Source organism: Antechinus flavipes, chromosome 6 (genome assembly GCF_016432865.1).
Source record: "Antechinus flavipes isolate AdamAnt ecotype Samford, QLD, Australia chromosome 6, AdamAnt_v2, whole genome shotgun sequence".
NCBI lineage: Eukaryota > Metazoa > Chordata > Mammalia > Dasyuromorphia > Dasyuridae > Antechinus > Antechinus flavipes.
Genome location: NC_067403.1, coordinates 249,730,114 through 249,874,292, shown reverse-complemented (window position 1 = coordinate 249,874,292; position 144,179 = coordinate 249,730,114). Strand labels below are relative to the sequence as shown.

General features: G+C 36.3%; 4 protein-coding genes and 2 pseudogenes across 9 annotated transcripts; 2 read left to right on the top strand and 4 right to left on the bottom strand.

Moving 5' to 3' along the window:
* Positions 1 to 4,781: 4,781 nt before the first annotated feature.
* On the bottom strand, positions 4,782 to 5,729 carry LOC127540859 (olfactory receptor 4D9-like). The gene has a single exon (XM_051965767.1). The coding sequence runs from the start codon at positions 5,727 to 5,729 to the stop codon at positions 4,782 to 4,784; it is 948 nt and encodes a 315-aa protein (XP_051821727.1).
* Positions 5,730 to 23,237: 17,508 nt separating this feature from the next.
* LOC127540842 (olfactory receptor 4D9-like) lies at positions 23,238 to 24,170 on the bottom strand. Its single transcript, XM_051965735.1, has one exon. It carries the CDS (start codon positions 24,168 to 24,170, stop codon positions 23,238 to 23,240), a length of 933 nt encoding a protein of 310 aa, XP_051821695.1.
* Positions 24,171 to 45,078: 20,908 nt separating this feature from the next.
* Positions 45,079 to 65,462, top strand: LOC127540285 (butyrophilin subfamily 1 member A1-like). Of its 3 annotated transcripts, none has more exons than XM_051964913.1 (5): positions 45,089 to 45,342; positions 56,708 to 57,055; positions 61,174 to 61,455; positions 62,252 to 62,329; positions 64,014 to 65,462. In XM_051964913.1, exons 1-5 carry the CDS (start codon positions 45,276 to 45,278, stop codon positions 64,202 to 64,204), a joined length of 966 nt encoding a protein of 321 aa, XP_051820873.1. In that variant the 5' UTR covers positions 45,089 to 45,275; the 3' UTR covers positions 64,205 to 65,462. The 3 variants fall into 3 exon arrangements, with proteins under 3 accessions (XP_051820874.1, XP_051820873.1, XP_051820872.1); XM_051964912.1 differs by having other exon boundaries at positions 45,096 to 45,342; positions 64,593 to 65,462; XM_051964914.1 differs by lacking the exons at positions 62,252 to 62,329; positions 64,014 to 65,462 and adding an exon at positions 62,008 to 62,217 and having other exon boundaries at positions 45,079 to 45,342.
* LOC127540286 (60S ribosomal protein L27a-like) lies at positions 55,518 to 56,712 on the bottom strand (annotated as a pseudogene).
* An 11,534-nt stretch (positions 65,463 to 76,996) lies between the features above and the next one.
* LOC127540545 (uncharacterized) lies at positions 76,997 to 140,241 on the top strand. 4 transcript variants are annotated; one of them, XM_051965266.1, is made up of 29 exons: positions 77,022 to 77,273; positions 83,447 to 83,794; positions 90,013 to 90,291; positions 94,603 to 94,731; positions 97,540 to 97,560; positions 97,837 to 97,857; positions 98,571 to 98,591; positions 99,002 to 99,043; positions 101,425 to 101,445; positions 102,176 to 102,196; positions 102,901 to 102,921; positions 105,210 to 105,236; positions 107,605 to 107,796; positions 109,331 to 109,357; positions 111,728 to 111,919; positions 113,450 to 113,476; positions 115,860 to 116,051; positions 117,518 to 117,544; positions 119,924 to 120,115; positions 121,601 to 121,627; positions 124,005 to 124,196; positions 125,603 to 125,629; positions 127,994 to 128,185; positions 129,692 to 129,718; positions 132,103 to 132,294; positions 133,775 to 133,801; positions 136,178 to 136,369; positions 137,890 to 137,916; positions 140,147 to 140,241. In XM_051965266.1, the coding sequence occupies exons 1-28, from the start codon at positions 77,210 to 77,212 to the stop codon at positions 137,913 to 137,915; spliced, it is 2,766 nt and encodes a 921-aa protein (XP_051821226.1). In that variant the 5' UTR covers positions 77,022 to 77,209; the 3' UTR covers position 137,916; positions 140,147 to 140,241. The 4 variants fall into 4 exon arrangements, with proteins under 4 accessions (XP_051821229.1, XP_051821228.1, XP_051821226.1 ...); XM_051965267.1 differs by lacking the exon at positions 102,901 to 102,921; XM_051965268.1 differs by lacking the exons at positions 102,901 to 102,921; positions 107,605 to 107,796; positions 109,331 to 109,357 and having other exon boundaries at positions 77,010 to 77,273.
* On the bottom strand, positions 82,923 to 83,361 carry LOC127540551 (60S ribosomal protein L27a-like; annotated as a pseudogene).
* Positions 140,242 to 144,179: the final 3,938 nt, after the last annotated feature.

Here is a 144,179-nt window from a genome sequence, read left to right as displayed (position 1 = left end):
AACTATATGTAGAAAAACATTTATACAATCTCTTTTTGTGGTGGCAAAAAATTGGAAACTGAGGAATCCCCATCTATTGGGAAATGTCTGAAGAAGTTTTGATATATAAGTGTGATGGGATGCTATTGTGCCATAAAAATTGATGAGTAGGAAGGATGCTTTCAGAAAACTCTTGAAAGACTTATATTAAGTGCTACAAATGAAATGAGCAGGAGAACACCATAAACACCGACAACAATATTGTTATGATGATTAACATGAAAGATTTAGCTATTTTCAGCAAAGACATTTCTGAAACAAAGAACCAAGACATTTCTGAAGGAAATATTATGAAAAGTGCTATCTGTGTCCAAGAGAAACAACTGATGGAATATGAATATAGATCAAAGCTTACTGTTTTTTAAAAATATATTTTTATTGGCCTGTGTAATCTTTCACAACAGGACTAATATGGAAATATGTTTTACTTGATTGTGCATGTATAACCTTTATCAAATTGCTTAGCTTTTCCATGAGTGGTAAGTGTAGAGATAGTTGAAGAGAATTTGGAAGTCAAAAATGTAAAAAAAAAAAAAAAATGAAGCTTAAAAATTGAAAAAAAATTAGAACTAATAAGAAAAAAAGATCTTTTGCATTTTTTCTTGTGTCTCATGTTTTTTTCTCCCATTGGTGGTTTTTCTCAGTTAAGATACTGGCCATCCTTTGCCATTTTTTTCTCCAGATCATTTTTCAGATGAGGAAACTGAAGCCCACAGAGCTAAATGAGTTGTCCCAGGTCACACAGTAAGTGTCTGAGGGCAGATAGGAACTTGGGAAGATGAGTCTTCATTACTGTAGAGCTAGTGCTCTATCTACTGCACCATCTAGCTGTCCCATCTGATTCTTGTTCTTTTTATTTCATCAAATGTGTTTTTTAGGTGAGTCTTGGCTCCTGTGTTTACATTTCAAAAGTTTTTTATTTAGCTTTGGTTTTCATCAGGAATATCATAAACAGAGTCCATTTGAATTTTAAATTGTAACCCTGTCTTTAGTTTTTCTTGGTTTTAAGTGTTTATCTTTAGCCTTTTGGAAAAGAAAATTCTAAGATCTCCTGAGTCCATCATAGTGGTAGCAGCCAATCTTTCTAAGATCCAAATTACAGTTCCTTGGTACTGGAACTATTTCTTTGTGGCAACTTGTATTTTTTTTCCTTTGATTTGGAAGTTGTGGATTCGGCCATCATGCGCCTGGGAATTTTTATTTTGGGACTTCTTTCAGAAAGTGATTAGAAGATTCTCCAATTTTCACTTTCTTTCTGGTACACAGTTTTCACTTATGATTTTTTAAGTCATACCTGCAAAATTTCAAGAAATCCTAATTTTTGGGAAGATTATCTCTCCTTAAACTGTTTTTTTAGAAAAGTAACTTGTATTTTTCTTGTGTCCTTATATATTTCTTTCTATTTATTTTATTACCTTTTGATTTTGTTTCAACCTTTCATCTTGCTATGGAATCATTAATTTCTGCTTATTCTACTTAATTTTGGGGGGATTCATCTATTTAAGTTTAATACCCTCAATTTCAAGTGAAGTGATTTATTCTCTTTTGAGTTTTTTCCCTCCAGAGTTCTTATTTCATTTTTCTATTTTTTTTTTGTTTTATTTTCTCAGATATTCTTTTAGATCTCGTGACTAAGATTTTTTTTTTTCCCTCAAATGTTCTCTTTATAGATACCGTAAAATTAGTGTCTTTTGGGTTTGACTCGGGCATCTCTGGGTCCATGATATTAAAAAAAATTGTATAAATAAAAACAATGTGGCCAAAATTAGAAGGAAAGTATGTTGACTATTAATCTGGGGATCAGTCTGATCAAGGAACCTTCTATCTCCCCATTTATTCCAGAACCATCAGACCCAGCAAAAGACTCCATTTGAAGAACCTTAGCAGAAACAGCATACTTTTCCTACTCATAAATCCAGGAGCATGGAGCTATGCTGTAACTTAATTAACAATGTGTCTTTCTTTAGCATTTTGAGGTTTACAAAATTCCTTTTTTCTGTGAAGTAGATTGTGCAAAGATGATCCTTCTCATTTTATAGATGAGGAAATTGAGGTCAAAAGAAGATAGGGAAATTGTAACAAAGTCACCTAGATAGTAATATTTGAGGTAACACTTGTACTCTAGTCTTGTTCTGACAACACTAGACAATTTTAGTGAAATGTTATTGACTTTTTTATGGGTCTAGACAGGTCTGAGGTGCAGCCTGCCAGTTTTCAAAGCTAGATCTGGGAATCAGGGCCTTTTCACCCCCAATTACTTCTGAAATTATAGTCTTAAGGGGAGGCTGTGTTACCGTGAGACCAACAAAAGCCTGAGGTTGTCTGGCGCTGAAGGACAGAGCCCACTTAGAAAAATCCATGGGAGCCAGTCCATATCAACAAAGTTCGTGAGGACCCAGAAAAGGCAATGGATGACTTGTCCAATCATGATTGTCCTTTTAGTTGGTGACCAATCTTTTCCTTTCCTGGATGCTGGGTGTCTTTGTGGAAGAGTGTTCCCTGATATTGGGGGAAATGCTTGTGACTACTGTTCTTACTGTGCATTTGAGGAATTTGACTTTGCTAAAGAACTGAAGGATGCTCTTGTCATGTTTTAGAGCATTGTATTTTCCAGAAAGGTTCCCATGGAAGTCTGACACATGGTCCTGCTCAGGGCTCAGTATCTCTTTTTATTTTGACAGTTCTCTGTGGGGACAAGAGAAAACTATGGGTGATACATGATGACTTGAGTCATAGTTGGGGAAGAAATTAAAAGGACCATTGGGAAGAGAAGAGGAAGGAAGAAAGAAAGCTAACCAAGCTTATTCTGGCAGAATTTATGCTATCAAAATGCTACGTAGAAGCTCATTGGAATTCAGGGAGTTCAATCCCAGCTCCCTTCATTACTATAGCTAGGAGGTATTCCACAGTTGATTCCATCTTTTTAGATTTTAATCCCCCCATGTGTGAAATGAAGGGCACTGGACTAAATGCCAAGGTACTTTCCAAATCTTAGCCACTTATTAATTATATGAACATAGAGAGAGTGAAAAAAAATATTGAGGAGTGGAGAGGACTTTGCTGTGGTCTCCCAAAGCATATCATTTAGGATGCCACACCAGCCTACTTACTCTTTGCAATCTGGGCCATCTTCTCTTTTGAAGATGTTCTTATACTTCACTCACTAGTCCATTAGCTTTCTCCTCCTTTCCCCATTGGTCACTGTCCTTGAATTCTGTATTATTTAATGCCTCCTTCCTTTCTGGATTCTTTTTCTGTCTCTTGTGTTTAAACACAGTGGGCTTGTTTCCCATTATTACATAGGTTGAGCAAGATTTTACTATCATGTAGCCAAATGGAGAATTATATCCAGTCAAAATGTGAATACTAGATAACGGAAAGGGATCAAAATACCAGAATCATAGAATGTTGGAGATGGAAGAGATCCTGGAAAACAGAATAGAGATTAGAGTTTAAAAGGGAATCTTTGAAGGTGAACTATTAGTCTAGAATGTCCCTTAGAATAAATACAGAATGGTAGAACTGGAAGAGTGAAGCTAGTGCTCATGCATCTAGAAATTTAAAGTTGAAATCAGGCAGAGATCTTGGGTTTGAATCCTGATTTTTGCAAGTCAACTTTAATTTTTTGAGCTTCAGGATCCTCCTTTATAAAGTGAGTTGATAACTTCTAAAGTTCCCTTCCATCTCTAAATTTATGACCCTATGGTTCTGGGTGAATGTAGACAGTTCTTCAAATGTGGAGAGTTAGACTTGGAAGAGGACATGGATTACAGAGTTCTAGAACTTGGGGGAACTTTAGAGTATAGAATTTTAGAGCCAGAAAAGATCTTAACCAAATAAATTATAGAATGTAACAATTGGAAGGAATCTTGGAATGCAACATATAGGATCATATGAGTCTTAACTTGGACATGGATGAGTCCTGGAAGGGCATCTTGTTTAAATCTTTTGCTTGAAATGAATAGTTGGGGCCAGTGGAGGTTGAGTGACTTGCTTAATGTAAGACAGCTATCAAATGCTGAGGATTATCTTAAAATATTAAGAGCAGTATGAAATGCTAGTAAGAAATTTACCTTCTGGTTCTCTGAAGGAAAAAAAAAAAAGGAGCCAGGAGACATTAAAATTTAATCTGAAGTATTTTTTTTTTTAACATAAAGTATAGTACAGATGGTCTAATAATGACTTAAAAATAGAAGAGCTAGAGGAGATTCTAGAGACTTTTCTGTTTTTATTCACCCCACCCTGACTTCAAGGTGATTGTCAGCCTCATCAAATAAATCAGAGGCTCTTCTGCTTAACTCCCCATTACATAAATGAAAGCAATTATTATTAATGTAGAATGTTATGGGCTTAAGGAACTGAGACCAAAGAATATTGAAGTTGGAAGATACCTTAGAACATTGCCTCCAATTTCTACAGTCATAACATGCAGAGAGGTTACATCATTTGGTGGTACGTTCAGATCTCCCAGTTCCCAGACTATTATCTTTTCCATTTTTAATGTGGAATCTTTAATACAGATATTCTTCAATGGAGGAGGGTCTAGTGTATCTATGCATCTTATTATGGACCTTGCTTTTTTTTGTGCTTGGAATAACCCCACCTCTTTGTCTTTACTAGTTATTTAGGGTAACCCCCATCACTATACACAGGCCACAGATATTTGCAAGAACTGTGTCTCCTGGAGTATCTGCCCCATGGAAAAATGAGTATAAAATTCCTCAGCCTTTCCCATTTCCCTGTTAGCCCAGGGCTAATTCCTTTGCAGAAGGTACAAGTCTTCTCTGTAATCTTCTCATGGCTGACTTCATCTCCTGGTTTCTCAGTGTATAAATCAGGGGATTCAAGAGAGGGGAAATGACAGTGAAGGTGACAGAAATAACCTGGTCAGAAGGAAGGGCAGTGAAGGGCCTAGCATATACATAGATACAGGGCACAAAATGCAGGGTGACCACAGTGATGTGGGACGAGCAGGTAGAGATGGCTTTCTTCCTGCCCTCACCTGTATGAGACCTTAACATCAACATGATGACTGTGTAGGACACAATGAGAAGAAAGAACCCAACTGTGGTGACTAAACCATTGTTGGAGATCATTAGGAGCTCTAGAGCAAAGGTATCAATGCAGGCAAGTTTGAGAACTTGGGGGACATCACAATAGAAACTGTCAATGATGTTGGGTCCAGAGAAAGGGAGTGGGAGCAACAGACAGATCTGTACAATGGAGTGTATGAAACCCCCCACCCAGGAGGCCACTATGAGCCCAAGACACCTTCCTTTACTCATGAGGGTCACATAGTGAAGGGGCTTTGAGATGGCCAAATAACGATCCAAAGCCATTATAGACAGAGTAAAAATATCCACCCCACCAATGAAGTGGAAGAAAAACATCTGTGTCATGCAACCATTGAAAGAGATGGTTTTTCTTTCAGTTAAAAGATCTAACAAAACTTTTGGAGCAGTGACAGATGAGAAGCAGATATCCAAAATGGATAGATTTCGGAGCAGGAAGTACATAGGTGTGTGGAGGCGAGACTCACAAGTCACAGTGAGCATGATAAGGACGTTTCCCAGTAGAGTTGCTACATACACCAGGAATAATAAAAGAAATAAGATGATGCTCAGCTTTGGAGACTGGGTAAGCCCCATAAAAATAAATTCCTTCACCCTGGTGTGATTCCCCAGTTCCATCAGTTCATGTTTCCTCTTCCTTGACCACCTTGGGAAAAAAAGAATGAAATAATGAATAATATACACATTTATTCAGATATCTTCCTCCTATGGTTACATCCTTCCTCTGCTGCTTTCATTCCTATTCATATGCTGCTGAATGAAGCTAGAGAAAATCACAAAACAATACTTACTTGGCCCATCATCAATTTATGACATAATCTGAACTAGACTCTCATGAATGCAAAGCATTCATTTAAAAAGAATTCCCATAATTTATTGATTTACTGTCCTACCAATCCCATCAGTTTTTCAAACTTTTTCATAATTGATCTCCTATATATATTCCTCTTCCCACCCTTCCAATTGAAAACCTTGATTCATATTTCATTTTTAAAAATGCCATTCACCAAGAGATCTCTCTACTTCCCTGTTTCTTATCTCACTCAGATGCCTCTTCCTTCCTCTTGATAAACCAAGCTGTTCTTCATGCACAAATAATCCCATTTCACCATGTCTTATTCAGCAAATAAATTATCCATTCTATCATCCCCACTCTCACTTATTTTTTCTCTCTCACCCTACTGGCTACTCCCCTACTGCCTACAAAGATGATGAGAAGATTTCTCTGTACAGTTATTTCAGACATATGTTCCTCATTCTCAGAAAATCTTCACTTGCTCCAGCCATCCCTGCTCTGTGTTATTCTATGTCTTTCATTTTTTTTTTTTTTTGGCTAAACTTGTTGAGAAGACAATCTATAAGAAGGTTCTTTGCTTGTTTCCCTCATGTTAGCGACTCTACAGTCTGGCTTTTAAATTCATCACTCAAATCTTTCTAAAGTTACCAGTGATCTCTTTATTGCCAAATCTAGTGCCTTTTATGCTTTTCATTCTTCTTAATTTCTCTGCATCCTTAGATACTGTCAATCACTTGTCTTTTTGTTAGTGTCTTTTCTAAGGTTTTTGTATTGCTGATCTCTCCTGATTCCCCTCCTCCCTGACTGATGCTTCTCATCCTCCTTAGTTGGATTTTCATTTGGGTATTGCCCACTAATTATGGGGGTTATTGACATTTTGTATTGGGCCCAATTTTCTTGTTTCTGTAGGTGAGGGTTTTTTACACTGTGGTTCATATCCCCATGTGAGTCTGGTAACTCAATGTGGGGGTTACAAAATTATAATTTGTTATTACTAAATATATGATTTATATACCTATTTTATGTATCTATATATCTAAGATTACTTAAAATTTTCTCAGGTGAAAAGGGATCATGAGTAGAAAAAAATTAAATAGTCCTGCTCTAGACTATATTTCTTGGATTATTCATCAGCTTGCAAGGATTCAATTGTCATCTTTTTGAAGATTATTCTCAGATTTATTTATCCAATCCTAACATCTACCCTAACCTTTAATCTTGCATCTCGAGTTGCCTATTGAACATCTCAAATTGAATGACTTATACTCATCTTAAATTCTAAATATCTAAAATAGAACTTATATTTCCTCCTAAACCTTCCCCTTTTCTTAACTCTCTTATTACCATTGAGGCTTCTACTATTGTCCCCCTCACCGAGCCTCTTAAGGGAGAGAGTCATCCTCGATACCTCAGTTTGTCACCCCCCAAAATGATTATTTTGCTAAATGCTTTGCAACATTTGTTTTATATGGGGCCCCTTTCTTCCTATTATACTACCAGTACCTTGTGTAGGCTTTCATTAATTTCACCTCAGTTACATACTATTATAGCTTTCGACTGAGTCTACTTGCTTCAAATCTCTCTCTACTCCAATTCATCCTTTCTTCATCTGTCAAAGTAACTTTAAAGGAGGAAGATTCCACAATTGGAGAGATAGAAGTAGTTTATTCTAAGGATAGGGAACAATTTGGAATTTGGAAAAGATTAGGATGAAGGCTTTGATTGCAAGAGGGATTGGGGAAAAAAAGAACAAAGGATTGATATGGGTGTTCTGAAAATCTTTCTCCTCTTCTTTCCTAGGCTTCTCCAGGCTGTTCTTTGCTTGTACCCTCAAGTAGATGGATTCAATACAATTCAATATCTATTTACTAATAGGTCACAAATTGCATTTTAGACTCTAGGCTATCTTTCTTAGTTATGTCTAACACCTGGAGAGATTTGAAGGCTTTTTCTCAAGCTGTTAATAATGGTATCATGGAAATTCTGTCAAAAGTTTCCCACCTGCATCTGTGCATTAATCAAGATTAAAATATCCTCCTTCTTTTGTCTTCATTTCTGTGTAGCAGCTGGAGGCTTTGCAGACTACCAGAGGTTTACAGAATGCTAAGGACCCCATTTCCTTGCTATATAGGGAATATTAGCTCCCTTTCCTTGCCAGACACTTAGGAAATTATTCCATTACTTTATATGACCTTTCCTTTGTATCAAACTTGGCAGTATCTTTGTACGATTTCTAGTATACTCTTAGGTACGCAATAAATTGTACTTTTTATCTAGGCTAAGGGTCACACAGTTCTATTAATGTGTTTGATGTTGGACAAATCACTTGGCCTTTTTATTCCCAGGATAATCTACTCCCCTATTGCAGTTGATTATTTTTGTTCTCATTTCCTCTACCTCCCTCTTCTCTTTCTTTCCTTTCCTTTCTTTTTTCTCCTTCCTCTTCCACATTTTGCTCATCTTCCTATTTTCTTACTTCTTGTTTTTTCTTCCATTCCCCTTCTCTTCTTTCTCTTTCCTTCCTATTACCTCTTCATCTCCATATTGGTAGTCTTGCCATGATCTTCTTTTCTTTCTTTTCTTTTCCTTCTTTTATTCTCCTCCTCTTCAACCTTTCATTTTTTTGACTTTCATTAGTTTTGATATTGACTTCACATTTCTTATTTTATTCTACTTTCATAACAACTCCATAAAGGATATTACAATAAGTATTTTTTTTAAAAATACAAATGAGGCAAATGAGGTAAGAGATATTAAAGAACATTTTTCTCAGCCAGCATCAAGACAAGACAAACTTTTACTCAAAGGTTAAATAGCTTCTTAATGAGTAAACCAAGACTGGCTAGAAATCTTGCTTTCTTGTTCCACTGTTCCTTTCTCTGTGTCTCATTTCCAGACTATATGTTGAGGATTGAGATACATAAAAACAAAAGCAATGAAGCCTTCTCTGGAAGAAAGTGGAGGAGACTATTCTTTTCTGACCAGCTGCACATGTTTGTTTTATGCCATAAGACACATTAGCATAAACCCAAGCTTTCAGTTGGCTAGATCAATAGATGTAAAGATCAGGGCTCTTCTTCATCTGGGTTGAACATTCTCTAACTGTTCCTGGATTTATTCATATTATGTTCCTCAAATTCAAGCTCTTATCCTTTATTGTTAGACTGTATCTTTGCCCTTACTGGTCTGCCCCCCTTCCCGACCAGTCTAGCTAAGTTTGTGGAAATTTATCTCCTTCCTGGCTATTTGTAATTCATTTTATGGCCTTATCAATTTCCAGAGGCCATTTGCTAAATCATAGAGTGATTGTCATTTCCATGGAGAGAACCCACACCACTGAAATTAAGGATACTTGAAATACTGAAGCATTTGTGTGTGTGTGTGTGTGTGTGTGTGTGTGTGTGTGTGTGTGTGTGTATGCTTATATGTATTCATGTTTACATATGAGGCAGCTAGATGTTTCACTTGTTAGAGCTCTGAGCCTGGAGTTGGGAAGTTCTGCTTTAGGTACTTCCAACTGTAATCAATTCTTCATGACCCCACTTGGAGTTTTCTTAGCCAAGATACTGTTATTGTTTTCCATTTTATTCAGCTCATTTTACAGATGAGGAACTGAATCAAACAAGGTTAAATGATGAATGTGAATCTTCTTGACTCCAGATCTGGCACTCTATCTATTGTACTACCTAAGGAGTCTAATATGAATTCTAATGTGGCTTCAGACATTTATTGCTGTTTGACTCTGGACAAATCACCTCACCCTGTTCTCTTCAGTTTCTTCATCTATAAAATGAGCCAAAGAAGGAAATGGCAAATTGCTCCAGTATATTTGCCAATAAAACCCTACACACAATGATGAAGAGTTGTGAGTGATTGAATAAGAACAACAATGTGTCTATATACACATATACATGTATATAAATATATAGGTGTATGAAAATTATATAAATGTATATATACACATCCTTATAACTATGCATATATTTTAGAACTTTTCAACAAATCTTTCAGTCATTCAGATAATAATTTCCAGGGATTTCAGCCTGGACACTACTCACAGTTGGTTGCCACACTGGCTGTGTTCTCAGATTGGTAAGAAGCCGCTAACCCTTCTGAGGTTCAGTCCTCTGAGCCAGGGCAGGAGGACTTCCATAGATCAGGGTCCCATGATATGAACAAGGTCACTAGTTAATTAGAAGATGTAGATACTATTCCCACAGGGCCATTGAGCAGACTTGGGACTGCGCATAGTTCTGATAGGCAGGCTGTTAGAACTTAACACACAGGAGACCAGACAAAGGACACTTTTTAATGACTTTTTTCGAAAACAGACAAATGAGTGCCAAGAAATTCTGCTTTATACCCCATGGGGGCATTTATTTTGTCAAGTTGCTTGAGTTTCAGTGAAGGATTGATTTTTTCCTGGTTGACTAGGAATACATAAGAGTACAATATTGAAGTGCTAGTTTGTAAAACCATTTGTAATTTGTCAAAATCATAAGTTCTAGAGTTGGATGGACATCTGACATTTCATCTTTTTTTTTTTTCCCTGAGGCAATTGGGGTTAAGTGACTTGCCCAAGGTCACATTGCTAGGAAATATTAAATATCTGAGGCCAGATTTGAACTCAGGTCCTTCTGACTTCAGGGCTGGTGCGACATCATTTCATCTAAACTATAACTGAGTTGGCTATAAAATTTGGCTCCAAATTCTCATCCAGTTTCAGCTTAATGACTTGGTGATGGGGAACTCACTTCCTATTGAGACAGGCTATTACCTTTCTACATGGCTGTAAAGATTAAGATATTTTTTCTTATATGGAGCCCTGAAAATTTCCTCTTTAACATCAGTCTATCATTCCTGGTTTGTTATATGGAACCAAGGATAACAAATCTAATTCCTTTTCCATATGGAAAAGAACACTTCTGCTTCCCCTAATTTTTTCTTCTAAAGGCTGAACACTCTCATAAATTATAGTTTAAATTAGTTATTAAATCAAACAATTTATTGTTATTAATTCTAATTGAAATATTCTCACTATTCTAATTTTGGGAAGATGCTTTTTATTTGTTCTCATTTTTAATTTGAAAAACAACCATTTCAGCATAAGAAGAGGATTTTATGTATAATTCTAGAGTTTGCTGAAAAGAAAGCATCTAATAAGTCCAACACAGTTTCAAGACTGCCCTGCTTTGTGTCCTTCTGAACTTTCCTCTGTTTTGATATGTTCATTAAGAAATTTTTTTTTTCTTTTTTCCTTATTCATGGTGTCACAATTGCCAGTATTCCTTTCCTCCCTGGACCAAAATTCAAAAAAGGAAAAAACCTTGAAGGAGGCAAACTTTCCCTGTTAACTTGTATTTATTTCCATATCAAATGTTTGCCTCTATCTGTGTATTTAGTCACTCTTCCTTTGACCATTGTTATTATGAGTGAGGGTCATTTCTTAGTTAATCCTCTTATCTCTTCTTCCATTCTCCTTTTCTCATTAGAAAGAGTAAACACACCCATCTCTTTTTCTTTCTTCTTCTTTTTTTTTTTTTTTTTTGGTTGGGGAATTCTTTTTCTCTTCTTTTTCTCTTTAAAGTAACTGAGACAGAAAATATAAATCTCCAGGTCTTTTTTGTTTGCTTGTTTGTTTTGTTTTGTTTTGTTTTTTTCTTCCTTATTTCCTCTAAGGTTTAAGGTATTATGTTTTTAAAGATCATGTTTCTTTTTCCTCTCTTTGAATAAAGATACTTCTTTCCTTAGTTAATCTCTCATCTCTACAGAAAGGAAGAATTCATTACCAAGCAAGAGATGGAGAGCATTATGGGATATAAAATGCATACTTTTGAATGCATTATATTAAAGTTTTTATACGATCAAACCCAATATATCCAAGACTAATAGGTAAGCAGAAAACTGGGGAAATATTTTTATAGCAAATTTTTCTGATTAGTGCCTCAAATAAAAGAGAACTGAGTTACAATTATAAGACATCATTCCCCAAATGATAAATGATCAAAGGAGATGAGCAGGTAGTTTTCAGATAAAAAAAATCAAGGCTATCTGTAGATGAATTACTGATTAGAGAAATAGAAATGAGAACAAATCTGAGATTTCATCTTGATGGGGGGAGCCTTGAAGCTGACCTGTGACTTTGGGGGAATGCTTGAGAAATTCTCCTTGAACTCTTGAAAAGCTTTCCCCTGCAAAAGACCTGCCCCAGGTAATCAAGATAAGTAGTTTCATTGTTACACTCTCTATTGAGTTGAAGATTAGTCCAGGGACACTTATTCAATTGGAAATCTTCCATTCAATTGGAAGATTTTGGTCTGATTTCAACTCAAACCTCCCCCAACCTCCAGCCAAAATAAAATAGATTTCTGCTCCCTCATTTCTTTGCAGAGGCCCAAAACAGGAACATGCCAGGTCAAGGGACCTCTCTTTGGCATAGCTGCCTGTGAGGACCCCCTGCCTGCTTAGAAAACACCATTTTCTCAATGTTAACCCCTCTTTATCTCTCTGTCAGGATTTCTTTGCTAGACCTTTATTTTTATGTTGGGATCTTGTTGCTGAGGAAGTCAGTCTCCTAGGAAAAGCTGACTTCTCAGTTCCAATAAACCTCTTTTTGCCAGTCTAGCTTTTTGGGTTCATAAATTTTTTTATGAAGGACCTGCACCGACCAGAAGGGGTTCCCACAACTTTCTGCTCTGTGCCAAACCTCATCAATCTCATGCCCATAAGATTGGCTAGCATGATAGAAAAGAAAAGTGATGAATGTTGGACAGGATGTAGGAAAATTATTGGTGGAGTTGTAAATATGGAACTATGCCCAAAGAGTTATAAAACTGTGTATATAATTTGATTCAGCAGTGTCACTACTAGATCTGCATTTTAAGGAAACTTTTTTTTAAAGAAAGGGAATTGTATGTGTAAGGGTCCCTCTACTCACCAAGAGGGTCTCAACTGGACTCTTAACATTCCCAATCTTTGGATGTCTCCTGCACCACTCTTCTTGAGCTGTGATCTATTCCCCACAGAGCACCCAGGACACACCAGTTTGATTTATACATCAAAATGTTTATTTAAGCACTACTTATCTCTTCTAGCTCTCTCTGGTCACTCCTGAACTCCCCCTAACTCCTCTCAGTAACTCCTCCCCTCTGGAGCAGTTACAATGCTTTTATAGATCCAGTTCACATGCTGTCCAGCCCGGATATTCTTCTCCTTTGTCCTGCCATGTTGCAGGCTACTCTGAGCTAGTTATCAATCTTTTAAGTAAACATTCTGTTTTACCGGCCATTTTTCTGCCACATACACACTTTACTGACAGATATCCAACAACTCCCTTTTCTTGTTTAGTGGGGACTGCATGGCCTGGGAGAGGAAAACCCCATTCATGGTACAAAGATAAAGGGAAGGCTCAGACTTGTATGGAATGCGGTATACACCAGAACTCCCAAGCATCCTCAACCTAAATCAATGTCCGTTGTTTGTGATTTCCAACTCCCTGTTTGGCATGGTACCTCATATACCATGGAAAAGAGATTCTGTTCACAGTGTAGACATAGAGAGAAGGCTCAATCCATTAATGGAGTAGAAAACTCCCAGATATCCTTGACCCTACCATGCTACCTGCTGTCCATACTTCTTAATCCATGACAATAGTATTTAGCTCTCTGGGAGGTGCTCTCGGTCAGGGGTGCTAGTCAGCAAAGGCAGATACAATAGCACAGTGTGTGAAGGACAATATACATGATATCAAACACGGAGTGCATAACAGAGTAATATTAACACTACTACAAACAAAATAACAGAGAGTAATCAATGCGTGATAGGAAACATTTGAGAATGTATCCAGTCAATTAAATTTTGTGCTGCATCAGCTGGTAAAGCAAATTTTTCCTGTAAAGCATTTAAATCTTTTACTAATTTTGCTAATTCTTCTATCTGATTAGAAACATTGGCAGCTAACATGGTCCCAACAGAAATTGCAGTTCTCCTTTCCATCTCCACCTCTGGTCCTGGGAGCTTCTTTTCTGCAGCTCTTTCTGCCTTTTCCTCTTGTTCCGCTAGATTTTGTTTATCTTCTCTGAAGACCCGGATCCTTCTGGTTGGTACCCACTGTTCATGTCCATTTTCATTTGCAACAATAAGAGCATACCCCAGACCCCATACCTTGACTGTCCTTGGACCTACCCAATTTCCTTCCTCCTTTTTCCATAACACTATTAATTTTTTCTTTTTGTAGTTGTGGGTGTTGTACTTTTGTGATAGACTATGTCCTTTCAAATGTATGCCAAAAACAAATGGCTGGTGTTAGTTCATTGGCAGAAAATTGTAAATAATTATATGTAAATACTGCTTTGTCTAACATACTTTGGGTTAAACGACCTTTTGGCCTACCCCATGATACTCCCTTTTCTTGTTTGACAAGGAGTGTCTTAAGCATTCTATTAGCTCGTTCAACAATGGCCTGACCTGTGGAGTTATAAGGAATACCTGTCACATGAGTGATGCCAAATTCAGAACAGAAGGACTGAAAACCTTTTGAGGTGTAAGAAGGTCCATTATCCATCTTTATCTGTTGAGGCACACCAATGGAGGCAAAACAATGGTATAAGTGAGAAATAACGTGTTTAAGTGCCTCTCCAGGTTGAAGAGTAGCTACTATAAAATTAGAATGAGTATCCACAGTTATATGAACACCCTGTGACCTCCAATGTGTAACATCCATTTGCCAGATAGCATTAGGCTTATCTCCTTTTGGATTATGAGTAGAATCACATTTATGAGGGGCAAAGGAATACGTTTTAAACACTTCTTTATTATCTCTAAAGCTTGTTGTTTTGTTATACCATACAGCCTTCTTAATGATATAGCTGATAAATGTAAATTATCATGAGCTCATTGGGCTGATTGTACAGCATTGATCACTTCACAATTATATAAAGCAAAATCAACTATCTTGTTACCTTCAAATAGCGGTCCTTTACCATCTGTATGTAATCTAACATGTAGAATATATATGGGGGATTCTAAAGCAAACAAAGATTGTTGCATTTGATATAACAACTGAGGAATAGTGGAATGGCAGAGATCAATAATAGCATTATGTAAATTCTTAACACTAAATAAGCATACTGACTATCTGTAACAATATTAAAAGATGGGGAAATATGTTGTAATACATATAGAATAGCATATAATTCATTTTTCTGGATAGAGTCATAAGGAGTAGATAAAATGCATAAAACATTCATGGGAGGTATATAAAAACTAGCCCTATGATCTTTTGTAGCACCAGTAAAATATTAGGGCCATCAACAGGAGTTACACTAATCACAAGAGGAGGAATAGTTATATCAAACTGTTGATATAGTTGGGCAACTTTTGGTAACTTAATGTTAGAAAGAGAACAAAAAGGCAATAAAGGATCCCACCCTTCAGATTCAATTAAGTAAATAAAATAAGAGTAGGAAAGTGATAAATGAATAATGGGGGTGGGCTACTTGTCAATAAAATACCTCTCTGTACTACTTCTGATAAAAATTGGTATAAGGCCTGATTTCTATTAGTTAAAATTTTTATTGGTTTTTGAGGCTATATCCATTTAATAACTCCTGAATCCTGAAAGAAATGTAGAGTCTCATAAAAGAACAAATCTAAGAGGTAATTTTGGATCCCATCTAATAGTAGATATACTTAAGTGTTTCATAATCTGTTGTATAGCTGTCTTTGCCTCTTCAGTCCATTGTCTGGGTGATTTTAAATCTGAAGAGCCTTTCAAAATATTATATAAAGGATGCATAAGTGATGGGGGAATAGGAACAGTACTTCTTAGTCATTGAATATTCCCCACTAATTTCTGAAAATCATTCAAGTTATTATAATTATCCAATTTAAGTTAGGAGGCACCCTAGTTATATAAGGTTCATGTAAGATATGCCCTAAATAATGAAAAGGAGGTTCAGTTTGGATCTTTTCAGGGGCTACAATCAAACCATAAGTAGCCAAATGTTCCATGTAATATCATGTAATATCATGTAATATTGCTTGTGTTTGCTCCCCAGAGAGAGTGGTTATTAAGATGTCATCCATATAATGAAGGATAATATATGAAGCATAGAGGCCTCTTAATGGTGATATTATCTGATCAACATACCATTGGCGTATAGTTAGACTATTTGCCATACCTTGTGGGAGAACCTTCCATTGATATCTTTAAGATGGCTGTTGCAAATTTATAGATGGAACTGAGAAAGCAAATTTTTCCCTATCTTCTGGATGCAAAGGAATAGAATAAAAATAATCTTTAATATCCATGATGGCTATGACATATCCTTGAGGTATCATATTTAGAGAGGCTAAGCCCAGTTAAAGAGCACCCATAGGTTATATAATACTGTTTACAGCTCTAAGATCAGTTAACATTCTCCAAGCTCCACTTTTCTTTTTAATGACAAATACAGGGGAATTATAAGGGCTGTAAGAGGGCTCAATATGGTTTTTATCCAATTGTTCCTGTATAATTTCATGTAAAGCAGCTAGCTTTTGAGAATTTAGGGGCCATTGATCTATCCAAATAGGTTTTTTATTTGTCCATTTTAATTTAGGTACAGCTAGCTGTACAATGGCCCCCATTAATTTGTTTGTAAAGTCATTCCTATATTTTGCATAATATCTCTTCCCCACAGGGATGTGGATAAGTCTGTAATAACTAACGGACAAAATCTTCCTGTCTTCTCATCTGTTTTCCAAATCAATAATCTATGGGAGCAAAAAGCCTGTTGATGTCCACCCATTCCCTTAATCCCAATTTGGCCTTTATATATAGGCCATAAGGGGGGCCACTCTTCTGCTCTTATTATTGATACATCTGCTCCTGTGTCTAACATTCCTGTAAAACTTCTATCCTCAATTTGTATTGTAAGGAGTGGCCGTGTATCTTTGATAGGTTGCATTACTCTGAACTGCTTAGAGGAATGGCTTGAGCTATTGGTTGCTGAATATCTATCTTATCTGGCAATGCATGTGGGTTGGTTACAGAAATTAATTTTTCTCCAGAGTAAAGCACCATTGTATGTACTATTGCCATGAAGGGAGCTGGCATACTCACAACTAAACATTTATCATCTCTCTGTGGGACTTCTACTCAATATCAATTGTTGAAAACAGAGGTAGAATCATTTCTGGAACTGTTATTCCTACCAGGTATCCTTGGTCTGCAGCTGTTGGAAGGCTGCCTGGTATTCTCCCAGGGGAGTAAGATTGACCTTGGGGTTGGCTACTCCTTCCTGTGTGGAAACTGGGTACGTATTCGGGGGCTCCTGCAGGGTCCCTGCACCTATTTCCCACCGGAAGTTTTTTTTTGATTTCTGCAATACTTCGCTATATGCCCCATCTTTCCACAGGCAAAGCATGTAGGCTTATTATCTATTGCCAGCGGCTTCCTACACTGAACTTGAATGTGTCCCAGTTTACTGCACTTAAAGCATTTCAGATTTTGCTGTCTTCCTCTCATCCCAGCTATTACTCCCTGACCTATTACTCTTGCCATAGTCTCTTATCGGAGGGTTTCATAAATCAGTTCACTACATCTCTCAATTAATTTTGTTATCAAGTGCTTTACCTCCTGCAGAAACTTTCTGGCTTCCTTCTCTTCTAGGGGTGTGTCCTACTTTGCCTTTGTTTGCTACTCACTGGGAGGGAGCGGTAATTCGTCTAAATCTATCTCTGTAATCCCCTCCACTGCTACCCCTTCTGTTTTAAAACGACCCAGCGAGGGGTGTAAAGGGCAATAGATAGGCGTTCCTTGCCCATGGACTCGGGACTCCGTGCAGGGAGGCAGCTGTGGGGGTAGGGGCTGTGGTTTCCCTATACTTTCACTTTTTTGACTATTATTCTTATCGGAGTGTGGCTCTTCATCACCAAGCAAAGAATTACCAGTTTGCACTTCCTTATTCACTAAAATAGGTAGAAACATAGAGCCTCCTTGGAGGGTGTTTTTATTAGATTGTAAAGAAGGACATCAATGTCTTTAAAAATGTCAGAGTTCTTTTTCTCATAAGAAGCCACTTTCCAAGCTTTTAGATCTAATCTTGTATGTTCTAACCAAGAGGAAGATGTCCAGAGTTTTACTACAAATTGTTTACAAAGTTTTATGTTGACCTGTATCACCTGCCCCTTAACTAGGCTATAAATCTGGCATTCATAAACTTCACTATCTCTGGGTTTTATTATGGGGACCAAAATAGTCTCCCATTTTGCTAAACTCTACCTCCAACTTCCTGCAAATTTTTTCAATTTGCAAGGCAGTGGGGACTTCCTCTGAAGGACCCCCTGTCCAGCAGAATGTCTCTGTTTGGGCCGCCCGTTGTAAGGGTCCCTCTACTCACCAAGAGGGTCTCAACTAGATTCTTACCATTCCTGGTCTTTGGATGTCTCCGGCACTGTTCTTCTCGAGCTGTGATCTATTCCTCACAGAGCACCCGGGACACACCAATTTGATTTATCCAGCAAAATGTTTATTTAAGCACTACATATCTCTTCTAGTTCTCTCTGGTCACTCCTCATCTTCCCCTAACTCGGTCACTCCTAACTCCTCTCAGTAACTCCTCCCCTCTGGAGAAGTTACAATGCTTTTATAGACCCAGTTCACATCCTGTCCAGACCGGATATTCTTCTCATTTGTCCTGCCACATTGCAGGTTACTTTGAACTAGTTATCAGTCTTTTAAATAAACATCCTGTCCTACTGGCCATTTTTCTACTACGTACATACTTTACTGACTTGTACCCAACATGTGTGACCCTGGGCAAGTCATTTAACCCCAATTGCCTCAGCCAAAAAAAAAGGAAAGGGAAATCATATGTAAAAAAATATTTATACAATCTCTTTTTGTGGTGGCAAAAAATTGGAAACTGAGGAATGTCCATCAATTAGGAAATGTCTGAAGAAGTTTTGATATATAAATGTGTTAGAATACTATTGTGCCATAAAAATTGATGAGTAGGATGCTTTCAGAAAACTCTTTAAAGACTTCTATAAACTACTACAAATGAAATGAACAGGACCAGGAGAACACCATAAACACTGGCAACAATATTGTATGATGATTAACTGTGAAAGACAGCTATTTTCAGCAATACAAAAAACCAAGGCATTTCTAAACATATTTCCATATTAGTCTTGTTATGAAAGTATAGGCCAATAAAAATAATTTTTAAAAAAATTCTAAGCTTCAATCTGTATTCAAACTCAGTGAATCTCTTCGATAAAGAGATCTAACTCAGTTTCAATTGATCAAGGATGGACAGAAGCAGCTATACCCAAAGAAAGAACACTGGGAAATGCTTGCATTTTTGTTTTTCTTCCCAGGTTATTTATACCTTCTGAATCCAATTCTCCCTGTGCAACAAGAGAACTGTTCAGTTCTGCACACATATATCTAGGATATACTGTAACCTATTTAACATGTATAGGACTGCTAGCCATCTGGGATGGGGGTGGAAGGAGGGAGAGGAAAAATCGGGACAGAAGTGAGTGCAAGGGATAATGTTGTAAAAAATTACCCTGGCATGGTATCTGTCAATAAAAAGTTATTAAATTAAAAAAAAACTGTATTCAAACTCCATGAATGAACTTATTATGACTTAAAAAATCATAATTTTTGGGAAGTCTAATGAATCTCAAATTATCTCTCCTTAAACTGTTTTCTAGAAAAGTAATTTGTATTTTTCTTGTATTCTTATTTCTTTCTTTCTATTTATTTTATTACCTTTTGATTTTATTTCAGTCTTTCATCTTGCTTATGGAGCCATTAATTTCTGCTTATTCCACTTTATTTTGGGGGTTCATCTACCTAGGTTTAACACCCTTAATTTTAAGTGAAGTGATTTATTCTGAATTTTTTCCCTCCAGAGTTCTTATTTCATTTTTAAATTTTTTTGTTTTATTTTCTCAGGTATTCTTTTAGATCTTGTGATTAAGATTTTTTTCCTCAAAAGTTCTGTTTATAGATATTTGTAGAATTAGTGTTTTTTGGGTTTGACTCTTGGACATCTCAATATTAAAAAGGTTTTGTATAAATAAAAACAATGTAGCCAAAATTAGAAGGAAAGTGGTAGGTTGACGATTAATCTGGGAATCAGTCTGATCAAGGAACCTTCTATCTCCCCATTTATTCCAGAACCATGAGACCCAGCAAAAGACTCCATTTGAAGAACCTTAGCAGAAACAGCATATTTCTCTTACCCATAAGTCCAGGAGCATGGAGCTATACTGTAACTTAATTAACAATGTGTCTTTCTTTGGTATTTTGAGGTTTACAAAACTCTTCTTCTGTAAGGTAGATTGTGCAAAGATGATCCTTCTCATTTTATAGATGAGGAAATTGAGGTCAAAAGAAGATAGGGAAATTGTAACAGAGTCACCTAGATAGTAATATTTGAGGTAACACTTGCACTCTAGTCTTGTTCTGACAACACTAGACAATTTTAGTGAAATATTATTGCCTTTTTTATGGGTCTAGACAGGTCTGAGCTTCAGCCTGTCAGTTATCAAAGCCAGATCTGGGAATCAAGCCTTTTCACCCCCTACCACTTAGTTCTGAAATTATAGTCTTAAGTGTTGGCTGTGTTACAGTGAGATCAACAAAAGCCTGAGGTTGTCTGGGGCTGAAGGACAGAGCCCACTTAGAAAAGTCTATTGGAGCCAGTCCATATCAGCCAAGTTGATGAGGACCCAGAAAAGGCAATGAATGATTTGCCCAATCATGGTTGTCCTTTTAGTTGGTGACCAATCTTTTTCTTTTCTGGATGCTGCGTGTCTTTGTGGAAGAGTGTTCCCTGATATTAGGGGAAATGCTTGTGACTACTGTTCTTATTGTGCATTTGAGGTACTTGACTTTGCTAAAGAACTAAAGGATGCTCATGTCATGTTCGAGAGCACTGTATTATCCAGAAGGATTCCCATAGAAAACTATAGGCTTGGAAGTCTGACACATGTTCCTGCTCAGGGCTCAGTATCCCTTTTTATTTTGACAGTTCTCTGTGGGGACAAGAGACAACTATGGGTGACACATGAAGACCTGAGTCATAGTTGGGGGAGAAAATAAAAGGACAATTGGGAAGAGAAGAGGAAGGAAGAAAGGAAAGCTAATCTAGCTTCTTCTGGCAGAATTTATGACATTCAAAATGCTCTGGGAGAAGCTTTGGGCTTAATTTTGGAATATAGTGAGTTCAATCTCAGCTCCCTCCCTTACTGCTGGATGGCATTCCACAATTGACTCCATCTTTTTAGGCTTTAATCCCACCATGTGTAAAATTAAAGATACTGGACCTTTCTAACTCTTAACATTTTATTCACAATATGAAAACAGAGAATGAAGAAAATATTTGAGAAGTGCAGGGGACTTTGCTATAACCTCCCGAAGCATATTATTCAGGGAGCCACAGCAGCTTACTTACTCCTTGCAATCTGGGTCACCTACTCTACTGAAGATATTCTTATCTTCAGTATCACTATTCCAAGAGATTTCCAATTATTACCTAGCATCATAATATTAATACTTTGATCTTTATAACAACCTTGGGAGGTAAGTGCTATTATTATCCTCATTTTATTGATGAGGAAACAGGCAAATAGGGGTTGAGTGATTTGTTCAGTGTTGCACAGCTATTAAGAGTTTGAGTTTGGATTTGAATTTGGTTCTTCCTGACATTAGGCCCAAATACTGACTTTACATGCATTCAAGTCAGATTTTCTTATTTCCCTGTTAGCCTAGGGCTAATTCCTTTGCAGAAAGTACAAGTCTTCTCTGTAATCTTCTCATGGCTGACTTCATCTCTTGGTTTCTCAATGTGTAAATCAAGCTTTTTCAATATTGAGTATTTCTATTTTTACCATAATGCTAATTTAATATGTATGAAATAATGATTCAGAGTTCTATTTCACATTTCCTTTGTTAATATTTTGGCGCATTTCCCCCATATAGTTGTTAGTTTGTATTTCTTCTCTTGAAAACTGTTTTTTATTCATATCCTTGGATCACTTCATTGGAAGCCTGCAAAAAATTGAAACCTGAAGAATATGACTTAATTTAAAAGATCACAAGCTACATCAATAAAATTTCCTTACTCCTAGATTACTGTTCTTTCCAATTAGTATATTGATTACTATGTAGCCTGGTTAATCAATCATAAATGTGTATGTGTGTGTGTGTGTGTGTGTACAAAAAACTTTATTGTTTTTCAATCTTTTTATCAGTAAATATTTTTAAAGAAACTACTGTGGGCAGAGAGCAGGCTGGATCTGATGGATGCAGGCTTGAGATAAGACAAAATACCATTATGAAAATTATAATTGATATCTGTGCTTCTTTCCCTTGTAGATTTCAGTTTTCCTTGTTCCCTTACCTCTATTCCACTTTCATTTCTAGCCAGCAGAGCTTTCGTGCCTTCAGCCTCTGCTGCCTTAAATAAATTGCTTTGGAAACAAATTTTATTAATGTTTTTTTCCTTTTTATATTGCAATCATTTCTGAAAACTCTCTTCTTTTTACCCACCTAAAAATTAAAACCTGTATTTTAACAAAGAAAACTAAGGCAATTTGTCACTTGGTGATGGTGGGGCTGTAGAATAGATGCATCGCATATTTCTACACTTGGGATAATGGCCTTGTGCCTCTTCTGTGACTATTTGAGCCATTACTCTTCATTACATCCAGTGTTCTCTCTACCAAAGAGAGATCCCTCTTTGCCCTTTAGGGACAAACTCTGTCTTTCTATAGTAGTTAGCCCAGAAACAATGGGCATAAGATAACCATTGGTGATTCTCCTATAGATTTTAAACATCACAAATTGGGATATAATAATAATTCATTTTTACATGGAATTTTTAGGAGATATAAAGTGTTTTATCACAACCTTGTGAGATAAGGTCAACAAGGATTATTATCTGTCCTCTATTCTGATTGTTTTTATTTGGTTGTGGATGCATCATTCTCCTTGCCAATCATTCTCATTTCCAGTGCTATTCTCACTCTAGAGATTCCATCTATTTGCAAATCTTTTCATTGCTACCATTACAAAATCTCTCATATCCATCTTCTTCTCTCCACTCATCTAGCTACTGTGCTAATTTAGGAAATAACAGAGAAGGACTAATACTGGTATAATCTCAAGGCTTTTTTTAGTAGGTTCTAATTGTTATTACAACTTTGTTATTAATTGTTATTACAACTTAGATCTCATAATTATTTTTTTATATTGGGCCCCTCAGAAGGATTTGAATGCAAGGGAATTTGGTTCTGTTTTTCCTAGTTCCCCATTAGCACCGAGTCAATTACTTTTCTGAAGATACAAGTCGTTTCTGTAATCTTTTCATGGCTGACTTCATCTCCTGGTTTCTCAAAGTGTAAATCACAGGGTTCAAGAGAGGGGAGATGACTGTGAAGGTGACAGAGATGGCTTTGTCAGGGGGAAGGTCAGTGAAGGGTCTAGCATATACATAGATGGAGGGTACAAAATGCAGGGTGATTACAGTGATGTGGGAGGAACAGGTGGAGATGGCTTTCCTCCTCCCCTCTCCAGTATGAGACCTCAACATCACCATGATGACTGTGTAGGACACAATGAGTAGAAAGAACCAAAGTGTGCTGAGGAGACCATTATTGGAGATCATTAGGAGCTCCAGAGCAAAAGTATCAGTATTGGCAAGTTTGAGGACTTGGGGGACATCACAGTAGAAACTGTCAATGATGTTGGGCCCAGAGAAGGGGAGTGGGAGCAACAGACAGATCTGTACAATGGAGTGTATGAAGCCCCCCACCCAGGAGGCCGCTATGAGCCCAAGACACCTTCCTTTATTCATGAGGGTCACATAGTGAAGGGGCTTTGAAATTGCCAAATAACGATCCAAAGCCATTACAGATAGAGTAAAAATATCAACTCCACCAAGAAAGTGGAAGAAAAATATCTGTGTCAAGCAGCCATTGAAAGAAATAGTCTTTCTCTTAGCTAGAAGGTCCACCAAAACCTTTGGAGCAGTGTTGGAGGAGAAACAGATATCCACAATGGATAGATTTCGGAGCAGGAAGTACATAGGTGTGTGGAGGCGAGACTCGCAGGTCACAGTGAGCATGATAAGGAGATTTCCCAGTAGAGTTGCTACATATATCAGGTATAATAAAATGAATAAGATGATGCTCAGCTCTGGAGACTGGGCAAGCCCTATAAAAACAAATTCCTTCACCCTGGTGTGATTTTCCAGCTCCATCAGCTCATGATTTGTCTTCCTTGGCCACCTTGGAGAAAGAAGACGTAATAAGTAGGGAGAGTAGGGCACACCCAAACTGGTGACAAAATTTTGCAGGGCAGTGAGAACTCTTGTGTAGTCCTTTTTCCTTACTCGATTCTGTGATTTATCTCATGTCATTATTTATACAAGCAATTTGAAGCTACTGTCCTCTGTAACTGTCCCCACCAGCTATTTTTATTTATAGAATCTTGATTGATCACAATATTTGTCTTTGGTCAGTCTTCCTTAATCCTGAAGTGAGAATGGAAATAGGACTGATTCCTTAGCTATGTAAAAAGCCATGGCAATTATAGAAGGATGACTTCTTCTCCTTTGGAGTAGCCATGGGACCCAGGAATGCCAATATATTGAAGAAAAGAACTATATTGTTCAGCAGGTCCTAGTGTGCTGATTTGAGTTACTCCCTTGTTGGGAAGTGAATAAGCATTAAGATAGTACCTAATACATGCCAGGCATTGTGTTAAGAGCTTTACAAATATTTTATTTAATCTTCATAGCAACCCTGTGAGATAGATGCTGTTTTAAAAATATTTTTATTGATTTTGTTAAATATTTTCTAATTACATTTTAAAACATTCATTTAAAACATAGATTCCAATTCTCTCTTTCCCTCTGGACCCTCCCCCAACCTTTGAAAAGGCAAGCAATATAATACCAAATAAACATGTGAAGTCCCGCAAAGCATATTTCCAAATTGACCATGTCACAAAACAAAGTATATATACAAAAACAACAAAAAAATGTGGAAAAGTATAGGTGCTGTTATTATTCCCACTTAATTGGGGGAGGGAACTTAATTGAGGCAGACAGAAAACAAATGACTTGCCCAAGTTCATATAGCTACTAAATGTCTGGGGCTGGATTTGAATTCAGGTCTTCTTCATTTCATGTCTAGTGCTCTACCCATTAAATCACCTCGTTGCCTAATAAATGATTGCTTAAACCCACTCCTCTTTCTGCTGTAGCCTGAATTCTAACACACCAGAGACTTTGGGAACTAGTCACTTACAGTTACTTTTGCTTTTTCTCTTCTTGGCTGTTCTCTTCCATTTTTAAACTCTTCATACTTTAAGTCTCAAACTTCTGCTTTCATGGCCTACTGCTTTGACCATCATAGGTAATTTTGATTCTTTGGCAAAACTCCTTCTCAGTTTATAATTCCTTCTATAACTTCCATAAAAGACTGGGGCAGAGATTAAGTTAAATAACAAGAGATGTACACTATTACACAGATTGTAGAAATTCTGTTCTCTCCTTTGCTTCAGATCCTACTACGTTCCATTCAGTTAAGACCAGTAGAACTATGAAGTTCAATGAATGAAAATTATTCTAAGCCTTTCATTTTAGGCTCTGATAAATAATAAGAAAAAAATATTTAGTTGTTGCCTCTGCAGACCATTGTGAGCCTTATCTTATTCTGTTCCTTCTCAAAATATTGTGGAAAATTTGCTTGATGTGACCAGGGAAGCAGTTTGGTATAGTAGACAGTGTATGTAGCAAGCAATTCAAAGATCTGGTTCTAATCCTAATTTTTCCTCTTATGGTATTCATGATCCTGGGTAAGTTCACTTCACCTACCTAAGGTTCAGTTTCTTCATCTTTAAAAAGAAGTCTTTCCCTAAGGTATTCAGTTCTAGCTGTCTATGGATCTATTTTACCAAGAAAACAAGAATGAGTTAATATAGTACATCTTGGTTTTAGTTCAGGTTCAGGGCAATTTCCTATTCCTACTTGTTCATCTGTCATCTTGTACAGTAATAATGGTTCTAATGCTGCCTCAAAAATATTGCATAGTCTTTAATCTCCACAAAATATATAGTTCTGTTCTTTTGGTACTATTTAAAGGAAAGCACTGGGCTGGTAGATTTGAGGAAGCTTTTCCTTAATAAACTCCTATTAACTCACTGTCTTGTGCCATCTTTTTAATGTAACTTATCTGGACCATCTCCATTTTTCAATTCCAGACTCTTGACCTTCTGTACTTTTAGTGGGAAGTCAAAGAGCTCTTTTTATTCATTTCCCTGTTTGGTAGGGAAGCTCAAGCAGACATGAGATACCACGATCTTATATTTTGTAACTGCCCAAGCTACCTGTATGGCCTTTGCAGATCACAAGGGGTGCAATGAAATGCAGAGGATCTCTGTCCTTGGTGCTTAAAACATTCTTTTCTTTATCCTTCCCGTTGTGTTGAACCTTTCCAGGGATAAGATCTACTAGTACTTTTGAATGATCCTAGATGTATTTTTGGCATTCAAAAGACAACACATTACATACATTACTAGAGATGAGGCAGGGATAGTGGTGGAGGAGAAGCAGGGGCTGCATTAATAACTTTGTCTTTGATACTGGACAAGACACTCTGTATTTCTACTTCCTTTATTTCCTACTGAATATAATAGATAATCCTCTTATCTATTACTAATGTTCCTTCCTTCCTTCCTCTCTTTCCCTCCCTCCCTGATTTTCTTCTTTCCTTCCTTCCTTCCATCCTTTTCTCTTTCCAATTGATTTCAAGCACAGTTCTCTTATTCTAAAACCACTGGGCTGCACTGCTATCCAGTCTTTTCCAAGAGCCCAGGAGGTAGCTTATGATAACTTTTATTATATTTATTTAAAAATTAGAAAATTGCCATGGATAATTAATCCATAAACATGTATTGAGCATATACTATGTCCCAGACACAGTGCTAAGCATTGGGGATATAAAAGGAAGAAACTCTCTACCATCACAAAAAGAAAAGGAATTTATTCAAATATCAGTTACTTGATGGCTAAGTCAAGACTTGAACCTTGGATTCTGGCTTCTAATCTAGTGTGATTTTCCCTGTTCTTTCAATCAGACTGGTATCAACGACTGAAGCTTTTCATGGATTATGATGGGTGAGGGTTGCATGTCTCTACTTTATAATTTTGCTACCCTAAAATAGGCACATTGGTATATCTCTCCCATCCTCTCTGGGTCCCCATTTCATTACTTACTTAATGGCCAGTGGCAGTATAGAGAGGGGGCCTTTTTTGCACATGGGCCACTATTCTCTGGCTCTTGTCCCTGGATCTCCATGTGTCTGATATTCTGCAGTAGATTTTAGGGAAGTGATGACAGCTGGTACCACCCACTTCTCCAGCCTATGTTTGGATGATTCTCCCTGTGGACTGGCCAGCCTCTATTTCCAGGGGCTTTTGTGGCAAGTCCCTGAATTTTGAGAATAATTCTGAATACTTTGATTTGTTTTTGGGAGCCCCCATTTTATTCACTAGCTCTTTAAGAACTTCTGATCAAGTGATCAATCCAAAGGTTCAGGATATTTTCAGGGATGATTTCGCTGGTATGAAATTCTCATTGCTGATACAAATCTTGTCCCCTTCTAACCCTAAGATATTCTCTTCTTGAGTTATTGTGGCTAAAATTGTCTCTTAGCTAGTTTTTTTCATAATGAAAATCAAAATGAAACAATTGATCTAATATGTTTTTCAGACCTTAAAGTGTTACATAAATATTATGTAATTATTAGTTTTTTAGCTTGGACAACAGACATACAATACAGTCTGTCACTGAATTCTTTGTAGCTTAATTGCATTTGTTAGAAATTTAGCACTTTGAAACAACTTTGTAGAGATCAGTGTCATGTCAAAAAGGCAGAGAACCTTTGTCAAAAATAGGGAGGAAACAGACTGGAAGATTAAAACTCAGAGGATCAGGCTTCAAATAGGGTTTCTGCGACTTACTCAGAATTTGTCCAAGTCAATTACCTCTTAGCCTCAGTTTCCTTATTTATAAATTGAGGGTTTTGGACTCAAGAATTTTAAAAGGCTCTTTTAGATCATTAAAAATATGCACCCTTAGAAAAAACCCTGGAAATGAGCCCATATTCAATGAGTAGCCCTTTAAATGACCACAAGGTGGTCCAGTAGATGGAATGCTGAGTCTGGAGTCAGGAAGCGCTGAATTTAAATCTAGATTTAGACACTAGTTGTATTACCTTGGATTTAAATCACTTAACTTCTGTTTGCCTCAATTTTTCTTATCTGTAAAATGGGAATAAAATTAACCCTTATCTCTGAAGGTTGATGTGCAAATCCAATGAGATTACATTTGTAAAATTCTTAGCACAGATCAAGCCAAGCACAGATTAAACATGATATAAATGTTATTTAGAATTATTATTTTTTTAAATGTACATTTTAAAAGAATGTATTTTAATCAATGCACATTCTTTCACTAAAGTAGAAAACTTTAACCTTCTGTGACTAGAGAGAGAGCCTGGATTTTTGAAGATCACACCCAGTAGGTTGGGAGTGTAATGAAAAGGAACTGAATTTCAAATAAGGAATCTGGATAAGGAAGCTTGGTGCTGGAGTGGATAAAACTCCAGGTCTGCCATCAGAAGGATGTGTATTCAAATATAGCTTCAGCCACTTAACTAGCTATGTGACTCTGCGAAAGTCCTGTAATATATGCCTGCCTCAGTTTCCTCAAAAGTAAGATGGAGATAATCATGGTACCTATCTCACAGGATTGTGGTAAAAATCAAAAGAAATATTTGTAAAGCACTTTGTGTTTTAGTAGTAGAAGCTACATACATACTTATTCTCTCCCCTGCCCACTTGAGTTTAAATCCTGCCTCTGCCGATTGCTACCTTGATGACATTGGACATTTAACTTCCAGGCGCTCAATTTCTTTATCTCAAAGAAAGGACGGTACTAAATGTCTTTTAAGGTCTTTTCTGGCTCTAAACCTATGATTGGATAATTGAAATGTCTAAAACCACTTGAGTCCTGCCAACCAGCAAAGGTTTCTAATAGATTCAGGATGCAAAAAATGTGTTTTTTTATTCTAGGATAAGCCTGGCACCTTTTTTAGAAGTTCCACAGCTATCTGAGCACAGAAGAATACATTTTACACCCCTAGCAATCCCCTTTAAGCAAAGGGGTATCATTTATACTAATAAAACCATTAAAAGCCTGAGACAGTCAAATAAATATGCTTGGATTCAGGAAGATATGAGTTGGATTCCTGCCTTGGATACTTAGCAGTACTGTGATCCTGGGAAACAAAAAAACTTAACTCTCTCAGTAATAGTTTTCTCATCTGCAAAATGGAAATAATATAAGTATCTACTCCTATGGTTATGAGGATCAAATGAGATATTTGTAAGGGGCTTTGCAAATGTTAAAACACTATAAATGCTTTTGTTATCATTATTATTACTATTATTATTATTATATTTCTCTATCAAGAAAACAAATTTAGATAAGTCAAATATACGACCTAGTCCATCAGGTAGATGTGTCTGGGTATCCCAGCCCTGGAAGCTACTCACAGTTGGCCATCATGGTGGCAGTTCTCAGGCTAGTGGAGTTGTTCTTGTCTATCGTACAGCTCTTTTGAGCCAGGGTAGGTAGGAGCTGTAGTCCATAGAGTACAGCTGAGGCAATTATAGTCGTCATGCAGGCTCCCTGGTGGGATGAGCTGGGACAAGGGGTAAACTGGGCAGAAGGGCATTTGGGGTTTAACCCACAGGGGACCCTAAAAAGGACACCTCTTAATGACGTTTGTAAGTACACTTAGTAATGCCAGGAAATTCAGCTCAACACTCTAATGGGATTTAGTTTGTGATAACTCAAATTGCTGAATTACAGCAAACTTGTTGATGAATAGGAACACATAAAAGATACGCTTTTCAACCACTGATATTTCCTTGATACATTAAAAATGTAAGTACAGTAAAATCTTATGTTTCAAGAACTGGTAGTGACCTTAGAGGCCATTTAATTAAACTTTCTCATTTCACATGAAAAAATTGAGCCTTAGGAATTTAGTTAAGTTGCCCAAAGTCATACAGATGATAGGGATCAGAAGAGGAATTTGAAATAAAATCTTCTTGACTGAAAGTATATCACTTCACCACAATGCAATAACTATATCCCTTAATTATGGGTAGAAAATGGTTCTTAACCAGCCACAATAAAGGGGGAATTATACCTGGAAAGACAAGACATCTGTGAAAATAAAACTTTTATATAAATGAAAGCAATCTATTCAGAATTTTTAAAGAAAAGATATTGAATAGGAAAAAGTTTTTTATTAAGTCTCTGATAAAATTTTGATATTGGGCAAATAGATAAATTTCAGATTAACATACAAGGAACAATAAATTTTCTGTTTTAATATTTTTCCCCATGTATTTCCCCAGTTATACGTAAAAACAATTTGAAACATCTTTTAAAATTTTAGTAAGTTCCAAATTCTCTCCTTCCCTTTCTTTCCTTTGAGAAGGCAAGAAATTTTGAGATAGGTTATACATAGTCATGCAAAACATATTTCCATGTTATATTGTGAAAGAAAACACAGCCCAAAAAATCCCAAGAAAAATAAAGTAAAAAAAAAGTCTGCTTCACTCCGCATTCAGATTACATCATTCTTTCTCTGGGAATGAATAGCATTTTTTATCATAAATCTTTCAGAATTGTCTTGGATCATTGAATTGTTGAGAATAGCTAAGTCATTCACAGTTGATCATCATATTATGATATATACAGTGTTCTTCTGGGAACAGATAATTAAAAAAAAAGCAAATTGTCAATTCCCACTCAAAAAAGTCAGAAGAATGATTATAAAACAAATCTTACTACTTATGTACTACCTATGTCTATACAACTGACATGAAAGATAAGAGGTAACAAGTTGATTGTTGGTGATGTGAGAAAGAAGACTAAGAAACTGGCTGGTGGTGAAGCTGTGAACTGGTTTTTACCACTTTCAAGAACATAATAAATTATATTTCTTATATATAAAAATTAGATTTCTTATATACAATAATGTTTAAGGTTTATACTTTTTGGGTCAGTAATTCTTTTTTGAATTTTTTATTCAAAGACAATTATTCAGATGTAGAAAATATTTTTCTACCACATAAAATTGTGGTAGAAACAGTTATAATAATACAAGCCTTGAATTCTAGAAACAATGCAAACATCCAATAATTGCACTAAATTAGTTATGGTCTATGAGTTCTATGGAATATCATTATGCTGCAAAGAACTCCAAATATTAAAGATTGTCAAGAAAAAAAAGATAAGCATGGAGAGATATAAGATGTGGTTCAGTGAAAAATAAAAAGCAGAAATCTGAGGACAAAATACTGACTAATGTTATGCAAAGAAAGCCAACATCCACAAGGAAAACAAAGCCCCAAATCAGACAAAGCATATGGAAAATGTCATGAATAACTGTAGATCTGCTCTGTAAAAATCAAATCAATTGGTTTTTATTTCTATTGATAATTGAGAAGTAATTAAAGGTCTGGGTTACATATCTGTTAGTTTACAGCCACATTTAAGGTTTTTTGTTTTACTCTTTGAGAGGTGGAATTTTTTTTTTTTTTTTTTTTGGTATGATTGGTTTTTTGATCGGGAAGTTTTGTTGTTATCTTTGATTTTATTATACTATCTTCTTTTGCTGCTTGGTTTATTTATATGATTTTTAAAAATTGATGTTCAGTTGTTTTTCAATTGTACCTGACTTTTCATGATCCCATGTGGGATTTTCTTGGCAAAAATATTGGAGTGGTTTGTTATTTTCCTTTTCAGCTCATTTTACATCTGAGGAAGCTGAGGCAAACAGGTTTCAGTGACTTGCCAGGGTCACATAGTGTCAGAGTTTGGATTTGAACTCATAAACATAAATCTATTTGATTCCAAATTCACTACTGTAAATACCCTATCACTTAACTGCTTCATTTATCTGACTACCATATGTAATAATGGACATTTTAAAAATTAACAATAGTAAAAGAAAGAAAATGATCCACAGAAGCAGAAATGGAAGCAAACTTGTCATTGGAGTACACTTTTTTTTTTTTTTTTTTTAAAGCAAGACAATTGGGGTTTAGTGACTTGCCCATGTCATAGTTAGTAAATGTCATGTACAAGTACATGACATTTACCTGAGGTGGAATTTGAACTCGGGTTTTCCTGACTCTAGAATCTATGCTTTCTCCATCCAGCTATCCCACATTATAAGATACTAAAAAGTGCTTATGGCCTTGAATTTACTAAAGCATTGTCTAAGTTATTATTATTTAAAAAAAATTCTCTGCAAACCTAACTTTTTCTAAATTACCTGCAAATAGACATAATTTATTCTCTATTTGCCTGTCCCTACTTTGTTAATGCAGTTTCCTTTTTTTTGCTATTGTACCTAATTGGTCTAGCAGCATATAAAATATTAGATATACTTAGCATTCTTACTTTATCTTTGACTTTGTTGCTAAAGTTTCTATTTTTTTTTGCATTACAAATGATAGTTTGTGATACTTTTATTCACATTAAAAGTTTCTTCTATTCCTGTACTTTAAATATGAGTATTATATTTTATGAAAGACTTGCCTGCATTTATTAATATGAAATAGGATTTTAATGATTTTACTTCAATTCATATGTAAAGTCTTTTAAGACAATAATAATAACTCACATGCTTTGGCTTCCTGACTGGAAAGCATCATATTTCATCCAATTCTCTTCTTTTATATCCAAGTAAAAAAGACACTAGAGAGATCATCCAAGGTCATGCAACTTGGAAATGGCAGAACTCAAATATGATTCCAGATTCCAATAATGCTTTGATTACAAACTGAACATTATCATGTAATATGGCATTCTCATGTGTGTATAATTTTTCATCTTTCTTAAAATATAGAGATGTTGAAATAGTGGAATATATATATAGAATATCTGTTATATCTATAAATAGATATAAAATAGTGGAAAATAGATATAAAATATAGATATCAAAATAGTAGAAATATTATCTTCATTTATCAAATAAGGAAAGTCATAATCATATTAGTTAACTGCCTTAACCTTACATTTAGTAATGAAAAGTATTGGATAAATTATTTAATCCAAATCTCTTATTTAGTAATGAAATCAATATGTAGAGAGTTTGTGTGACCGATTGCAGTGTGAATAACAGGTAGATTTTGCATCCAGATTCTTTGCTTCAACTTCTGATTTCTTTCCACTACTCACTACTGACTTTGTCACTTAGATAATATCTCTTTTATTGACTACTTCAGGTCAACTACTTTATGCTCTGAAACCCTAGGGGATGTTAGCTGGCACTTCAAGGAAAATCAGGAGGCAGAGATGAGGAGGGAAAGTGGCATAGATTGAAATTTCAGTCAGAGGAGGGAAAGAGGGAGGGAAGGAGAGAAAGGAAGGAAGAAGGGGCAGGAGAAATAGTAAAGTAAAAGTATGAAGGAGAGAGAACTATTCTTAAGAAAAAGAAAGTTATAGACTGTTTGGAAATAATCTCAGTTGCTGGTATGTCTGAGGCCAGATTTGAACTCAGGAAGATGAGCTTTCCTGACTTTAGGCCCAGCAGTGTGTTCTCTATACCTGCTACCCTGATGTCCAAATGATGTACTGTCAGTTCAGTGAGAAAAAAGATATATCTAGGTTTAAAAGGCCCTGTCTACCCTCACTCTGAGTCTTTGATTAGTGACAGGTCACGCTGAAACAACATACTGGTTACTGCTGGGCTGACCAATAAATTAATCACTCCAAGGCTTTTGACACAAATGGAGGCAGCCAGAAACTCTTTCATTAATAAGTTCATGGTCATATTAATAAATAAATCTTGTTTGACAAAAAACCTCATCTGCTAAAAGAACTTCCTTTATCTTTAAACTTAAGTAACTAGAGATTTCTACTGAAAAAATTCTCATTTAAGGGATGGGGATTTAATCAAAAAATCTTTTATTAAATACTAAAGATTGTCTGGTGATCACTGAATAACAATAAAAGATTTCACAAGAATGAACTGGAGGTTTAGAGATACCTTCCATATTGACAAAAATTACTTTATTTCTGTGGAAAAGAGGCAAGAGAATCAATCAATTTGTCACCACTATTATACTTTAACCCCATATTTCAAACTGTATAAATAATTCTCCTATTTTTCCCTATAGTCCTGGTCAAGTCTACAAACATTTATTAAGCATCTACTGTGTGCCAAAAACTGTTATGTGCTGGATGTACAAAAAAGGGGTAACAATAACACAACCATCTCTGTTCTTAAAAGGGAAACCACATACAAACAACCATGTACAAATAAACTGTAGTTAGATTAATTGAAGACAATCAACAGAGGGAAAGCACCAGCATTAAAGAGACCCTAGGGGATGTTAGCTGGCACTTCAAGGAAAATCAGGAGGCAGAGAGGAGGAGGGAAAGTGGCATAGGTTGAAATTTCAGTCAGAGGAGGGAAGGAGAGAGGGAGGGAGAGAAAGGAAGGAAAAAGGGGCAGGGGAAAGGTGGGGGAGAAATAGGAAAGTAAAAAAAATGTTTTCTAAGGAATGGGTGGCAGGTCTCCAAAAAGACCTAGGAAAGTTCCTCCCCCCATCTCAACCTGTTTCTTTCCCTACTCTTCTTTTCTTGCCTTCTTCCTTTCTACACTTCTCATTCCTTCTCCCCCCCCCCCCGCATCCCTCTTACCTTTTCATTTCTTTTATTTTTCTTTGTATTGATCCCCAAGATATCCTGATGAACTGACTAGTAGAAAAGTCTGGGGAACTTTTATCATCATCAATTTGCTTATGTATTTAATGAGAAATGGCCACAAGGGGGAGCAGGTTGACTTGATCTTGAACCTGGGGAGGAGAAAGCTAGCAGAGATGCTCATTACCTCAGCCTGAAGCAACAAGCATTGTGAAGCTGTATGTCAGGGTTTATGTACTTTGCCCTTAAAGAACTTATACCTTTTAGGTAAAGGGAGACCTACAAGAACATATAACATGTATACAAAATAAATATAAGCTAATTTGTGGAGTAAAGTACTAATAATGATTGGGGGTACAAATCAATAGGGGAGCATGCAGAAGGTAGCACTTGAGCTGTGCTGCAAAGAAAATTCAGGAGTCACTTGTTTCATCCTGAGGTCCCTCAACTGATTGAAACTGTATACAATTATTTAGCATCACATAAATGAATTCATCTACACTAAGGGATTTGTTTAATAATATACATGTAGAAAAACAAAGAAAATGGATGAAGAGAAAGATATTTTCATAGAATAGATAACTTATTATCTGAAAGTGAGTTTTTATTTCACAAATGATACTGTATTTTAGCAATGGGGATAAATAGTGATGATGTGGAAAGTACCTACTGGGAAGAGAAAAAGAACTGCAGAAATTAACATCCTACTATGTGTCTAAAGTTTCATATGCAAATAAAATCTTTATTTTTTTGTCTTCTTTTTCCTCCTAGTGGCTCTTCAAAATGAAAGTGGTAAGTTTTTTATATTGATCAAATTGGTTATTTTGAGATTGTGTCATCAGCATCTCATGTCCATATTTATTTAATTGCAGACTCCAAAAAAGTCATCACTGATGAAGATAAATTATGTGTGTGAGACATTGGGCAAATCACTTTCCTTTCTTGAGTCTGGGTTTCCTACTCTATAATATGAGGAAAGTGAACTCCATGCTATCAAAGAACTCTCCCAGATCTGATGCTCTTTTTGTATAATTCTGTGATCTGACATATACCTTGGAGAGCTCCCTAGCTGCTACCCCAAATTTGCAATTTCTGGCATAGCAGACTAATACCCTTTGCCATCACTCAAAAGCCCTGTATCTAGTCTTGGTTCTGGGTCCTAATTGTTGAATGACTTTAGCAAATTGTCTCCTTTGGATCTCAGTCAGCAACAGTAACAACAACAATACACACATCTTTACAATTAATTACTGTTTCCTGCCCCTGCCACATTTCTCAATGATACTGTGTAAATAAATGAAATCAAGATACTTTGATACTTTTAGAAAAGAATGTTCAACAAAGTTCAAGTTTTATGCTAGCGGAGGAACTTAATATTTATTCTAGACCCAAACATAGGGACCAACACACTGGGAGCTGGTTAAATATAAAAGTTAAATAGGAAACCTCTATTCATAAAATCAAAGTTTTGACTATACCCCAAGAGGAAAGACAGAGCAATGCAATTAAAATATATAACTTGAAGTTTGAACACATGATTTCTAGTCCCAATTCTTCCATCAGATTTCTATGTGACCTGGGATTAATCACTGTATCCCAGCTTCAGTTGCCTCCTCTGAAAGAGGCAGGATTTGAATCATGTGGTTTCTAAGGACTCTTTTAACCTTAATATCTTCTGAGTATTTTCTGTTGTTTAAGTAAGTAACTTTAGTAGAAGAGAAGCTCCTAGGATTATAGATTCTGATCTGGAAGGGACCTTAGAGGTCAATGAGTCCTACTCTTTCATTTTATAGAGGAACAAAAGAGGACACAGAAATTATGTGACTTATTCATATCACACAGTTAGTAAATGTTTGAGGCAGGATTGGAATTCATTCAGTCTTCCTAAGAATAACAGATAGCATTTACACAGTGACTTTACCAAGTTCTTTACAATTATTTTCTGATTTAAATTTCATAATAACTGTGGAGAGGAAACTGAGGCAGGGAGAAGTTTATTGACTTTTCTAGAATCACAGAGATAGCAAGTATCTGAGGCATGACTTGAATACAGGTTCTCTTGTCTCCAAGTATAGCACCCTGTCCACTGTATTACCTGGTTGACTGATGCTAGGTCTAGCACTCTATCCTTTTGGTCACCTGGATGTCCTGTGCCTGGCAGCCTACTAACATTTATTAAGCACTTAATGTCTGTCAGGTACTGTGCTACACTCTGGGAGATTAAAAAAAGGCAAAAGAATTTCTGCCTTCAAGAAGTTTATAACATACAAAAATCTATATACAAATGACTTATATACAGAGTTAATTGAGGATCGACAGAGACAAGACACTGAGATTAAGGAATACATAATAGGTGCTTAATTAAGATTGCTTGAATTGAATTGATGGTGTACATTAACCATTTGGAGCATAGATTAAATGGAATGTTGGATTTCCTACCTCCTACTGGTCATCTACTGTTATGATAGCTCTGAAATCAAAGGTAACCAATGTTTAATTTCATAGTCATTTTTTCTACCAGAATGATATCCACCTTTCCATTCCAGTTTTTCAGAATGTAACACTGTGCTCTCAGAACTTTTGGTGGAGAAAAAGAAATAATCAGTTTCCCGAATCTCTTGTAGAGTGAAGAATGGAAGGTGGAGATAATTTTTCCTTGTCTTGCTGCCACCCTCGCCCCTGATGTAACTGGTGTGTGTTTGTGTTTGTTTTTCTTTCAACCTGTTCTTGGGAGCCATTGAAAACTGGGCTCCAAGATATATGGTATGGCATGTCATCCCTATCATCTCAGAAAACAAAACTGAATTGAATTTCTATTTTCAGGATGGAGTAGGGCTCGGAAACATGCATGTGAGCCTTCCAGGAGAGGGGAAGAATATTTCCTTTTGAACATAATCAAGGTGACAATCATGGTTTTTCCTGTGACAAAATAACACATTTTGAAAGGGAACCTGGTCAATTAATTGTTCTAGTCTGGAAGATTCTAGATGAGTCACTTGTTTGTATTTTTGTCCCTTGGACTTGGGACTACAGATATATAATATTTTTATCTGACTCTGTCAGGTAGCTTTGAAAATATCAAATAGAGTGCAGTCAAATAAATGGAGCAAACATGGTTATTTCTTTCCTTCCTTCCTCCTTCCTTCCTGCCTGAAATTGGGGGTAAGTGACTTTCCCAGAGTCACACAGATAGAAAGTGTTAAATGTCTGAGAACATATTTGAACTCGGGTCCTTCCGACTTCAGGGCTGATACTCTATCCACTGCACCACCTAGTTGCCTCATAGTTATTTTCAAAATAGTCTAGCCAATTGTTTGAATTGGTTTTATTTGAAACTGACTTTTCAGTGAAGACTAGGGCAGAATTATTTTCAATGATGTTTTCTCTCAGTAGACTATAAGCTCTTTAAGGGAAGGGATTGTTTCATTCTCTCTCTCTACTACCTACCATCTAGTGCCTAACATATAGCAAATCCTTAATATCTGTTTGTTGAATTGAAATTTGTGATGCTGAAGTGTCTAAAAGATGATTCTATTAAGAATTCTCAGAATCTTTAGAATTTCAGCCTATATGGCACTCGATCTTAATCACTGATCATTGCCAATTCTCCTTAATTTCTAAGGTAGTTATGGCACAAAGGTCCATAGCCAATCCTAACCAATGACTTTGAAGGACCATTCAGAAACTAGATGTGTGTCAGGAAGTAGATGAGGTGGCGGTAGCTTGGAGTGACTGTAAGACTGATTGATTAATCTATACAATTCTAGAAGCAGCTTTCAGACTCTTGTGATTCTCCCAGTGTGTATGTATGTATATATATATATACACACACACACACACACACACACACACACACACACATACACATATATGTATGTAACTTTAGGCCCAGCCACAGCTCATCCCATCCTGATCCTATCTGAGGACCAGAGCCAAATGATCTATGGGATTGCTGAACAGGATGTCGCTAAAACCAGCCAATGATTTGATTCCCATCCCTATGTGATGGGCAGTGAAGAATTCACCTCTGGAAAACATTACTGGAAGGTTGAAATGGGAACTAGAGCAGCCTGGACCCTGGGGTGTTTGTAGGGAAGCAGTGGGCAAGAAAGACTGGATTGCTCTATGTCCAGAAGAAGGATTTTGGACAATGAGGCTTTACAAGAACTGCTATGAGGCTCTGGACAATCTTGGGATCCCTCTCCCCTTGATAAAAGCCATTAGCTGAGTTGGAATTTACCTGTATTATGAGGTTAAAGAGGTTTCATTTTATAATGTGAGATAGAGTCCGTATTTGTGCTTTTCCCAATTGTTCTTTCTCTGGGACTCTCCATCCCCTTTTCTGGGTCTCTCGTGGTGCTCCCCTAATCTACCAGAGAGAATCTCTCTCTTCTGGAGGTTTCAAATAATTTTAACCCAGTATGTGTCCCAAGAGAGCTGTCCCCAAATTGATGCTTCTTTTTAAGAAGCTCTAAATTAATAAATTTAGTGAGGAGTGAAGGAAAATCTTAAATAGTCTAATCTAGCTTTGTTCCCATAGGGATCCTGAGATCCTTAGTAACACACTTCTATTACAAGCCATTCATGTCCCTTTTCTTTACTAGGACATGAATTCAGCTGGCTGAAACTCCAAGGAGAATGAAATATAGGTTTGGGTTTCTCCCTTCTCAATGCTTCTCCTGCTATCTTCTTATTCATTCTGTTTCAGGAGTGGGCACAAATGTGACATGTTACTTTGGTTTAGAGGGATGTTTATGAATCCAGGGTTGAGTCCAAGACTTAGAGAGGGAATGACTCTAAGCTGGTGAAGAGAGAGAAAACTCTTGTGTTGGAAGGACATGGTAATATGCTGCCATCAAGCTCCATAAGTAGGTTTTAATGCTGTGATCTTTAATGGGGCCTTTAATGAAGAATAAAGTAATAATAAAAAAGCAAAAGAGTCTAGTTTTTCTTTTAGCAGAAATGGGAGAGAGTCCAGACTAGGTAGTGTAAGTATAGGGAACTAGGCTACATGTAAAAATGTTAAATCCTGCCAATAACCAGCTTTCATTATTATTCTGTGCCCAGGCTTCTTTCATAATAGGACCCTCTCTTCTCCACTGTCTTCTTCCCCTCTTCCCAACCGGTGACATCACTGGAGCACATCATGTTGGTCTTCAGAACATTCTCTTTCTTCCTTTCCAGATGGCCCAAAAGGAAGTTTGAACCCCAATCTAGATTTCCATCTTGACTCAGCCTTGAATCAAAATTCTTCTTGTAGCTCCTAGCATCAAAAGGAAGCAAGCTTTCAAACGTGAAGAAAAGGTGCTGAGCCATCTATATTAGATAACTTCGTCTTTATCAAACCTTCTAAATCTTTACTAAAGAACTTTCTGTTAATCTCCTCACTCTCTCCTATTTCTGTCACGATCATTAGACTTTTGACCAATCTTTGCAAAGCCTACTCTTCTCCCTTTCAGTAGAATCATCAGATAGCTGTCCCACCTCATTTCTTTCCATAATCCTGTCTCTCCTACTCCCCCAATCACATTTCCAAATAGGTCAGAAATTAAGTCTTGGTGAGGCTCCTCCTTCAGGAAAAGAGTTCTGGATTTAGAATTAGAGAAACTGCATTGAAAACTTGGCTTTTCCCATATGACTTTGGGCATATTATTGAACTTTTCTAGGTCGAGGTAGTTACTTATGCTGTAAAATGAAGGGATCAGACTGAATATTCACAAAATGAGTTTGAGTTGGTAATATTCACTTTGTGATGGGCTAGACTCGGGAGGTGGGAGGCGGGTTTTAAAAATTGATACTCTATTCCCAAAGGCAGATAAATTACATTGGTTTATTACTTTTGTGAAATATTTTGTTAGTTAAATGTTATCTTGTTAAACTGTATAGTCATTGGCTCATAGACTTAAAGCTGGAAATGACCCAGTTGGTCATCTAGGGCAATGCCTCATTTGGCAAAGAATACTGAGGCTTAAAGAAAGCAAATGACTTGCTTAAGATTACACAATTAGTGAGTGATGGATCCCAGATATTCTTCTGCCAAATCTTTCCATTGTACTCTGCAGGATTGGCCATTTGTTATCTGCTGGCCTATAGAATTTTATCTGTGTGGAATTGATGCTATGAAATAAATGCATTTTTTTATGTGAACTTTCTCTTGTGAGAGATTGGGGAAAATTTCTAAGATTCACCATATGATGATAATAACTTAGGAGGGATAAGTGTGCACTGAAGTGGCATTTTATTTATACCATGACATTTGTCAATGGCCAAGAAAATGGACAATCAAAATCTATAAAGATCCAAGTCATTACTTGGGCACCATCATCATTCACATATCAACCTTTTGGTGAGTATATCTCAGGCCATATATCAAAATCAAAAATTGTTAGAACTCTTCATGCTATGGGTTTCTTGAAGGAGAAAAAGTGGCTGTGGAAAAGGGAGAGGAAAAAAAGAGGTAGAAACAGGGGAAAATATACAATCCAAGGTTTCTGATGATCTGGTGTCAGTCTCAGCTAAGTTCATTCTTTTTAAAAAACATAATAGCTTTTTATTGTCAAAATATATGCAAAGTTAATTTTCAATATTCACCCTTGTCAAGCCCTGTGTTCCAAATTTTTCCCTCTCCCTTTCTTTCTCCCCCTCCCCGGATAGCAAGTAATCCGATGCATATTAAACATATGCAATTCTTTTGTTTTATTTTCTTTGGTTTTCTTTGTTTCTTTCTTTCCTTCTTTCCTTTCTTCTTTCCTTCCTTCCTTCCTTCCTTTCTTCCTTCTTTCCTTCGGCAACTGGGGCTAAGTGACTTGCCTAGGATCACACAGCCAGGAAGTGTTAAGTGTTTGAGGACAAATTTGAATTCAGGTCCCCCTGACTTCAGAGCTGGTGCTCTATCTACTATACCAACTAGTTGCCCCATATGCAATTCTTTTATACACATTTTCCACAATTATTGTACTACACAAGATCAAAAAGAAAAATAAATGAGAAAGAAAACAACAACAAAAAACAAGCAAACACTAAAAAAGATGAAAATACTTGCTGTTATCTATATTCAGTCCCTACAGTACTCTCTCTAGGTGCAGATGGCTCTCTGTAGTACAAGTCTATTGAAACTGGCTTGAATCACTTTATTGTCAAAAAGAGCCATGTCCATCAGAGTTGATCATCACATAATCTTCTTGTTGCCGTGTACAATGTTCTCTTGGTTCTACTCACTTTACTTAGCATCAGTTCATGTAAGTCTCTCCAGGCTTTTCTGAAATTATCCTACTGATCATTTATTTCTTATAGAACAATAATATTCCATAACATTCATATACCACAACTTATTCAGCCATTGCCCAACTGATGGGCATCTATTCAGTTTCCAGTTCCTAGCCACTACAAAAAAGGCTGCTACAAACATTTTTACATATGTGGGTTTTTTCCCCTTTTTTATGATCTCTTTGGGATACACACCCAGTAGAGATACTACTGGAATAAAAGGGTATGCACAGTTTGATTGCTCTTTGGGCATAGTTCCAAATTGCTCTCCAGAATGATTGGATCAGTTCACAATTCACCAATAATTTATTAGTGTCTGAATTTTCCCATATCCCCTCCAATATTTATTATTATCTTTTCTGAAATCTTAGCCAATCTGAGAGGCATGCAGTGGTACTTCAGAGTTATCTTAATTTGCATTTCTCTGATCAATAGTGATTTATAGATTTTTTTTTCATATGACTAGAAATGGTTTTAATTTATCTGAAAATTGATGGTTCATATACTTTGTCCATTTATTAATTGGAGAATGGCTTGCATTATAAATTTGAGTCAATTCTCTATGTATTTTTGAAATGAGGCCTTTATCAGAACCCTTGTATATAAAAAATTTTTCCCAGTTTTCAGCTTTCCTTCTAATCTTGTCTGCATTGGTTTTGCTTGTATAAAAGCTTTTAATTTAATTTTAATTTAATATAATAAAAATTATCCAATAGCAAAGCTCATTCTTACCATGAGAGAGGCCATTCCCTTCCAACCCTCCTGTCCAGCTTTGTTTGTAGCCTGAGGCATGGGGAAGATGAGGAAGTCAGGATTGCCGATCTTGTGTTAGCAAAAGCTACAAGCAGGAAATGAACAAATTTTCATTTCCCCAACTTGTATCTTGGAAGCAAAATGTGCCCCCTAGATGCCAGTCTGTACCAGTTTTTTAAAACCAAGGCTCAAAATAGCCCCAGAGTGGGACTCATGATCTGGAGTTTCCTATAACTTTCATAATTTGTGAAAATTAAAATGCTCTCTTACAATTCTGTGCTGTCTTCCTTAGAGGTAGTCATAAAAACCTCTTATCAAGAATGGATCCAAAGCCTTTCTAAGTCATATAACTAAAGAAAGAGAGAATCAATTTACATTCTGCTGATTCTCTTTCCAAGAGCAGAGTCCAGTGTTCCTTATCATCACACAGCTAAAGAGAGCTCATAGGAGAGAAACTAACTGATGTACTATTGGACTATGTTTGGCCTCCCATTGATCATTACTTCTATTTATATTTAAAAATAGTGATTCATTCCAATCCAAATCAATTGGAAAAACATTTCTAGGGGCATAGGGAAGCAACAGATTTCTACTAGGTTTTAAATTTAACTCGACTCTGCCACTCCTGAATTTTTAGAGTACCTTTTTTCCCTAATAAGAATGGCTGGTGACAAGTAACTCTACTGAGATGGAAGGGCTATGGAGAGGAGAGGAAGGACCAAACATCCAAAGAGCACTGATTGTGTGCCAGCCTCTATGTTAAGCTCTTAATTTATCTTAAGGGATAATGAAATTATCTCATTTCATCCTCACAATATCCTTGCAAGGTAGGTGTTATTATTGTTCCCACTTTATTGTTGAGGAAACTGGGAAAACAGAGATTAAGTATCTTGTCTAGTGAGTTAGTATCTGAAATTGGGTTTAAATTCAACTTGCTGATTGGAAGTCAATTGCTCTATCCATCGTGTCACTTAGCTGCCTCTTTGGGCACTGATATGACAATTCAAGCCCTGAACTGTCTTCAATTGGAGTCCTCTATTGGTGTAATACTGTAAACCATAAAGATTACATGTCCATGAGAAGAGGTGAGGATCATTACTCTTCATGGAATAGATAATCTTATTTTCATAAATAAAGCCTTGTAAGCTGAGTTTTTGTAAGGTGAATTGGTGACTCTCTACAGAACTTTGTCAGATATTGAAATTTCTGAAAAGCATCTGAGTGGTGGTAAGAATGAGATATATGAGAAATCCCCAAAGTGCTCCTGGTCCTTTGTTGCTGATTGTGTTCTAGGAGGAGCAGGTAGGTGGTACACTGTACAGAATATCAGACTTGGAATCAGGAGGACCTGAATACAAGTCTAGTCTCAGGCAGGTACTAACTGTGATCTTGAGCAAGTCATTTGATCCTGTTTGCCTCAGTTTCTTGTCTGTAAAAGAACCAGAGCAGCAGCTAAGTACACAATAGATAGAGCACTGGCGCTGGAGTCAGGAAGCACTGAGCCTCAGATGCTTGACACTAGCTGTGTGAGCCTGGGCAAGTCACTTAGCCCTGATTTTTTCACCCAAAACAAACAAAAAAAAATGAACTGAAAAAAAAATCACAATCCACTCTATATCTTTGCCAAGAAAGCCCCAAATGGGATGATGAAGAATCAGACACGAGTAAAATGACTGAATAGCAACAGATTTTCCAGTCACAGTACTAATGTAAACAATAGAAACAAAAAGTGTTAGCTCTCAAAGAGGTTATATTCTTAATGGGGAAAAATAAGTCACCAAAAGCTGAGGGGAGGTGGGCACTCAGGGGTTTGTTGTCAATATCTGGAAAGTCAGCAGACTTGGGAGGGGAAAGGTTTGAGAGGGAAAGATTGGTTACTTTGGGTCTTTTCCCAAAATAGAGATTTCAGGAACAATTTATTTGTGGGAAAAGGGGCTGGCATGGCAGAGAGTGATTCCAGGTACTGTGATCTATTCCAGGATGAGATGGCAGTAGAGATATAGTGGCAAAGTCCAGGTCAGGAACAGATCTTCCCCTCTATTTAGGTACAACAATAATCCATTTTATTTACAGACTTCTCAAGTGCTTTCCAGACAAGACCAGGCAAACATTTTATAATTGAAGGTTGAAGTGGAAGAAGGACACCTTTACAGTTATAACATGGCTAAGTAGATAAAGCAGAGTATAGTTTTTCTCTTGAGAATAATGGTGAACTATACTTTTTTGAAGACAGGTTTATTTTTATCTTGCAGGGCAAAAGTCCAAGGTTATATCCGCAACTAGCTTTCTGTTTCATTTTGCTGTGGAGCTTATGGATGACATGTCTCAGGAGCCTGGTGGGTCTCCTCATGGGAACCAGATCTCTGAAGAGGAGGATTCTTTTCTAGTGAAGACTAATGGAGCCTCCAATTTTAAGAGGGAATTGAAGGAACCTCAGAGTTTATCGAGTCCATTTCCCTTTTCATTCAGATGAAGAAACTAACAGAAGTTAAATGAGTGGCCCATAGTCACAGCTACAGTGATTCTGAGGGGACCATATTGAGATGGAATGCTGCTTTCTTCTAGATTTGTCTTTTGTTCTCTTGGTCCTGCTTCCCTGGTCAGTCTCAGGTAAGTGGGAGATGTTGCAGAATTCATAGCCACCTTGCTGGTCCCTCCAGAGAGAGATTTCCTATATCTCTGGGCCTCTTTATAGCTTTTTTTCTGTTGTAACTCTCTCTTTCCACTTTTGCTTGGTGTTGGATGTTTTCTTAGAGAAAGAGGATTTGGGTGACTAAGGAACAATAATTGTGTTTAGTCACATTTGTTTCAGATTTTAATCAAGTCAATATCTCCATATCTTCATTAGATCCTGTCATGTTTGTAATTGCCCTCAACTGTGGGACTTCAAAGTGATTTTAAAATCTTAAATGAATCTTAAAATGAATGTTGAGGGTACATCGAAAGGGGTAACAAAGACATAAACAGATGTCTTGGGAGCTGCTTGGGGAAGCTGCTCCCTCCCTCTTTGCCTGGTTCATTTTAGTTGTGAAGATTGTTGCTAGTTTTTCAGTGCCCTCAATCAGGTTGAATAATCTTACAAGAAAAATGAGTTGATATTTTATTCTTGCCATCTTGGAGGTCCCCAAGAATACTGTAGTCATTTGTTTTGTGAAGTCTATAAAAAGAGATGAGGTTTTCCTTTGGAAGGTAAATTCCTGAGGGCAGGGATTATGTTTTTATATTTTTTTATCCCTAGATTTAGCATAATATCTGGCACATACTAAGTGCTTAGGAAATGTTTGCTGACTGACTCACTACTTATATAACTTTTCCTAAGGAGAGCCAGAATGTGGACACTACCTTTAACTTTAGCCCCCTTTCTCTTATCCTGCTGCACAGTATCCTGGAAGTCAATAATCAAAAATCAATCAAACTTTGCTTGCAGAGAACTAATTAGGAAAACTCTTAGTGCTGTTGTAGCCCTTAGACTCCTTTCCAGGGTCAATATTCCTCCTTCCCTAATGATCAAAGTTCTGTCAGACCATTCCATTCTCTCTTACATTTGAAATATCTGCCCTTTAGTCATAACAATTTAAGCACAGATCAGATCTTGGGAGTAATACTTGCAGCAATAATCTCATCTCTGTTTGTCTATTCCTCTTATTCCACAACCTCTTTGAAATAATTTATTTTGTACTTTTTATCACTGACTTTTTCTTTATCCTGGGCTCTTTTCACCTTTTTTCCCTTATTGAGGCTTTGCACAAATACTTTTCCTAGAATATGTGCTTTCCAGGCTAACCTATCTATCCAACAAAACAGCTCAAATTCTCCCTCATCCTTCAAGAATATTTCCCTAATTCTCTTTCTCTTAAGAATTAATTTTCCTAGCACTTTAGTTTATAATCTTTTAGTGCGCATCTATTATGGAACATTTTATAACTTTGTTGTTCCTGTATTTCTTTCTCATCTCCCAGCAATAATGTAAGATCTTTGGAGTTAGTGACAATTTGTTATATAGACACTGACATAATCTGTGTAGATGTAACAGTATTTTGCTTTATCACAAAAAGGCTTTTTCTTTCTTTTTTTTTATTAAAGTTTTTTATTTACAAAACATATGCTTGGGTAATTTTTCAACATTGACTTTTGCAAAACCTTCTGTTCCAAATTTTTCTCTCCTCCCTACTCCCTTCCCTAGCTGGCAGGTAGTCCAATACATGTTAAATATATTAAAATATATGTTAAATACAATATTTATCTGGACCCACACTTAACACCATATACCAAGATAAGATCGAAATGGGTCCATGACTTAGGCATAAAGAATGAGATTATAAATAAATTGGAGGAACATAGGATAGTTTATCTCTCAGACTTGTGGAGGAGAAAGAAATTTGTCACCAAAGATGAACTAGAGACTATTACCGATCACAAAATAGAAAATTTTGATTATATCAAATTAAAAAGCCTTTGTACAAACAAAACTAATGCTAACAAAATTAGAAGGGAAGCAACAAACTGGGAAATCATCTTCACAGTTAAAGGTTCTGATAAAGGTCTCATTTCCAAAATATATAGAGAACTGACTCAAATTTATAAGAAATCAAGCCATTCTCCAATTGATAAATGGTCAAAGGATATGAACAGACAATTTTCAGATGATGAAATTGAAACTATTACCACTCATATGAAAGAGTGTTCCAAATCATTATTGATCAGAGAAATGCAAATTAAGACAACTCTGAGATACCACTACACACCTGTCAGATTGGCTAAGATGACAGGAAAAAATAACGATGAATGTTGGAGGGGATGTGGGAAAACTGGGACACTGATGCATTGTTGGTGGAACTGTGAACGAATCCAACCATTCTGGAGAGCAATCCGGAATTATGCCCAAAAAGTTACCAAATTGTGCATACCCTTTGATCCAACAGTGTTTCTATTGGGCTTATATCCCAAAGAAATACTAAAGAAGGGAAAGGGACCTGTATGTGCCAAAATGTTTGTGGTAGCCCTGTTTGTAGTGGCTAGAAACTGGAAATTGAATGGCTGCCCATCAATTGGAGAATGGCTGGGTAAATTGTGGTATATGAATGTTATGGAATATTATTGCTCTATAAGAAATGACCAGCAGGATGAATACAGAGAGGCTTGGAGAGACTTACATGAACTGATGCTAAATGAAATGAGCAGAACCAGGAGATCACTTTACACTTTGACAACAATATTGTATGAGGATGTATTCTGATGGAAATGGATTTCTTTGACAAAGACTCAATTTCAATTGATAAATGATGGACAGAAGCAGCTACACCTAAAGAAAGAACACTGGGAAATGAATGTGAACTATTTGCATTTTTGTTTTTCTTTCAGAATTGTTTTTTACCTTCTGAATCCAATTCTCCCTGTGCAACAAGAGAACTGCTCGGTTCTGCACACATATATTGTATCGAGGATATACTGCAACATATTTAACATATATAGGACTGCTTGCCATCTAGGGGAGGGGGTGGAGGGAGGGAGGGGAAAAATCGGAACAGAAGCGAGTGCAAGGGATAATGTTGTAAAAAAAAAATTACCCTGGCATGGATTCTGTCAATATAAAGTTATTATAAAATAAAATAAAATATTAAACCCCCCCCCCCAAAATACAGTTATCTTGCTACACAAGAAAAATCAGATCAAGAAGGAAGAAAAAATACTGAGAGAAAACAAAATGCAAGCAAACAACAACAGAGAGAGTGAGAATGCTATGTTGTGGTCCACATTCAGTTCCCACAGTCCTCTCTCTGGGTGTAGATGGCTCTTTTCATCACTGAACAATTGGAATCACTTTGAATCTCTTATTATTGAAGAGAGGCACATTCATCAGAACTGATCACTGTATAATCTTGTGTACAGTGATTCCTTGGTTCTGCTCATTTCACCAGGCCTCTATGAAATCATTCTGCTGGTTGTTTCTTACAGAACAATAACATTCCATAACATTCATATACCACAACTTATTCAGTCATTCTCCAATTGATGGGCATTCACTCAGATTCCAGTTTCTTGCCACTACAAAAAGGGTTGCCACAAATATTTTTGCACTTGTGGGTCCATTTCCCTCCTTTAAGATCTCTTTGGGATATAAGCCCAGTAGAGACACTGCTGGATCAAAGGATAACTTTTGATTTGGTTTAACAATTTGGTAACTTTTTAAACATGGTTCCAAATTGCATAAAAATACTTTTAATAAGTATTGGTTATTGGATTTATTGATTGATCTTTGGTCATTTATCTGAATCTTTTAGGATTCAATTTCTAAAAGACTATTTTTTATTTTTTTAAATTTTAAAAAATTATAGCTTTTATTGACAGAACATATGCATGGGTAATTTATACAACATTGTCCCTTGTACTCACTTCTGTTCCAATTTTTCCCTTCCCTCCCTCCACTTTGTCCCCTAGATGGCAGGCAGTCTTCTACATGTTAAACATGTTAAAATATATCTTCAATACAATATATGTGTGCAGATTCATACAGTTCTCTTGTTACACAAGAAAAATTGGATTCTGAAGGTAAAAATAACCTGGGGAAAAAAACAAAAATGCAAATAGTCCACATTCATTTCCCAAAAAATCAATGTATTTTATTTTTAATTTGTGGAATAAAATGCTATGACATAGCATAATAAAAAAGATAATTGCACATGAAACTACAACTCTAGTTTGTGGAACTTTTTATTTCTTTTAAATATATTATGAAGTTTATGTAAGTTTTTTCCCTTTTTTTCTTTTCTCTCTCCCCTCACTCTAGATAGGGCTACCATTACATACCAACATCTATATATGTAAAATCATTTTATACATACTCTTATTTATTAGTTCTTTCTCTGGATACAGATATCATTTTTTTCATAAATTCTACGTAATTAATTTGGGTATTTGTAATAGTCAAAGTGACTTATTCATTGACAGTTGTTCTTAAAACAATCTTGTTCTGGATTCTCCTCTTATTGTGCCCATTATTTCATACAAACCTATTCCTGTTTTTGTTTTTTTTAAACCATTGAGCTTACCCTTTTTTCTAGTACACTAGTATTCCATCCCAAGCATATATCACAATTTGTTCAACTATTCCTCAATTGACAGGGATTCCCTGCAGTATCTAGTTCTTTGCTACTACAGAGTGAACTGTTATAATTATTTTTAAACAGAAGCATTCTTTTTAATTTTCCCCGATCATTTTTGGAAATAGACTCATTAATGATATATTTGGGTCAAAGAACATAGGTAGTTTAACAACTCTTTGGGTACAATTTCAGTTTATTCTCCAGTTGGTTAAATCAATTCACAATTCTACCAACAATGAATTAGTGTCCAAATTTTTCCATAACTCTTCTAACATTTGCCACTTTCAATCATTACAATCAATCTGGCAAGTGTAAGGTGACATCTCAAGGTTGTTTAAATTTATATTTCTCTAATAAATAATTTAGAACATGATTTTCATACGACAATAAATTGGCTCAAGTTCTTCATTGAAAGGCAGACTTGTAAGATTAATCTAGGTTCAGAATTTGCATTCAACAGGCATAGTCTTAACAGGGGTGGGTACAAGTTTATTACTGCTCAGAACCTTGATTTAAATAAGATATAAGGGAAGAGGAAATTCAAAGCATAAAAGTAATTCACAATTTACAGACACAATGGCCAGAATAAAGACAGTATAACAAACAAATAGAATTCAACATTCATCATCTCCACTCTGAGGATGCACCAACGTTTGAATTTCTTGACTGAGAGGACCCATGGTCACAGCTATTCAGAATCTCAAGTGGGAGCCATTTCTAGACAAGCTGTTCAGTGTTTTCTAGCCGAATCCTCAAAATCCCTTTTCACTAAGGGCTTTTATAGGCTGAGAACCAAGAAGGTACCTACGCTAAGTATTCTCATTTGATATATGACTCTTGAGATGGAACAGTCTACTCATGTACAGGATGCTCCATCACAAGAAGCCCACCAAAGAGAATATTTGTTCATTGCTTTAGGAGCCTTATTTTTACTCCAGGGCTAGCCAGGTTTCTGGGGTAAACACAGTCCTGCAATAAAGAATACTTATTCCTTAAGGCACCAGAAGGATGGCTGACCCTTCTTGTGTGCTTCCTGAGGTCCTATCAGATATATGCAAACATGTTCTAATGTTTTCAGCAAACAAATTTACACAAAGGAATGCCTGAGACTCACTGAGATTACTCACTAGGATTCTTTACAACTGTTCATATGCTTTAACCATTTATTAATTGGAGAATGATTCATATTCTTATAAATTTTACAGTTCTTTATATTTGAGATAGGAGACCTTTATCTGAGAATCTGTGAAAATTTCCCCCAATTTTCTGCTTTCCTTCCAGTCTTGCTTTTTTGTACAAGCCCCTTTTAATTTAATAAAATTTAAACAATCCATTTTAATATCTCATTCTACTCTCTATCTCTTCTTTTTTCATACATTGTTCATCTACAATCTAAGAACTGATATGTTTCATGTTCTTCAAATTTTCTTATAATATCTCTTTATATCTACATCATTATGAGTAATAAATAAGGTGAAGGTCTTATAGGAATGTATGAATTCTTTTTCTATATTTTATTATTTCTGTGTCTCCCCTATGACCTGTATAATATGTGCAGGCTTATATCTACTTGAGCTTTGGCCAGCTAGAAACATATTTACTTAACCTGAGCTAATGACATTTATTGGTATTTGAGATTTATCGATATTTAGTCTATTAGCTGGACCACTATCTGCTTGATTAAGGCTGAAGGCCTGACTTTCTGTTTCCCTGAAATCAGAAGATTTCAGGGAAACAGAAACCTTCCATTTCAATCTCCCCAAATAGCAACAATCAATTAGATGCCTCCCCCTCTCCTTCTCAATGCTCTCTTACTGGTGATGTAATTTCTAGTATAAAAGCTATGTTTCTTTACTACTTCTTTAGCCTTCCTACCTCGAGTTTTCTCTTTCTTATCTTGCGATGGGATGGCTCATCCTCCGGAGATTTTCAATAAACAACTTTTCTGCCTTCTACTGAGGGATCTCTGAGTAATCATCTTCTACATTCGTCACAGTCATGTATTCATATTTACTTTATTTTGATAAATGTTAAAAGATGTTGATCTATGCCCAGTGTCTACTATACTGCTTTTCAGTCTTCCCAATAATTTTTTTTAACCAAATAATGAATTTTTATCCCAACATTTTAGGTTTTTACACTTGACAAATACAAGGTTACTGGATTTGTTTGCTGTATAAATTATATGTCTACAGTGTTTCATTGATCTACCTTTCTATTTCTTAGCAAACAACAGATCATTTTGATACTTACCTGGTATTGCTTTATATTCTTTGATCAAGAAGTGTCTCTACTGGGGTCTGTATCCCAAAGAGATTATAAAAGAGGGAACAGGCCCCACATGTGCAAAAATGTTTGCAGCAAGACTTTTTATAGTGGCAAAAAACTGGAAATTGATATTCATTAGTTGGGAAATGATTGAAGAAGTTATGGTATATGAATGCAATGGAATATTATTGTTTTGTAAGAAATGAGCAGGGTGATTTCACAAAAGTGTGGAAAAACTTACATGAACTGATGCTAAGTGAAGTATTTAGACAGAAGATTATGTGATGGTCAATTATAATGGACTTGACTCTTTTCAATAATGAGATAATTCAAGAAAATTCCAATAGACTTGGGATGGAAAGTGCCATCTGCATTCAGAGAGAGAACTGGGGAGACTGACTCTATATTAAAGCATAATATTTTCACCTTTTTATTTTTTGTGGTATTGCTTGTGTGCTTGATTTTTTTCTTGTTTTTTTTTTCTTTTTTGATCTGATTTTTCTTACTCAGCATGATTAGTATGGAAATATGCTTAGAAAAATTGCACATGTTTAATATATATCAGGATGCTTCCTGTCTGGGGAGGGAGCAAGAGAAAAAGGGAGGCAGAAAAATTGGAATACAAGGTTTTGCAGAGATTGATTTTGTAAAATATCTTTGCATGTATTTGTAAAAATAAAATATGATTGATAATAAAAATATAATTACTACCTTAAGATCTGTACTGCTAACCCTCCTTCCTTTACTTACTTCCCTCTCCCCCCCACCCCTCCATTATCTCCTTTGGTATTGACTTCTTGTTCATCCAGACAAATTTTGTTATTGGTTTTTCTAAGTTAGCAAAACAATTTTTTGGTAATTTCATTTAGGTAAAATTGTCATTTTTATTATATTTGGCCTGCCAGCTATGAGCTATTAATGTTTCTTCAATTAATTAAATCTGTTTTTATTTGTACGAATATTTTACAAAATATTTTTCTTTATATAATTCCTGAGATTGTTTTGTTAAGTATACTTCTAGATACTTCTATTATACTGTATACAGTTTTTTAAGTGGAAGATTTCTTATTGTCTTTCTTTGCAGGACTTGGGAATTTTGATAATTTGTGTGGATTTACTTTGCTAAAATTATTCACTGTTTCTACTAACTTTTGAGTTGTCTGAGATTTTCTAACTGTATCATCATATCATCTAGAATTTTAATACAGTGTTAAATATTAATGTTAATGGGCATCCTTATTTTACACTTGATCTTACAAAGAAGACTTCTAGTTTATTCCCATTATAATTAACCCTCCTCTCCTTCCCTCCCTTCCTCCCTCCCTTCCTCTCTCCCTTCCTCCCTCCCTTCCTCTCTCCCTTCCTACCTCCCTTCCTTCTTCCCTTCCTCTCTCCTTCCTCCCTCCCTTCCTCTCTCCCTTCCTACCTCCCTTCCTTCTTCCCTTCCTCTCTCCCTTTCTCCTTCCCTTCCTCCCTCCTTTTCCTCCTTCTCTTTCTCCCTCCCTCCCTCCTTTTCCTCCCTCCGCTTTCTGAAATATAATTTTCCAAGAAATATTTTTTATTCTAGAAGCTGCTAGATCTTGTAAAAACCTGAATCTCTGTAGTTCTGCAGTATTTAAATTGTTTTTTCTTGTTATTTACAACATTTTCTCTTTATTTTGAATTTTGAAACCCGGATATAATATTCCTGTAAGTTTTCCTTTGGGATCTCTTTTAGGGAGTGAATGATACATTCCCCCCCCCCCCATTTCTACTTTGCCCACTTCTTCTAGAAATTCAGGACAATTTTTCCTTAATATTTTATTGTAATAATTTTAAAAATCATAACTTTCAGGTATCAGACAGTTCTTATATTGCCTCTTCTCAAGCTATTCTCAAGATCAGTTATTTTCTAATGGGGTTTTTCAGATTTGCTTCTATTTTTTTCTAGTTTCATTATTTTTTGATGTCTTATAATACCATTCAATTTTTCTTGCCTACCTTTAGTTTTCAAGGAGTTATTTTCTTCCTTAAAATGTTAGACCTCTTTTTCCAATTGGTTAATTTTCTTTTCATAATTTTCTTGGATTGCCTTTTTCCTCCTATTTTTGGGTCGATTTCTATTATTTGATTTTGAATTCTTTTAAAATTCTTTCAGGGATTCTATTTGGTCTGGTGAACATTTGACATTACTTTTTGGATTAGGAGTGGATTTTTTTTTTTACATCATTAATCTTCCTCTGAATATCCACTCAGATCTTCTTTTACACAATACCTTCTATGACAAGGTTCTTTTTTCCTTTGCGTATTCATTTTATTTTTATTTTCAGTAGCTTATTATTGTAATTAAGTTTCAATTCTGAGGTGTGGGTAGTGTTGCCCCATGTTTTGGGTCCTCCTTACTATTATTTTCTGAAACTGGCATTCAACCTCAGGGATCCCCCTTTTCCCTTAAGCCAGACTTAGGAACTTCAACCCCACTCCTCCTCCTCTGCTGTCCTAAAAATGTTCTTGCTCTCCCTGGCATCATACTCACTGTGAGAGCATGTGCTCACTCTGCTACATCCACAGCCCAGGATCTCATCAGTACTGCTAGAGGAGGGAACAATTTTGGCAAAACCAAAAAATATCAACACTTTCTGATAGTACTTTTTTCTTCCACATTCACAGTCTCCCACATCCTTAATTCTCTAGGAACAATCTTTTTTTTAAATTAAATCTTTTTAGTTTCAAAATACGTACATGGATAATCTTCAACATTCACCCTTACAAAATCTTGTGTTCTATTTTTTTTCCTCCTTCCCCCTATCCCTTTCCCTAGAAGGCAAATAATTCAATATATGTTAAATGTGCAATTCTTCTATACATATTTCCTCAATTATCTTGCTGCACAAGAAAAATCAGCTTAAAAAGGAAAAAAATGAGAAAGAAAACAAAATTCAAGCAAACAACAACAGAGTGAAAAATAGTATGCTATGGTCCACACTCAGTTTTAGAAACAATTTTCATCACCATATTTTAATCCATTCAGTTTTGTCTTATACTTTTCTTTTAACCTATTTTTTCATTGTGTATATAGCATTGTGGTACTATTTATTTCATTTTAAATCAGTTCAGAAAATTCTTCTCATATTTTTCTGAATATTTATTATTCACTGTTTTAACAGAGTTATATTTAATTTCAGTCATATTGATAGGTATGATTTTGTTTTCATTTCTTTGCTACACACAGTATGTAAGTATGGATATTTTAGTACTTTTGGTACCAGTTTTTCTATCTTTGACTTTATTGTGATGTGAGCCTAGCAGTGGAATCTTTGGGTCAAAGGTTAAGGATGGTCTAATCACATTTGGTTATAATTCCAAATTGTCTTCTAGAATTGTTGGAGCAGTTCTCATTTGTGTCATTAGTTTTTCCTGAAGCCCCTTTAATTTTATTTCCATCTTTTGTCACCTTTGTGAGTTTTCTGAGTGTGAGGTAAAACTTGATAGTTGTTTTGGTTGGTATTTATTTTATTATTAATGATTTGAAGCTAATCTTAAATCAATAGTTAAAAGTTTGAAATTCTTTGGGACCTTTCCTTTCCTCACCTCCCAAGACTTATTCCCTAAGCCTTTGGTTTTCATCTTGTATATTTTTATAAATTCATCACATGTCTTAACATTAGAACCAAATCAGAGATAATTTATCCAGTATTTCCTCCTCTTTTTATGTTTTAACTCCTAGCCTTTATTGTGTATATGTTCATGATAATTTTTATCTGCTTGATTTTAGACAAAGAGTTCCCATCAATCTTGGTCCTCTGTTTCTTTCCCTGAGAAAAGTGAGATGGGGCGTTCACCATTGTTAGGCAGCTGAATCAGAAGATAGAAAACTACATCTTAGACACAATGTGGGGAGTGATTATTGTGTAGGATAGGGAGTTTGACTCCCATTGAAAGGGAGTTTCTGAGTTTCCTTCAGATGATAATATTCTGTTCTTTATCAAATGAGGGCTTGGACTGGATTGTTTTTAATATGTATTTTTTCCAGATCTATCTCTCTCTTTTTTGGCAAAGTCTAGGACGTTTAATAAAGGCATTTATTTTATTTGATAACATTGCATTTTTGTGACACTAGAATGCAAACTCCACCCTTAATATTTTCCTTTTCTCTTCTACTGAAGAACTTTGCTTTCATGGTGACTGGCTGCTCGGAGAATTTCCCTTTTCCCAGGATTTTGTAGTAATCTGAGCAAACATCATCAATGATAGGAGCAAGCCTTTCCTTGCTTTTGGCAGCATTAATCCTGGTCTGTTCACTGACCAGCATCCACAAGGTTGACAGTTGGGCAGTAGCTTTGCTTCTTTTTCAAGTGGTAGTACCTCATACCCACTTTCCCAAAGTAGCCTGGGTGATAGTTGTCCAAGTTGATCCAGTGATGGTGCAGCCTTCCGGCATTGCCATGGCCTCTGGAGTGCTTCCAGTACTTGTGGACCCATGGCAGTGGCTGATGTGCCCATGGAGCTTCCATGTCTTCCTTAGTTGGGATGGCATATTAGAAGCCACTGCAAAACAGAAAAGCTTCAGATTTATATCTTGAATTAACTTTGTATTTACTCCTGACTCTGTCTATATTTTCGAGGGAAATTCATTGTGATGGGACCACAACAACCAATCATTGCCTTGGTGGGCGAAGAGGCCATATTCCCATGTCAACTTTCTCCCCAGACTGATGCCAAGTATATGGATGTGAAGTGGTTTAATGACCAGAATGGATATCTGGTACATCGCTATAAATATAATCAGGATTATCTGAAACATCAACACCAAGAATATGAAAGGAGGACAGAATTTCTTCGAGATGACATCTCCAATGGGAGTGTGGCCTTGAAGCTTCATCATATTCGTCTCTCTGATGAAGGGAAATATCGGTGTTTCTTTGAAAGTTCTTATGCTTATGGGGAAGCAGAATTCCAAGTGCACGTGGCAGGTGAGTTTGTGCCAAGTGTCTTGGCCCTATGAGGGGTTGGGGATGGCTGAGTAGAGGAACAATCATGGTGTTTGTCTGAGGGGAACATACAGAGTGCTAAACAGCATGCAAGAGGAACAAAACTAGGCAGGATGGGCTTAATCTAAAGTTATTTTGATCAGAGGCAGACTGATTGAACTGAAGTGTCTAAAGGACTAATGGGAAGATGAAGTTCAAGAATTAGGAAAGTAAGAGCAGTTGAAAGTAGACACAAGCAGATGAAGTATAGTAAGTAATTGGGGCAATTCAAACCTGGCACATGAGCATAAGCAGAGAACATTTCTGAGGAAGCAACGAGAAGGAGATCATGATGAGATTGTGAGATCCAGTAGTCATTGGAATGACACTTAAGCAAATGTAAAGGCTTTAGGTAATAGTTTTGTTCACAGTAGTGTGTGTTGTCCAATTTGACATCATTTGCACTGAGAGAAGCATTTTCAAACACTCATGAAAACAAAATAGAATAAACTCTTAGACTGAAGTTATGTAGACCTTCATATTTAAGTATGTCATGAAAGACTCAGAACTAAAAGGGACCTCAAAAATCATCTAATCGTAATCTAGACAGAAATCCTCTCTATAATATTTCTAACAGTCAGCTAGCCTCTTTTGGAGAAACTTTCCAAAGAAATTAAGCTCATTGCCTCTTGAGGCAGTCCATCCAGCATTTGAACAGTTCTTATTACAAGAAGGAATACTTGCAATTTCCCCCTGAACTTTCCATTCATTGTTTCTACTTCTCTTCTTTGGGATCAATCAGAATAAAACCAATTCCTCTTCTACTTCATAACCTTTCAAATACCTAAATCTGATTTTATCCTCATCTTCTCTTTTCTTCTCCTGTTCTTTTAATGAAAACATCCTCACAAGGCATGGAACCCAGTTCATTCCCCAGACTAGTTATTCTTCTTTGAACACGTCCTCATTTGTTAATGTCTTTTTCAAGTATGATGAAGTAAGCAGAGTCAAGAAAACAGAGTTAAGGAAGTATTAGCTAGTTAAATGCCCTGGGCATTCCTCTCTACACAATTTTAAAGTAATGTGTCAAATCAGCTTCTAAGATAGCACAACTAACAAAAAGTTGAGGTGAGATATTTTTCCTTCCAGGACAACTTATCGGGTCAGAAGCTGAGGTCTGTGGCCCTTATTATGGGGGCTGATTTGGAGCATGACACTCACACCAAGATAGGGTTTTAGAAGAAGTAGTAGTCATAATTAGTAGCAGCAAGAGCAATAATGAAAACTCTCACTACCCAGAGATGGAAAGGAAGTGAACACTTGTTCAGAATGATAATCCAGGAGATCCCTATTATAGCATTTGGCATAGGTCCAGACACAATTTAGCAGTTCCATTGCCTATTAACCATTTTTGGGTTATAGTTCCAGCACACAAAGAAGAGCTTGAAGTAAAAACTTTTAGAATCTTAGCTTTAAGACAGAAAGGAGCACTTGTAGTCCCAAGGGAACAGGATGTATAGCTCCTAGTCATAATTCCAATAAAAAAAGGAGAATCCTTAGACAGTAGGGACTCTCCTTGTATAAGGACCAGTGTGCAGATCAGGAGAACAGAGATCTCACCTCTCTCTGGATCATACCACCTTGGAAGCATCCAAAGTGTATAAGTACATAGAACCAGCTGTTAAAATTGTAAGGTGAAAAAGTCTGAAGCTTAGCAAAATAACTGCTTACTCAATCCCCAAGGTGAGCTGAGCAGAGCCCAACTCTTACATGAACTACAAAGACAGGAAATAGGTTGTAAAAATGAGCAAACAACAAAAAAGAAATCTGACCATAAAAAGCTACTGTGGTAATAGTGAAGGTCAAAACAAAAACTAAAAAGTAGAAAATGACAAAAACACATACATGTAAAATCTTAAAGAAAAACAGAGATAGGACACATTTCCAATAATTTCTAAAGTAAAGTGATTAAAAACAAACAAAAAGATTTTAAAAATCAAATAAGAGAAGCAGGGGCAAAATCAAGGAGATGAGAGCAATGTCAGAAAATTGTACATAAAGAATTAAAAGCTTGGAAAAAGAGGAATTAAAAAAATTGATGAAAAGAACTCCTTAAACAACCGAACCAGTCAAGTAGAAAAAGAGATAAAGACTCACTGAAGAAAATCTTTCAAAAAGGAAGAATTGTTTAAATGACTCCATGAGACATTAAGAAACAATAAAGCAAAGTGAAAAGAATGGGGAAAAAGATGAAAAAAACTAAAATATCTCATTAAAAAAAAACAATTGATGGAGAAAATAGATAGAGGATAGTTTTTAAACTATCTGAAATCCACAATAAAAAAAATCCAAGATACACACACACACACACACACACACACACACACACAAATTATAGCTTTTTACTGACAGAACATATGCATAGGTAATTTTTTTTTATAACATTGTCCTTTGTATTCACTTCTGTTCTGACTTTTCCCTTTCCTCCCCCACTCCCTCATCTAGATGGCAGGCAGTCTTATATATGTTAAATATGTCAACACATGTAGATACAATGTATGTGTGCAGATCCATACAATTCCAAGATATCATATTTTAAGGAATTATCAAGGATATCTACTCATGTATCTGAGAATAAGAAGATAAAATAGAAATGGAAAAAATCCACCAATTTTATTCTGAATAAAATATGAAAATGAAACTTCCAAGAATATTATAACTAAATTCCAGAGCTCTGAGATCAAGGAGAAAATATTGCAAGCAGCTAGAAAGAACTAATTCAAATACAATGAAACCACAGTCAGGATCACACAAAATTTGGTGGCTTCCACATTAAAATGGATGGTGAGACTGGAATATACTAGAAGACAAAAAAACTAGGACTACAATCAAGAATGTCCCAGGATAGTAATCAAGAAAACCTAGCAAAATAGAATATAATCCTTCAGAAGAAAAGTAGATATTCAATGAAATAAAGGACTTTCAAAAAATCAGATGAAAAATCAGAACTGAATAAAATTTTGATCTTCAAATACAAGACTTGGGAAACATAAAAAAATTCACTGGAAAAAGAAATCATAAGGGATCAATAAGGTTAAGCTGTTCATATTCCAAAATGAGAAGATGAAATATATAACCTCCAAGATCTTTATCTTAATTAGGACAGTTAGCAGTCTGTTTAGACTGAGGGCATGAATATGATTCTAATATGTTGTCATGATATAAAAAAGGGATGGATAAGAAAGGGATTTACTGGGAAAGGGGGAAAGGAGAGAAAATGGGGGAAATTATATCATATAAAAGAGGCATTAAAGAAAGTTTTTATCATGGAGGGGAAAATAAGTGGATGGGAGAAACAGACAGTGCTTCATACTGACTCACCTACACTAGTTCAAAGAGGGAAGATAATATGTACACAGTTATTTGGGAATAGAAATTCATTTATCTAACACGAAAAGAGAAATGGGATAAGAGAATGGAAAGGGGTGAGAAGAGGGAGGACAGATTAAGAGAGGCAGTGGTCAGAGACAAAACAGACTTTTGAGAAAGGACAGAGCAAAAAGTCAAAAAAGAAAGGAAGAAAAAGAATAATGAATTGAAGAAAATAGGATAGAAAAAATTACAAAATTAATAATCATGATTAGGAATGTGAATGAAATGAATTCCCCCTGAAAACAGAAGCAATAGAAAAATGCATTAATGTAGAAATGTTTTGATGACTTCATATGTATTGTGCATATCATATTGTTTGACATCTTAATGGGTGGCAGAAGGGCTGGAGAGAAGGAAAGAATTTGGAAATAAAAATTTAAAAATGGGTGTTAAAATATTTTTTTAAAGTGGTATAATTAAACAAAAGATAGGATCTGAGTAGGAGTTGATAACAGCAGAATGATCACTTGCTCTGTTGTGGTTGTTTAGTTTCAGTCGTGTCCAATTCTTGCCAAGAAAACCCCAATTGGAAATACATATTGTTATCCCAGACACAGAGACATATTGTGTGTTTTTCTCATTTGATGCTTTCCCAATAATATTTGATAGCCATAATAAGGAGAAATAAGATAAAAACCCCTCTTAATTTCTAGAAGATCTTACTTTTTTTGTGTTGTTTCCTTTCCTAGCCAAAGGCTCTGCTCCTCACATATACATCCAGGATAATGGAAATAAAAGTCGTAGGGTGATATGCACATCTACAGGATGGTACCCAGAGCCTGAAGTTCAATGGGAAAAAAACCAGGAAAAATTATCATCACAAGACACTACGATCAAGAGGAAAGAAAATGGCTTATTTTCTGTTGAAACATCAATCACAGTTTTCACCAATTCCACAGCGAATGTTTCTTGTTTCATTTGGAACCCTCGCCTCGGACAAAAGTTGGAAGGAGCAAATGTTTTTCTGTCAGGTTAGTTCCCTCCCTGAACACTAAGCACAACTATGTCAACAGGCAGATTAGACTTTTTCATATAAAGGACAAGGGAAAAATTCAGTTTTCCAAATATTTCTTCCATTTATGTGCTATAATGTTCCAAATTCTGTCTTTGACTCATAGGATTTCAGTTATACATAGAATTTTAGAAATCATGCAATATAACCCTCTCATTTTAAATATGAAGAGACTGAGATCAAGACTAGTAAAATTACTGCATTGGACTATAAACATGTATTAAATTCCTCCTATGTTCCAGGCATTGTGCTAAGTTCTAAGGAATATGAAGAAAAGAAAAAACGGCAACAACCAAATCAAACCAAAAAAACCCCAGTCTTTATTCTCATGAACCCACAGATTAATGGGGTGGGGAGGCAACATATACATATCTGAGCACAAACATTACACATGCTCAATAAAGTGGAGATAAGTACATATAGAAGCAGTACATGATGAGGGTTTTGTTGATATCCTCCTGTGTAGGGAATTTCTCTCTTCCTGCTACCATTTCTTACCCTGTCATCTCAGGTGATATGAAGGATGGAGAGTTCCTGTGATCACGAGCCTTAGACCTTCCATCTCCTGCTGGATGCAGTTTGTTCATTGAAGGAAACAACAAGGGGCCTGCAATCATTCATATTTCCCAAAGAACACCCTCCTGTCCCAAAGAAAAGACTTCCATCTGTATCAGTACAAGAGAATAGTCCAATCTCCCAGCTAGTATTTGGAGAACCTTTGGTACAAAGAGCAACAATCTACTCTTTGTTTGCAGGTTCACAACATCTATCCTTTGAGGCAAGAGGAATGGAAAAATTGGTGGTAAATGGGACAACCTTCTCTGGGTGTGCAGGTTTGTTCTTTCTTCATCCTTGCCTAATCTTGCTTAATTACCTTTCTGAGGGAAGATGAGTAGTGAATCAGGGTCAGCCATCTTTTCATTTGACTATGTCCCTTTCGTTTGATGCTGCCCTTGTCTCTAGCCCCAATATCCAACTTCTGTTTTGGAAGAATGGTGCCTTCTACTCAGTAATGAATATTTTCACACTTAGTCATGTCTTTCACATTTTAGTTCTTGTGAACCTCTATAGGTCATCTTCCAAACCTCACCTCAGCCTTATAAGTCAAGTCCTTATTACTAACTCAATCAACCCTCCCACTCCAATTTTTAATCAAACTACCCAGCCCTTCCATTCTGCCTTCTGGAATGCCGTAGGCAACAATCTTCTCTTCATCCTAAATCTTTTCTTCTACCATTCACTCTGTTTACTAGATGTTATTGAAACTTAACTGCCTCTGGATTACATAGTTTACCTTGCATTTTCCTTGTTGCACATCACTGCTTCCAGGCTTCTCCTCTATCTCCTTCTCCCAATAACCTTTCTTTTTTTGGAGTTTCATGCTATTAATATTTACAACACACTCCAGTTCCTTGGAAGTCTGCAGAAAACATCCAAGTCATCCCTCTCCTTTCCACAATGAATTTGGCACATGGTTCACCATTTTTTCTCCTTATCAATTCCTACCTTCATAGTAGGAAATTTCAACATAATATTGGGATAGGAGGATTTATTAAATTTACATTTTAATAACTGAATTTCAACAAAATCAATTTTCCTTATAATTCTTTGCATCTTATTTTATGCTTCTAAAAACACAATTTTGAAAAATGATCCATAGGCTTCACTGGCCTTCCAAAAGGATACAGGACACACAAAAGATTAAGAACCCTTGTTCTGAGGAGAAGAGAGAGAGACACCCATTTTGATGATGGTACTCCTCTAAGGGTTTTTTTTTTTTTAAAGAATTCAAGCAAAAGAACATTTGTAGTGCAGGGCAGATATATCTGGGCATCCAAGACCACTAGTGCTATGATGCCTGATTATGATGCATGTCCTATTTCTCTTTTTATTCTATCTCAATTTAGCCCAGTGAACATTTCACTGCTTCTTACACTGAAAAATTTTATATCTGAAGGGCTACCCTTCCATACATGGGCAGTTACTGAGACTCTTTTCCTTTTTGACTGGTTGCAATCCAAGCATTTATTAAATGGTTTCTGTGTTTCAATCCCAAACATTGGGATACAAAGAAAGGCAAAAGACAATACACATTATCAAGCATCTCATAGTAACAGAATTAGGTGGAAATGGTTTCTATTTGGATGACAAAGGAGACTTCCTCTTTTGAGCATTAGCCATACAACCTCTATTCCTGGCCCCTTAGGCTGCCTTCCCTGCTGTGCTAACATCTAGATCAGAAAAGAGTCTGCTTGAGCTCAGAAAGTCCTTTGACCAGAACAATCAACAGAAAATCAGGGACCATTCACTGGGGACATTTGGGAGTTAGGAGTTGTAAGCACTAGTTCTGCAACTGCCTAGTAAATCACCAAACTGATCTAAGATTTAATTTTCTTCTCTGTAAAATGAAGGGATTTCACTATTTTTGTATAATTGCCAAATTTTTCACTTACTGCTTACTAAAGACCCCTGCTACACCTGACTATGTTATATAACTCTATGATTTGAATTTTTTAGATGCCTTGGGTCCAAATGGCATTCCTTGGAAGGAGATATGTATTGTGACTGTGGTCCTGGCAGTCATTGAGCTTGTTATGTTTATTGTGATCCTGATGCGTAAAAAAAAAGGCAAAGATAAAGATCTGTGCAATGTGGATTCTTTCAGCAGAAGCGGAACACAGATGCTGGAACAGAGAATGCTCCAATGAGGGCACTCCCCACTTCTCCTGTCAATTTAGGCTGGTTCCCTTGAGGCAAGTTAGGGTATTAAAGAATTGCTGAGATTATTGAGAGGTCAAGGGCCTTTGTCAGGGCCACACAACAGTTATATGGCAAAAGCAACTCATTTGTTCTCATTCCTTCCCTGTTGTGATCTAGTTCAGATGGATCTGAATTGATCCCTGTTCGGGTGCCAAATTGTGGTGAGCTTTTTCTTCTCAAAGCGCAGCCAGGTGATCAAAGTTCAGATCTTTTATTATCTCCAATATAGCCCGGTTAGCTTAGAGGCCTATCTCTCTGCTTGGTTCCAAGAGCTCTCTCTGAATGTTGCCAAATCCAAAGGTCTGGTCCTTCAGCCTCTGCCTCTGCTTTCTTCAGCCTCCAGCCAGCTCCAATCTTCATGTCATTCCGGTGAAATCTCGACTTGTAGCGTCTTCACTCTGAAGAACCTTTCGTCTGCCACCAGCCAGCCAAGAGGAAAAACTGTATTCTGTCTTGCCTTGTCTCGGAGAGAGGGCTTCTGGCGTAACTCCACTGAAATCCCGACTTGTAGCATCTTCACTCTGAATAACCTCTTCGACTGGCCCATTGGCCTATTTATGCTCCTTCCAGAGAGAGGGATTATGGGTTTTCTCCCATAGTGCTCTCTGGCCCAACGAGCTTCAAGGGAGGTGTGAACTCATTGAACTCCAATGAGTAAAGGTGTGAACACAAGCCTTGTATTAATTAGTTTTACTTAGTACCTTGTTTCAGGTTCTGCCCAAAACATCTTCTTGTAAGATTAGATCAACTCTAATTAGTTAGCAGTTAGTAAGGATTCCAACACTTCCCCACTCTGGAATTATCTTTTGTTAAGAGAAAAGCCATGCTGTGTATTCCCTCCTTTGCCAATTTCACATATGGTGGACTTTTAGAATTCCTAAAGCACAAGTAATACCATGTCAACATCCTGCCCCAACTTCCAGTGGATCGGTATTAAGTCTAGGATGAAATGTCAACTCTCCACTCTGACATCTAAAAGACAAGAGCTTGGCTACAATGTCTTTGGTTGTTATATTAAATATGATTCCTCTCTCTGCATATTATATGTAATATAATGTATATATATATGTATTTGTGTGTATGTATATATGTGTGTAAATATGTCTATATATCTACACACATTTGTGTCTATATAAATTTAGATGTGGGTATTTGTGTATATGTGCATACATATAGACAAATAAATGTTTTCATTCTACATGTTCATTATATGTATTTTGTGTGTTTATGCTATGGATACATGATGTATGTATGTACGTGTGTATATATATACATACACACACATATATATACACACACATATATATGTGTGTGTGTGTATATATATATGTGTATATATATATGTATATATATATACATATATATATACACATTTTATATAAAGTCAAAGAAAAACAAAAATGCAAGCAGTTTATATTCATTTCCCAGTGTTCTTTCTTTGGGTGTAGCTGCTTCTGTCCTTCCTTGATCAACTGAAACTGAATTAGCTCTCTTTATCGAAGAGATCCACTTCCATCAGAATACATCCTCAAACAGTATCATTGTTGAGGTACATAATGATCTCCTGGTTCTGCTCATTTCATTTAGCATCAGTTCATGTAAGTCTCTCCAAGCCTCTCTTTATTCATCCTGTTGGTCATTTCTTACAAAACAATAATATTCCATAACATTCATATACCACAATTTACTCAACCATTCTCCAATTGATGGGCATCCATTCATTTTCCACCCAGAATGTAGATCTCACCCTGGCTCCCAGCTTCTACTTTAGAGTCCCTACAGACCTCCCAGTTGGACTGTGCCCCAATGCTGGGTAGTGTTCACTCCCAGGGGATGACTCCTTTAAGTTGACCATTCAGACCTTTTATCAGGAGACTCAGACCACCCTGCCACTCCTTCCCCCTATCATCCATTATCCAGCAACCATCCCATCAGAAGTGGGGAAAAGTCCCAAATGTTGACCCTTTATTTCTGGTCAGTAGCCATTATCTCCTAGTTCAATGTACAGATCCCCCTCCCTCCAAGGACTCTTTGAGACCTCTGACTGCCCTACTAGTCCCTCCCAGAACATCAACCCTGGCTAATTTCCATTTCTGGCACTACTGGACCTTGTCCTGGTTTATAGCAGCTCCTTTTTGTGGTGGCAAAGAAGTAGAAACCAAGGGGATACCCATCAATTGGGGAATGGGCAAATGAACTAGTTGTGGTATCTGAATGTAATGGGATATTGTTGTAGTACAACAAATGATTAATAGATTTCAGAAAAACCTGGACTTATATGAACTGATGCTGAGTGAAATAAGCAGAACCAAGAGAATATTGTATAAATAACAGCAACATTGTGTCATTATCACTATGATTGACTTAACTTCTCAGCAATACAATGACCCAAGACAATTCCAAAAGTTTCACAATAGAAAACTGCTACCCACATCTAGAGAAAGAATTATGGAGACTGAATGCAGATCAAAGCACACTTTTTTCTTTTTTTCTTGTGGCTTTTCCTTTTGTTCTGATTCTTCTTTCAGAGCATGACTAATTTGCAGATATGTTTAATATTATTGCATAGCCTATAACAGATTGCTTGTTGTTGGGGTAAGGGTTAAAAGGAAGAGGGTGAATTAAAAATTTGGAACTATAAGTCTTATAAAAATGAAAGTTCATAATTGTCTTTTCATGTAATTGAAAAACATAAAATGCTATTAAAAAACAAGTCCTCTGGACTTATAGAGGTATGAGGAAACCAGGAGATAGGGGAGATGAGGGACTTTTAGAAGGAACTTGTATATTAAGATTTAGCAGGATGGGAGACAGGATAAGAGAACTCTTAGAGGAGTGAGTAGAATAAGACATTAGAGGGTAAGGGGAGAAGATATGGTGATAGGGATAGGATAAATAGGCTGAGAAAGACAAAGTAGTTAGTAAAAAATAGAGAGAAATACACAAATATTAATTATACTTTTGAATGTGAATGGAATGAACTTACCCATAAAACAGAAATGATTAGCAGAATGGATTAAAAATCAGAATTCAATAATATATTGAGAATGAGAATGAGAGATACACACAGAGTTAAAGTGGATGATTAGATTAGAATTTATTGTTTCAGCTGATGCAAAAATGCCCGAGGTGACAATGATGATCTCAGACAAAGTTATGGCTAAAATAGATTTAAGTAAAAGAAATAAACAGGGTAATTAAATTTTGATGAAAGGTACCATAGACAATATAATATAGGCAAGTGATATCAATCCTGAACCTATATTCAGCAGATACTATAGCAACTTAATTTTTAAAGGAAAATGTAATTAAAATTAAAGGAAAATGAATTACAAGTGGAGATAGTAGTACTATAATACAGAGGGACTTTAATATTCCTAGTCAGAACTAGATAAATGTAACCTAAATGTAAGTAAGGAAGAAGTTAAGGAAGTGAAATGAATTTTAATTAAACTAGATTGGCTAGATATCCAGAAAGAATTGAATGGAAATATAAAGGAATACATCTTTTTTCCCAGCAGTTCATAATACCTTTTCACAGATTGTCCAAAAATTAGGAAGAAATTTTTTATAATAAAAAGCAGAAAAAATAGTAGTATCTTTTCCATACCACAATAAAAATAATCTATTTAATAAGGGACCATGGAAACATAGTTTATAACTAATTGGAGATTAAACAACATGTCTTTTAAAAAAAAGAGTGGTTTATTTATTTATTTATTTTTAAAAAATAACTTTTTATTGACAGAACCCATGCCAGGGTAATTTTTTACAGCATTATCTCTTGCACTCACTTCTGTTCTGATTTTTCCCCTCCCTCCCTCCACCCCCTCCCCCAGATGGCAAGCAGTCCTTTACATGTTAAATAGGTTACAGTATATCCTAAATACAATATATATGTGCAGAACGGAACAGTTTTCTTGTTGCACAGGGAGAATTGGATTCAGAAGGTATAAATAACCTGGGAAGAAAAACAAAAATGCAAGCAATTTATATTCATTTCCCAGTGTTCTTTCTTTGGGTGTACCTGCTTCTGTCCATCCTTGATCACTTGAAACTGAATTAGCTCTCTTTACCAAAGAGATCCACTTCCATCAGAATACTTCCTCAAACAGTATCGTTGTTGAGGTATATAATGATCTCCTGGTTCTGCTCATTTCACTCAGCATCAGTTCATGTAAGTCTCGCCAGTCCTCTCTGTATTCATCTTGCTGGTCATTCCTTACAGAACAATAATATTCCATAACGTTCATATACCACAATTTACTCAACCATTCTCCAATTGATGGGCATCTATTCATTTTCCAGCTTCTAGACACAAAAATGAGTGGTTTAGAGAACAAATTATAGAAATAATAATTTCATTAACAAGAATGACAACATATCAAAATGTATGAGTTACAGCAAAAGCAATGATTAGAGAAAATTTTATGTCTCTAAATGCTTACATCAAACTAATAGAGAAAGAGCAAATCAATGAATTGAGTTTACCATTAAAAGACTAGGAAAAAAACTAAAAATTCCCAGTTAGACATTAAATTGGAAATAGTAAAAAGTAAAGGTGGGATTAATAAAATTGAATGTAACAAAATCCATTATATTAATAAATAAAAGTAGAAGTTAGTTTTATGAAAATAAAACCTAATTAAATAGAAAAACCATTGATTAATTGATTTTTAGAAAAGAATAAAACCAAATCACTAGTATCAAAAATAAGAGGTGGATATACCACTAATGAAGATGAAATTAAAACAATTTTAAGGAGATTTTGCTTAATCATATGTCAATAAATTTAACATTTTATGTGAAATGGGAGAATATTTACAAAAAAATCCCCATTAGACTTTTTTGTGATACATGTTTGTAATCTTATGCATCCTTAATTCTTTCATAAATCTTTCTTAATAACTTATTAATTGGAAATTTTTTAAAAAGTTGGTTATCTGGAATCCATCTCCTATCTACTAATATTGCTTTTTCTCTCTCATTCAGGATGTCATCATGTCTGAAGTTGACTTTTGCAACAATTTTATATTTATACTTCGACATCATTTACTCTCCAATTCATCTAGCATATTCATACTCACATTTTTTCCCCACAGATACTTTCAAAAGTACAAAATATGCCTATTTAAGAAACTTCACATGGCAGTGTTGTGCTCTGGAGAAAAGAAAGACATCTTTTGGAGCATAGAAGAATGGTTTTTTCTCCTATATTGGTAGAGATCCCCAAGGAGAAGCAATGGTTGCTAGAAATCATAAGGAAGCAAAAACTTCTGCTGAGAACTTGGGGGGAAAATGTATTAAACTTGAAGTCTTATGGAAATGAAATTTCCTACAATGTAAAAATAACACATTTCAAGAAACTCAAGAATCATACTATCAAAGATAGCAAAATATTACAAATTATGTTTTTTTAAAAGCATGTTCTAATGAATTTACTCAATTTTCTCTATGAAGATCAGATAATTGCTGCTAATCATGCTACAGAAGTTCTGGGCATGGAAGAAGATGTGATTGAAATTTATTAGAAAGAGATGGGATCATTCAGCTATTTCTATAATCTAGCTTTTCCCCTTTCCCTTTATTCCCTTTTATTTTTAAACAATAGTGATTTTGATAATGTAGTATTTGACATTGAGTTGAAACTCTGGAAGTTTTACTTTCAAAATTTCCTATTTTGAATTTTAGTACTCCTTATACACTCTCATTTGTTTTCATCAAGCTGAACTCTTTTGATCAAGTTGTAGCCCTTCCTCCTTCCTGACTATCTTTTTGAAATATATATATGTACATTCGTGCCCCATTCATTAGGACTGTGCATTGCAGGCTTGAAGATTATAAGATCTGCCTGCACAAGGGTGATAGATGCCTTTCCCATTGACCACGAAGCTCTAGTGTGTCGCTGCTTTACTTCTGGACTCCTGTCAATGAGCAATGCAAGTATTTTAAAGGACAGAATTAGTAATAATGATGTTTCTTTAATTTGAAAATACTTTTTAATGAATCTGATGGCTGGACCAGAAGAAGACTATTAGATTGGAAATGGAGATGACGGATCAGGTTATAGTCATGATGTATAGCATCCAGAGTTACTTATTGAAGAGACAAATCATTTTCCTATTTTAAATCTTGGCAGAAGGATCCAGAGAAGTTATCCATTTTCCAGTTACATTTAATAAAAGTATTAATAGAGAAATGTATGTAGCAGACCATTACAATAATTTGTCTTCATTGTACTTTTTGGTCTGGGACATGGAAATAATTTGTATCAGTTTTTTTTTAATAAAATAAACACAATAATTGTAAAACACTTCTTTTTACTCTCCGGTTTTGAATGGCTGAAACTCTGATTTGAAGCTGAACCACAGCAGTGTCTGATGCCTTCTTTATCCCTGTGATAGTCTTTTCTTTTCTTTTCTTTTCTTTCTTTCTTTCTTTTTTTTTTTTGTAGCTTTTCCTGTCTATTTCACCTTTTTCATTTTCTTCTCTTTCTTGACACCTTCTTTCTCTCTTTGTGCAGTTAACTGAAGCTAGGCCTTCAAACAATCCTGTCTATTCAGAAGAGTTTCCTGAGTCTGTCTCATAGAAAGACCCATCACTGGAGTGGCCAGATGAGAGACCAGGCCTTGGCTGGAGTGTCCCTTTGATGTCTTTGCTGCAATGGAGCTGGCAGAAGAGCAAGAGCTAGTTATATACTGAGTGTAATCACAGATTTTGATATAGTGGTGCTCCATATAGGCTCAGTAAAGGGCAACAGAATGCTTTAGTTAATGAATTATATATATATTTTAATGAGAGCTTATTTAAAGTTTTATAAGCACATACCATGGAGTATAATAGAGGGAGCATCAAAGGGGGCAGAGTCATTTAACTCTGACAACAGCTTGGTTAGTGTGAAGCTCTCCTGGTTGGACATATTTTCTCCTCATCTCCAATGTGTAAATTTGGTGCCAGAGGGTCACTGTGAGACTGTTATCAAGGGTTGATTACCTGTATAGTATTTCTTATTTCCTTTAAATGACGCATTTCTCCTGGTGAGTATAACAATTTCTCACTCAAAATCCCATAGTTCCTTATACAAATGAAATTTCAGGTCAAATGAAAAATATATATTACATATATCTTTGACTGTATATAAAATGTATATATGTACATATATATACCATGTATCCATAACACAAACACACAAAATACGTATAATAAACATGTAGAATGAAAACATTTATTTATCTGTATGTATGCACATATACACAAATACACACAAATGTGTGTAGATGTATAGACATATTTACACACATATGTACATACACACAAATACATGTTTATGTGCAGAGAGAGGAATCATATTTAATATAACAACCAAAGACATTGTAGCCAAGCTCTTGTCTTTTAGATGTCAGAGTGGAGAGTTGTCATTTCACCTTAGACTTAATATCGATCCACTGGAAGTTGGGGCAGGATGTTGACATGGTATTATTTGTGCTTTAGGAATTCTCAAAGTCCACCATATATGAAATTGGCAAAGGAGGAAATACACAGCATGGCTTTTCTCTTAACAAAAGATAATTCCAGAGTGGGGAAGGAATGAGAACAAATATTATTAAATATGTACTATATGGAACTTTCTAAATATTATTTCACTCATAAATATCATTCATTTATAAATATTATTTCATTTGATTCTCACAACAACCCTAGGAGGTGGGTGTTATTTTTATCCTTATTTTACAGTTGAGGAAACTGAGGCAAATGGAATAAGTAACTTGCCCAGGGTTACAAAACTATCTAAGATTTGAACTCAGATCTTCTTGACTATACCACCTCGCTTTCACTTTGATCAGTCTGTCAATGTAATTATGAGTACTCTGTCAAGAGAGGTTCAATTATCATGTAAAGTTATAGTTGAAGTGTTTCACTTTCTTTTCCAACAAGTCATATGAGAGTTTTAGGAAACAGGATTTCCAACCTGTAAAAGTGGCTCTTTTGGAAGACACAGTGACTTTTCCATGCTAGGTGGCCTGGGCAGCTCTGTGACCTCATCATTTAGGTTGTGTCCCGAAAGAGGGATATTTTCAGTAGCCTCAGACACTAGCCATGTGATCTTGGGCAAGTCACTTGATCCTGTTTGCCTCAGTTCCTTATCTGTAAAATGAACTGGAAAAAAATGAGAAACAATTCCATATCTTTGCCAAAAAACTTCTAATGGGTCATGAAGAATTATGTAATCAGCCGGAGTCAGGAATTCAGGTTAAGGGAAAAATCTTCTATCTTTATTGAAGTGAAGAGGTGAAAAAAGATTGTGATAGCAATATGGGCAAGAAGGATTGCGACAGCAATATGGGCAGCTGCGACAGGAAGCCAGCTAGCAGAGAGAGACCTGAGCTGAAAAGCCATCACAATGGCAATGCGAGCAGTCTCTCCTTCCCTTTCCTTTTCCACTCCCCTGTCTTCACCCACCAAAATCGTCATTTTGTATACAACACATCAGGACTTGTACAAAGAGTGGGTGAGGGCCATTCTTTCTCCAAGCATATATATTAATAGAGTATGGTCCAATTATTATTTAGCCTCATGTGCTTGGGACCTCAGTGCATCAACCCGAGCCTCAGCCCATTACAGAATTGGGCATGACTAAAATGACCGAACAACAGCAACTGTTCTAACTGGGGGTACAAATATAAAACAAATATAAAAAAATAAATAAATAAAAACTATTTTCCCCCTTTTTTATGATCTCTTTGGGATACACACCCAGTAGAGATACTGCTAGATCAAAAGGTGTGCACAGTTTGATTGCCCTTTGGGCATAGTTCCAAATTGCTCTCCAGAATGATTGGATCAGTTTACAATTCACCAATAATTTATTAGTGTCTGAGTTTTCCCATATCCCCTCCAATATTTATTATCTTTTCTGAAATCTTAGCCAATCTGAGAGGTATGCAGTGGTACTTCAGAGTTATCTTAATTTGCATTTCTCTGATCAATAGTGATTTATAGATTTTTTTTTCATATGACTAGAAATGGTTTTAATTTATCTGAAAATTGATGGTTCATATACTTTGTCCATTTATTAATTGGAGAATGGCTTGCATTATAAATTTGAGTTAATTCTCTATGTATTTTAGAAATGAGGCCTTTATCAGAACCCTTGCATATAAAATTTTTTCCCAGTTTTCAGCTTTCCTTCTAATCTTGTCTGCATTGGTTTTGCTTGTATAAAAGCTTTTAATTTAATTTTAATTTACTATAATAAAAATTATCCAATAGCAAAGCTCATTCTTACCATGAGAGAGGCCATTCCCTTCCAACCCTCCTGTCCAGCTTTGTTTGTAGCCTGGGGCATGGGGAAGATGAGGAAGTCAGGATTGCCGATCTTGTGTTAGCAAAAGCTACAAGCAGGAAATGAACAAATTTTCATTTCCCCAACTTGTATCTTGGAAGCAAAATGTGCCCCCTAGATGCCAGTCTGTACCAGTTTTTTAAAACCAAGGCTCAAAATGGCCCCAGAGTGGGACTCATGATCTGGAGTTTCCTATAACTTTCATAACTTGTGAAAATTAAAATGCTCTCTTACAATTCTGTGCTGTCTTCCTTAGAGGTAGTCATAAAAACCTCTTATTAAGAATGGATCCAAAGCCTTTCTAAGTCATATAACTAAAGAAAGAGAGAATCAATTTACATTCTGCTGATTCTCTTTCCAAGAACGGAGTCCAGTGTTCCTTATCATCACACAGCTAAAGAGAGCTCATAGGAGAGAAACTAACTGATGTACTATTGGACTATGTTCGACCTCCCATTGATCATTACTTCTATTTATATTTAAAAATAGTGATTCATTCCAATCCAAATCAATTGGAAAAACATTGCTAGGGGCATAGGGAAGCAACAGATTTCTACTAGGTTTTAAATTTAACTCGACTCTGCCACTCCTGAATTTTTAGAGTACCTTTTTTCCCTAATGAGAATTTCACTGAAAGATCTGTTAAAGAAATATGATAATTCAGTTTTACAAAATGAGTGAATCAGAAATGGATTATTTTGCATTTTAAGAGGACTTTTTTGGTGACAAATTGTGACCCAAAAAATAAGTTGTCATTTATTATTAATTAGTCTCTTTATAATAAGATTAGAGGCCAGTGTAAATTGGGTGTTAGTTATTGTCCTATGAGGTTATAAATTATATTTAATAAAAGATCATAGAAGCATAGATTAAAAACTAATTGGAGGTTTAATCTAATCTTCAGGAGTGAGTAGGCTAAAAACAAATTATAGAAACAATCAATAATTTAATGAAGGAGAATGACAATAATGAGATTATATCAAAACCTATGGGATACAACAAAACATTGATCAGAGGAAGATGTATGTCTGCAACTGCTGATATTAATAAAATAGAGAAAAAGCAGATCAATGAATTAAGTATGCAAATTAAAAAAAAGAAAACAGAACACTAAAATCCCAATTAAACTCTAAATTGGAGAGGAAGATCAGGTGAGTTGAGCAAGAGCAAATACAAAAGGGCAGCCCCTGTGAGATCTCATTTGTGATTCTTGGAACCATTGTAAGATGTGGAGCCATTTGACAAAGAAGGCTTTAATGGAGTCAAGTTTATATATTTGGAATGTCATGCATGTTGTCAAACATGCTTGCTATTTTGGTTGTTTTTATGACTATTTTTCTTATAGGGGAAAGTTCTGTTTGTTAGGAAGTTGGGGGCTAGGAAAAGCATCTATTGGGAAGCTGAAAAGAATTATTTCTTATCAATAATGACATTCAAAAAGAATGACTAAGTCACAGTGGCCAGAAGAATTGTGAATTTAGTTTAGTTTAGTTTTTAAAGGTACAAACATATTTGGATTGTTTTTTTCTGCTATATAGGCTGATTGTCAGAAAGTTGGGACCCTGCAGGTAGGGACCCTGAAGGCTCAGCAGAATGGCAGGAGCACAGGAGATAGCCAAGAGGCCTGGAGATATGTTGACAAATCACATGCTAGGAACAAGAGTGAACAAGTATCAAGTGGTGCAAGTGGAATCAGTGATTTGGAATAATGGCAAGTGAGAGTGGCTGGTGACAAGTAACTCTACTGAGATGGAAGAGTTATGGTGGAGAAAGGAAGGACCAAACATCCAAAGAGCACTGATTGTGTGCCAGCCTCTGTGTTAAGCTCTTAATTTATCTTAAGGGATAATGAAATTATTTTATTTCATCCTCACGATATCCTTGCAAGGTAGATATTATTATTGTTCCCACTTCATTGTTGAGGAAACTGGGAAAATAGAGATTAAGTATCTTGTCTAGTGGGTTAGTATCTGAAATTGGGTTTGACTTCAACTTGCTGATTGAAAGTCAACTGCTCTATCCATCGTGTCACTTAGCTGCCTCCTTGGGGACTGATATGACAATTCAAGCCCTGACTGTCTTCAATTGGAGTCTTCCCTTGGGGCAATACTGTAAGCCATAAAGATTACATGTCCATGAGAAGAGGTGAGGATCATTACTCTTCATGGAATATATAATCTTATTTTCATAAATAAAGCCTTGTAAGCTGAGTTTTTGTAAGGTGAATTGGTGACTATCTACAGAACTTTGTCAGATATTGAAATTTCTGAAAAGCATCTGAGTGGTGGTAAGAATGAGATATATGAGAAATCCCCAAAGTACACCTGATCCTTTGTTGCTGATTGTGTTCTAGGAGAAGCAGCTAGGTGTTACACTGCATAGAATATCAGACTTGGAATCAGGAGGATCTGAATACAAGTCTAGCCTCAGGCACTTACTAACTGTGATCTTGAGCAAGTCACTTAATGCTGTTTGCCTCAGTTTCTTGTCTGTAAAAGAACCAGAGGGGCAACTAAGTGCACAATAGATAGAGGACTGGCCCTGGAGTCAGGAAGCACTGAGCCTCAGATGCTTGACACTTACTAGCTGTGTGAGCCTGGGCAAGTCACTTAGCCCTGATTTTTTCACCCAAAACAAAACAAAACAAAATGAACTGAAGAAAAAAATCACAATCCACTCTATATCTTTGCCAAGAAAGCCCCAAATGGGCTGACAACGAATGAGACATGAGTAAAATGACTGAATAGCAACAGCGATTTTCCAGTCACTGTACTAATGTAAACAATAGAAACAAAAAGTGTTAGCTCTCAAAGAGGTTATATTCTTAATGGGAAAGATAAGTCACCAAAAGCTATGGGGAGGTGGGCACTCAGGGGTTTGTTGTCAATATCTGGAAAGTCAGCAGACTTGGGAGGGGAAAGGTTTGAGAGGGAAAGATTGGTTACTTTGGGTCTTTTCCCAAAATAGAGATTTCAGGAACAATTTATTTGTGGGAAAAGGGGCTGGCATGGCAGAGAGTGATTCCAGGTACTGTGATCTATTCCAGGATGAGATGGCAGTAGAGATATAGTGGCAAAGTCCAGGTCAGGAACAGATCTTCCCCTCTATTTAGGTACAACAATAATCCATTTTATTTACAGACGTCTGAAGTGCTTTCTAGACAAGACCAGGTAAACATTTTATAATTGAAGGTTGAAGTGGAAGAAGGACACCTCTACAGGTATAACATGGCTAAGTAGGTAAAACGCAGTATGGTTTTTCTCTTGAGAATAATGGTGAGCTATACCTTTATGAAGACTGGATTATTTTTCTCTTGCAGGATAAAGGTCCAAGGTTATATCCTCAACAAGCTTTCTGTTTCATTTTGCAGTGGAGCTTATGGATGACATGTCTCAGGAGCCTGGAGGGTCTTCTCATGGGAACCAGATCTCTGAAGAGGAGGATTCTTTTCTAGTGAAGACTAATGGAACCTCCAATTTTAAGCTGGGATTGAAGGAACCTCAGAGTTTATCAAGTCCATTTCCTTTTTCATTCAGATGAAGAAACTAACAGAAGTTAAATAACTGGACCATAGTCTAAGCTACAGTGATTCTGAGGGGAACATATTGAGATGGAATGCTTCTTTCTTCGAGATTGGTCCTTTGTCTTGCTCCTGCTTCCCTGGTCAGTCTCAGGTGAGTGGGAGATGTTGCGGAATTCATAGCCACCTTGCTGTTCCCTCCACGGAGAGATTTCCTATGTCTCTGGGCCTCTCTATAGCTTTTTTCTGTTCTAAATCTCTCTTTCCACATTTGCTTGGTGTTGAATGTTTTCTAAGAGAAAGAGGATTTGGGTGACTAAAAAAAAATAATTGTGTTTAGTCACATTTCCATTTCAGATTTTAATCAAGTCAAGGTCTCCATATCTTCATTAGATCCTGCCATGTTTGCAACTGCCCTTGACTGTGGGACTTCAAAGTGATTTTGAGCTATCGTGATAATAACCTTATTGGTCAGTCTCATCAAGGTCATCCTGAAAGAGGTGCAGGGTCTTGAGTCAATCAAGCCATGTGCCTCTTTTCATCTTCCAGCCTCTTTACTCATCTTAAAATGAATATTGAGGGTACATCGAAAGGGGTAACAAAGACATAAACAGATGTCCTGGGAGCTGCTTGGGGAAGCTGCTCCCTCCCTCTTTGCCTGGTTCATTTTAGTTGTGAAGATTGTTGCTACATCTTCATTGCCCCCAATGAGGCTGAGTAATTTTACAAAAAAAAAATGATTTGACATTTTATTCTTGCCATCTTGAAGATCCCCAAGAATACTGTAGTCATTTGTTTTGTGAAGTCTATAAAAAAAGATGAGGTTTTCCTTTGGAAGGTAAATTCCTGAGGGCAGGGATTGTTTTTATATTTTTTTATCTCTAGATTTAGCACAATATCTGGTACATACTAAGTGCTTAGGAAATGTTTGCTGACTGACTCACTACTTATATAACTTTTCCTAAGGAGAGCCAGAATGTGGACACTCCCTTTAACCTTAGCCCCCTTTCTCTTACCCTGCTGTGTCACTTTCCAGTTTCATTGTAGACACAGTATCCTGGAAGTCAATAATCAAAAATCAGTCAAATTTTGCTTGCAGAGAACTAATTAGGAAAACTCTTGGTGCTGTTGTAGCCCTTAGACTCCTTTCCAGGGTCAATATTCCTCCTTCCCTAATGATCAAAGTTCTGTCAGACCATTCCATTCTCTCTTACACTTGAAATATCTGCCATTCAGTCATAACAATTTAAGCACAGATCAGATCTTGGGAGTAATACTTGCAGCAGTAATCTCATCTCTGTTTGCCTATTCCTCTCATTTCACAACCTCTTTGAAATAATTTATTTTGTACTTTTTATCACTGACTTTTTCTTCATCCTGGACTCTTTTCACCTTTTCTCCCTTATTGAGGCTTTGCACAAATACTTTTCTTAGAATATGTGCTCTCCAGGTTAACCTACCTATCCAACAAAACTCAGCTCAAATTCTCCCTCATCCTTCAAGAATACTTCCCTAATTCTCTTTCTCTTAAGAATTAATTTTCTTAGCACTTTAGTTTATAATCTTCTAGTGTGCATTTATCAGCAACATTTTATGACTTTGTTTTTCCTGTATTTCTTTCTCATCTCCCAGCAACAATGCAAGATCTTTGGGGTCAGTGACAATTTGTTATATAGATACTGACATAATTTGTGTAGATGTAACAGTATTTTTCTTTGTCACAAAAAGGCTTTTTCTTTTTTTATTAAAGTTTTTTATTTACAAAACATATGCATGGATAATTTTTCAACATTGACACTTGCGAAATCTTCTGTTCCCAATTTTCCTCTCCTTTCCCTCACCTCTTCCCCTAGCTGGCAGGTAATCCAATACATGTTAAATATGTTAAAATATATGTTAAATCCAATAAATGTATACATATATAGTTATCTTGCTGCACAAGAAAAATCAGATCAAGAAGGAAGAAAAAATACTGAAAAAAAAAAACAAAATGCAAGCAAACAAGAACAGAGAGAGTGAGAGAATGCAATACTGTGGTCTACACTCAGTCCCCACAGTCCTCTCTTTGGATGTAGATAGCTCTTTTAATTACTGAACAATTGGAATTGGTTTGAATCATTTTATTGTTGAAGAGAGGCACATCCATCAGAACTGATCGTCGTATAATCTTGTGTACAATGATCTCTTGGTTCTGCTCATTTCACCAGTCCTCTCTGAAATCACCCTGCTGGTTTCTTATAGAACAATATTCCTTAACATTCATATACCATAATTTATTCAGCCATTCTCCAATTGATGGACATCCTTCAGTTTCCAGTTTTTAGCCACTACAACAAGGGCTGCCACAAACATTTTTGTACATGTGGGTCCCTTTTCCTCCTTTAAGATCTGTTTGGGATTAGAAGCCCAGTAGAGACACTGCTGGATTAAAGGGTAACTTTTGATTTGGTAATAGTTTGGTAACTTTTTGAGCATGGTTCCAAATTGCACAAAAAGGCTTTTAATAAGTATTGGTTCTTGGATTTCTTGATTGATCTTTGGTCATTTTATCTGAATCTTTTAGGATTCAATTTCTCTTTTTTTTTTTTTTTTTTTAATAATTACTTTATATTGACAGAATCCATGCCAGGGTAATTTTTTTTTTTTTTACAACATTATCCCTTGCACTCATTTCTGTTCCAATTTTTTTCCCCTCCCTCCCTCCCTCCACCCCCTCCCCTAGATGGCAAGCAGTCCTTTATATGTTGGATATGTTGCAGTATATCCTAGGTACAATATATGTTTGCAGAACCGAACAGTTCTCTTGTTGCACAGGGAGAATTGGATTTAGAAGATATAAATAACCCGGGAAGAAAAACAAAAATGCAGATAGTTCACATTCGTTTCCCAGTGTTCTTTCTTTGGGTGTAGCTGCTTTTGTCCGTCATTTATCAATTGAAACTCAGTTAGGTCTCTTTGTCAAAGAAATCCACTTCCATCAAAATATGTCCTCATACAATATCATTGTCGAAGTGTATAATGATCTCCTGGTTCTGCTCATTTCACTTAGCATCAGTTCATGTAAGTCTCGCCAGTCCTCTCTGTATTCATAGGATTCAATTTCTCAAAGACTAATTTTTATTTTTTAATTTTTTTTAAATTATAGCTTTTTATTGACAGAACATATGCATGGGTAATTTTTACAACATTGTTCCTTGCACTCACTTCTGTTCCAACTTTTCCCTTCCCTCCCTCCACTTCCTCCCCTAGATGGCAGGCAGTCTTATACATGTTAAACATGTTAAAATATATCTTAGATACAATATCTATGTGCAGATCCATACAGTTCTCTTGTTACACAAGAAAAATTGGATTCTTAAGGTAAAAATAACCTGGGAAGAAAAACAAAAATGCAAGTAGTCCACATTCATTTCCCAGTGTTAAAAGACTATTTTAAAAATGTATTTTATTTTTAATTTGTGGAATAAAACAAGGATTCTATGACATAGCATAATAAAAAAGATGATTTCACATGAAATTACAACTCTATTTTGTAGAACTTTTTATTCCTTTTAAATATATTACAAAGTATATGTAAGTTTTTTCCCTTTTTTTTTTCTTTTCTCTCTCTCCTCACTCTACATAGGGCTACCATTACATACAAACATCTATATATGTAAATTCATTCTATACATACTCTTATTTATTAGTTCTTTCTCTGGATACAGATACCATTTTTCTTCATAAATTCTACGTAATTAATTTGGGTATTTGTAGTAGTCAAAGTGACTTATTCATTGAAAGTTGTTCTTAAAACTATCTTGCTCTGGATTCTCCTCTTATTGCTCTCATTATTTCATACAAACCTGTTCCTGTTTTTTTTTAAACCATTGAGCTCACCATTTTTTATAGTACATTAATATTCCATCCCAAGCATATGTCACAATTTGTTCAACCATTCCTCAATTGACAGGAATTCCCTGCAGTATCTAATACTTTGCTACTACAAAGAGAGCTGCTATAAATATTTTTAAACAGAAGGATTCTTTTTAATTTTCTCTGATCATTTTTGGAAATAGACTCAGTAATGATATCTTTGGATCAAAGAAGTTTAATAACAATTAAGAACAATTTTAGACAAAGAAATTCAACAGGCCAGAACTAAACTTCCAAAAAGAAGGGAGAAAATAAAAAAAGAAAAGAAAAGAAAAAAGAGAAAAGAAAAGAAAAGAAAAGAAAAAGGAAGAAAAAAAGGAAGGAAGGAAGGAAACACCAAGATCAGATAGATATACAAGTGAATTGGATCAAACACTTAAATATAACTAATTTCAATATTAAACAAATTTTTGAAATAATATATGTTTGAAAGGAATAATAAGTTGTAGAAAAAATTAGTTGTAGCTTCATGAACAATTATCTTTTTAAATTCTGTTATGGCAATGTTTATTTTATTCCATGAATTAAAATTAAAAATAAAATAAATATATTTGTTTTAAAAAGAAATGATCTCCTAGAAATTGAGCCCCAAAAGATTTAGATAAAATGACCAAAGATCAATCGATAAATCCAATAACCAATACTTATTGAATGCCTTTTTGTAACAAAGCAAAATGTTATTACTTCTACATAAATGATGTCAATTTTTCTTTTCTTTTTTTTTTAAATTTATTTATTTATTTTTTTTATTAAATGATTACTTTATAATGACAACTTTATTCCTTGCACTCGTTTCTTTTCCGATTTTTTTTCCCCCTCCCTTCCTCCACCCCCTCCCCTAGATGGAAGCAGTCCTTTATATGTTGGATATGTTGCAGTATATCCCAGATACAATATATGTTTGCAGAACCGAACAGTTCTCTTGTTGCATAGGGAGAATTGGATTCAGAAGGTATAAATAACCCGGGAAGAAAAACTAAAATGCAGATAGTTCACATTTGTTTCCCAGTGTTCGTTCTTTGGGTGTAGCTGCTTATGTCCGTCATTTATCAATTGAAACTTAGTTAGGTCTCTTTGTCAAAGAAATCCACTTCCATCAAAATATGTCCTCATACAATATCGTTGTCGAAGTGTATAATGATCTCCTGGTTCTGCTCATTTCACTTAGCATCAGTTCATGTAAGTCTCGCCAGTCCTCTCTGTATTCATCCTGCTGGTCATTTCTTACAGAACAATAATATTCCATAACATTCATATACCACAATTTACCCAGCCATTCTCCAATTGATGGGAATCCATTCATTTTCCAGTTTCTAGCCACTACAAATAGGGCTGCTACAAACATTTTGGCACATACAGGTCCCTTTCCTTTTTTTAGTATCTCTTTGGGGTATGATGTCAATTTTTCAAGACCAGTATTGGAGAAGTTATGGAAAAAATGGGACTCTAATTCATTGTTTGTGGAATTGTGAACTGATCTAACCAAATTGGAAAACAATTGGATATATTTTGTATTGAAAACGGCCAATTTTTGTAAAGGTACCATGTACTGCTGAGAAAATGTGTATTCTATTCTATTTTCATTCAGTCCTCTCCAGACATCTATCCTAAATTTCTATTTAGGGATGTCTATGGTATTTTGTCTTTTTTTTCAAAACTTTTTTTTTTATTAAAGCTTTTTATTTTCAAAATATATGCATAGATATTTTTTAACATTCACCTTTGCAAAACCTTGTGTTTCAAGTTTTTTCACTCCCTTTTCTCCCATCCCCTCTCCAGATGGCAAGTAATCCAATATATATATTTCCCCCAGATCTATATCTTTTTATTTTGGCAAAGTCTAGAATGTTTAATAAAGACATTTGTTTTATTTGATAAGATTGCATTTTTATGCCAGTAAAACACAAGCCCCACCAACACCCTTAATTTTTATCTCTGCTCTTCTGCTGAAGAAGCTTTCACGATGACTGGCTGCTTGGAAAGTTCCCTTTTTCCCAGGATTTTGTAATAATCTGAGCAAACATCATCAATGATAGGATCAAGCTCTTCCTTGCTTTTGGCAGCATTAATCCTGGTCTGTTCACTGATCAGCATCCACAATTTACCAACGTTGACAGTTGGGCAGTAGCTTTGGTTCTTCTTCAAGTGGTAGTACCTCATATCCACTTTCCCAAAGTAGCCTGGGTGATAGTTGTCCAAGTTGATCCAGTGATGGTGCAGCCCTCCGGCATTGCTGTGGCCTCTGGAGTGCTTCCACTGCTTGTGGACCTGTGGCAATGGTTGATATGTCTATGGAGCTTCTGTGTCTTCCTTAGTTGGGATGACATATTACAAGATGCTGCAAAACAGAAAAGCTTCCAGATCTGTGTCTTGAATTAACTCGCATTTACTCCTACTCTGTGTATTTTTCAGGGAAATTCACTGTTATAGGACCACAACAGCAAATCATTGCCCTGCTAGACGGAGAAGCCACATTCCCATGCCACCTTTCTCCCCAGATGGATGCTCAGGATATGAATGTGATATGGTTTTATGGTCAGTCCTCAAATCTGGTACATCAATATAAAAATAAGCAGGATTATCTGAAACATCAGCACCAAGACTATAAAGGGAGGACAGAATTTCTTCGACATGACATTTCCAATGGGAGTGTGGCATTGAAGCTTCGTCACATTCGTCCTTTTGATGAAGGAAATTACCGGTGTTTCTTTGAAACTCCTTATGTTTATGAGGAAGCAGAGTTCCAAGTGTATGTGGCAGGTAAGTGTGTGCCTTGTGTGCTGGCCCTGTGAGGGGGATGTCTGGGCAGAGGAGAAATTGTGCTGTTTGTCTGAGAAATACACCGAGTCCCAAACATCATGCAGGAGGAACAAAACTAGACAGGACAGGCTGGATCTAAAGGTATCTTGATCAGAGGCAGCTGATTGAACTGGAGTGTCTGAAGGACTAATGGGAAGATTAAGTTCAAGGATTAGGAAAGTAAAGAGAAGTTTAGGTAGACACAAATAGATCAGGTATAGTAATTGCAGCAATTCAAACCTAGCACATGAGTACAAGCAAAGAACATTTTTGGGGAAGCAAGTAGAAGGAGATCATGGTGAGATAGTGAGATCTAGCAGTCAGAGCAATGACAAGCAAATGTGGGGGCTTTTTTTTTTTTAATAGCTTTGCTCATAACAGTACATATTAAGCAATTAGACTCCATTTACATTGAGAGAAACATTTTCAAATACTCATGAAGACAAAATTGAATGAACTCTTGGACTGAACTTATGTAGGTCTGTGTGTGTGTGTGTGTGTGTGTGTGTGTGTGTGTGTGTGTGTGATAGAGAGAGAGAGATGAAAAACCCAGAGCTAGTACTGAAATTGAACCTCATCTAGTATAATCCTAATCTGAACAGGAATCCTCTCTCTAATATCTCTAACAGAGAGTCAGCTAGCTTCTTTGGGGCAACCAAAGTTAAATATATTGTTTCTTGAAACAGTCTGACATTTAAACTGCTCTTATTACAAGAATGAATACCTGTAATTTCCCTCCTGAACCTTCCACCTATTGTTTCCATTTTCCTTTGGAATCAATTAGAATAAAACTAATTCCTCTCCCACATGATAACCTTTCAAATATTTGAAATAGAAACCTTATCTTACCAGGGCTTCTCTTTTCTTTTCCTAATTTTTCTCCTGCTTCAATCCATCTTTCCAAGGCGTGGTGCCCCAGTTTATTCTCCCATTTTAGTCATCCTTCTTTGAGCATATGCTCATTTGTTAATGTTTTAAAATGTGGCTGAGAAGACAGAGCCAAGAAAGCAGAGGAATGGGAGCATTATCTAGCTTTATGTTCCCAGAATTTCTCTCCAGACAACTTTAAAATAATGTGTTACATCAAATTCTAAAGTGGCATAACCAACAAAAATATGGAGTAAGACATTATTCCTTTCAGGACAATTTAGCTGGTCAGAAGAAGAGATTGATGTCTCTTGAGTGGGGATTAACTTGGAGCATAGCAGTAACACCAAGGAAGAGCCTTGGAAATAATACTAGGAACAGCAGTAATAAAAGCTCTCACCATGGAGAGATGGAAAGGGGACTGGACACTTGCTCAGAAAGAGATTCCAAGGGACCACTGGAATAGCATTCAGCAGAAGTCCAGAATGCTTATTTACCAGTTGGCAGCTTATTTACCAATTTTGGGCTGTAATTCCAGCATGAAAAAGAGAGAGCTTGCATTCAAAAGTGACCAGGGTCCTTGATCCAGGATCTTAGTTCCAGGATAGAAAGAGTGCTTGCAATCTCAAGAGAGCAGGAGACAGTTTTGTCATATATAAAGGATTTGTGGTCATTAGACAGTAGGGATTCTTTATGTAATGACCAGAGTGCAGGTCAGGAGAGCAGAGACCACACTTCTCCCTGAATAATATTGCCTTGAAGGCATCCAATATTGTTAAGTACATAGAACTATTGTTAAACTGCAAGGAGAAAAGTCTGAAGTTTGCAAAAGTAACTGCTGACTCAATCATTCAATCCCCAAGGTGAGCTGAGCAAAGTCTAACACATGAAGTCCCAAGTCAGGCATGGGCTGTAAAAACAAGCAAACAACCAAGAAGTAACCTGATCATAAAAAGTTACTAGAGTGACAAGGAAGATCAATACAAAAACTAAGAAGTAAAAAAAAAAATTATATAAAAATATGTATAAGAAAGGCGTCAAAGAAAAACAGATTGGAATAAACCAAATAATTCCTAAAAGTAATAAAGATTTAAAAGGATTAAATTATTTTTAATATCAAATAAGAGAAGCAAAGGAAAAATTGGGGAAAATAAGAGAAATGCAAGAAAATTATTTAAAAAGAACTAAGAATTTGGTAAAAGAGCAATAAAAATAGTGAAAAAAAGTATTCTTTAAGTAACAGAACATATCAAAAGAAAAACCTCACTCAAGAAAATAATCCCTTAAAAAAGCAGAATTTTAAAATTATTCTATGAGATATCAAGATACAATAAAACAAAGCCAAAAGAATGAAAAAAAAAATAGATGAAAAATCTGAAATATTCATGGGAAAAACAAGTGGCCTAGAGAATAGACAGAAGATAGTTATGAGTTACCTGAAAATTACAATAAAAAATTCTAGATATCATATTTCAATAAATTTTCAAGGCTACCTGCTCACATATCTTAGAACAAGAAAAAAATAGAAATGTAAATAATCCAACAATCACTTCCTAAAAGAAATCCCCAAATGAAAACTACCATAAATATTAGCAAAATTCCAGAACTCCTAGGTCAAGGAGAAAATATTTCAAGGAGCCAGAAAGAAATAATTCAAATACAGTGGAACCACAGTCAGGGCTGCACAAAATTTAATGGCTTCCACATTAAAGAAGTAGATGGCTGAGACTAGGATATTCCAAAAGGCAAAAGAGCTAGCATTACAATCAAGAATGCCCTACTCAGCAAAATAATATAATCCTTCAGGGGAAGAATAGATATACAATGAAATAAAGGACTTTACAAAGTTTGATTAAAAAAAAAATCCAGAGGCAAATAGAAATTTGGTATTCAAATACAAGACTTAAGAGAAGCATAAAAAGTCGATAAGAAAAATGAAATCATAAGGGATTCAATAAAGTTAAACTGTTTATATTCCAAAATGAAAAGTTTTTTTTATATGTATATATGTTTATATATACATACACACAGACACATATATAAAACCTATAAGATGTTTATCTCAGGTATAGAGTAGTTAGCAGTCTACTTAGACTGAAGACATGAACATGTGTCTACTATTTTGGAAAGATAGAAAAAAAAAGGCAAGGCTAAGAAAGAGGGATATACGGGGAAAAGGGGGAAAGGAAAAAAAAAGAATGGGGGAAAAACAGTCTCATCTTGTCTTAGGAAATCCAATGATTCCTGAAGATTTTAAAAGTCCTTTTAACAGTCTCATAGTCAGCCATCTGATTCTTTCTCCATCTGTGGAAATATAAGCAGATCCTCTTCCCCAAGCAGTTAACCTAATTCCCTTCTATTTACCAAATTTGGGATTTCTCCTCATCATCTGGTAATTACATTGGAGCTGTTTGCACTGGATATTGCCTTGTTGTCTTAAAAGGCCTGTATTCTTCCCAACTGCAATCCTGATTGCTTTTCTGTTGGTTGATGACATCAGAGTCCTGAATTTCTAAAGTCTCTCTGGGTGTAACCTCAGCTGCTATCATGCCCCACCTGTCCTTTGATTGATACTTTGGAGCTGGGTCCTGCCTCTCATTTCTCTGGGTCATCCTACATTCAGAGGCCCAGTGAAAGCCTCTATTACATTTTGGACATGGGATTTGGGTTTTCTCTCACCCTGTCTTCTCACTCTATCTCCATATCTACAATGAGCTCTCAAATGTCCAACTTTTCCACACTGAAAACATCGACGAATTTCTCTAGAAGTCCCTTGCCAAGAGGGACCCTGTCTTCCTATATTCATCATAGTTTGGGTATAAAAATAGGGACCCTGTCTTCCCATATTCATCATAGTTTGGGTATATAAAAGAGGCATGCAAAGAGAAAGAGTTTTTACAGAGGAGCAGGAAATGAATGGATGGGAGAAGTAGGTAATGCTTGACTCTGACTCTCCTCTGCATTGGTTCAAAGGTGGAAGATTATATGCACACAGTTTGTTGGGTGTAGACATTCATCTTACTCAACAGGAAAACCTGAAAGGAATTGGATAATCTAATGGAGGAGGTGATAAGAGGGAGGGCATATTAATGAATTAGAGTTGGTTAGAGACTCTATTGGTTAGAGAAAAAAAAACTTTTGAGAAAAATGACAAAAAAAATGGATAAATAGAAGAAAATAGTATAGAAGGAATCACAAACATTTAGTAATCATGACTATGAATTTGAACGAGCTGAATTCATCCATAAAACAGAAGAAATAGCAGAATAGATTACTATTGGCAATGTTTTGACTTCATATGTATAATGCATATCATAAAACTTGCTTTCTTAATGGTAAAGGAATGGCTAGAGGGAAGGAAAGAATTTGGAAATAAAGATTAAAAAATGAGTTTTAAAATTTATATTTAAATAGTGGCATAATTGACCAAAAAATAGGGTCTGACTAGGAGTTAGTAGCAGTAAGAGTCATTTGTTCTACTGTGGTTCTGAGTTCAGTTGTGTCCAAATCTTAGGGACTCCATTGGAAATTGTTTTGGCAAAGATACTATATAGTACTTTGCCCTTTTCTTCTCTGGCTCATGCAATGTTCTTTGCTTCGGTTTTCTTGGGGGTCTCTGGGAGCAGCCTTCTTTTCAGTTCAGTTCTCACCACAAGAATAGCCAGGTATTAAAGTCCAAATTCTTTATTATCTCTTTCAAAGTCTTGTTTCCTTGCCTGGGGCTTCAGCTAGCTTTCTTGGAGGCCTCTCGGAATCTTGGTTTCATTGGAGAATCTAAAGAGACCAGGCTAGCCGCCACAGTGCTGATGAAGATGGAAATTAATCTCTCTCCTTGGCTCTGAGAGCTTGAGGTCCTGCCTCTAGTCCTTTGTCTTCTCTGGCTCTGAATCTGGCTGAGTTTGTCTGAGTTTATATGCCCTCTTATCATAGGTGTGAATCTTGTGGAACTATATTAAGTACTAAATACATGTACTGAACTAGAGAACTATTAAGCACCTTGCTAAATAACCATTGTCTCTATCAATTAGACTGACTTGTTTCAAGTTCAGAGTTCTGGCCCAAACAGGCTCATTTTACACATAATGGTCAAAAAGCTAGTTTGTGTCTGTGGCCAGATTTGCATTCGGGAAGGTGAGTCTTGCTGCTTCCAGGGCCTGTACTCTGTCCATTGTGCCACTTAATAGGTCATTAGTATTTTGTGCTCACCGATCAATTCATATCACTCCACTAACATCTCTTCAGATGGTCTGTCAATTTGTATCTCCTTTATCATGTACCAGTATAGGTGAAGTGTGAATGCCAACAAGGCATTTACTACTTTTGTGAATACCCTTGTTAATGCCCATTCTGCATTCACTATTGCCAGTCTCTCCTCCTTCCCAGTCCCTCAGAGAAATCTTCAGAAACTGTCTTTTGCAGTGCTTAAACCAATTTAACCAAACTTACCTCTGTCTGAGGCCTTCAGAGATCTCTGGCCTTCATTTCATAAGAACGATGGTTTAAATGCACAGCACAGCATTCGAGAACAGCCATGTGCAAGCTCAAGGTCTTTTATTCATGTGTTCACATCTAGCTGACTCCCTGCTGACTCCCAGTGAATTCCCAGTGAACTCCAGGTCAAAAAGGACCAGCTTCCTTGTCCCACAGTTTAAATAGGGTCTATGAGGTCACCTGCACAACCAGTCAGAGAAGGAGACACCTCCCGTTAATGATGCAGATCTCAATGCAACCAGAATTCCCACACACGAGGTGGTCCCTATTAGTCCACAGCAAACCCATTTCTGGGGGTCTTAGGCAAAGCCTATTTACTTCCTGTTGCACTGAGCCTGACTCCTCCTCCCACCTTACAGTCAATTAAAAAATTAACCTTTAGTACAGGTCTTTACATTTGTTACTATATTATTTTATTTTAGAATTGTGATATTGCTTTAGACTACCAAGAACTTTTTATAATTCTAGTCTTGGCATCTAATATGTTAGGCAGTTTTTGTTTTGCTTATACTCTATTCATATCCCTGAAATTATTTGGGAAATATAAATGTACGTACATGGATTTCCCCCTCCTGTCCACAATCCCCAATAGAATATAAACTTCTTGAACTTAATAAATATTTTGTTTTTGTTTTTGCCTTCCTAACATGGAATTGGAAATATACATATTGTTATCCTAGGCATAGAGGCATGTTGTATGTTTTTCTCATTTATTACATTCCCAATAATAAAATTTGATAGAAGTAATAAGAAGGAATAAGATAAAATTCCTCTTGGTTTCTAGGAAGTAATCTTACTTTTGTATGATTTCCATTTCCTAGGCAAAGGCTCTACTCTTCACATACACATTAAGAGTGATGGAAATAAAGAGTTTCAGCTGATATGTACTTCTTCAGGATGGTACCCAGAGCCTGAAGTGCAGTGGAGGAAAAACCTGGAAAAGTCATCGTCACAAGACACCAAGATCATGAAGGATGAGAAGGGCCTGTTCTCTGTTGAAACATCAGTCACAGTGTCCACTGATTCCAAAGTGAATGTTTCTTGTTTCATTTGGAACCATCTTCTCAAACAAGGGTTGGAAGCAAGTGTTTCTCTGCCAGGTTAGTTCCCTTCCTGAGCACTAAGGATGGAGTAGAACTTTTTGATTAAAAGAGCAGGTGAAATATCCAGGATTTCCAAATATTTCTCTCATTCATGTGTTATAATATCCAAAATTCTACCTTTATGGATAAGAAGATTTTATGTATAGAAGGCATTTTAGAAGTCATTCAATCTTCCCCCTCATTTTACATATAAGGAGATTGAGAGTAAGGGTAGTAAAATTACTCATGTTCCAGGCACTGTGCTAAGCTCTGATTGGAAATATGAAGAAAGGCAAAACTTCACCCCCCCCAACCCCAAAAAAACAAAACAACTAAACAAACTCACCAAAGCAGTCTTTATTCTCAAGAAGCACACAGATTAATGGGGGGGGAAGCTGATATCTGAACCCAAATATTATGTATGATCAAATAAACGAGATAAATGTAGAGGGGAAAAGTAACATGATGAGGGTTTTGTAGATAGACTCCATCCTTTACAGGGAGTTTATCTCCTCCAGCTACCATCTCTTACCCCATCATCTCAGGTGATAAGAGGGATCAAGAATTCCTATGATCATGAGCTTTGTGCTTTCCATCTCCTGCTGGGTGCAGTGTATCTCTTGAGGAAAATCAAGGCAAGAAGCCTGACATCTTTCATCTTCCCTAAAGACAACCCCCATCCCAAAGAAAAGACTTCTCTCTGTGCCAGCACAAAATAACTCTATTTCCTGCTACCCTTCTATCTCCCAACTAGTGCATGGATAAGAGGAACAATCCACTCTTTGATTTCAGGCCCACAACATCTGTCTTCTGAGGGAAGAGGAATGGGAAAAATGGGATTACTTTTCCTGCTGTGCATGTTTTCTCTCTATGTTGGTATTTACTGTCTAGGTTTTTTTTCATAAGGATCAGGCCTTAAACCAAACCAATCTGATCCTAACTGGTCACCAATAGGTCCTGGGCCCAGCCCCATTTGATCACTTTTGGGGTTCTGATTGACTCAGATTAAATGTAAGTAGTAGTCATTTCTGCTAAAGCCAGAAATTCTGGAGTCTTCCCTTCTCAGATTCATTCATATTATGAATATTCATTCATATTTATTTATATAAAAAAATTTAGATTTTTTTTTTTTTTGGATTAAGTGAAAGAGACATTTCTTTGCCTCAGTTGCTACGTAGGCGAAACCACTGATTAGGTGAAGCCTCAGTCAAACTGAGATTTCTTAAAGACTTTAGCTTAAAAAGACTAAGGTCTCCCATTCCATCCAGGACCAATTCCAGTTGTCTTGAACTGTATCTTGCCACGGGACTCAGATGGCTCTGGATGGGAAGGTGAGGCAAGTGACCTTGCATAGACTTCTGCTACTTAAATCCAATTCACTTGCATGTCATAGTGTCACCTATTGGATGTCCTTTTAGAACAAAGGAGAAACAATAACCTATGTTTGTTCTCTCTCTGCTACACCCTTTTCTTGTCCAATCTCCACCCTTTGGAGGGAGGAGGGGTAGCTAATTAGAATTAACCATTTGATTATTTGTCCCCATACCTCCCATATTATTAAGTGGCTCTTGCCTCTAGCCCTAATATTCAAATTTTTTGGAGGAATGGTCCAATCCATCCACTGAGGAACATTCTCACACGGGGTCCTGCCTTTCATTTCCTAATAACTCTGAATCTCTATAGATCATCTTCCGAACTCCACCCCATACCATTCATCCAAGCTCTTATTACTATCCCTTCTCAATTCTGCCACCTAAAATTTTCAGTGAAACACTACTCAGCCCTTCCACTTTGCTTTCTGAAATGCTGCAGGAAACATACTTCTCTTGATCCTAAATCTTTTCCTCAATCACTCATTTTGTCTACTATTTATTACTGAAACTTGGCTACCCCTGGATTATATAACTTCCCTGGCTACATTTTCCCAGCACTGGATCCACCTTTACTCATTAGCCATGATTCATTGGTTGAAGTGGGGAAGTTGGATTTCTCCTTGCTCTACATTGCCACTTCTATGTTTTTTCCCCTTCTTCCAAGCCTCAGAAACTTCTCTACTTTTGAGTTTTATGCTATTAATACTTACTACTCAATCAAATTCCTGGTAGAAGTTTTTCTATAGATTTCCAAGTCATCCCCCTTCTTTCTACATGAGTTTGTCATCTGACTTACTATTTTTCTCTCCCCCACAATCCCTCCTCTCATAATAGGAGATTTCAAAATATATATTAGATTAGGAAGATTTTTCTTTTTTCTAACTTTCACTTTAGTAGTATATTATTTTTCCAATTAGATATAAAGATGATTTTCAAGATTCATTTTTATAAGATTTTGATTGCCAATATTTTTCTTTCTCTTTTTCTTTCCTTCTCCCCTTCCCAAGCTAGCAAGCAATCTAATATAGGATACATGTGTACATTAAATTAAAAAAATTAATGATAGCTTTTTATTTTTAAAATATATACATAGATACTTTTTAATATTCACCCTTGCAAAACTTTGTGTTCCAAATATTTCTCCTTTCCTTTCCTCCACTTCCCTCCTCTAGATAGCAGTTAATCCAATATAGGTTAAAACTGTATAATTCTTCTAAACATATTTCCATACTTATCATACTGAATAAAAAAAATCAGATCAAAAAGGAAAAAAAATGAAAAAGAAAAAAAAAAACCCAAGCAAATAACAACAAAAAAGTGAAATACTATGTCGTGAGATACATTTAGTCCTTGGAATTCTCTCTCTGGATGCAAATGACTCTCTACCATAAGTTTATTGGAATTATACTGAATCATCTTATTGTTGAAAAAAAACCTAGTTCATTATAATTGAGTATCACATAATCATCTTGTTACTGTGGTGTACATTCATTTTAACTTATTTTCATATGAGTCATGTTCGAAAAGAAAGATCTGAACAAAAAGAAAAACTAAAAAGTGAAATTGGCATGCTTCAATATTCTCTTAATCTCCATAATTCTTTCTCTGGAGGCAGATGGCATTTTCCATCTAAAGTTTATTGGAATTGCTTCAATCACTTTTTTTTTTTTGGTTGAGAAGAGCCAAGTCTGCATAGTTGAGCATCATGAAATTTTGTAGCTATTATGTACAATGTTTTCCTGGTTCTTCTTGCTCAACAACATCAGTTCATGTAAGTCATTCCAGTCTTTTCTGTAATTTTCCCGTTTGTCATTTCTTATAGAACAATAGTATTCCATTAGATTCATATATCGTTACTTAACCATCCATTTTCCAATTATTTGGCATCCCCTCAGTTTCCAATTCCTTGCAATCACAAAAAGAGTCATTTTTGCATATATGGGTCTTTTTCCCTCTGAGGATTTTTAAAATTTAGATTTTGATAGCTGAATTATAATAAAATTGATTTCATTTGTAATTATATGTATCCCATTTTGTGCTTTTAAAAATATGATTCTGAGAAACAGTCCAAAGATTTCACCAATGTGCCAAAGGGATCCAAGACACATGAACAATTAACTACTTCTGCAATGGGGAGAAAAGATAGACTATCACTAGGTACCTGCTTTGATGACAATATTCCTCTAAGTGTATTTTTGTTGTTCAAGCCAAAGGACCTTTGTAAAACAGAACAGATAAATTCGGGGCCCAAGACCACCAGTGACATGGTGCTTCATTCAACCCAAGTCCTCTTTCCTTTCTTCTCTCTGTTTCAAGTTAGCCCAAAAAACATTTTGTTGCTTCTTAAACTGAAAAAAGTTTGTATCTGAGGCATTGTCCTTCCACATGTGGGCAGGAACTGTGTTTCTTTCCCTTATTAATTAGACTGGTTCCAATTGGTCAACTTGCATTTATTAAATGGTTTCTATGTTTCTGTCACAAGCATTGGGATACAAAGAAAGGCAAAAGATAATGCATGCTCTCAAGCATCTCACAGTAAAACAGAATTAGAGCAAATAGTTTCCATTTGGACAAAAAAAGGACTCTTTTCTGAACATTAATCACACAACCTCTATTCCTAGTTTTGCGGACTGCCTTCCCTGTTGCACTAATATCCAGATCAGAGAAGAGTTTCTGAGCTCCTGCTGCAAGAGCTTAGAAAGTCCTTTGACCAGAATACTGGCCAGACAATCAGGAACCAATCCCTGGGGATATTTGGGATTTCGGAGTTCTATGCTATAGTTCTGCAACTACCTAGTACATTGCCATACTGATCTGAGATTTAGTTTCCTTCTCTGGAAAATGAGGGGATTTTTCTATTTAGTGCAATCACCAAAATTTTCAGTAATTTATTGTTCACTAAAGACCTCTTCTACACCTGACTGTGTTATATAATTCTATGATTTGAATTTTTCAGATGCTTTGAGTCCATTTGCTTTGAGTCCAAATGACCCTCCTTGGAAGGTGATAGTAATTGTGATCATGGCCCTTATGAACATTGTGCTTATCATCCTTATTGTGACCTGGAAATTAAAAAAAGGCAAAGGTAAAGATCTGTGCAATATGGATTATTTCAGCCTGATGTGGAACACAGAGATGCCAGAATAGAAGACTCTCCAATGAGCTCTGTCAATTAAGGCTAATTACTTCTAGAAATGTATAGTCTTAAAGAATTGCTGAGTGCATTGAGCGGCTGAGGGCCCTCTTCAAGGCTGTACAAAAGGCAGGTGGCAAAGGAAAATTTCAAACTCTGCTCTTCCTAACTTTGAAATTAGCTCCTCATTTACTATTCCATGCTTCTTCTCCAAAATATATACAAAGAAAATACATATTGCATATTATATATGCCTACATACATAAACATATGTGATTTATGTATGCAAAAAATATACACATATATGTATACATGCACCTCTATGTATTTTATTAGTATAAATATCCAAATTAAATATAAAGGACATATGAAAAAATACTTCTGCTTTTTTCTGCTTCCAGATAAAGAACTAAAAAAATCAAAGTAAAGGCAGAATATTTATATATAATGTATATATTTTATACACGTATATACATACATACACACATACATACATATTTATGTGCAATGGTAACTATCCCAAAGGCAGTGAAGAAGGAAAGAAAAAAGAATCAAAAATAATATTCCATACACTTATTATTTATTAAAAGGAATAGCAAATGGTAGACAATAGATTTGCTCTTTGATGGGCAAACTTTTTCTATTCTAGTACATTATGAAAATGCTTATAATATTTCTTAAGTTCCCAATAAAATATATGTTCAAAACTATGTATTACATAAAAGGTCATTGTGGAGAAGAGTAGTAGCAACTATTTTTACATAATGGGTGTGCTCTGAACTCTCTTCCAGTGTTGGATCAGTTACAGCAGGATTGTAAGGAACCCTTGAAAGATTTCTCTTTTGAGTTTACTAAGATTATATGTTACTTACTAGTTCCCTAGTTCCCTTTAATCAATCTATATCATTTAGCTTTTTTTGAGGAGGTGAGACAATTGGGGTTAAGTGATGAGCCCAGAATCACATAACTAGGAAGTGGTGTGTCTAAGACTGGATTTGAACTTGTCTTCCTCACGCCAGGGCTGGTGCTCTATTCACTGTACATCTATTTGTCACTATCAATTAGCTTTTAGGAGGGTTCTTTGTTTCAAAGATGTTGCAAGCGCAGAAGTAAAAATAGTTCCTGTTAATATTCTGGGGACATGCTCTCCCTGATTCTCATATAGGAGAGAATAGATACATTCTACAAAACCTTGGTTCCATCAAGTTCATGTTCAGAAGCAGCATCAATGAGTCCCCATTTTGGTTACTACTGGCCTAGGCTCCCAAGCTTTTGGGTCTTACTGAGTTCCAAGGCATTGATGCTGGGCTACTTGAAAAACTGACTACAGACTCCTCCTCTGTGATTCTCAAATTCCTGGAGCTCTACTGTCTTGACATTTCAAAAGGGACAAGAGCTTCCACATTAAATTTTTCAGGTAGAACAAAAGAACTAAATGAGAAGGGAAAGGAAAAGAAATGGATTACACTGGAGAGAGTCCAAGTCTTTTCCCTTTTCATTACTGTTTCTCTCTGAAAGTCTTCAACAAACTCCTCAAACCAAAAGCAGAGAGAGATCTACCAAGAGAGCAGAGTCAAAGAGAATGGTGAAAGGTTTTGTAGGCTAGTGATCTTACAAGTTGGAAGGAAGAAAATAAGCCTTTGTTAAGCACCTACTATGTGCTAAGCACTTTTAAGTACTTTATAGTTATTGTTTCATTTGACCCCAAGAACGACATAAAGAAATGGGTGATAGTGTAATGTCCCCATTTTATTGTTGAGGAAACCGAAATTAATAGAATTATTGAGGATTACATAAGCTACTAAGTGACTACTTGGAGTTGAACTTTTCTATCTGATTCCAGGTCTGTCTCTTTAACCACTGCTTCATTTAGCTGCCTCTGAAAACACTCCTAGCTCAATCTATGTATTTGATCAAAGCAGATGCCATTTACCACATGACAAGTAAACTGGAACTACTTTCAGAATTACTACATATGTTCCAAAGTTTCCCCAAGGGTCTTCTTATATATGTTTGAGGTCTGATGATACTTTTGTGATGTCTGATCATTTTTTGTGAATAGAAAATTTCATCTCTTATCCCTGTAATTGTGTCCAGAGAACCTGGGAATTAAATTGATAAGGAGTCCTCCATATCAGCACGCCCATCCAATCTCCCCAAATTGTAGAGGGAAGATCTTGGGAGCCTGGATTTTTCTGTAAATTGTTTTTCATTGTGAACACTCTGTTTTTCAATTAAGAAATTGATAAAATTATGACATCTTGTAAAAGGTGGTGGATGGGAAGCAAAAAATAGTGAAACATTTAATATAAATTAGTATGTTCTTAGTTTTATAAGATTTGAAGTTGGAAGTGACCTTAGAGGTTAAGCAGTTCCATGGTTTCATTTTACAGATTAGAAAATAGAGGCTCAGAGATGCTATCACTTTCTCAAGGTCGCAAAGATCATGAGTGCGAGAGCTGGGATAGATTCAAATATTGTTAGATTATAAGGAATCGTAGAGATTATGCTGTACAACCCTTTCACTGTACAGGTGGAAAAAGTGAGAAAGTGCTTTCAGAACATGACAGAATGAATTCATATGAGGACAGATCCCATATCTATGTCGTTTAATGGGTAGATCAATAGTTCATTCCTCAGTATCAATAAGCCTCAATACTTTGGAAAATAGAAGCCTTGAATGAAACATCCTCAGTGTTGCAAATGAAAATGCAGAGGATCTAATTCTCTCTCTCTCTCTCTTCCCCTCTCCCACTTCAGGCATATGTAAAGATGAATCTCGTAAGTAATGTTTTCTTCTTCATTATCAAAATATTTGTATATAGTGATTCTTGATAGCAGCAGAGAATTCTGGGAACTGAATGCATCAGGAGACCCCCAATTCAATGCACTCATTCAGTCTTCACAATTTATATAAGGGAAACTTTGGCAGCTGCAATTTTTCTGTGAAATGTTTGTTTTTGTCAAAACACAATTAATAAATTTTTAATTGACATTTTCTCTGTCTCTTTTTCTCTGTCTGTCTCTTTCTGTCTTTTTCTGGGTCTCTGCTCTCAGGCACTGCAAAAGTTGAAAGTGGTGAGTAATATTTTCTTATTCATTATAGAAATATTTGTATGTGGTGAGATTACTTGCCACTGGAAAATTTAGGGAAAGGAGCTAATGACTGAGGTCTCCGAGTCAGTGTACACATCTAGTCTGTACAGGGGAGACCTTGTCAGTTTCAGTTTTCTTGTGAAGTATTTGTTTTGTCAAATGAATTAATTTTCAAAATAAAAGAAGTTTGGAAAAAATCAGTGAATGGGATGCAGTGGGACATGAGGCATCTAGTCGAAATTGGTATTTTCTTAGTTGTATAGATTTAAAATTCAACATGATTAGAACTTAGTGCCATAGTTTCATTTTATTACTGAGAAAATAGAGGCTTAGTGATGTTATCACTTTCTAAAGGTCATAAAGTTCATGATTGTGAGAGCTGGAAAGGGTTCAAATTTTGTTAGATTATCTGGAGTCTTAGATAGTATATTGTATGACCCTCTCACTTTAGTGGAAAAAAGGGAGAAAATGGCTTTCTCGGCATCATAGAATGAATTAATTTGAGAACAGTGATCTAATCTATTTCTTTAACCCATAATTCAGTGGTTCATTTTTCAACATCAATGAGCCTGTATATTTTGAAGAATAGAGGTATTAAAAGCAACATTCTAAATATAGCAAATGGATAATTTAAAAATGATCATTTTTAATATCATCTGTCTATGTTTCTTTGTTTCTCTTCTTAATTCTCTTAGGCATGGATAAGCATGAAACTGGTGAGTAATATCTTCTTCATTATCCAAGAATTTGTATATGGTGATGCTATCTGTCAGTGACTACTGCTGGGAACTGATCATGATGCTACCACATCAGTGCACACCTCCTGTCTCATCAATTTTTAGAAGGGAGATTTTGGCGGCCAGAAATTTTTTGTCAAAACACAATTTAGTACAGATGTCTCACTTTACGGAGAGAAAACATGAGAATATGGCTTTCCCAAGATCATAGAATGAGCTAATGTGATCATAGTCTCCCAGCCTTTGTTCGTTTATCTGTAATTTGTGGATTGTTTTCCTATATCAATGAGCTAAAATATTTTGGAAAATAGAAGCATAAAAAGAGGTATTTTCAATAAAGCAAATGAATATAAGGGAAATTAATTTTTGCCTGTGTCTCTCTGTCTCAGATTCTTTCCTACAACCCTCAGCTGAGAGCAACGTCACAACTAGTGAGTATTATGTCCTTCATTATTGAAATATTTGAATGTGTTGATACTACATAGAAGAGAAGGATTTAGGAACTTAAGCTTATCAAAAAGCCCCCTAAGTCAATGCGTCCACTTAGTATGTAGGGTTGTAGAGTATGTAGGGTTGTGGAGCCTCTTCTGTTTTGATTTCTCTTAGAAGTGTTTGTTTTGCAAAACAGGATTCTTAATTAATTAATTGACAAAATAATGGAAATTTGGAAAAATCAGTGAAAGGGAAGCACTGAGACATGAGAAATCTAGTGGAAATGCCTTGATCAATCGCATTTTAACCAACGATTCTGTGTGTATAAATCAATATCAAAAAGCCTGAATATTCTCAAAGATAGATCTATTAAAGAGGCATTCAAAATATATGTAAAGGACAATTCAGAAAAATTAATTTTACCTGTCTTGGTGTGTTTCTCTTTTTCTGTTTATCACTTTCTTCCATCCTTTAGGTGTGAGCAAAAATGCAATTGGTTAGTAATATGTTCTTCATTTTTCAATATCTATATGTATTGATATTATATAGTAAAGGGAAATGAGCTGTTCAATATGACCCCAATTCCATGCATTCATCCAGTCATAATTTTGGTAGTGGGAGACTTTGCTTGCTTTGTTTTTCCAAGTCTTTGTTTCCTAAAAGTGTTTTTAATTAATTGAGAACATCATGGAGATTTTCATAAATGTCAATGAATGGGATACACTAGGACATGAGGAATCTAGTACAAGTCAGTGTGATTTTAGTTTTATTTCTTTCAACTGGACTTGACCTTAGTAGCTAGTCATTTTTAGCTTGATAGATGAGAAAATAAATCATTTATGGTGTTATCACTTTTTTAAATTATAGCTTTTTATTTACAAGTTATATGCATGGGCAATTATTTAGCATTGACAGTTGCAAAATCTTTTGTTCCAACTTTTCCCCTTCTTTACCCCACCCCCTCTCCCAGATGGCAGGTTGACTAATAGATGTTAAATATGTTAAAGTATAAATTAAATACAATATATGTATATATGTCCATACAGTTATTTTGCTGTACAAAAAGAATTGGACTTTGAAATAGTGTACAATTAGCCTGTGAAGGAAATCAAACGTGCAGGGGGACAAAAATAGAGGGATTGGGAATTCTGTGTAGTGGTTCATGGTCATCTCCCAGAGTTCTTTCCCTGGCTATAGCTGGTTCAATTCATTACTGCTCTATTGGAACTGATTCGGTTCATCTCATTGCTGAAGGCCACGTCCATCAGAATTGATTATCATATAGTATTGTTGTTGAAGTATATAATGATCTCCTGGTCCTGCTCATTTTACTCAGCATCAGTTCATATAAGTCTCTCCGGCCTTTCTGAAATCCTCCTGCTGCTCATTTCTTACAGAACAATAATATTCCATAATATTTATATACCACAATTTATTCAGCCATTCTCCAATTGATGGGCATCCCACTTGGTTTCAAGTTTTTGGCCACTACAAAGAGAGCTGCCATAAACATTCTTGCACATACAAGTCCCTAAGTCTAGTAGTAACACTGCTGGGTCAAAGAGTATGTACAATTTGATAATTTTTTGAGCATAGTTCCAAATTGCTCTCCAGAATGGCTGGATGCATTCACAATTCCACCAACAATGCATCAGTGTCCCTGTTTTTCCACATCCCCTCCAACATTCCACATTATCTTTCCCTGTCATTCTAGCCAGTCTGACAGGAGTGTAGTGTATCTCAGAGTTGTCTTAATTTGCATTTCTCTGATTAATAATGACTTGGAGCATCTTTTCATATGACTAGAAATAGTTTCAATTTCTTTGTCTGAGAATTGTCTGTATATATCCTTTTGACCATTTATCAATTGGAGAATGGCTTGATTGCTTATAAATTAGAGTCAATTCTCTATATATTTTGGAAATGAGGCCTTTATCAGAACCTTTGTAAAAATATTTTTCCAGTTTATTGCTTTCCTTCTAATCTTGTCTGCATTAGTGGTGTTATCACTTTATAAAGATAATGGAGTTCTTTAGTGTCAGGCCTGAAATCAATTCAAATATGTTTGGCTAAAAAACACCTGAGAGTTTATATGGATAGATCTCTTTTACTTTGCAAATGAATAAAGAGGAAAACTATCTTTACTAAGATCTTAAGCTTATGTAATGTGAGAAGCATTCCCGGAATTACGTTGCTTAAAGCTAATTCGGTGTGCCTTCTTTTAGATCAAGAAGTGTAAATATTTAGACAAAAAGGTGCATTAGAAGTGATCAAGTAAAAGTAGCAAATGGATAATATATAGGAGCTAATTTGTCTTTTCTACATTTTTTCTCAATATCTGTGATTCTTTTTGTCTTCATCTCTTTTTTCTGCCTCTCAGTGAAGAAAAAAGAAGCAACTGGTAAGTCATATCATCTTTATTTTTCCAAAGAAATGCACAAGACAAAATTATGTATCAGTGAAAAGTTTAGGAAAATGATGTGATCAACATGATCTTCCCATTCCTGTAGCCCTCTAACCTTTATTTTTAGAAAATGGAGGTTTTGTCTGTTTTGATTTTTCTCAGAAGTATTTGTTTTGCTTAACAGAGTTTCTTCAGTGATGAATTGACATAATAATGGAAATTTTGAAAAAATCAATGAATTGGAAGTATTGGGTCATAACACATTTAGGGGAAGTCAGTATGATCTTTGTTTTATAGCTTTAATATTGGAAATGTCCTTAGAGGCTGATCAGTTCATAGTTTATCTATGACAAAATTGTTCCATAGTGATGAGATCAATTATTAAAAGTCACAGTGATCATAATTGTGAGATTTGTGTTTGATACAAATATGTTTAGATTATACAAAATCTCAGAGATTATGTGAAGAGATCCCCAATACTTGAGAAATTGAAAAAGAATTCACTAGGCATTAGAATGAATCCATTAGGGAACAGTCAATTGAATAATGTACTTTAACCAATGATTTATTGTATATTTCTCAATACCAAGGAGCCTGAATATTCTCAGTCATAGACCTATTAAAAGAAGCATTCAAAATGTACGTAAAGGATAATCCAGAAAGCTAATCTTACCTGTCTGTGTATGTTTTTCTCTTTCTCTGTTTATCTCTATCACCCATCTTTCAGGTGCGAGCAAAGATGCGATTGGTGAGTAATAATTTCTTCATTTTTCGATATTTATAAGTGTTGATATTATATTGTAAAGGGAAATGAGCTGGTCAGTAGGACCCCAATTACATACACTCATCCAGCCCCAATTTTTGTAGTTGTAGAGCTTATGTGTTTTGTCCTTCAAAGTCTTTGTTTTTTAATAGAGGAATTTTAATTAATTGAGAATATTGTGGAGATTTAAAAACAATGTCAGTGAAAGGGATGCAAGAAATGTAGTGGAAATGATTTTAGTTTTATTTCTTTCAACTGGACTTGATCTTAGTAGGAAGGTGTTCCTTTGCTTGATGGATAAGAAAATTGGTTGTCATGGTGTTATCAGTTTATAAAGACAACAGAGTTCTTCAGTGTGAGTCCTGAGATCAATTCAAATATGTTTTGCTAGAAAACATTTTAGAGTTTATATGAATAGATCCCTTTTACTTTGTAAATAAAAAAATGGAAAAATGCCTTTACCAAGATTGGAAGCTCATATAATTTGAGAAGCTTTCCCTGATCTATGTTGCTTAACTCGCAATTTGGTGCGCCAACTTCTAGATCAAGAAAGCAAAGATTTAGGCAAATAGGTGCAAAAGGCATAGTAAAAGTAGCAAATGGATAATATATAGGAGCTAATTTTTCTTCTCTATGTTTTTCTCAAAATCTGTGATTCTCTCTGTCCTCCTCTCTCTTCTATTTCTCAGTGGAGCAAAAAGAAGCTACAGGTGAGTTATGTCCTCTTCATCAAAAATATGCAAATGATAATATGTAGCAGTGGAAAGTTTAAGGGAAATGATCTGATCAGTATGACCTTCCCATCCCTGTAGGCATCTAGTCCCAAATTTTGCAGTGCTAGAGCTTGTCCATTTTGTCTTTCCACGTCTTTGTTTTCTAAAAGAGTGTTTTTAATTAATTGAGAACAATGTGAAGATTTTCCCAATTGTCAGTGAATGGGACTCACTGGGACATGAGGCATGTAGTGAAAGTCAGTGTGATATCTATTTTATTTGTTTCTATTGGACTTGACCTTAATAGCTAGTCACTTCTTAGTTTGATGGAAAAAAAAAGATTCTCTATAGTGTTACTACTTTGTAAAGGTAATGGGATTCTTCAGTGTGAGATCTGTGATCAATTCAAATCTGTTTTGCTAGAAAATATCTCAGGGTTTATATGGATAAATCCACTTAATTATGCAAATAAAAAAAGGGGTAAAATGTTTTTACCAAGATCAGAAGCTTATGTAATTTGAGTAGCTTTCCCTGATCTCTGTTGTTTAAACTATAAATCAATGAGCCTTCTTCCAGATCAAGAAGCCAAAGATTTAGGGGAAAAGTGTATTTGGAGAGGCATAGCAAAAGAAGCAAATGGAAAATATATAGAGCTAATTTTCCTCTCCATGTTTTTCTCAATATCTGTGATTCTCTTTGTCCTCATCTCTTTTTCTTTTACCTCTCAGTGGAGAAAAAATAAAGCAACTGGTGAGACATTTCCTGTTCATTATCCAAAGATATCCACAGGGTAGCAGTGGAAAGTTTAGGAAAATGTCCTAATCATTTTGACCTTCCCATCCCTATAGCCATCTAACCTCAACTTTTAGAAAGGGGAGATTTTGCCCATTTTGATTTTACTCTGTAGTATTTGTTTTCTTCACTATGGTTTTTTTTTTTTGTTTGTTTTCTATTTTTAATTAAAGCTTTGTGTTTACAAAACATATGTATGGGTAATTTTTCAACAGTGACTCTTGCAAAACCTTTTGTTCCAAATTTTCTCCTCCTTCCCCCCACCACTTCCACAAGATGGCAGGTAATCCAATATATGTTAATGTGTTAAATGTGTTAAAAAGAAGTAGACCTGTATCAGAAGTGAACCTTATTTTAAGAATACTGATTAAAACATGATCAAAGAGGCCATATCTGTATATTCAAAAAAAATCATGTTTATTTATCAAGTTGAATTTATGCTAGAAATTGAAGGATCTTTCAAATTTAGAGAGAATAGAGACATACTACTATTAATAGCAAGCACAAGAGCAATTAATTTTGTAGTATAGGAAATTCAGAGGATGTCCATCAATTGGGAAAGGATTCAATAACATACAGCATGTATTTGTGTTAGAATATTATCATCTTATGGAAAATGATGACCAGGATGCTCTCAAAAAAAATCTGGAAATTCCTCCATCAACTCAAATTAAATGTGCTATATACAAAGTAATAGCAATGTTCTGGGATGACCAAGCATTAAGGACTGCTATTCCCAGCAGCACTATCATCTATGAATATTCTGAAGGGCTTATGATTAAAAATCCTGTTTATACCCAGAGAAGGAACTGATTGTGTCAGAATACAAATTGAAACCATTCTCTCTCTCTTACTCTCTCTTCTTCCCTCTCTCTTTCTCTCTCACGCCCGCCTCTCTCAATGTATTTGAATAAAGGGGAACATCTTTGGTGAAAAGACCACCAGAAAGGAAAGTAAATTTGCAAGTTTAACGAAATCTTGGCAGAGATGCAAAATGGAAAACAATTAGTTAAAAGCCATGAAAAAATTGCTTTTTTATACTAATGAGGCCTGATTCCCAGCCTCCCAGAAAATTATGCCAATGGTTAATGTTTTAAGAATGCTGTTATAATCATTCTGTTGATGTACACTATGATCCTTATTGCTTAATAGGTTTTGTTCAGAAGTAAATTTACTACAAAATATTTATTTGAATATATTTGCAAATTGCTTCTATTTTGGGGCTAGAATCTAGTTGTGAATTATAATGTTTATTATTAACACTCTCCTAGGGATTAGGGTGTGGACTTTCTAATAGCTCAAAAATATGAGAATGGGGGCCCTAATATTTTTAATAGAACTCAAGATTGACCAGAGCTGAGTCTGAGCAATCCCTAATGACTGGGTAAAAGATGAATGGTTCAAATCCCCAGCCCCTGTGGCTGCAGTTATGTTGTGCTTCTTTATGTTGTGCTGGAATTTTAATCTTATTTCCTCTTTTGGTTTTGTTTCAGATTTACAAAGTGTCCAGAAAAACAGAGGTAAACTGAAGCGACGATAAGCAAAATGGGGAGAGCAAAATGTCTTTGAACTAGTTCTGAGATTTTATTGGAATGTAAGCTCCATTTAATTCAACAATATTGGATGACAGAGAAGAATCTATTACCTTCCAAATATTCATTGAAAGAAGCTTAATAATAGCCAAGACTAGGAAGATGAGAGTTCCACTGTATATTGCTCTGGTCAGCCTACATCGGAAGTATTACTGATTTTGGTTTTGGGTGCTACACATTAGGAAGGACATTTATAAATTGAGATTCCAGGGAAGGGAAGTCAGGGTGGTTAAGGGCCTTAAATTGATGCCAAGTGAGAACCTGATTAAGAAAGAGGATATTTAAGGTGCACATGTTGGGGAATCTCGGTGGTGCACTGAATACCATATTGGACATGGAGTCAAGAGCATCTAAGTTCAAACCCAGCCTGAGACAGTAGTGACGTGATGTTAGGCAAGTCATTTAGTTTTAGTTTACCTCATATTTCTCAATTGTAGAATGGAGATCACAATTGGGATTCCCTGCCTTTCAAGGCTGTTGTGAAGATGAAATGAGATAATGATTATAAAGCACACAGAAGCTTACAAATAGCAGGTGTTATAAAAAATCCTAGCTGTATTTTTTATATAAATGAGCATATTGAAGGTGTTCAAGTATTTGAAAAGCTGCCATGTGAAATAGGGATTATAATTATTCTGCTTGGAAGACAGAAAATTTCTCTTTCTAATTCCTAGGTGACAAGCAAAAAGAAGGTTCAAAGGGTTATAGATTTAGAGTTTCAAGAAACTCATCCTCTCATTTTATCTGTGCCAAAGCCCAGTGTAATAATTTAGAAGATAGTTACACTTGGAAAAACTCAGTGATTGGGAAATCACTTGGAAGCAAGCTATCCAGTAGAATTAGCCTTATTAAAGAATTATAAATTGAAAATCATTAGGAAACTTAGGGGCCTTTGAATCCAATCTACTCAATAAGAAAACAGGAATAGAGAGATTAAATTAGGAATCCAAAGTCATAAAGTTGTTAAGAGTTGGAGTAGTGTCTCATTCAATACCCTCTTACGTTATGACACAGGTCTAGACAGAAGTCACACACAAAAGATTGCAAGGAGAATTTGTAGGTGAACCAAGTGTAATAATAATCCAGGTCTTCTACCTCTGAGTTAGGCACACAATTATGTGGTTTTTCTCCAGTTTTATCAGCTATCTGAAGCAAAGGCTGTGGCTGGTAGGAATAATCAACTGCTGAGTTTATAAAGGGCAAGGTCCTTGATAGAATAGCATAGAAAGGATAATTGGGGGAAAAAAAGGATTGTGTAAGAGTTAAAGTAATTCATCAGGGGATGAAGATGAAGAAGAGAAGAGAATTTTCCAATGCAGGGGTAATAGTTTGAGAAAAAAACAGAGAAGTAGAGGATGGAAGGTCACAGTGAGAATGAACAGTGAGGTTTGGGGTTTTGTGGCAGAGGGAGAGGTTGTGGAGTATAAGGGAATTTCAGAGTTTATAAGCATAGAAGTCGTGAATGTATGGGGGACCACAAGATGCAGGACATGAACATCTCTGTGAAGCTGAGATGTGGTGAGGAAGCAGGTCTTGTGAAAGAAAAATGTTGAAGAACTGGGAGATGAGAGTGAATATTCCTTTTCTATTTGGGGGAGTATCAATATATTTCCTGAAATCTTATATCATGAAGCCGGGAGTTGGGGAGAAAAGAAAGAAGGTGAGCCAATGACTGAACTCTTTGCAAAAATTGGGGGGTGTCCTGGGTATCAATAAACAAAAACTACCAGAATTTAATTGTGTAGTAGATCCAGATTAAGTGAAACACAAAGAGAGAAGTTACTGAAAGACGTTTATAGAGGGTAGTCTGGATATTCTAACTGCCTCATGTTACACAGTGCATGGGAAAATGAGTAAAAAGATAACCAGTGCTGGAAAGGGAGACCAAGTAGACTGGAATAAGGAAGGAGGCTATTTTCAGTGGGAAACAAAATATGAAAGGAGTGGGAAAGGAAATGTTTTAAGGAAGAAAACATACGTGTTATCAATGGAGACTGCATTCCAGAGAGCAAAGTAGAAGGGATGGGTAGGTCTAGAATGGAAGGTTGTGGGAGTTGGGTTAAAAGGGATGGGAATAATTTGAATAATTAGAGGCTGTGTTTCAGAATCATTAAGAAGAGGAGGTTGCAACTGGGTGTGAGCTTATTAATCATTGATAAATGAATTCAGAGACATTATCAGTATTCTTAGGGCTTGCCTTCAGAATAGAAACTTCTTGTTCATTTGTCTACTTAGGGGAAGGGACTAATGGGAGAATCGGATGGAATGTTATTTTTTTCTCTTGCACACTATCCAGGCTGGTTCAGCAGAATTGTGGAGAGAATAAAGGGGAGTAACACGCAGGAGTGGGCCAATCCAGGAAATATACAAAATGAACAAAGAAGAATAGACCCTTCCTCTCTTTCCTATCGTGGAGAAGTACAAGAAGGAGAGCAGAAGAAAATGGAAGGAAATCTCCATTTCTCCACTGACACCTGGAAGAGGCCAGGTTAGAAGTCTGGGGATAGGATGGATTGGTATCTCTCTTCCTCTTTTGCAATCAGGAAGAGTTGAGATGAACTTCATGCTGAATTCTATTAAACTTTTAAAAAATAAATAATTTTTAGGTTCCACTTATATAAAGTATATATTTGTGTGTGTGTGTGTGTGTGTTTGTGTGTATAAAGAGAGAGAGAGAGAGAGAGAGAGAGAGAGAGAACATAGAAGAGAGAAGAGAGAGAGAGAGAGAGAGAGAGAGAAAATAGAAGAGAGGGGAGAGAGAGAGAAGGCATCTTATGAAGCTTCTTATATGACACATTTATTGTGTTCATGCACAAATCAGTTGACATAAATTAGGCAAAGAAAAAGAAGTAGACCTGTATCAGAAGTGAACCTTATTTTAAGAATACTGATTAAAACATGATCCAAGAGGCCATAGCTGTGTATTCAAAAAATCATGTTTTTTTACCAAGTTGAATTTTTGCCAGATATTCAAGGATCTTTCAAATTTAGACATAATAGAGACATACTTCTATTAATAGCAAGCACAAGAGGAATTAATTTTGTAGTATAGGAAATTCAGAGGATGCCCATCAATTGGGAAAGGACTCAATAACATACAGTATGTATTTGTGTTAGAATATTATCATCTTATGGAAAATGATGACCAGGATGCTCTCAAAAAAAATCTCAAAAAAACTCCTCCATCAATGCAAATTAAATGTGTTATATACAAAGTAATAGCAATGTTCTGGGATGACCAAGCGTTAATGACTGCTTTTCCCAGCAGCACCATCGTCTATGAATATTCTGAAGGGCTTATGATTAAAAATCCTATTATACCCATAGAAGGAACTGATTGTGTCAGAATACAGATTGAAACCATTCTCTTTCTCTCTGCCCCTCCCTCTCTCTTTCTCCCTCACCCCCACCTCTCTCAATGTATTTGAATAAAGGGGAACATCTTTGGTGAAAAGACCACCAGAAAGGAAACTAAAGTTGGAGCTTGAATGAAATCTTGGCAGAGATGCAAAATGGAAAATAATTAGTTAAAACCATGCAAAAACTGCTTTTTTATACTAGTGAGGCCTGACTCCCAGTCTCCCAGAAAATTATGCCAATGGTTAATGTTTTACAAACTCTGTTATAATCATTCTGTTGATGTATACTATGATCCTTATCGCTTAATAGGTTTTGTTCAGAAGTAAATTTACTACAAAATATCTTATTTTATTTGTTTTTTGAATATATTTGCTAATTGCTTCTATTTTGGGGCAAGAATCTAGTTGTGAATTATAATGTTTATTATTAACATTCTCCTTGGGACTAGGGGTAGACTTTCTAATGGCTCAAAAATATGAGAATGCGGGCCCTAATATTTTTAATAGAACTCAGGATTGACCAGAGCTGAGTCTGAGCAATCCCTAATGACTGGGTAAAAGATGAATGGTTCAAATCCCCAGCCCCTGTGGCTGCAGTTATGTTGTGCTTCTTTACCTTGTGTTGGAATTTTAATCTTATTTCCTCTTTTGGTTTTGTTTCAGATTTACAAAGTGCCCAGAAAAACAGAGGTAAACTGAAGCGACGATAAGCAAAATGGGGAGAGCAAAATGTCTTTGAACTAGTTCTGAGATTTTATTGGAATGTAAGCTCCATTTAATTCAACAATATTGGATGACAGAGAAGAATCTATTACCTTCCAAATATTCATTGAAAGAAGCTTAATAATAGCCAAGACTAGGAAGATGAGAGTTCCACTGTATATTGCTCTGGTCAGCCTACATCGGAAGTATTACTGATTTTGGTTTTGGGTGCTACACATTAGGAAGGACATTTATAAATTGAGATTCCAGGGAAGGGAAGTCAGGGTGGTTAAGGGCCTTAAATTGATGCCAAGTGAGAACCTGATTAAGAAAGAGGATATTTAAGGTGCACATGTTGGGGAATCTCGGTGGTGCACTGAATACCATATTGGACATGGAGTCAAGAGCATCTAAGTTCAAACCCAGCCTGAGACAGTAGTGACGTGATGTTAGGCAAGTCATTTAGTTTTAGTTTACCTCATATTTCTCAATTGTAGAATGGAGATCACAATTGGGATTCCCTGCCTTTCAAGGCTGTTGTGAAGATGAAATGAGATAATGATTATAAAGCACACAGAAGCTTACAAATAGCAGGTGTTATAAAAAATCCTAGCTGTATTTTTTATATAAATGAGCATATTGAAGGTGTTCAAGTATTTGAAAAGCTGCCATGTGAAATAGGGATTATAATTATTCTGCTTGGAAGACAGAAAATTTCTCTTTCTAATTCCTAGGTGACAAGCAAAAAGAAGGTTCAAAGGGTTATAGATTTAGAGTTTCAAGAAACTCATCCTCTCATTTTATCTGTGCCAAAGCCCAGTGTAATAATTTAGAAGATAGTTACACTTGGAAAAACTCAGTGATTGGGAAATCACTTGGAAGCAAGCTATCCAGTAGAATTAGCCTTATTAAAGAATTATAAATTGAAAATCATTAGGAAACTTAGGGGCCTTTGAATCCAATCTACTCAATAAGAAAACAGGAATAGAGAGATTAAATTAGGAATCCAAAGTCATAAAGTTGTTAAGAGTTGGAGTAGTGTCTCATTCAATACCCTCTTACGTTATGACACAGGTCTAGACAGAAGTCACACACAAAAGATTGCAAGGAGAATTTGTAGGTGAACCAAGTGTAATAATAATCCAGGTCTTCTACCTCTGAGTTAGGCACACAATTATGTGGTTTTTCTCCAGTTTTATCAGCTATCTGAAGCAAAGGCTGTGGCTGGTAGGAATAATCAACTGCTGAGTTTATAAAGGGCAAGGTCCTTGATAGAATAGCATAGAAAGGATAATTGGGGGAAAAAAAGGATTGTGTAAGAGTTAAAGTAATTCATCAGGGGATGAAGATGAAGAAGAGAAGAGAATTTTCCAATGCAGGGGTAATAGTTTGAGAAAAAAACAGAGAAGTAGAGGGATGGAAGGTCACAGTGAGAATGAACAGTGAGGTTTGGGGTTTTGTGGCAGAGGGAGAGGTTGTGGAGTATAAGGGAATTTCAGAGTTTATAAGCATAGAAGTCGTGAATGTATGGGGGACCACAAGATGCAGGACATGAACATCTCTGTGAAGCTGAGATGTGGTGAGGAAGCAGGTCTTGTGAAAGAAAAATGTTGAAGAACTGGGAGATGAGAGTGAATATTCCTTTTCTATTTGGGGGAGTATCAATATATTTCCTGAAATCTTATATCATGAAGCCGGGAGTTGGGGAGAAAAGAAAGAAGGTGAGCCAATGACTGAACTCTTTGCAAAAATTGGGGGGGTGTCCTGGGTATCAATAAACAAAAACTACCAGAATTTAATTGTGTAGTAGATCCAGATTAAGTGAAACACAAAGAGAGAAGTTACTGAAAGACGTTTATAGAGGGTAGTCTGGATATTCTAACTGCCTCATGTTACACAGTGCATGGGAAAATGAGTAAAAAGATAACCAGTGCTGGAAAGGGAGACCAAGTAGACTGGAATAAGGAAGGAGGCTATTTTCAGTGGGAAACAAAATATGAAAGGAGTGGGAAAGGAAATGTTTTAAGGAAGAAAACATACGTGTTATCAATGGAGACTGCATTCCAGAGAGCAAAGTAGAAGGGATGGGTAGGTCTAGAATGGAAGGTTGTGGGAGTTGGGTTAAAAGGGATGGGAATAATTTGAATAATTAGAGGCTGTGTTTCAGAATCATTAAGAAGAGGAGGTTGCAACTGGGTGTGAGCTTATTAATCATTGATAAATGAATTCAGAGACATTATCAGTATTCTTAGGGCTTGCCTTCAGAATAGAAACTTCTTGTTCATTTGTCTACTTAGGGGAAGGGACTAATGGGAGAATCGGATGGAATGTTATTTTTTTCTCTTGCACACTATCCAGGCTGGTTCAGCAGAATTGTGGAGAGAATAAAGGGGAGTAACACGCAGGAGTGGGCCAATCCAGGAAATATACAAAATGAACAAAGAAGAATAGACCCTTCCTCTCTTTCCTATCGTGGAGAAGTACAAGAAGGAGAGCAGAAGAAAATGGAAGGAAATCTCCATTTCTCCACTGACACCTGGAAGAGGCCAGGTTAGAAGTCTGGGGATAGGATGGATTGGTATCTCTCTTCCTCTTTTGCAATCAGGAAGAGTTGAGATGAACTTCATGCTGAATTCTATTAAACTTTTAAAAAATAAATAATTTTTAGGTTCCACTTATATAAAGTATATATTTGTGTGTGTGTGTGTGTGTGTTTGTGTGTATAAAGAGAGAGAGAGAGAGAGAGAGAGAGAGAACATAGAAGAGAGAAGAGAGAGAGAGAGAGAGAGAGAGAGAAAATAGAAGAGAGGGGAGAGAGAGAGAAGGCATCTTATGAAGCTTCTTATATGACACATTTATTGTGTTCATGCACAAATCAGTTGACATAAATTAGGCAAAGAAAAAGAAGTAGACCTGTATCAGAAGTGAACCTTATTTTAAGAATACTGATTAAAACATGATCCAAGAGGCCATAGCTGTGTATTCAAAAAATCATGTTTTTTTACCAAGTTGAATTTTTGCCAGATATTCAAGGATCTTTCAAATTTAGACATAATAGAGACATACTTCTATTAATAGCAAGCACAAGAGGAATTAATTTTGTAGTATAGGAAATTCAGAGGATGCCCATCAATTGGGAAAGGACTCAATAACATACAGTATGTATTTGTGTTAGAATATTATCATCTTATGGAAAATGATGACCAGGATGCTCTCAAAAAAAATCTCAAAAAAACTCCTCCATCAATGCAAATTAAATGTGTTATATACAAAGTAATAGCAATGTTCTGGGATGACCAAGCGTTAATGACTGCTTTTCCCAGCAGCACCATCGTCTATGAATATTCTGAAGGGCTTATGATTAAAAATCCTATTATACCCATAGAAGGAACTGATTGTGTCAGAATACAGATTGAAACCATTCTCTTTCTCTCTGCCCCTCCCTCTCTCTTTCTCCCTCACCCCCACCTCTCTCAATGTATTTGAATAAAGGGGAACATCTTTGGTGAAAAGACCACCAGAAAGGAAACTAAAGTTGGAGCTTGAATGAAATCTTGGCAGAGATGCAAAATGGAAAATAATTAGTTAAAACCATGCAAAAACTGCTTTTTTATACTAGTGAGGCCTGACTCCCAGTCTCCCAGAAAATTATGCCAATGGTTAATGTTTTACAAACTCTGTTATAATCATTCTGTTGATGTATACTATGATCCTTATCGCTTAATAGGTTTTGTTCAGAAGTAAATTTACTACAAAATATCTTATTTTATTTGTTTTTTGAATATATTTGCTAATTGCTTCTATTTTGGGGCAAGAATCTAGTTGTGAATTATAATGTTTATTATTAACATTCTCCTTGGGACTAGGGGTAGACTTTCTAATGGCTCAAAAATATGAGAATGCGGGCCCTAATATTTTTAATAGAACTCAGGATTGACCAGAGCTGAGTCTGAGCAATCCCTAATGACTGGGTAAAAGATGAATGGTTCAAATCCCCAGCCCCTGTGGCTGCAGTTATGTTGTGCTTCTTTACCTTGTGTTGGAATTTTAATCTTATTTCCTCTTTTGGTTTTGTTTCAGATTTACAAAGTGCCCAGAAAAACAGAGGTAAACTGAAGCGACTATAAGCAGAATAGGGGAGACCAAAATGTCTTTGAACTAGTTCTGAGATTATATTGGAATGCAAGCTCCATTTAATTCAACAGTGTTGGATGACAGAGAAGGATCTATTACCTTCCAAATATTCATTGAAAGAAGTTTAATAATATCCAAGACTAGGAAGATGAGAGTTCCACTGTATATTGCTCTGGTCAGCCTATATCGGAAGTATTACTGATTTTGGTTTTGGGTGCTACACATTAGGAATGACATTTATAAATTGAGATTCTAGGAAAGGGAAATCAGGGTGGTTAAGGGCCTTAAACTGATGCCAAGTGAGAATCTGATTAAGAAAGGGGATATTTAAGGTGGACATGTTGGGGAAGCTCAGTGGTGCACTGAATACCATATTGGTCATGGAGTCAAGAGGATCTAAGTTCAAATCCAACCTGAGACATTAGTGACATGATGTTAGGCAAGTCATTTAGTTTTAGTTTACCTCATTTTTCTCAATTGTAGAATGGAGATCATAATGGGGATTCCCTACCTTTCAAAGTTGTTGTGAGGATGAAATGAGATAATGATTATAAAGCACACAGAAAGAGGCTTGCAAATAGCAGGTGCTATAAAAAATCCTAGCTGTATTTTTTATATAAATGAACATATTGAAAGTGTTCAAGTATTTCAAAAGCTGCCATGTGAAATAGGGATTATAATTATTCTGCTTGGAAGACAGAGAATTTCTCTTTCTAATTCCTAGGTGACAAGAAAAAAGAAGGTTCAAAGGGTTATAGATTTAGAGCTTCAAGAGACTAGGGATCTAGCCTCATTCTTTCATTTTGCCTGTGCCAAAGTCCAGTGTAACAATAATTTAGAAGATAGTTACACTTGGAAAAACTCAGTGATTGGGAAATCACTTGGAAGCAAGCTATCGAGTAGAATTAGCCTTATTAAAGAATTATAAATTGAAAATTATTAGGAACTTTAGGGGCCTTTGAGTCCAGGCCACTCAATAAGAAAACAGAGGTATAGAGAGAGTAAATTATGTATCCAAGGTCACAAAATTGTTTCGCATTGGAGTAGTGTCTCATTCAATACTCTCTTATGTTATGACACAGGTCTAGACAGAAGTCACACACCAAAGATCGCAAGGAGAATTTGTAGGTGAACCAAGTGTAATAATAATCCAGGTCTACCTCTGAGTTAGGCACACAATTATGTGGTTTTTCTCCAGTTTTATCAGCTATCTGAAGCAAAGGCTGTGGCTGGTAGGAATAATTGACTGCTGAGTGTAGAAAGGGCAAGGTCCTTGATAGAATTAGTATAGAAAAGATAATTGGGGGAAAAAAAGGATTGTGTAGAGTTAATCTAATTCATCGGGGGGTCAAGATGAAGAAAGGAAGAGAATTTTTCAATGCAGGGGTAATAGTTTGAGAAAAAACAGAGAAGTAGAGGGATGGAAGGTCACAGTGAGAATGAACAGTGAGGTTTGGGATTTTGTGGCAGAAATGTGTGTGGAGGTGTGGAGTATAAGGGAATTTCAGAGTTTATAACTATAGAAGTTGTGAATGTATGGGGGACCACAAGATGAAAAACATGGTCATCTCTGTGAAGCTGAGGTGTGGTGAGGAAGCAGGTCTTATGAAAGAAAAATGTTGAAGAACTGGGAGATGAGAGTGAATATTCCTTTTCTATTTGGGGGAGTATCAATATATTTCCTGAAATCTTATATCATGAAGCCGGGAGGTGGGGAGAAAAGAAAGAAGGTGAGCCAGTGACTGAACTCTTTGCAAAAAATGGGGGGATGTCCTGGGGATCAATAAACAAAAGTTACCAGAATTTAATTGAGTAGTAGATCCGGATTAAGTGAAACACAAAGAGAGAAGTTACTGAAAGACATTCATAGAGGATAGTCTGGACATTTTAACTGCCTCATTTTAAACAGTGCATGGGAAAATGAGTAAAAAGATAATCAGTGCTGGAAAGGGAGACCAAGTAGACTGGAATAAGGAAGGAGGCTATTTTCAGTGGGAAACAAAATATGAAAGGAGTGGGAGAGGAAATGTTTTAAAGAAGAAAACACATGTGTTTTCAATGGAGACTGCATTCCAGGGAGCACAGTAGAAGGGATGGGTAGGTCTAGAATGGAAGGTTGTGGGAGTTGGGTTAAAAGGGATGGTTAAAAAGAGTCTGTGTTTCAGAATCATCAAGAAGAGAAGGTTGCAACTAGGTGTGAGCTTATTAATCATTGATAAATGAATTCAGAGACATTATCAGTATTCTTAGGGCTTGCCTTCAGAATAGAAGCTTCTTGTTCATTTGTCTACTTAGGGGAAGGGACTAATGGGAGAATCGGATGGAATGTTATTTTTTTCTCTTGCACACTATCCAGGCTGGTCCAGCAGAAATATGGAGAGAATAAAGGGGAGTAACACGCAGGAGTGGGCCAATCCAGGAAATATACAAAATGAACAAAGAAGAATACACCCTTCCTCTCTTTCCTATCGTGGAGAAGTACAAGAAGGAGAGCAGAAGAAAATGCAAGGAAATCTCTCGTTCTCCACTGACACCTGGAAGAGGCCAGGTTAGAAGTCTGGGGATAGGATGGATTGGTATCTCTCTTCCTCTTTTACAATCAGGAAGAATTGAGATGAATTTCAAGGTGAATTCTATTAAATATTGTAAAAATAAATGATTTTTAGGTCCCACTTATATAAACTATATATTTGTGTGTGTGTGTGTGTGTGTGTGTGTATTTAGACAGAGAAAAGATAGAAGAGAGGAGAGAGAGAAGGCATGTTATGAAGCTTCTTGTATGACACATTTATTGTTCTGATGCACAAATCAGTTGACATAAATTAGGCAAAGAAAAAGAGGTAGACCTGTATCAGAAGTGAACCTTATTTTAAGAATACTGTTTAAAATATGATCAAAGAGGCCATTGCTGTGTATTCAAAAAATCATGTTTGTTTACCACGTTGAATTTATGCCAGAAATTCAAGGATCTTTCCAATTTAGAGAAAATAGAGACATATTTCTATTAATAGCAAGCACAAGAGGAATTAATTTTGTAGTATAGGAAATTCAGAGGATGGCCATCAATTGGAAAAGGACTCAATAACATGCAGTATGTATTTGTGTTAGAATATTATCATCTTATGGAAAATGATGACCAGGATGCTCTCAAAAACATCTGGAAATTCCTCCATCAACGCAAATTAAATGTGTTATATACAAAGTAATAGCAATGTTCTGGGATGACCAAGCGTTAATGATTGCTATTCCCAGCAGCAATATCATCCAAGAATATTCTGAAAGGTTTATGATTAAAAATCCTATTTATACCCAAAGAAGGAACTGATTGTGTCAGAATACAGATTGAAACCATTCTCTCTCTCTTTCTCTCTCTCCTTCCCTCTCTCTTTCTCTCTCACCTCCACCTCTCTCAATGTATTTGAATGAAGGGGAACATCTTTGGTGAAAAGACCACCAGAAAGGAAACTAAAGTTGCAGGTTTAATGAAATCTTGGCAGAGATGCAAAATGAACAATAATTAGTTAAAAGGCATGGAAAAACTGGTTTTTTATACTAGTGAGGCCTGACTCCCAGCCTCCTAGAAAATTATGCCAATGGTTAATGTTTTACGAACTCTGTTATAATCATTCGGTTGATGTACACTATGATCCTTATTGCTTAATAGGTTTTGTTCAGAAGTAAATTTACTACAAAATATCTTATTTTATTTGTGCTTTGAATATATTTGCTAATTGCTTCTATTTTGGGGCAAGAATCTAGTTGTGAATTATAATGTTTATTATTAACATTCTCCTTGGGACTAGGGGTAGACTTTCTAATGGCTCAAAAATATGAGAATGGGGGCCTTAATATTTTTCATAGAACTCAGGATTGACCAGAGCTGAGTCTGAGCAATCCCTGACTGGGTAAAAGATGAATGGTTCAAATCCCCAGCCCCTGTGGCTGCAGTTATGTTGTGCTGCTTTACATTGTGCTGGAATTTTAATCTTATTTCCTCTTTTGGTTTTGTTTCAGATTTACAAAGTGCCCAGAAACACAGAGGTAAACTGAAGCGACTATAAGCAGAATAGGGGAGAGCAAAATGTCTTTGAACTAGTTCTGAGATTATATCAGACTGCAAGCTCCATTTAATTCAACAGTGTTGGATGACAGAGAAGAATCTATTACCTTCCAAATATTCATTGAAAGAAGCTTAATAATAGCCAAGACTAGGAAGATGAGAGTTCCACTGTATATTGCTCTGGTCAGCCTATATCGGAAGTATTACTGATTTTGGTTTTAGGTGCCATGCATTAGGAAGGATATTTACAAATTGAGATTCCAGGGAAGGGAAATCAGGGTGGTTAAGGGCCTTTAACTGATGCCAAGTGAGAACCTGATTAAGAAAGGGGATATTTAAGGTGGCCATGTTGAGGAAGCTCGGTGGTTCACTGAATACCATATTGGACATGGGATCAAGAGGATCTAAGTTCAAATCTAGCCTGAGATATTAGTGACGTGATGTTAGGCAAGTCATTTAGTTTTAATTTACCTAATTTTTCTCAAATGTAGAATGGAGATCATAATGGGGATTACCTGCCTTTCAAGGTTGTTGTGAGGATGAAATGAGATAATGATTATAAAGCACACACAAGGAGGCTTGCAAATAGCAGGTGCTATAAAAAATCCTGGCTGTAGTTTTTATATAAATGAACATATTGAAGGTTTTCAAGTATTTGAAAAGCTGCCATGTGAAATAGGGATTATAATTATTCTGCTTGGAAGACAGAAAATTTCTCTTTCTAATTCCTAGGTGACAGGAAAAAAGAAGGTTCAAAGGGTTATAGATTTAGAGTTTCAAGAGACTATGATCTAGCCTAATCCTCGCATTTTATCTGTGCCAAAGCCCAGTGTAATAATTTAGAAGATAGTTACACTTGGAAAAACTCAGTGATTGGGAAATCACTTGGAAGCAAGCTATTGAGTAGAATTAGCCTTATTAAAGAATTATAAATTGAAAATTATTAGGAACTTTAGGGGCCTTTGAGTCCAGGCCACTCAATAAGAAAACAGAGGTATAGAGAGAGTAAATTATGTATCCAAGGTCACAAAGTTGTTAAGCATTGGAGTAGTGTCTCATTCAATACTCTCTTATGTTATGACACAGGTCTAGACAGAAGTCACACACCAAAGATCGCAAGGAGAATTTGTAGGTGAACCAAGTGTAATAATAATCCAGGTCTTCTACCTCTGAGTTAGGCACACAATTATGTGGTTTTTCTCCAGTTTTTCAGCTATCTGAAGCAAAGGTTGTGGCTGGTAGGAATAATTGACTGCTGAGTGCAGAAAGGGCAAGGTCATTGATAGAATAAGTATAGAAAGGATAATTGGGGGCAAAAAAGGATTGTGTGGAGTTAAACTAATTCATCAGGGGATGAAGATGAAGAAAGGAAGAGAATTTTTCAATGCAGGGGTAATAGTTTGAGAAAAAAACAGAGAAGTATTGAGGGATGGAAGGTCGCAGTGAGAATGAACAGTGAGGTTTGGAGTTTTGTGGCAGAGGGAGAGGTTGTGGAGTATAATGAAATTTCAGAGCTTATAAGCATAGAAGTCATGGATGTATGGGGGACCAGAAGATGCAGGACATGAACATCTCTGTGAAGCTGAGGTGTGGTGAGGAAGCAGGTCTTATGAAAGAAAAATGTTGAAGAACTGGGAGATGAGAGTGAATATTCCTTTTCTATTTGGGGGAGTATCAATATATTTCCTGAAATCTTATATCATGAAGCCGGGAGGTGGGGAGAAAAGAAAGAAGGTGAGCCAGTGACTGAACTCTTTGCAAAAAATGGGGGGATGTCCTAGGGATCAATAAACAAAAGCTACCAGAATTTAATTGAGTAGTAGATCCGGATTAAGTGAAACACAAAGAGAGAAGTTACTGAAAGACATTCATAGAGGGTAGTCTGGACATTTTAACTGCCTCATTTTAAACAGTGCATGGGAAAATGAGTAAAAAGATAACCAGTGCTGGAAAGGGAGACCAAGTAGACTGGAATAAGGAAGGAGGCTATTTTCAGTGGGAAACCAAATATGAAAGGAGTGGGAGAGGAAATGTTTTAAAGAAGAAAACACACGTGTTTTCAATGGAGACTGCATTCCAGGGAGCACAGTAGAAGGGATGGGTAGGTCTAGAATGGAAGGTTGTGGGAGTTGGGTTAAAAGGGATGGTTAAAAAGAGTCTGTGTTTCAGAATCATCAAGAAGAGAAGGTTGCAACTAGGTGTGAGCTTATTAATCATTGATAAATGAATTCAGAGACATTATCAGTATTCTTAGGGCTTGCCTTCAGAATAGAAGCTTCTTGTTCATTTGTCTACTTAGGGGAAGGGACTAATGGGAGAATCGGATGGAATGTTATTTTTTTCTCTTGCACACTATCCAGACTGGTCCAACAGAAATGTGGAGAGAATAAAGGGGAGTAACACGCAGGAGTGGGCCAATCCAGGAAATATACAAAATGAACGAAGAAGAATAGACCCTTCCTCTCTTTCCTATCGTGGAGAAGTACAAGAAGGAGAGCAGAAGAAAATGGAAGGAAATCTCCATTTCTCCACTGACACCTGGAAGAGGCCAGGTTAGAAGTCTGGGGATAGGATGGATTGGTATCTCTCTTCCTCTTTTACAATCAGGAAGAGTTGAGATGAATTTCAAGGTGAATTCTATTAAATATTGTAAAAATAAATGATTTTTAGGTCCCACTTATATAAACTATATATTTGTGTGTGTGTGTGTGTGTGTGTGTGTGTGTGTGTGTGTGTGTGTGTATAGAGAGAGAAAAGATAGAAGAGAGGGGAGAGAGAAAGAGAGAGAAGGCATGTTATGAAGCTTCTTGTATGACACATTTATTGTTCTGATGCACAAATCAGTTGACATAAATTAGGCAAAGAAAAAGAGGTAGACCTGTATCAGAAGTGAACCTTATTTTAAGAATACTGTTTAAAATATGATCAAAGAGGCCATTGCTGTGTATTCAAAAAATCATGTTTATTTACCACGTTGAATTTATGCCAGAAATTCAAGGATCTTTCAAATTTAGAGAAAATAGAGACATATTTCTATTAATAGCAAGCACAAGAGGAATTAATTTTGTAGTATAGGAAATTCAGAGGATGGCCATCAATTGGAAAAGGACTCAATAACATGCAGTATGTATTTGTGTTAGAATATTATCATCTTATGGAAAATGATGACCAGGATGCTCTCAAAAACATCTGGAAATTCCTCCATCAACGCAAATTAAATGTGTTATATACAAAGTAATAGCAATGTTCTGGGATGACCAAGCGTTAATGATTGCTATTCCCAGCAGCAATATCATCCAAGAATATTCTGAAAGGTTTATGATTAAAAATCCTATTTATACCCAAAGAAGGAACTGATTGTGTCAGAATACAGATTGAAACCATTCTCTCTCTCTTTCTCTCTCTCCTTCCCTCTCTCTTTCTCTCTCACCTCCACCTCTCTCAATGTATTTGAATGAAGCGGAACATCTTTGGTGAAAAGACCACCAGAAAGGAAACTAAAGTTGGAGCTTGAATGAAATCTTGGCAGAGATGCAAAATGGACAATAATTAGTTAAAAGGCATGGAAAAATTGCTTTTTTATACTAGTGAGGCCTGACTCCCAGCCTCCCAGAAAATTATGTTAATGGTTAATGTTTTAGAAACTCTGTTATAATCATTCTGTTGATGTACACTATGATCCTTATTGCTTAATAGGTTTTGTTCAGAAGTAAATTTACTACAAAATATTTATTTAAATATATTTGCTAATTGCTTCTATTTTGGGGCAAGAATCTAGTTGTGAATTGTAATGTTTATTATTAACACTCTCCTTGGGACTAGGGTGTGGACTTTCTAATGGCTCAAAAATATGAGAATGGGGGCCTTAATATTTTTCATAGAACTCAGGATTGACCAGAGCTGAGTCTGAGCAATCACTAATGACTGGGTAAAAGATGAATGGTTCAAATCCCCAGCCCCTGTGGCTGCAGTTATGTTGTGCTTCTTTACGTTGTGCTGGAATTTTAATCTTATTTCCTCTTTTGGTTTTGTTTCAGATTTACAAAGTGCCCAGAAAAACAGAGGTAAACTGAAGTGACTATAAGCAGAATAGGGGAGAGCAAAATGTCTTTGAACTAGTTCTGAGATTAAATTGGAATGCAAGCTCCATTTAATTCAACCATGTTGGATGACAGAGAAGAATCTATTACCTTCCGAATATTCATTGAAAGAAGTTTAATAATAGCCAAGATTAGGAAGATGAGAGTTCCACTGTATATTGCTCTGGTCAGCCTATATAGGAAGTATTACTGATTTTAGTTTTAGGTGCCATGCATTAGGAAGGACATTTACAAATTGAGATTCCAGGGAAGGGAAATCAGGGTGGTTAAGGGCCTTTAACTGATGCCAAGTGAGAACCTGATTAAGAAAGGGGATATTTAAGGTGGCCATGTTGGGGAAGCTCGGTGGTTCACTGAATACCATATTGGACATGGGATCAAGAGGATCTAAGTTCAAATCTAGCCTGAGATATTAGTGACGTGATGTTAGGCAAGTCATTTAGTTTTAATTTACTTCATTTTTCTCAAATGTAGAATGGAGATCATAATGGGGATTACCTGCCTTTCAAGGTTGTTGTGAGGATGAAATGAGATAATGATTATAAAGCACACAGAAGGAGACTTGCAAATAGCAGGTGTTATAAAAAATCCTAGCTGTATTTTTTATATAAATGAGCATATTGAAGGTGTTCAAGTATTTGAAAAGCTGCCATGTGAAATAGGGATTATAATTATTCTGCTTGGAAGACAGAAAATTTCTCTTTCTAATTCCTAGGTGACAGGAAAAAAGAAGGTTCAAAGGGTTATAGATTTAGAGTTTCAAGAGACTATGATCTAGCCTAATCCTCACATTTTATCTGTGCCAAAGCCCAGTGTAATAATTTAGAATATATTTATACTTGGAAAAACTCAGTGATTGGAAAATCACTTGGAAGCAAGCTATCGAGTAGAATTAGCCTTATTAAAGAATTATAAATTGAAAATTATTAGGAACTTTAGGGGCCTTTGAGTCCAGGCCACTCAATAAGAAAACAGAGGTATAGAGAGAGTAAATTATGTATCCAAGGTCACAAAGTTGTTAAGCATTGGAGTAGTGTCTCATTCAATACTCTCTTATGTTATGACACAGGTCTAGACAGAAGTCACACACCAAAGATCGCAAGGAGAATTTGTAGGTGAACCAAGTGTAATAATAATCCAGGTCTTCTACCTCTGAGTTAGGCACACAATTATGTGGTTTTTCTCCAGTTTTTCAGCTATCTGAAGCAAAGGCTGTGGCTGGTAGGAATAATCGACTGCTGAGTTTAGAAAGGGCAAGATCCTTGATAGAATAACTATAGAAAGGATGATTGGGGGATAAAAAGGATTGTGTAGAGTAAAAGTAATTCATTGGGGGTCAAGATGAAGAAAAGAAGAGAATTTTTCAATGCAGGGGTAATAGTTTGAGAAAAAACAGAGAAGTATTGAGGGATGGAATGTCGCAGTGAGAATGAACAGTGAGGTTTGGGGTTTTGTGGCAGAGGGAGAGGTTGTGGAGTATAAGGGAATTTCAGAGTTTATAAGCATAGAAGTCGTGAATGTATGGGGGACCACAAGATGAAAGACATGGTCATCTCTGTGAAGCTGAGGTGTGGTGAGGAAGCAGGTCTTATGAAAGAAAAATGTTGAAGAACTGGGAGATGAGAGTGAATATTCCTTTTCTATTTGGGGAAGTATCAATATGTTTCCTGAAATCTTATATCATGAAGCCAGGAGGTGGGGAGAAAAGAAAGAAGGTGAGCCAGTGACTGAACTCTTTGCAAAAAATGGGGGGATGTCCTGGGGATCAATAAAAAAAAGCTACCAGAATTTAATTGAGTAGTAGATCTGGATTAAGTGAAACACAAAGAGAGAAGTTACTGAAAGACGTTCATAGAGGGTAGTCTGGATATTCTAACAGCCTCATTTTAAACAGTGCATGGGAAAATGAGTAAAAAGATAACCAGTGCTGGAAAGGGAGACCAAGTAGACTGGAATAAGGAAGAAGGCTATTTTCAGTGGGAAACAAAATATGAAAGGAGTGGGAGAGGAAATGTTTTAAAGAAGAAAACACAGGTGTTATCAATGGAGACTGCATTCCAGAAAGCAAAGTAAAAGGAATGGGTAGGTCTAGAATGGAAGGTTGTGGGAGTTGGGTTAAAAGGGATGGTTAAAAAGAGTCTGTGTTTCAGAATCATCAAGAAGAGAAGGTTGCAACTGGGTGTGAGCTTATTAATCATTGATAAATGAATTCAGAGACATTATCAGTATTCTTAGGGCTTGCCTTCAGAATAGAAGCTTCTTGTTCATTTGTCTACTTAGGGGAAGGGACTAATAGGAGAATCAGATGGAATGTTATTTTTTTCTCTTGCACACTATCCAGGCTGGTCCAGCAGAAATATGGAGAGAATAAAGGGGAGTAACATGCAGGAGTGGGCCAATCCAGGAAATATACAAAATGAACAAAGAAGAATAGACTCTTTTTCTCTTTCCTATCGTGGAGAAGTACAAGAAGGAGAGCAGAAGAAAATGCAAGGAAATCTCTCATTCTCCACTGACACCTGGAAGAGGCCAGGTTAGAAGTCTGGGGATAGGATGGGTTGGTATCTCTCTTCCTCTTTTACAATCAGGAAGAGTTGAGATGAACTTCATGCTGAATTCTGTTAAACTTTTTAAAAATAAATAATTTTTAGGTTCCACTTATATAAAGTATATATTTGTGTGTGTGTGTGGGGGGGGTGGGGGGAGAGAGAGAGAGAGAGAAGGCATCTTATGAAGCTTCTTGTATAACACATTTATTGTTTTGATGCACAAATCTGTTGACATAAATTAGACAAAGAAAAAGAAGTAGACCTGTATCAGAAGTGAACCTTATTTTAAGAATACTGATTAAAACATGATCCAAGAGGCCTTATCTGTGTATTTAAAAAACCATGTTTATTTTCATGTTCAATTTATGCCACAAATTGAAGGATCTTTCAAATTTAGAGAAAATAGAGACATATTTCTATTAATAGCAAGCACAAGAGGAATTAATTTTGTAGTATAGGAAATTCAGAGGATGCCCATAAATTGGGAAAGGAGTCAATAACATACAGTATGTATTTGTGTTAGAATATTATCATCTTATGGAAAATGATGACCAGGATGCTCTTAAAAAAACATCTGGAAATTTCTCCATCAACGCAAATTAAATGTGCTATATACAAAGTAATAGCAATGTTCTGGGATGACCAAGCATTAAAGACTGCTATTCCCAGTAGCACTATCATCCATGAATATTCTGAAGTGCTTATGATTAAAAATCCTATTTATACCCAGAGAAGGAACTGGTTGTGTCAGAATACAGATTGAAACCATTCTCTCTCTCTTTCTCTCTCTCCTTCCCTTTCTCTTTCTCTCTCACGCCCACCTCTCTCAATGTATTTGAATGAAGGGGAACATCTTTGGTGAAAAGACCACCAGAAAGGAAAGTAAATTTGCAAGTTTAATGAAATCTTGGCAGAGATGCAAAATGGAAAATAATTAGTTAAAAGGCATGGAAAAATTGCTTTTTTATACTAGTGAGGACTGACTCCCAGCCTCCCAGAAAATTATGCCAATGGTTAATGTTTTAGAAACTCTGTTATAATCATTCTGTTGATGTACACTATGATCCTTATTGCTTAATAGGTTTTGTTCAGAAGTAAATTTACTACAAAATATCTTATTTATTTGAATATATTTGCTAATTGCTTCTATTTATTATTAATACTCTCCTTGGGACTAGGGTGTGGACTTTCTAATAGCTCAAAAATATGAGAATGGGGGCCCTAATATTTTTAATAGAACTCAGGATTGACCAGAGCTGAGTCTGAGCAATCCCTGACTGGGTAAAAGATGAATGGTTCAAATCCCCAGCCCCTGTGGCTGCAGTTATGTTGTGCTGCTTTACATTGTGCTGGAATTTTAATCTTATTTCCTCTTTTGGTTTTGTTTCAGATTTACAAAGTGCCCAGAAAAACAGAGGTAAACTGAAGTGACTATAAGCAGAATAGGGGAGAGCAAAATGTCTTTGAACTAGTTCTGAGATTATATTGGAATGCAAGCTCCATTCAATTCAACCATGTTGGAGGACAGAGAAGAATCTATTACCTTCCAAATATTCATTGAAAGAAGCTTAGTAATAGCCAAGCCTAGGAAGATGAGAGTTCCACTGCATATTGCTCTGGTCAGCCTACATCGGAAGTATTACTGATTTTAGCTTTGGGTGCCACACATTAGGAAGGACCTTTATAAATTGAGATTCCAGGGAAGGGAAAACAGGGTGGTTAAGGGCCTTAAATTGATGCCAAGTGAGAACCTGATTAAGAAAGGGGATATTTAAGGGGAAGCTCGGTGGTGCACTTAATACCATCTTGGACATGTGATCAAGACATCTAACTTCAAACCCAGCCTGAGAGAGTAGTGACGTGATGTTAGGCAAGTCATTTAGTTTTAGTTTACCTCATTTTTCTCAATTGTAGAATGGAGATCATAATGGGGATTCCCTGCCTTTCAAGGTTGTTGTGAGGATGAAATGAGATAATGATTATAAAGCACACAGAAGGAGGCTTGCAAATAGCAGGTGCTATAAAAAATCCTACCTCTATTTTTTATATAAATGAACATATTGAAGGTGTTCAAGTATTTCAAAAGCTGCCATGTGAAATAGGGATTATAATTATTCTGCTTGGAAGACAGAGAATTTCTTTTTCTAATTCCTAGGTGACAAGAAAAAAGAAGGTTCAAAGAGTTATAGATTTAGAGCTTCAAGAGACTATGATCTAGCCTAATCCTCGCATTTTATCTGTGCCAAAGCCCAGTGTAATAATTTAGAAGATAGTTATACTTGGAAAAACTCAGTGATTGGGAAATCACTTGGAAGCTAGCTATCCAGTAGAATTAGCCTTATTAAAGAATTCTAAATTGAAAATCATTAGGAACCTTAGGGGCCTTTGAGTCCAATCCACTCAATAAGAAAACAGAGGTATAGAGAGAGTAAATTATGTACCCAAAGTCACAAAGTTATTAAGAGTTGGAGTAATGTCTCATTCAATACTCTCTTATGTTATGACACAGGTCTAGACAAAAGTCACACACCAAAGATTGCAAGGAATATTTGTAGGTGAACCAAGTGTAATAATAATCCAAGTCTTCTACGTCTGGGTTAGGCACACAATTATGTGGTTTTTCTCCAGTTTTTCAGCTATCTGAAGCAAAGGCTGTGGCTGGTAGGAATAATCGACTGCTGAGTTTAGAAAGGGCAAGGTCCTTGATAGAATAGCATAGAAAGGATAATTGGGGGAAAAAAGGATTGTGTAGAGTTAAACTAATTCATCAGGGGATTAAGATGAAGAAAGGAAGAGAATTATTCAATGCAGGGGTAATAGTTTGAGAAAAAACAGAGAAGTAGAGGGATGGAAGGTCACAGTGAGAATGAACAGTGAGGTTTGGGGTTTTTTGGCAGAGGGAGAGGTGTGGAGTATAAGGAAATTTCAGAGTTTATAAGCATAAAAGTCATGGATGTATGGGGGACCACAAGATGAAGGACATGGTCATCTCTGTGAAGCTGAGGTGTGGTGAGGAAGCAGGTCTTATGAAAGAAAAATGTTGAAGAACTGGGAGATTAGAGTGAATATTCCTTTTTTATTTGGGGGAGTATCAATATGTTTCCTGAAGTCCTATATCATGAAACCGGGAGTTGGGGAGAAAAGAAAGAAGGTGAGCCAAACCTTTTTGCAACTTTTTGCAAACATTGGGGAGATGTCCTGGGGATCAATTCACAAAAACTACCAGAATTTAATTGAGTAGTAGATTGGATTAAGTGAAACACAAAGAGAGAAGTTACTGAAAGACGTTCATAGAGGATAGTCTGGACATTTTAACTGCCTCATTTTAAACAGTGCATGGGAAAATGAGTAAAAAGATAATCAGTGCTGGAAAGGGAGACCAAGTAGACTGGAATAAGGAAGGAGGCTATTTTCAGTGGGAAACAAAATATGAAAGGAGTGGGAGAGGAAATGTTTTAAAGAAGAAAACACATGTGTTTTCAATGGAGACTGCATTCCAGGGAGCCCAGTAGAAGGGATGGGTAGGTCTAGAATGGAAGCTTGTGGGAGTTGGTTTAAAAGTGATGGTTAAAAAGAGTCTGTGTTTCAGAATCATCAAGAAGAGAAGGTTGCAACTGGGTATGAGCTTATTAATCATTGATAAATGAATTCAGAGACATTATCAGTATTCTTAGGGCTTGCCTTCAGAATAGAAGCTTCTTGTTCATTTGTCTACTTAGGGGAAGGGACTAATGGGAGAATCAGATGGAATGTTATTTTTTTTCTCTTGCACACTATCCAGGCTGGTCCAGCAGAAATATGGAGAGAATGAAGGGGAGTAACACGCAGGAGTGGGCCAATCCAGGAAATATACAAAATGAACAAAGAAGAATAGACCCTTCCTCTCTTTCCTATCGTGGAGAAGTACAAGAAGGAGAGCAGAAGAAAATGGAAGGAAATCTCCATTTCTCCACTGACACCTGGAAGAGCCCAGGTTAGAAGTCTGGGGATAGGATGGATTGGTATCTCTCTTCCTCTTTTACAATCAGGAAGAGTTGAGATGAATTTCAAGCTGAATTCTATTAAATATTGTAAAAATAAATGATTTTTAGGTCCCACTTATATAAAGTATATATTTGTGTGTGTGTGTGTGTGTGTGTGTGTGTGTGTGTGTGTATTTAGAGAGAGAAAAGATAGAAGAGAGGGGAGAGAGAAAGAGAGAGAAGGCATGTTATGAAGCTTCTTGTATGACACATTTATTGTTCTGATGCACAAATCAGTTGACATAAATTAGGCAAAGAAAAAGAAGTAGACCTGTATCAGAAGTGAACCTTATTTTAAGAATACTGATTAAAACATGATCCAAGAGGCCATTTCTGTGTATTCAAAAAATCATGTTTATTTACCAAGTTGAATTTATGCCAGAAATTCAAGGATCTTTCAAATTTAGACATAATAGAGACATACTTCTATTAACAGCAAACACAAGAGCAATTGATTTTGTAGTATAGGAAATTTAGAGGATGGACATCAATTGGAAAAGGACTCAATAACATGCAGTATGTATTTGTGTTAGAATATTATCATCTTATGGAAAATGATGACCAGGATGCTCTCAAAAAAACATCTGGAAATTCCTCCATCAATGCAAATTAAATGTGTTATATACAAAGTAATAGCAATGTTCTGGGATGACCAGGCGTTAATGACTGCTATTCCCAGCAGCACTATCATCCATGAATATTCTGAAGGGCTTATGATTAAAAATCCTATTTATACTCAGAGAAGGAACTGATTGTGTCAGAATACAGATTGAAACCATTCTCTCTCTCTCTCTCTCTGTCTCTCTCCTTCCCTCTCTCTCCTTCCCTCTCTCTTTCTCTCTCACCTCCACCTCTCTCAATATATTTGAATGAAGGGGAACATCTTTGGTGAAAAGACCACCAGAAAGGAAACTAAAATTGCAGGTTTAATGAAATCTTGGCAGAGATGCAAAATGAACAATAATTTGTTAAAAGGCATGGAAAAATTGCTTTTTTATACTAGTGAGGCCTGACTCCCAGCCTCCCAGAAAATTATGCCAATGGTTAATGTTTTACGAACTCTGTTATAATCATTCGGTTGATGTACACTATTATCCTTATTGCTTAATAGGTTTTGTTCAGAAGTAAATTTACTACAAATTATCTTATTTATTTGAATATATTTGCTAATTGCTTCTATTTTGGGGCGAGAATCTAGTTGTGAATTGTAATGTTTATTATTAACACTCTCCTTGGGACTAGGGTGTGGACTTTCTAATGGCTCAAAAATATGAGAATGGGGGCCTTAATATTTTTAATAGAACTCAAGATTGACCAGAGCTGAGTCTGAGCAATCACTAATGACTGGGTAAAAGATGGATGGTTCAAATCCCCAGCCCTTGTGGCTGCAGTTCTTTTGTGCTTCTTTACCTTGTGTTGGAATTTTAATCTTATTTCCTCTTTTGGTTTTGTTTCAGATTTACAAAGTGCCCAGAAAAACAGAGGTAAACTGAAGTGACTATAAGCAGAATAGGGGAGACCAAAATGTCTTTGAACTAGTTCTGAGATTATATTGGAATGCAAGCTTCATTTAATTCAACAGTGTTGGATGACAGAGAAGAATCTTTTACCTTCCAAATATTCATTGAAAGAAGCTTAATAATAGCCAAGATTAGGAAGATGAGAGTTCCACTGTATATTGCTCTGGTCAGCCTATATCGGAAGTATTACCGATTTTAGTTTTGGGTGCTACACATTAGGAAGGACATTTACAAATTGAGATTCCAGGGAAGGGAAATCAGGGTGGTTAAGGGCCTTTAACTGATGCCAAGTGAGAACCTGATTAAGAAAGGGGATATTTAAGGTGGCCATGTTGGGGAAGCTCGGTGGTTCACTGAATACCATATTGGACATGGGATCAAGAGGATCTAAGTTCAAATCTAGCCTGAGATATTAGTGACGTGATGTTAGGCAAGTCATTTAGTTTTAATTTACCTCATTTTTCTCAAATGTAGAATGGAGATCATAATGGGGATTCCCTGCCTTTCAAGGTTGTTGTGAGGATGAAATGAGATAATGATTATAAAGCACACAGAAAGAGACTTGCAAATAGCAGGTGCTATAAAAAATCCTAGCTGTATTTTTTATATAAATGAGCATATTGAAGGTGTTCAAGTATTTGAAAAACTGCCATGTGAAATAGGGATTATAATTATTCTGCTTGGAAGACAGAAAATTTCTCTTTCTAATTCCTAGGTGACAGGAAAAAAGAAGGTTCAAAGGGTTATAGATTTAGAGTTTCAAGAGACTATGATCTAGCCTAATCCTCGCATTTTATCTGTGCCAAAGCCCAGTGTAATAATTTAGAAGATAGTTACACTTGGAAAAACTCAGTGAATGGGAAATCACTTGGAAGCAAGCTATCTAGTAGAATTAGCCTTATTAAAGAATTATAAATTGCAAATTATTAGGAAATTTAGGGGCTTTTGAATCCAATCCACTCAATCAGAAAACAGGAATAGAGAGATTAAATTAGGAATCCAAAGTCACAAAGTTGTTATGAGTTGGAGTAGTGTCTCATTCAATACCTTCTTACGTTATGACACAGGTCTAGACAGAAGTCACACACAAAAGATTGCAAGGAGAATTTGTAGGTGAACCAAGTGTAATAATAATCCAGGTCTACCTCTGAGTGAGGCACACAATTATGTGGTTTTTCTCCAGTTTTTCAGCTATCTGAAGCAAAGGCTGCGGCTGGTAGGAATAATCGACTGCTGAGTTTAGAAAGGGCAAGGTCCTTGATAGAATAACTATAGAAAGGATGATTGGGGGAAAAAAAGGATTGTGTGGAGTTAAACTAATTCATCAGGGGTTGAAGATGAAGAAAGGAAGAGAATTTTTCAATGTAGGGGTAATAGTTTGAGAAAAAAACAGAGAGGTATTGAGGGATGGAAGGTCGCAGTGAGAATGAACAGTGAGGTTTGGGGTTTTGTGGCAGAGGCAGAGGTGTGGAGTATAAGGCAATTTCAGAGTTTATAAGCAGAGAAGTCGTGAATGTATGGGGGACCACAAGATGCGGGACATGAACATCTCTGTGAAGCTGAGGTGTGATGAGGAAGCAAGTCTTATGAAAGAAAAATGTTGAAGAACTGGGAGATGAGAGTGAATATTCCTTTTCTATTTGGGGGAGTATCAATATGTTTCCTGAAGTCCTATATCATGAAGCTGGGAGTTGGGGAGAAAAGAAAGAAGGTGAGCCAATGACTGAACTCTTTGCAAAAAGTGGGGGGATGTCCTGGGAATCAATAACCAAAAACTACCAGAATTTAATTGTGTAGTAGATCCAGATTAAGTGAAACACAAAGAGAGAAGTTACTGAAAGACGTTCATAGAGGATAGTCTGGATATTCTAACTGCCTCATGTTATACAGGGTATGGGAAAATGAGTAAAAAGATAACCAGTGCTGGAAAGGGAGACCAAGTAGACTGGATAAGGAAGGAGGCTATTTTCAGTGGGAAACAAAATATGAAAGGAGTGGGAGAGGAAATGTTTTAAAGAAGAAAACACATGTGTTTTCAATGGAGACTGCATTCCAGAGAGCAAAGTAGAAGGGATGGGTAGGTCTAGAATGGAAGGTTGTGGGAGTTGGGTTAAAAGGGATAGGAATAATTTGAATAATTAGAGGCTGTGTTTCAGAATCATTAAGAAGAGGAGCTTGCAACTGGGTGTGAGCTTATTAATCATTGATAAATGAATTCAGAGACATTATCAGTATTCTTAGGGCTTGCCTTCAGAATAGAAGCTTCTTGTTCATTTGTCTACTTTAGGGGAAGGGACTAATGGGAGAATCGATTGAAATGTTATTTTTTTCTCTTACACACTATCCAGGCTGGTCCAGCAGAAATATGGAGAGAATAAAGGGGAGTAACACGCAGGAGTGGGCCAATCCAGGAAATATACAAAATGAACAAAGAAGAATACACCCTTACTCTCTTTCCTATCGTGGAGAAGTACAAGAAAGAGAGCAGAAGAAAATGGAAGGAAATCTCCATTTCTCCACTGACACCTGGAAGAGGCCAGGTTAGAAGTCTGGGGATAGGATGGATTGGTATCTCTCTTCCTCTTTTGCAATCAGGAAGAGTTGAGATGAACTACATGCTGAATTTTGTTAAACTTTTTAATAATAAATAATTTTTAGGTTCCAATTATATGAAGTATATATTTGTGTGTGTGTGTGTGTGTGTGTGTGTGTGTGTGTGTGTGTGTGTATGTGTATAAAGAGAGAGAGAGAGAGAGAGAGAGAGAGAGAGAGAGGGCATCTTATGAAGCTTCTTGTATGATACATTTATTGTTTTGATGCACAAATCAGTTGACATTAATTAGGCAAGGAAAAAGTAGACCTGCATCAGAACTGAACCTTATTTTAAGAATACTGATTAAAACATGATCAAAGAGGCCATAGCTGTGTATTTAAAAAATCATGTTTATTTACCAAGTTGAATTTATGCCAGAAATTCAAGGACCTTTCAAATTTAGATTTAATAGAGGCATACTTCTATTAATAGCAAGCACAAGAGGAATTAATTTTGTAGTTTAGGAAATACAGAGGATGCCCATCAATTGGGAAAGGGCTCAGTAACATGCAGTATGTTTTTGTGTTAGAATATTATCATCTTATGGAAAATGATGACCAGGATGCTCTCAAAAAAACATCTGGAAATTCCTCCATCAAGGCAAATAAAATGTGCTATATACAAAGTAATACCAATGCTCTGGGATGACCAAGCATTAATGACTGATATTCCCAGCAGCACTATCATCTATGAATATTCTGAAGGGTTTATGATTAAAAATCCTATTTATACCCAAAGAAGGAACTGATTGTGTCAGAATACAGATTGAAACCATTCTCTCTCTCTTTCTCTCTCTCCTTCCCTCTCTCTTTCTCCCTCACTCCCACCTCTCTCAATGTATTTGAATAAAGGGGAACATCTTTGGTGAAAAGACCACCAGAAAGGAAACTAAAATTGCAGGTTTAATGAAATCTTGGCAGAGATGCAAAATGGAAAAAATTAGTTAAAAGCCATGCAAAAACTGCTTTTTTATACTAGTGAGGCCTGACTCCCAGCCTCCTAGAAAATTATGCCAATGGTTAATGTTTTAAGAACTCTGTTATAATCATTCGGTTGATGTACACTATGATCCTTATTGCTTAATAGGTTTTGTTCAGAAGTAAATTTACTACAAAATATTTATTTAAATATATTTGCTAATTGCTTCTATTTTGGGGCAAGAATCTAGTTGTGAATTGTAATGTTTATTATTAACACTCTCCTTGGGACTAGGGTGTGGACTTTCTAATGGCTCAAAAATATGAGAATGGGGGCCTTAATATTTTTCATAGAACTCAGGATTGACCAGAGCTGAGTCTGAGCAATCACTAATGACTGGGTAAAAGATGAATGGTTCAAATCCCCAGCCCCTGTGGCTGCAGTTATGTTGTGCTTCTTTACGTTGTGCTGGAATTTTAATCTTATTTCCTCATTTGGTTTTGTTTCAGATTTACAAAGTGCCCAGAAAAACAGAGGTAAACTGAAGCGATGATAAGCAAAATAGGGGAGAGCAAAATGTCTTTGAACTAGTTCTGAGATTATATCAGACTGCAAGCTCCATTTAATTCAACAGTGTTGGATGACAGAGAAGAATCTATTACCTTCCAAATATTCATTGAAAGAAGCTTAATAATAGCCAAGACTAGGAAGATGAGAGTTCCACTGTATATTGCTCTGGTCAGCCTACATCGGAAGGATTACTGATTTTGGTTTTGGGTGCTACACATTAGGAAGGACATTTACAAATTGAGATTCTAGGGAAGGGAAATCAGGGTGGTTAAGGGCCTTAAACTGATGCCAAGTGAGAATCTGATTAAGAAAGGGGATATTTAAGGTGGACATGTTGGGGAAGCTCAGTGGTGCACTGAATACCATATTGGTCATGGAGTCAAGAGGATCTAAGTTCAAATCCAACCTGAAACATTAGTGACATGATGTTAGGCAAGTCATTTAGTTTTAGTTTACCTCATTTTTCTCAATTGTAGAATGGAGATCATAATGGGGATTCCCTACCTTTCAAAGTTGTTGTGAGGATGAAATGAGATAATGATTATAAAGCACACAGAAAGAGGCTTGCAAATAGCAGGTGCTATAAAAAATCCTAGCTGTATTTTTTATATAAATGAACATATTGAAGGTGTTCAAGTATTTCAAAAGCTGCCATATGAAATAGGGATTATAATTATTCTGCTTGGAAGACAGAGAATTTATCTTTCTAATTCCTAGGTGACAAGCAAAAAGAAGGTTCAAAGGGTTATAGATTTAGAGTTTCAAGAGACCATGATCTAGCCTAATCCTCGCATTTTATCTGTGCCAAAGCCCAGTGTAATAATTTAGAATATAGTTATACTTGGAAAAACTCAGTGATTGGGAAATCACTTGGAGGCAAGCTATCCAGTAGAATTAGCCTTATTAAAGAATTATAAATTGCAAATTATTAGGAAACTTAGTGGCCTTTGAATCCAATCCACTCAATCAGAAAACAGGAATAGAGAGATTAAATTATGAATCCAAAATCACAAAGTTGTTAAGAGTTGGAGTAGTGTCTCATTCAATACTCTCTTATGTTATGACACAGGTCTAGACAGAAGTCACACACCAAAGATCGCAAGGAGAATTTGTAGGTGAACCAAGTGTAATAATAATCCAGGTCTTCTACCTCTGAGTTAGGCACACAATTATGTGGTTTTTCTCCAGTTTTATCAGCTATCTGAAGCAAAGGCTGTGGCTGGTAGGAATAATCGACTGCTGAGTTTAGAAAGGGCAAGGTCCTTGATAGAATAACTATAGAAAGGATGATTGGGGGAAAAAAAGGATTGTGTGCAGTTAAACTAATTCATCGGGGATTACGATGAAGAAAGGAAGAGAATTTTTCAATGTAGGGGTAATAGTTTGAGAAAAAAACAGAGAAGTATTGAGGGATGGAATGTCGCAGTGAGAATGAACAGTGAGGTTTGGGGTTTTGTGGCAGAGGCAGAGGTGTGGAGTATAAGGCAATTTCGGAGTTTATAAGCAGAGAAGTCGTGAATGTATGGGGGACCACAAGATGCGGGACATGAACATCTCTGTGAAGCTGAGGTGTGATGAGGAAACAAGTCTTATGAAAGAAAAATGTTGAAGAACTGGGAGATGAGAGTGAATATTCCTTTTCTATTTGGGGGAGTATCAATATGTTTCCTGAAGTCCTATATCATGAAGCTGGGAGTTGGGGAGAAAAGAAAGAAGGTGAGCCAATGACTGAACTCTTTGCAAAAAGTGGGGGGATGTCCTGGGAATCAATAACCAAAAACTACCAGAATTTAATTGTGTAGTAGATCCAGATTAAGTGAAACACAAAGAGAGAAGTTACTGAAAGACATTCATAGAGGATAGTCTGGATATTCTAACTGCCTCATGTTACACAGCGCATGGGAAAATGAGTAAAAAGATAACCAGTGCTGGAAAGGGAGACCAAGTAGACTGGAATGAGGAAGGAGGCTATTTTCAGTGGGAAACAAAATATGAAAAGAGTGGGAGAGGAAATGTTTTAAAGAAGAAAACACACGTGTTTTCAATGGAGACTGCATTCCAGAGAGCAAAGTAGAAGGGATGGGTAGGTCTAGAATGGAAGGTTGTGGGAGTTGGGTTAAAAGGGATGGTTAAAAAGAGGCTGTGTTTCAGAATCATTAAGAAGAGAAGGTTGCAACTGGATGTGAGCTTATTAATCATTGATAAATGAATTCAGAGACATTATCAGTATTCTTAGGGCTTGCCTTCAGAATAGAAGCTTCTTGTTCGTTTGTCTACTTAGGGGAAGGGACTAATGGGAGAATCAGATGGAATGTTATTTTTTTCTCTTGCACACTATCCAGGCTGGTCCAGCAGAAATATGGAGAGAATAAAGGGGAGTAACACGCAGGAGTGGGCCAATGCAGGAAATATACAAAATGAACAAAGAAGAATAGACCCTTCCTCTCTTTCCTATCGTGGAGAAGTACAAGAAGGAGAGCAGAAGAAAATGCAAGGAAATCTCTCGTTCTCCACTGACACCTGGAAGAGGCCAGGTTAGAAGTCTGGGGATAGGATGGATTGGTATCTCTCTTCCTCTTTTACAATCAGGAAGAGTTGAGATGAATTTCAAGCTGAATTCTATTAAATATTGTAAAAATAAATGATTTTTAGGTCCTATTTATATAAACTATATATTTGTGTGTGTGTGTGTGTGTGTGTGTGTGTATGTGAGTGTGTGTGTGTAGAGAGAGAGAGAGAGAGAGAGAAGATAGAATAGAGGGGGGAGAGAGAGAGAGAGAGAGAGAGAAGGCATCTTATGAAGCTTCTTGTTCGACACATTTATTGTGTTGATGCACAAATCAGTTGACATAAATTAGGCAAAGAAAAAGAAGTAGACCTGTATCAGAAGTGAACCTTATTTTAAGAATACTGATGAAAACATGATCCAAGAGGCCATTTCTGTGTATTCAAAAAATCACGTTTTTTTGCCAAGTTGAATTTATGCCAGAAATTCAAGGATCTTTCAAATTTAGAGAAAATAGGGACATACTTATATTAATAGCAAGCACAAGAGCAATTAATTTTGTAGTATAAGAAATTCAGAGGATGCCCATCAATTGGGACAGTACTCAATAACATACAGTATGTATTTGTGTTAGAATATTATCATCTTATGGAAAATGATGACCAGGATGCTCTCAAAAAAACATCTGGAAATTCCTCCATCAATGCAAATTAAATGTGCTATATACAAAGTAATAGCAATGTTCTGGGATGACCAAGCGTTAATGATTGCTATTCCCAGTAGCACTATCATCCATGAATATTCTGAAGGGCTTATGATTAAAAATCCTATTTATACCCAGAGAAGGAACTGATTGTGTCAGAATACAGATTGAAACCATTCTCTCTCTCTTTCTCTCTCTTCTTCCCTTTCTCTTTCTCTCTCACGCCTGCCTCTCTCAATGTATTTGAATAAAGGGGAACATCTTTGGTGAAAAGACCACCAGAAAGGAAAGTAAATTTGCAAGTTTAATGAAATCTTGGCATAGATGCAAAATGGAAAACAATTAGTTAAAAGGCATGGAAAAATTGCTTTTTTGTACTAGTGAGGCCTGACTCCCAGCCTCCCAGAAAATTATGCCAATGGTTAATGTTTTACGAACTCTGTTATAATCATTCTCTTGATTATACACTATGATCCTTATCGCTTAATAGGTTTTGTTCAGAAGTAAATTTACTACAAAATATCTTATTTTATTTGTGCTTTGAATATATTTGCCAATTGCTTCTATTTTTTTGGGGAGAATCTTGTTATGAATTGTAATGTTTATCATTAACACTCTCCTTGGGACTAGGGTGTAGACTTTCTAATAACTAAAAAATATGAGAATGGGGATCCTAATATTCTTAATAGAACTCAGGATTGACCAGAGCTGAGTCTTAGCAATCACTAATGACTGGGTAAAGGATGAATGGTTCAAATCCCCAGCCCCTGTGGCTGCAGTCATGTTGTGCTTCTTTACCTTGTACTGGAATTTTAATCTTATTTCCTCTTTTGCTTTTGTTTCAGATTTATACACTGCCAAGAAATACTGAGGTAAACTGAAGCAACTATAAGCAGAACAGGGGAGAGCAAAATGTCTTTGAACTAGTTCTGAGATTTTATTGGACTGCAAGCTCCATTTAATTCAACAGTGTTGGATGATAGAAAAGAATCTAATACCTTCCAAATATTCATTGAAATAAGCATGATAATAGCCAAGACTAGGAAGATGATAGTTCCACTGTACATTGCTCTGGTCAGCATACATTGGAAATATTACTGATTTTAATTTTGGGTGCCGTATATTAGGAAGGATATTTATAAGTTGAGATTCCAGGGAAAGGGAATTGAGGTAGTTAAGGGCCTTAAATTGATACCAAATGAGAACCTGTTTAAGAAACTGGATATTTAAGCTAGACATGTTGGGGAAACTTGGTAGTACACTGAATACCATATTGGACATGGAGTCAAGAGGACCTAAGTTCAAATCCAGTCTTAGACACTAATGGGCAAGTCATTTAGCTTTAGCTTACGTCATTTTTTCTCAACTGTAGAATGGAGATCATAATGGGGATTCTCTACTTTCAAGGTTGTTGTGAAGCTGAAATGAGATAATAATTATTAAACACAAAGAAGGAGGCTTGCAAATAGTAGGTGCTATATAAACTCCTAGCTCTAATTTTTTTATATAAATGAACATATTTAAGTTGTTTAACTATTTGGAAAGCTACTGTGTGAAATAGGGATTATGATTATTCTGCTTGGACTCAGAAAGCAGATGGAAGAAAAATGGATCAAACAATAAGAGGTAAAGAAAAATTTGACAATTAGAGATAGCTATAAGGCAAAAAGATGATCTGAAGTGAAGAAAAAGTGGTAGAGGGAAGAGATTGTTGATTTTAAGGTCAAGGTTTTGGGCTACAATTCTCCTTTTGTCATTTAACTAGCTTTTGTGAAAGTCATTCAAACTCTCCAGACCTTGGTTGCCTCATCTGTAAAAAGTGTGTGAGTGTGTGTGTGTGTGTGTGTGTGTGTGTGTGTGTGTATGTGTGTGTGGGCTGGTGAATAAGTTGGCTTCCCATGTCCCTTCTAAATAAAATCTATGTCCTATTACTCCCTAAATTGAGGTCTTTGTTTCATTCTCTATTTTTGTATCCTCAGAGCTTGTTTATAGTAGGTCATTAATAAATGGTTGTAACTTGATTTAAATTAGTAGTTAGTATAGTTTGGCTCCTAGAAAGCCTTAAATTCATGTTTGTTAATTGACTCACAAACAACTTACTGAACATTCTTATTTGGATTAGTTCTCTTTCAGTTGCACATTGGGCTGCAATTGGGCCTCAAGTCCTTCTTACTGAGATTTCTTGATTCTGTGAAAAATAGTTCATATTTATAGAGAATTTTAAGATTTTCAAAGAATTTAATTATTTTGTTTGATCCTATCTTATATACCCCTTCTTGGAACTCTCTTCTCTTGGATTCTGTAATGATATGCTATCATTTGATATCCCTTTTCCCTTATTGTTTTTCTCTTACCTTTCTAACTGTTCCTTCGCAATACAGTAAAAGGAACCCTAACTTAGAAAGAACATGGAGGCATGATTTCAAGGAAGTGTAACTATAATAGAAACAAAATAGATTCAGCATCTTGGGGACACACTGGACTCAGCAAGGCTGAGTTCAAAATTGGTTTCAGATAATGGCTGTGTTACCAGAGGCAAGTCCATTAACTAGTTTGCCTCAGTTTCCTCAGTTGCAAATGGGGACAATATAGCCACAACCTTCCAGTTTTGTTGTGTAGGTAAAATGACATACTATTTTAAGGTACTTTTGTATCTTAAAGCTAGTTATTTTTATTTGCTTGTGTGTGTGTGTGTGTGTGTGTGTGTGTGTGTGTGTATGTGTGTGTTTGATGGTAACCGGGGCAGTAAATGTAAAGATGGAAAACAGACATCCTTCTGAGATAGGAAAATAGAGACAAAAATATATTGAAGAAAAAAGGGAAGATGAAAGAAGTTGGGCCAGATGATTTTGCATTTTTCAACAAAATTGGGGGTAAGGCCTTGGCTCACTGTGTGTGTGTGTGTGTCTCTGGAGGAGAGTTTGGGGCCTTGAACTTGGAAGTGATTTGGAATAGTAGCTAGGAAATATGTTCTAGGGAATCAACAAGAGATAAAGTTTCATTACATAAAGCACATCACAGGGAGCGTCAATTGAAGCGAGAGAGCATAGCTGTAGGCTCTTGTTTCCAGCCCTGGGATTGAATGTGTACATTTCTTTGCAGTGGATGTCACTTTGGATGTGGACACAGTTTATCCTTTCCTCCTTCCTCGAATGGATGGAAAATTGAATTCTTACGATCACAAAAACAACTCCAAAGACACTGGGGGCTGGGAGCCCTTAGACTGTGTGCTCGGCAAGGAGAAATTCACTTCCGGACAATACTACTGGGAGGTGCAGGTAGAAGATACGATGAAGTGGACCGTGGGAATCTGTAAGGACTCAGTCATGAGAAAAACCGGGTGCCCAATCAAACCAGGAACTGGGTTCTGGACTGTCTCTCTGAAGAAAGGGAATGAGTACTGGGCTCTCTCTACCTCTCCAACCCGTCTCCAATTGGGAGTGGCCCCCAAGGTAGTGGGGGTTTTCCTGAACTATAAAGCTGGCTGCATCTCTTTCTACAATGTGACAGATGATTCCCATATCTACACCTTCCAGGCTACCTTTAGGGAGGCCCTACGGCCATGCATCTGCCCTCCTACTCTCCTTCCATAGGAAAACATTGTCCCTATTATCATCCCCCAAAGGCAGGGGATTCTCAAACAAACTTCCTAAAGCCAAAATGCAGAAATTGTTCTGAGTAAGCAGATATGGGCTCTTGAGGAGAAGGCATCTTATCCACAGCCCTCAGTACAAATGGGTTTGCCTTTCATCTTTGTTGGAGGACATTGAATCTTTAGGAGCTTCCCTTCAGTACAGGCTGAGAATTCTCCCACGTGTCCTTCTCCCTTTATATGCACATCTTCTCTCCTCTATTTGGTACAAGGCCTTTCTAGAACTACTCATTCCCTTGTAGTGCCCACCTGTCACCCAATTCTCACCTTTGGTTCCAAGAAGCTGTAGCATTCACAGCAGGGTAACAACTTCTTGGAAGATGGACTAAACCAGTTTGCAGGTTACTGATGGGACTCAAACTTCTTGGTGAGTTAGAGAGATTCTACCCCAAGAATATAAAGATGACCTTCCTTGGAATGGGCAGATGAAATCAATTTGTTCAGCAACTAAAGGCAGCTAAAACAGCTCTGTGGAGCACTGAGAGCTTAGATAGACATCAAAGATGCCAAGGTCATCTGCTGTATCCCGGGCCATCATCAATCATCTTGACTTTTGTCTTGCCATTAGACTTCAATTATTCTGAAAGAGAGAGTAAGGATCATGATTTTGTGCAACTCTGCCTCATTTAAATCCAATCATTCTCAAGTCAAAATGTCACTTATCATTGGTCCTCTGAAAATAAAGGATAACTGTCAACAGCATCTTCATAATCTGTTTTTTCTTCACCTTGGAAGTTCCTAGTGTATCTTTTCTATAACAGCTTTATTTGTTTTATAGCTTTTTAACAACGGTTTTAAAGACACAGCTATGCATTAGACACTAGCTCATAGATCAATGAACCCCAACACATTTTACAGGAAGGAGCATAGTTTATATTAAATATTGGCTAGTTATCAAAGTGAGCTAGCACTGCTGGCACCCAGAGTTATGAGTAACTAAATACATCTATCTATCTATCTATCTATCTATATATATGTGCAGTTGCATTTTTGAGTTGGAATTCAGTTCAAATGAAATCTTCACTCCCATAAATCTGTTCAATTATATTAGCAAACATGTAGAAGCTTTCTCGAGTTATCCAACAGGATACAATAGAGTTCACAAAACTAATCCTAGATTTTGATCAATAATTCCATTGTTAGGAATACAGCCTGATGATATTGTCAAAATTAAAACAGAATGTCTTCAAATTTTTTCATACCACATTATGTATATTTGCAAAAACCTAGCAATGACCTTAAATTTGGGGCATGTATGTAGTGTTTTTTTTCTTTAAAATAATAAAGATGGTTCTCTCTGAGTGCAGGTTTTTCGGGGAGGTTTTCTGGAGGCAGTCTTAGTTTCAGTTAAAAGTAAAAATCACCCAAAAAGCAGCCAGCTGGTAAAAATGCAAATGTTTATTTTCTCCTTCCAAAATAGCCCAGTTAATTGAGGCTTATCTCTCTGCTTGATTCTAAGAGCTCTTGCTGCTTTGTCCTTTGCTTCTGCCTCTGCTTTCTTCAGCTTCCAGCCAGCCAAGTGGAAAATGGAATGAATCTCTCTTGTCTCTGAGAGAAGGCTTCTGGCTCTTAATCTCCCAGAGTGCTCTGTATCTTTCCCAGTGTGCTCCTCTCCAATCTAATTCAGCTGAACTCCCAACTGAGTTCGCTTCTTATATGTCATCTCTCAAAGGTTTACTCCTCCCCTCCGAGGGAGGGATTAAGGGAGGTGTGAATTCAGATATCTCATACTAAACCCTGAAATCTCTCAAACGTGTGAACTCCAATGAGTACAGGTGTAAACACAAGCATCGTTTCTTAGTTCCACTTAGTACCTTGTTTCAGGTTCTGACCCAAAACATCTCCTTGTAAGATCAGAGCAATAATCTATTGCTTATATGCCACATATGGTCAGAGGACCTCTGCAAAGGAACATTTCTTCCTTTGATATTTCTTAGCATCCTGTATCTTCTTGTCATTCACTATACTCCTTTTCCTGGTCCTGGTACCCATTAAATTCTCCTCTTTGCTCGATTTGTATCTTATCTGCTTTGTTTCTCACTACTGCTTTTGATCCCCACTGCAGCTGATCTGAGCTGCTCTTTCTCTCTTTTTGACTCTTGCTACTGCTGCCACTAACAGGGATTATATAAAATAAGCCTGGAAAGAGGAGCTGCAGAATGTTTTAAATGAGAAGCACAAGTGTTTAGATCTAATCTTAAATCTTATTTGATATTTACTGAAAATTAAAAGCTGCCTAATGTTGAGTTGTTATGAAGATCTAATGAGAAAAGTTTTAGTTCAAGAAGTTTGAAAGGTTAAAAATATGGTATAAATACAAAAAGAAGAAAAGAAGGAGAAATAAGAAAAATGAGAAAGCAGTGAAGGAAGAGAAGGAAGAGGAGCAAGAAAAGGAAAATGAGAAATATTCTAGCTATGGATATGACTCCTGGCTCCTTCCTTACTGACCAGAAGAATATTTATGTCTCCATTATCCTTAAAAAAACTTTAATGTGGCTGTACCATACCTTCATGTTATAGTAGTTTCTCTTTTCTCCTAAGCAAAGACTAGATGCTCATTTTCTCCACTTCTCCCCCTTCCCTCTGCTTTATGCTTTGTGATCTGCATTCCAACCTTGTTACCAAAACTACACTCCCCAAAGATTTCCAATAATCTCTTAGGCATTTATTCTGGTGGCCTTTTCTCCATCCTCATCCTCCTTGTCCTCTCTGCAGACTAGCTATGGTTAATTGTTGCCTCATTCTGGACTCTGTATTCTTGCTGGCATTTCATGACATTGTCTCTTCCAATCTCCTATCCATCATCAGTCATCATTCTATTCCCCAAGACTATATGTTTCTGAGTCAAAACCAACTCCATCTGATCCAATAAACATTTATTAAGTGACTCTTATGTATGAGAAACTACTAAGTACTGGGAGTACAATTGCTAAAAAAGAAAAACAGTTTTTGCCCTCAAGGTACTTACACTCTAAAGAGGGAAACAACATACAAAAGGAACCTGAAATCAGGGGTAAGAGAAATAGGACAATAAGAGATTCCCAGTGTTGGAGCATTCTTTGCAGAATTGAAACAAGACAAGCCAGCTGATTTACAGTGGAAGTTTGTATGTGTATATATACATATATACACACACATATATATAAAATGTGTGTGTGTGTGTGTATGTGTGTGTGTGTGTGTGTGTGTGTGTGTGTGTGTGTGTGTGGTTCCCAGTGTTGGAGCATCCTTTGCAGAATTGAAACAAGACAAGCCAGCTGATTTACAGTGGAAGTTTGTTTATATGTGTGTGTGTGTGTGTGTGTGTGTGTGTGTGTGTGTGTGTGTGTATAATTTTCTTCTTTTCTCTCTTCATCCCCATACCATTTGTCTCATTGGCCTACTGTTAATGCTTCCCTGTTGAGAACAGGGAACTTAAATAAAAGAAGCCTGGAAAGAGGAACTGCAGAAGGTTTCAAATGAATATTTCTTCCATCTGTATAA

Excerpts from the sequence above, each read along its gene's own strand:
- LOC127540285 (XM_051964912.1), top strand. The coding sequence starts at position 45,276 with ATGGAATGCTGCTTTCTTCTAGATTTGTCTTTTGTTCTCTTGGTCCTG. Across the intron at positions 45,343-56,707 it reads GCTTCCCTGGTCAGTCTCAG|GGAAATTCATTGTGATGGGA; the intron begins GTAAGTGGGAGA and ends TATATTTTCGAG. Across the intron at positions 61,456-62,251 it reads AGCAAATGTTTTTCTGTCAG|GTTCACAACATCTATCCTTT; the intron begins GTTAGTTCCCTC and ends CTTTGTTTGCAG.
- LOC127540842 (XM_051965735.1), bottom strand. The coding sequence starts at position 24,170 with ATGGAGCTGGAAAATCACACCAGGGTGAAGGAATTTGTTTTTATAGGG.
- LOC127540545 (XM_051965266.1), top strand. The coding sequence starts at position 77,210 with ATGGAATGCTTCTTTCTTCGAGATTGGTCCTTTGTCTTGCTCCTGCTT. Across the intron at positions 117,545-119,923 it reads AAGTGCCCAGAAACACAGAG|ACTGGTCCAACAGAAATGTG; the intron begins GTAAACTGAAGC and ends CACACTATCCAG. Across the intron at positions 120,116-121,600 it reads TGACACCTGGAAGAGGCCAG|ATTTACAAAGTGCCCAGAAA; the intron begins GTTAGAAGTCTG and ends GTTTTGTTTCAG.
- LOC127540859 (XM_051965767.1), bottom strand. The coding sequence starts at position 5,729 with ATGGAACTGGGGAATCACACCAGGGTGAAGGAATTTATTTTTATGGGG.